This window comes from Centropristis striata, chromosome 8 (genome assembly GCF_030273125.1).
Source record: "Centropristis striata isolate RG_2023a ecotype Rhode Island chromosome 8, C.striata_1.0, whole genome shotgun sequence".
Lineage (NCBI taxonomy): Eukaryota > Metazoa > Chordata > Actinopteri > Perciformes > Serranidae > Centropristis > Centropristis striata.
Window position 1 is genome coordinate 25573350 of NC_081524.1, and position 121896 is coordinate 25695245.

A 121896-nucleotide genomic window follows, 5' to 3' on the forward strand; every position below is an offset into this window, starting at 1 on the left:
TCTCACTTCAGTCTTTTTATTTCTCCACAATGAGAGTCAAACCCAGAGAATGACCAACAAGTATTCAGTCAAACTGAACTGAAAAAAAGGCGAAAATACTAATGTCCGGCTGGCCGGCAGTACGCTAATCATGATACTTGGCAGCCATGAATCGATATAATATTGCCACGTAAAATATCGCGATACTATGCTGTATCGATTTTCCCCCCACCTTTATGATCTACTGACCAATAAACCAGTACAAGCACAACTTCACTACTCTGCCTGAATGCTGTCAACATTTTATCTATCTGGTTATCTTACCACAGCTCTCTGCTTTTTGCTTTTCTCACAAGCTAGTCTTTGCATTTACAGTTGACACACAATTCATATGCAGTGTTACAGACTTGAAGCTTGTTTTAATCCTTGTTATGCTTTTACCTTTAGGTGAATGGAGAACTTCAGTTCTTGCCTGTCAGTTTGTTGGATGGCAAGATCTCTATAACACAGAGAGGAATCTATGCTTCCCTCACCACTGACTTTGGCCTGCATGTAAAATATGACTGGAACATGAGGCTGTACATCACAGTACCCTCGTCATACTATAACCAACTTGGAGGCCTCTGTGGAAACTACAATGGAGACAAGGGAGATGACCTGCCTGAACCAAAAGGTGAGGAAGGTGGTACTGTATACTGTAGAAAGGAGATGGCTGGATGGAACAAGTTGTCCAAAATCTAACTTCCAATACCCAATAGAGGAGGAGATTACACTTTCATCCCAATAGTGTTAAATGGGTGTGCAGTACAAATAACAAGAGGCATCGAGAGACTCTGGCTGTCATTCATGTGGCGAAGTGAGGATATTTTTGGTGAATGTGGACTATAGATAGCCCAGGTAGAGTGTAACTATGGTAGAGTGGTAGATATATAACGGTCAAAGGCCAAATACTTTCAAATGTAGGCATTCACAGAAGGATTCTATAAACCAGACTATTGGATATGATTAGACAGTCACTTTGATAAAAAACAATAAAAAAAAAAAAGAATATTCTCTTTTCATAGGTCTAAACAGGGGAACAGAGGACCTGCCTACTTTGGTATTGAGTCAGATTAGAGACCAACTCTAAAACCACCTTTTGACCTAAAAGGAAGTTTCTTTTAAAGAGTGATTGGTATGATGTGTGCATGCAGAGTTTATACTGTAACAGTTCAGAATTTCTTTCTGGTCTAGAAAAAACACTGCTCAACACTGATCACATAACAAACGATCTGTGTAAAATAGCTGTAAAACCATTCACTTTTTATCTCAATTGCTCTAAACTGCCCTACAAAGTCTAACTGCAGTAACTATGCATTACTACTTACTAATAACAACATTATTGTTGTTATTATTATTATTGTTCGATCTGGCTCCTTTTCATGTATCTGAGGTCCTCAGGCCTCTACAGCAATTGAATCTGAGTAAATCTGCTGGACCTGACAATCTTGAGCCTTTCTTTTTTAGGTCAGCTGCAGATTTTATAGCAGAACCTCTGTGTCATATTTTCAATTTAACTCTTTCTGAAAATAAGATTCGGAGAATATGGAAGACTGCTTATGTTCTTCCCCTGCTGAAAGGTGGTGATCCCTCCATAGTTGACAACTATAGGCCGATATCTAAATTGTTTGTTCTCTCCAAAGTTTTAGAAAAGTTGGTCAGTGAACAACTCAAATGCTTTTTAGATGATCATAGTCAACTCTCACAATATCAGTCAGGTTTTGGTAAACAGTACAGTACAATAACTGCTGCTGTTAAAGTGGTAAATAACATCATAGACGCGCTAGATGGACGAAAATATTGTGCAGCTCTTTTCATAGACTTGTCAAAGGCATTTGACACAATCGACCATGTCATCCTGGCAGATAGACTTCACATGTTACGCTTATCTAACCAGGCTAATTATTTATCGGATAGAACGCAGTGGGTCTTTTTCTTCTTTTCTTTCTGTTCTAAAAGGGGTACCTCAAGGCTCCATATTAGGACCACTGTTGTTCAATTTATGTGAATAATCTTTGGGATAATTTGTCTGATGCTGTGTCCCATTTTTATGCTGATGATACCGTAATTTATTGTTCTTCTTCTTCAGCTTTAAAATCGCTTGAGTTCTTGCAGTCAGCCTTTGACACTGTTCAGCTCAAGCTAGTGCTTAATGCAGAAAATAAAAAAACATGCTATTTTCAAATGGCAAGCAGACTCCATCTCACCTTCCTAGATTGTCAATTGTTCAAGGTGTTAAAATTGATCTGGTTACATCTTACAAATACCTCGACATTCTAATTGATGAGAACCTGTCCTTTAACTTCCACATTGATAAAGTTGTTTCTAAACTGAAATTGAAATTGGGCTTCTTTTTTAGAAATAAATCATGTTTTTCATTGCAAGTAAGAAAACATCTGAATACCACAACTTTCTTACCCTTGTTGGACTATGGAGACCTGCTTTTTGTGAATGCTCCTGATCAGTTTTTAAAGAAATTGGATACTGTATACTGTGCTTACTGTGCTTTGCGTTTTATTACTGGTTGCAGCTATCGTCAATGCTGTCCCACATTTTCCATCTTTGTATGTCTGTAGACTCTCTCACTGGTTGACATTTATTTATAAATCTATTCTTGGACTAATCTCAATGAGTTTTTCACCTGGTTAAATAAAGGATATTGATTGATTTGATTATAATTGCTGCAGAGGTTAATGTTATAGGCAATATAATGCTTTAGTGTAGTTAATACTGCTTTTCTTGCTAATTATATCATGACAGCAGTAGGTCTCAGTTAGTTAACCTCTTGTAAATGGCTCTTAAAGATTTATCTTATATCTATCTTTTACAGAAGAATTTGTAAAACAAAAAGTGGGCCACAACAAAAGGTTTTCTGCTTCTCTCTAAAATTGAGACATCTTAACATTAGAAATTAATATGAAATTATTCCCGTACCCAGAAGTCCAAATTTTCTGGTTGTGAATCATTAAAAATGCTTTCAGTTCAAATTACAGTTTGCCTTTTGTCTCTTGCAGGCTCTCGCCTCTCTGTAGTGCTGGAAATGATTAAGAAGTGGAAGACAGGTAAGACTGATGTGTTCTGTCATGATAACTGTGCTGGTCGCTGTCCCCATTGTCCGACAAAGAAACGGCAACACTACAGCAAGCCCGGACTCTGTGGAGTTCTGGCAAAGTCAGGAGGACCATTTTCGGCTTGTCACAAACAGGTGGACCAGTCCCTGTACCTAGACAACTGTGTCTACGATGTCTGTCTCAATAACGGTAAGCCAATATATAAGACATTCACAGTTCCTTTAGTCTGCATTCTGAGCTGTTGTGTGTCCCTGTGACTGAATCTAATGCAAACAGACAGTCACAGAGGCACTGATGCAACACATCTCTTTAATGTGTTTGGATGCCATAATGTATGTTGTAAAGAGCTGCTAAGTGTTATATTAAGAGTGCCTGAAAATCATGATGTGTTTTTGTTTGTCAGGTGCAAAACAGATTCTCTGTGACAACCTGAAGAGTTATGAGGATGCCTGTCAGTCCGAGGGAGTGAAAATCAACCCTCAGTGGAGAGAGATTACCAACTGCCGTAAGTCAATTAGAACGGTATTATTCCTTTGAATGCTGTCATAATAATCCTTATAATAATGATCAAGTTTCACAGCTGTATGGTCAGGCAGAATGGAGCAGTGGAATGCTACAGCAAAAGCCAGTAGTAAACGACTCAGAAACGCAGGAAACTTGCTGTTAGCAACTTTCTAAAAGTACTTCAAACTAATAGGGGGAAGCTGATCATTATTGAACTTTTCCACTTTGAGCTTTAACAGCAGCGTGAATTAAAACTTGACGTCTGTCCTGTGGCTGGTGCTGGAGGAAAGTTCATGGGGAAGTGTTCATCTAAAGGGCTTTTGTCACATTTTTTTTCCCGAGACCCTCCAGTCATGCTGATGTCTGAACTAGATATAGTTCACCACACAGCATATTGTAACTTCTTGATCTGTTATCAAAAATCAAATATAATAATGACAACAAATTACCTCCACTGTCCCTCCCCAGCCCTTCCTTGTCCACGAGGTAGCCATTATGAGGCGTGTGGTTCACCGTGCCCTGCCACCTGCACGTTCCCAGACAGTGAAAAGCTGTGTAAGGGGCTCTGTGTGGAGGGCTGTCAGTGTAATGAAGGATGGTTGCTTAGTGGAAACAGGTACCATAACTATGATGCTACTATTATTAATATGAGAATGCTAAACTGTTTCTTATAGGAACTGAAGCTTTATAGTTAAACAAACCTTTAACCTGTAATAATTTAACATTCAATGACTTTAATGCATAGAAAACTTTCAAATTACTGCCAGGTTAGGTTATGCTACCATGCACAGGTAGTCTGCCCTACAAAGCCTAACTGCAGTAACTACATTTTTGGTCGAAATTGAGTTATAACTAAAAAATGAACTCCTCTATGTCTGTTTTATGTTGTGACAAAGTTTTATATTTCAATTTTGCTTTATGTCAGAGAAATAATAATGTAAGAACTCAAAACTAAAGCTAAACTTTGACTGTGATACAGTGTAGTGAAGACAAAAACAATAGAAATTATAAGTTTATTTAATAGGGAAATTATTATCTAGATAGTGATTAAGAAAAAATGTGAGCTAAAATTATATAAAGACTAAAATTTAGCATTACTTTATTATATTAAGTGTAAAACACACAAATATTTGAATAGAGCTGTTAAACACTTTTAAATAAACATTATAGTTACTGCATTGTGTTTGTGCATTACTATTTGAACCTTTTACAAAAAAAAACAGAGTGCTGTAACTAAATTTTTGGAGTCAAAGGTCAAATAAATCATCATGATTTTTGAGCATAAAAATTACATTATCGATACATGTAGAAATAAATGTCATATCAATTCCCTACCTATAACCCATTTGGCTGGCCAGTTAAAAAACGTAAAAAAAAACTTTAAAGCAGTTTTTATCAGTTTTACTCTTTACGTAGTTACTGCAGTTAGACTTTGTAGGGCAGTAGTGGTAATAATTTCCTCATGACCTTTCAATTGCTGCAGATGATCACTCATGTATTTTATTTTGTAGTAGTTAATGCATTAAAACACAATAAATCAGAAATAGAAGTCACTGTAAATATATACGACAAAAGTATTTGTGGACAACAATAGAAGTCACTAACTAATTAAAAAATCAGCCCTGGCTGTCTTTTTGTGTATGTGTATGATCCACATTTAACAATTGTGTCTGTGTGTGGTTGTCAGGTGTGTTCCCAAGTCTGATTGTGGATGTGGATATCAGGGCAAATATTACCCATCAGGCACCACTTTCTGGGGTGATAAGACCTGTACCACCAAGTGTAAATGCCATAACGGGAAAACAAAGGTTGGTGTGTGTGTGTGTGTGTGTGTGTGTGTGTGTTATATTTAAGCTCTCCACATGCTCTACATAAAAACTCGTGTGCCTTCACTTTTAATAATGATAATAATAATAACTTTATTTATATGGCACCTTTTAAAAACAGCAGTTTAAAAAGTGCTTGGACAGAGAGCAGTTAATCACAACGAGAATGAAGCCATAAGATTGAAAACAATTCTTACATTAAAAGAAAAACAATGAGAGACAGAGGAGAAACACTCACAAGACATTCTCCTATACAGAAAATAACAGGTAAAAAGAGTAAAAAAAAAAGTGAAGAGGTGAGATAGACAGCATTAGCAAGTCTATAAAAGTGGGTTTTAAGAAGTCATTTAAAAGAAGTTACTGACTCTGAGCGCCTTATCTCCTCGGGCAGCCCGTTCCAAAGTCGGGGCGCTCTGGTGGAGAAAGCCCGGTCACCTTTGGTTTTCAGTTTAGACTTTGGAACGGTCAGAGGATCTAAGGATGGGGGTCGGCTCATATGGAGTTAATAATTCTGTTAAATAGCTAAGAGCCGGACCTAAAAGAGCTTTAAAGGTGATCTGTAAAATCTTAAAATCAATCCTAAAACGATCAGGGAGCCAGTGTAAAGAAGCTAAAATCAGGGTGATGTGATTTAATCTGTTAAAACCGGTAGGAAGCCGAGCTGCTGAGTGTGTGTTTGCACAGTTTACCACAAATATTGTGTGCTCTCTCTTGTCTTTCACTCTAACCTGATATTATGTTCTTTTCTGTTCTCCTGAATGGTAAAGTGCAAACAAGTGTCCTGTAGGAAGAATGAGCACTGCGCCTTAAAGGGGGGTGTTAGGGACTGCTACCCAACATCCTATGAAACATGCCAGGGCTCTGGAGACCCCCACTACCGAACCTTCGACAAAGATCGCTTCGATTTCCAGGGCACTTGTACTTATGTCCTGTCTCAGCTGACCAAGGGAACAGACCGGGACCTGAATCCGTTCCGTGTGCTAGTCCAAAATGAGAACAGAGGGCGTAACAAAGCTGTGGCCTACACCAAGTCCGTCTCCCTTATTGTATTTGGTAACATCACTGTCAGCATGAGTCGTGCCAACCCTGGGAAAATACTGGTAAGATTAGCCTGCCTACTACAGTTTTTAAACATAGTCCTCTTCACTGAAGCTCTCAGGTAGTTACAGAGTATAGATCACTGCTGTAGAGCCCAGAGAAAGTCTTTCTCATTGTCCTTCAATTGAGTTTATATTGAAACAGTGGTTGATGGTGATGTGGTGCCTGTGTTAGGTCCTGTGCTTTCACTTTTCATGGGACCAACAAAAATTCATGTCATTTTTTATGTTTTTCATCAAGAATGAGTGAATGCCTGCCCTTAAAAATCAGCTGAAGCAAGTTAAAAACAGTTAATGTTCTTATTTAACTCAAAATAGCTTATATATCAGTTACTGTTGTGGAATGAATGGAGCTGGTGTTACAGAGCGAACATGTAAGATCTGTACCTTCTGCACATGCTGATTCTGTACAGGCTGTTTTTGGTAATGTGTCCATGTCTTACACCCTTACAAACCCTTACACACAGGTAAACAGTCAGTCAGTGAACCTGCCTTACTCTATGGAGAATGGCGGTAAGCTGTCCTTGTACCGGCGTGGCTACTTTGGCATTGTGACAACATGTTTTGGTTTAACGCTCAAGTTCAACTGGAACAGCCACGTCAGCTTGACTCTGCCCAGTTCATACTCTTCTGCTACAGGCGGTAAGTTGGGTTTGCCTCATTGGGGATTGTTCAGTTTACTCAGCACTGTTTACACTGTTTAACAGATACATTTAAGCAGCGGTGGGATGTAACTAAGTACATTTACTCAAGTACTGTACTTAAGTACAATTTTGGGGTACTTGTACTTTACTTGAGGATTTCCATATTTTTAACTTTATATTTCTACTCCACCACATTTTAGAGGCAAATGTTGTACTTTTTACTCCACAACTTTAGTTACTTTTCAGGTCGAGATTTGACATACAACATCCACCCAACTGAGTCTTGCACTAAGTGCACTTTATCTATATATATCTATACATTTTTTTAATATCATGTACAGTCATATCACATTTTTTTTATCATTCTAACGTGGGTCTTTTTAACTTATTGTATGTCTTTGTGCCGTGAGTCTGAAGGAAATTTTGTTATCTTGTAAAATGACAATAAAGACTCTTAAATCTTGAACATGATACATTTAAAGTAGTTACACTTTTTTTTTTTTTTTTAATTAAACCTCATTACAGTATATTAAGTAGTTTAAATGAGCCCTACATTGAGAAAATTAAAAGCTGTTTACATAAATGCATCAACAATAATATTTTTAGAATATATAAAACAATCTGAGTGAGGCCATTCTGCATAACGGGTACTTTTACTTTTAATACTTTAAGTACATTTTGATACTGATACTTTTGTACTTTTACTATTTCAATATTTGTAACTTTATACTTCTACTTCACTACATTTTAGAGGCAAATATTGGACTTTTTACTCCACTACATTTAGCTGACAGCTTTAGTTACTTTTCAGGTCGAGACTTAACATGAAAAAATACATAATACATTTAAAATGATTACATATGTTTAAAAATTAAACCACATACAAGTATATTAAACTGTTAAAATTAGCCCTACCAGGACAACAGTAAAATACTGCTTCCATAAGTGCATCAATACAAATAATCTAATAATACATTTTAAACCATGGCTTGCGTAAATTAAAATAAATCACCAATAATATATGTGGAACATATAAAACAATCTGAGTGGATCCATACTTTTACTTTTGATACTTTAAGTACATTTTGATGCTGATACTTTTGTACTTTTACTTGAGTAAGTTTTGAATTCAGGACTTTTACTTGTAGTAGAGTCATTTCACAGTGTGGTATTGGTACTTTTACTTAAGTAAGGGATCTGAATACTTTTTCCACCACTGCATTTAAGAGACCCGATCAAACCATAGACTGAATTTAAAAAACTGACAATGCATCTCCATCTCCTCCCATTATACAAAAAGCCAAATACATCTCAAATACAGCAGCCTAACTACAGTAACTACAAAGGGTAAAACTGAGAAAAACTGATTGAAAGTTTTTAACTGGCTAGCCAAATGAGTTATAGGTGGGTGATAGGTCGAGATTTAACATGAAAACATGATAATTTTAAAGTGATTAGACTTTTTTTTAATTAAATCTAAAAACAGTATATAAAACAGTATATTAAGTAATTAATTGAGCCCTGTCTTTACAAAATTAAAACACTGCTTACAAGACATCATCAATACAAATAATGTAATAATATATTAAGAATATATAAAACAGTGTGAGTGGGTCCATTCTGCATAACGAGTGTTTTTACTTTTGATACTTTAAGTACATTTTTATGCTGATACTTTTTTACTTTTACTTCAGTACGTTTTGAATGCAGGACTTTTACTTGTTGTAGAGTAATTTCACAGTGTTGTATTACAACTTTTACTTATGTAAGGGATCTGAATACTTTTTCCACCACTGGTTTCATCACATGATTCTGTCCATGATTCAAATGATTTAACTATAGTGTTTTTTCTTTCTCTTTATCAGGCTTGTGTGGAAATTACAATGGAAAACGTGGTGATGACTTCCTGAAACCTGATGGCACTAAAGCTAATCACATTAATGTCTTTGGACACAGCTGGAAGGTGTGTATTAGTTTAGACTGGGGGTCTAAAAAGAAGGACCCATGATTATCTTACACAGGCCTGAAATTGACCTGAAAAACCCACAAGGGAAAAAAAAAACAATAAGTCATACATTATACTGTAGGACAGAGGTCACTAACAGGTGGACCGCGATCTGGGTCCTGACCCAGACTCCGTCCTATGCGGACCCAGACCTATAAACAATAAGTTATTGAGAGATTCTACATTATTTTTTTTATTTTTTATTTTAAAACACACACACACACACACACACATTTACAAATTTATAAATGATATATATATTTATAAATTGATAAATTATATATATATTTATAAATTGTAAGAGGTCCAGTGAGAGGAATTTTACTGAAGCGAAGGTCCGGAACATCATAATCTCAAACATTATGAATTAGTGTGATGTGTATATATATATATGTATATATATAATGCCTTTCTTAGTACAGAATTCCGTCATTGTGTGTGTTTGCTTTCCAAGTGAGGGAGTGCAGTAACATCCAAAGAGAATTTTTAACTCGAAAGACTGAAATAAACCAATTTGTTTAACTCACTTTTTGGTTCAAAAGAGGGAGAAAAGAAACAAACAAAACAAGCCTTTGAATTTATCCATCTTCAAATAAAAAAACCTTTTAAAATCACAATATCCAACAACATATTTATAATATTATTTTGTTTATTTTCAAGCTAAATAGTCCCTACACATTTTCACAATTTTGCATGTTAATGTTGTTGAATCCAGGTAGGAGGAGACATTGGCTGCACCAGTGACTGTCCTAATGGTAAATGTCCTAAGTGTGAGCCTGCGATGCTGGTACGTTACCAAGATCGGCGCTACTGTGGCATCATCTCTGATAAGGAAGGACCATTTAGGTGGGTACTTCTGAAGCTGCCAGGGCTTTGTGTAAAGATAGACTTTTTTTTTTTTTCAGTTACTGTACAGAATTAAATATGCCAGATTCCTGTAATTAACACTTGTGCTGACCTTAATTAGTGTTCAGTAGTAGTAGTTAAGGGAAAAGAGGAAAGATACATTTTCCTATCTCTCCACATAGAAGGGAAATTGGCTGCAGATATAAAAAGCATATAATCAACCAACAAACAGATTCAGATTCATCCACTACAGCCTACAACATTAAAGGTCCAGCATGCCTCTGATTTCAATAAGAGTTATGTAACCTCCTTCTGGGTTAGGCAAGAAACATATATATACAACTTTTTTTTTTTAAACCCACAACTGGGTGGTAATTAGAAATGTACAGTTTATTGATTTTTTTGTTCATCAAATAGAGTCTAGAGACTGTGTCCTCACTTTGACTCTGTTTCTCTGCCCATACAGACAGTGCCACAGTAAACTGGACTTCTCCTCCGTGCTCAATGACTGTGTTTTTGATTTGTGCATGTACCAAGGCCATGCCTCTGCCCTATGCAACAGCCTATCAGCTTTCAGTACAGCTTGTCAAGAGGCGGGAGCTAAAGTGGAGAGTTGGAGAACCGACCGGTTTTGTCGTAAGATATGCACATGCAAACACTCAACGCTTACACAAGATGAACGTATTTTATTCAGAAATCCAATTTTGCAATAACGTCACACTAAGAACAGAGCTTTTAATGTTGTTGTGACTTAGTGTCATTGTATGAAATAAATTAGACAGTTCTGAAGTTGTTGGAGGGCATATTTTCTCTTGGCTTCCACTCTTTGTGCTATGTCCGGCCCAGACCTTCCTCTGGACCGGATCAGATAAATTTGATGTTGATTTTTAATTGATGAACTGATTCTGCAAAAGACGGCAAACAAAAATACTTTCTTAAATGTTCTAGTGAGTGGTTATCACTCAATTCTGCCCTACAAAGCTTAACTGCAGTAACTATGCAAAGGGTGAAACTGAGAAAAACTGCTTTAAAGTTTTATAATGTTTTTTAACTGGCCAGCCAAATGGGTTATAGGTAGGTAAGTGATATGACACTTATTTCTACATGTATTGAGGATGTAATTTTTATGCTCAAAAATCATGATTTATTTGACCTTTGACCCCAAAAATGTAGTTACCGCACTCTGGTTTTGCTGTAAAAGGTTTTAATAGTAATGCAGAAACAGAGTGCAGTAACTGTTGTAAATGTTGTTATCTTCTTTCAGCTTCTTTATTTTGTTTTTGAGTAAATTAACATTTTTAAATTGATTTTGTTATAAGTGAATTCAAAAGTGTTTAACAACTCTATTAAAAGATTTGTGTATTTTAGACTCAATATTATAAAATAATGTTATATTTTAGTCTTAATATAATTTTTAATTTTGTAGTTACTGCAATTTTTGTACCATTATTTCTCTGAAATAAAGCAAAATTGAAATCTAAAACTTTGTCATGAGATAAAACAGACATCAAGGAGTTCATTTTTATTTATAACTCAATTTCAACCAAAAATGTACTTACTGCAGTTAAACTTTGTAGGGCAAGATTGTCTCCCCGTCTATCTTGATCATGTAGCATACTGCACCTCATGTTTGGATCATGAAATCCCCCAAAAAGTCACAAACATATTTGAAAGGAAAATAATCACTTTGGGTTTTTTTTCATTTTGGTTGACTGACCGCGTGTTTGTTTGTGTGTCTCTTCCAGCTCCATCATGTGATGCAAACAGTCACTATGAGGTGTGTGCCGCCCCCTGCCAGGTGACCTGCAGTGGTCTCACCATCCCAGAGGGATGTGACGAGAGTGCACCCTGCGCAGAAGGCTGTGTGTGTGACGATGGATTTGTGCTTAGTCATGACAAGTGTGTACCTGTATCAGAGTGTGGCTGTCAGTACGAAGGACAGTATTATCAAGATGGACAGGTACGACTTCATCAATAATATCAAATGCTTCAACTAATACTGCTGCCACTACTGTTAGTACTCTGATACTTATTCTCTGCTCTCTCCTCTTTTCTCAGGTGTTCTATCCAGGAAGCTCATGTAACACACGCTGTGTGTGTTCAGATGGACAAACACAGTGTGATCCTAAATTCCACTGTTCAGCCAACGAGAAGTGTGTTCTGAAGGAGGGTCGCTTCTCCTGTGCTCCCAGAAGTGTTGGTTCCTGTTCAGTGAGTGGAGTCAGATCTGTCAGGTCCTTTGATGGAGAGGTAAAGACCATTTATTCTGAATGAGGCAAAAGGAAGCATATTAATAACATGACATAACATGAAACAAGGGGATATTGTTTTTTATCTATTGCTATAAAATTATATTTTACTAATAAAAGAGTTGGTAAGTTTAAGGATCAGTGCTAGGCCCCCTTCTCTTCTCAATCTACATCACTTCACTTGCCGCAATCATGGCTCCTCATACCACTGTTACGCTGACAATACCCAGATGTTTCTGCACGCATGAGAAAAATATTTTAAAATGGTTCAAGTAGGGGGCATGGTGGCGCAGTTGGTAGCGCTCTCGCCTCACAGCTAGAAGGTCCTGGGTTCGATCGATGCTGTGGACGCTGTGGGCGTTGGAGGCGTGTCCCCACCTCCAGCGGCCGCGGGGTTGGTCGGGGTCGGCAAAAGGGCATTTCTGTGTGGGAAACTCCCCCTGTCAGGTGACAAGCAGTGGTCTGCTAACTGTCATGTATCAGAGGAAGCATGAGCCCACTTCAGGGCAATTGGATGAAAAAATAAATGAGTTACAAAAATCGTGGAATAAAAAATTTAAAATTTTTTTTAAAAAAGTTCAAGTAAAAGCCAAATTAAAAAGTCGAAATGACATGTTGTTTTAATCTATATGCAGTCTTTAAATCTTCCCAACAAGAAGTGCCGAAATTTGTCCAAATCTAACAGCAATGATTGAATCCAAGGGGAATTAACACTTTTTCAGCTACTGGTTATCTGTCCAACCCACAACTTCGCTGCAAGATAGGTTCTTACCAAGATTTTTTTTTTTTAAACTTAGATTTAGAAGTGTTAGATAATTTATCTTGTTTTAAGAGTTAATTTCTTATTTTAAGTGTTCAACACTATAATCTTATTTCTAGATTCAACAATCTTTATTCAAGAAATCTTGTCAAGTGAAGTTATCTTGCTACATTTCCCTCAGATTTAGTGAGTGTTTTAGTTCACTCTCACAGTTGCCATAGTATTGTTTCCAACACCAGCAGACAGCCGATTTCAAAGAAAATAAGTTTTCTGTACCCTTAACACACAGTGAAATTTGTTACATAACATTAAATAATTTCTCACCTCCTGTCCTCTAGGTATATCCTCTGAGGGGAAACTGTTTGTTCATATTGGCAGAAGTGGAGGAGCAGGTAGAAGAGAGGGAAGCCTTCTCTGTGTATGTACAGCAGCAAACCAATAAGGATGGCAGCGTCTCTCGCAGTGTGGAGCTCCAAGTTTACGACGTGGAAATCACTATGGAGACCGGGGTTGTTTGGGAAATCAAGGTATGACATGACAATACAAAATGATCACTGTTGATGACATAAATGTATATCATGAATTAATTTCTAAATTTTAATTTCCTTTATTCTTCCTTATATCTATTTTTACTGTAAAATAGTCAACTTTTCATGTCAGAGAATCAGCCCCTTTTCAGCTTTGTGAGGGGCATTTTGTGGCATCTTCTCCTCTTCTTTTTGTTGTTGTTTTTTTTAACACAAACCACTTCACACACTAGAGCAGCTGTAGCCAAAAGCTGCTTTTCCTCCATTTTGTGATTTTTACTAAGAGCATGATGTGGGGGGTAAATGGTAGGAAGAAAATGCTAAAAGAATCTAGTTGTAGTCTTGTAAATAGTTACCCTGCAAGATTGACAGTCTGTGAATCTCAGTCTGAGACTAGGCTGACTAAAAACTCTTAACACTGGTCTTTAGATGTGAGCAGGTGGCAGCTGGTAGTTTTTCGGGAGTCTTTTCCAAATCTTTTCAAAGTCTTCTGAAGTATAGGTAGCATAAGATAGTAATACTACTAATAGTAATTCCACTCTGTTTCTGAATTACTATTAGAACCTTTTACAGCAATGCAGTAACTACATTTTTGGGGTCAAAGGTCAAATAAATCATCATGATTTTTTAGCATAAAAATTGCATCATCAATACATAAGTGTTTTGATGTAAGTAACCCATGAGGCTGGCCAGTTAAAACGTGTTAAAAACTTTAAAGAAGTTTTTTTCAGTTTGACCTTTTGCCTAGTTACTGCAGTTAGGCTTTGTAGGGCAGTGTAGTGTAAAGCACTTTGGATAAAAGGTCTTATATAGGTGCAGTCCATTTACAATTTTACCATTTACTCCTCTATGTCTCAGGTTGATGACATCAGAGTCTACCTTCCTGCAACACTGGCTGACGGAAAAGTGCAAGCACACCAAAATGGCATCAACATCATCATTGAAACTGACTTTGATCTGAAGCTGACTTATGACACTGTGGACGGCGTGTTTGTACAAATCCCATCCACCTATCGCAGTTCACCTCGCGGTCTCTGTGGCAACTATAACGGTGACCCGTCTGATGACCTGGCAGGTAAGAAGCCATCAGACATAGCAGCAGCTTGGGTGGTAAAGAAGGATGATGTCCCATGTGAGACGGGCTGTGGTGCCAGTTCCTGCCCTGGGCCAGATGGACCGAAGGTCCCCGAAGCAGAAGCGGACTGTGACATCATCAAATCCCAGAAGGGCCCATTTGCAGGTTGCCACTCAACAGTGTCTCCCACTCCAAACTATAAGGCTTGTGTCAGGTAATGAAATATCTACAATAACTTTCCTCTAATGTCAAAGTGACGAGTCATATACATTAACTCTGATTCTAGCCTTTTTTTACTGTACTGTGACTTAGTGGCCCTCATTTATCAATCGAGTGTACGACAGAAAGTGAGCATAAAGTGGGCGTACAATCATTTCTATACAAGGCTCGGCATTTATCAGTTTGGACGTGAGCGGAGGGTACAATCAGATTTCACGTCTGCTCTCAGCTTGTGTACACAAGTTTGAGTCGGCTTGAAGTCCACACGTCCTGTCCGATACAAATAAGATACAAATAACAACAGGAGCGAAATAGACATTTTACAGAAATACACAGCGAGGGAGGTTTATGAAATAAAAGTACTTATAGTTATGAACTCAAAAAAGTTTGGTGAATATTTTACATTTGGAGCACAGACTTAAAGTTTTTACAGCTTTTTGGTTGCAGGAGGTAAACAATGTTTTAAAGTAAGTTTTAATCCAAAAGAAGAGGAATTTCTCAGAGGCAGAAAGTGAAACGCTGACGTCCAACAGCTGCAACACAACAAGCTGGTTTGTTTGCTGTTTGGCAGCATAAAAAGTGAAAAGGAAGAAAATCAGTGCCGCTGTCAGCAGAGTAGCAGTGGAGCATTCAACTCTCTGTGAGGTTGGAATATTTCATTTAAACATCATGATATATAAAAGCCTAATAGCCTATATAATATGCAAATATTGTTATTACTATGATAACTTCTTACTACTTCTTACTTATTACTCTTATTACTTCTTTACATTTAGTCAGAATTATGTCCCAGTCAGAGGAACGTGTGTCAGTGCTGAATGGGAATGTTTCTATTGGGTCAGAACCGCTGGTGGAGGAGACGCTGACGCTCTGGTGTCCTCGGCTAGTTTTCTGGTTAAAGAATGTCACGGTCGCAGGGTGTATTTATTTTTAATGATGTTTTAATGATAAATTATGTAGTCTAAACATGTTTTGGTTTGTCACCATTAAAATACAAAACACGGCAGAGTTTTATCAGCTCCAGGCATCGATACTATAGTCTAAGATCAATTCTCAGACTCCGACGTGTGGACTTCACGCTGACTCAAATTTGCGTACACGAGCTGAGAGAGAGAGAGATCTGATCATACCCTCTGCTCACGTCCAAACTGATAAATGCTGAGCCTTGTAGAAATGATCGTACGCCCACTTTACACTCACTTTCTGTCGTACGCTCGTTTGATATATGAGGGCCACTCTATTTACTGTAGTGGTGTGCACACATTTTTGATCAGGGATTTTTATACATACATATATATATATATATATATATATACTATAAACAATGTTTCAGGCGCACTTACTTTCGCTTTAATCCACAAAGTGGTTAAAATAATCTGGAGAAACAGTTTGAATTAGATTTGTGTGTTTTTTTATGTGTTGTTACAGTTTCTATTGTTCCTGTATTTAAATGAAAGTTTGTTTCCAGGGAGCTGTCCACAGAAAAAGATACGAAGGGCATCCTGTGTCGTCACATCCAAAATTACGTAACCGCCTGTCAACTAGCTGGCGGCAAGATAAGCAAATGGAGGAGCGACAGCTTCTGTCGTAAGTCTGCTCTCATTCGCTAATGCTCACTAGTGCTGAAGGGAACTTAGCTTGTTGCCAAGTGCTGTTTAGGAATACAAAAATATTTAAGAATACATAACATTTTAGTGTCTTGTAAAATGTGTTTTTTTGGTGTGTGTTTTCTCAAATATCGTTTGTATGTTTGTATTTTATATATTGGAGAAGCCAAAGACAAATTTCCACCATGGTGGGCAATAAAGTCCTATCTATCTATCTATCTATAATTAAATATGCCAAATTAAAACCAGCTTATTATGAATTACTTAATTACCAGAAATCAGAAAATCTGCAACAGAATGTGTCATTTTAGGCAACAGCGATCTTAATAAACCTCCTCAATACTGAGCCTCCAGGCCTTGTTTGTTGTTGCAGCCGTGACATGTCCAGCAGGAAGCCACTACGAGCTGTGCTCCTCTTCTTGCTCCTCCACCTGCTTCTCTCTGGAGAGATCCCAGCCGTGCCCCTTGTGCCAGGAGGGCTGCCAGTGTGACGACGGCCTCTTGTCTGATGGAGGCCGCTGTGTTCCTGTGGAGAGATGTGGCTGCGTAGTGGATGGACAATATTATAGTGTAATTATTATCATCATCATCATCATCATCATCCTCATCATCATCATAATTCACATCAGCTTCTTCACCATAACGCTTGTTCAAGGCAGAGTGATCGTTTACTCATATCTAGCCTGTTAGTTCAGTTTAAATGTCAATTTTTAGATGGAATTATGAATTAATGAAGGGCTGTCCTGAGCTGTGGGCTCACCACCTGCTGGGGAGGTCATCGGGGTCAGTTACATTGTAAGCTGGGCAGCAGGCAAAGCAGGGTCCTGGGTCAACCATTGTGTGTTTAAGTTCCCTGTGTACAACTGTATGAAGACAGTAAATCAATAATAATCAATATATGACCAATAATATACCAGGAAATATCATATTGGACATAGGGGGCATTAATGTCATGAGGTGAAATGGCAATATCTCAGTAAAAAAAGAAAATCTTAATATTCATAAAAACTTCAATGTTAGGTTTATCTGTGTCCATTGTTCTAATGCATAAGTGACTCTTTCCAGTCAGGTACAACAGTGGTACTGGAGGACTGTTCAGGACGCTGTGGCTGCCAGTCTGGAGAGTTCAGCTGCAATGCCACAAGTTGCCAGGAGGGCGAGGAGTGTCGCAACAAGGATGGAATAGTTGACTGCTACTCCACAGGTCAAACATTTACTCAGTAACTGTGATCTTGACATCCAAAAAATTGGATGTCACAGTCAGACATTAAAGACTACCATCCACTTCCCACAATGGACGATTTAAGTGCTGGTTCAAATCATACTTCAAGTTGTTTAACTACTTAATGTTCAGAGGCCCGCCAGCGAACCCGCCGTTCTTTTTCTTCAGGAGGGCGTAGCGGGTAGTAGTAGTAGTAGTAGTACCAAAAGTCATATCCCGATATATTTAGGCTGAATAACGATATACAATATATATCCCGATATTTTTTATCTCAAAGTGAGAGAAAATGTTTAGTCAAAGTCAAATATGACATGTCACGAATAGTTTTACTAAAATTGTTTATTTAAGTGAACATAAATACTGTATAACAACAGGAGTACCTTTTTTTTTTTTTTAAATCAAAGCTCCATAAAGTGCACATTTAAATAAAAAATATCTTAAATAAAAAATAGCCTATGAAATAAAATAGGTCAATCTTTTTCTGAAATAAATATATTTGTATGAGAAAAGAATAACGAACATTACAAAAGAACTAAATATGACGAACCCTAATAAGGGCACCATTTATATATAAAGAAAGGAGAAAAAAGAACTGTATCGGTATATGCGATATGGTCTAATTCCATATCACATTCAAAAATATATATTTTTTATATCAATATATCACCCAGCCCTATGATGTCTCATGTGTGTTCAAATTTATGACCAATATTTCTCTGAACTTGAATAATTTATATTTTTAGACATAAATCAAAACGGCTTATATTGATACCGTGTGTGTGTGTGTGTGTGTGTGTGTGTGTGTGTGTTACAGATCCTTGTGCTGATGTAGAGTGTAGGGTTAAGGAGCACTGTGAGGTGTCTGATGGTGAAGGAGTGTGTGTTGCTGATTCCAAGGCCTTATGCTGGGGTTTTGGCGACCCACACTACACCACGTTCGATGGCTGGAGTTACTCATTCCAGGGAACCTGCACCTACGTCCTCGTCAACACCACAGGTTTGCAGTTACTAACAGAAACATATCTTTCTCTAGTCAGGGTTCACGAAGCAGATTTGATTAATTCTTACTCAAAACGTACAACCAATTCTTGCTATCTATATTGTAGATGGATTGTAGATTTGATTTGTTGAAGAAAATCTGATATGACTCCCCTAGAGATGTAAATAAGAGCTCAATGCGGTTTCTGTTTACGGGCATTTATTGAGCCGTGAAAACTACATCAAAACACATAAAGCACAAATAAATACAAACATGACAAGTGTACTATGACTTTTCTAAGGGTTTCAGCAAACATATTACAAATTATTCGGCAAAAACACACCAAAAATTCCCCCCAATGTTACCTTATGGAGAGGCAAGAGTGGATGACATCATAGCTTGAGTGCAGAGGGAGAGAAAAAATTGTCAAAAAATACATTTGGAAACTGCCGCAGATACCACTCTACAGAAAAAAATATACATAGAAACGTAGGAAAATTGGTCTTCTCACTCACATTCATCTGCTAAAGCTGTCAGAGTTATAGTTTGGGCGTAGGAAGCACAGATGATCCACCAACACGCACTCACAGCCTCATAGACCGCAATGGTAAAAAGGCGGGAATTTCTGGAGGAAAGCAGAGGTACCAGTTTCTTCCGACTGCTCTAAAAAGACAATTTCTGCATTTTTCTTAACAAAACACATATATAGACATTCAGGAAGAACTCAAGAAAGTTTTATATAGAAGAGATTTATATGATGCATTCACTGGAAATGGAAACTGTACTTGTATCATTTGACTCCCTGTGACGGAAATGTCTACCTTGTTTTATTTCAGCAGTATTTTAACTTTAAGATAGAAGGGACTTTAAGATAGAAGGGTTGATGATAGTTGTTACAGCCATATTCACCTAAGTAAAAACAAAGTTCAAAAACCTTTAAATATTTCACTTTGATGCATGGAGACATAGGTAGAGATGGTGCAATTTATCGAAGTGGGGAGTTTAGTGTAAAACTAAAAGCTGCATCACAGCAGTTGGTGTTGGATTTACTCATAATCTTCCAGTTGAGCTGATGCAGCAGGCTGAACCTGGACAAATGCATGTCTGCATGGGAAGATACCTCTGGAGTTAAATATTTATGCATTGGTGCAAACAACAAAACGTGAGGCATTGTGTCCTGCTGTGACCCATGGAAGGGAATTTCCGAATATACCCAAACGGCATATTCTAGCCATACAGGCTATACAAAACTGACACCGTTTGCTTACCAAGAAACTGCATGATACATTCACACATGCAGTTGTTATAAAGTTGAGACACTGTCTTGCTCACATTAAAATTATTTATTCTGACTTCCTCAGGTCTGGATTCCACCCTGCCAGAGGTAACTGTGACCACAAAGAATGAGCTCCGTGGGAACTTTGAAGGCTCCTTTTTGCGTTCAATCACTGTGGAGGTGTTGGGCCACCGCATCGACATCCCAAGGACTGACGAGCAATTCATACTGGTGGGTCTTTCTTTAGAGAATAAACTGTGTCAGCACTGCCAACCTTCCATTTACAGTTGTCATGTACTTGTTGCTTTGTAACAAGGAGCATATTGAAATTTTCTTGTGGCGGAAGATCAAGAACAAGAATTAAGTATGGCGAATGATAAGAGACGAACAGTCTATTTTGTTCTATTTAGGTTGGAGATCTTGTTGAATGTAACATTGTGCCTTGCACCAATGGTGTGCATCAGTCCACCGAATTATTAAGAGATAAAATTTTCAATCTTCAGTTGCTTTTGTAACTCTAGGAATAAGAAAGAAAAGCTGAGCAGAGAGCCTCAGTTGATAATTGGAAGTATAAGGCCCAAAAACTGTTGTATGTAATGGGGATCTGATAAGGGGACACATTCAGGATCAAAGATATCGCCTCCTTTGTGAATTGGAATGATTTATGCACATTTCCAAAGTATCTGGTAACATTCACTTCATGAAAGTGGTATTGAAAACTTGAGTATAGTTAGATGTATTGTATCGACACAGTAAAATTGCTGGAACAGTTAAGTGGAAAAAGTAGTCAGACAATCAGTGCATGTAGTATTTTACCATACATGGAGGAGAAAAATGATTTTCTAAGCTCTTTCACCAAGCTCTTTCCATATGTGAACAAAAAATATAAATAATTTTTTTCACTTTATTAAAATTCAAAATTCCTTGAGATCTTTGTTTCTGAAAATAGGACAACTCATATCAGGCATACCAGCATACCATTGGGGTGACTACTAGTGCATCCATGGTGATCCATATATATATGTTTATTCATTTTCAACAGGTAGGACAAAAACACAAAACAAACAGGCAAACAAACAAACATTTGGCTGACATAAATATTCAAATTTATACATACAGGCAGAAGATTCAGGAGTCACATCCTATACAAGTAAGAATACATTCACAACAAATAAGTAAAATAAAGGTATACAGAAGTAAAAGTAAACCAAATAAATGGTAAGACAGAGTGTCCCAATTGAGGCAGAGTATTCTGAGCTATGATACAAACCCTCTTGTGAGAATGGTGGAAACATTCAAACTGACATATGACCTAAAGGGTTCCCATGTTTTACGAAAGGCATCGTCGTTGCTGTGAAGTTTACATGTCAAATAGTCCAGCACAACATATTCAAGTATAACCCCATGCCACTGCCTTAGATGGAGTTTTATCTGTGATCCAATTTTCTTTCAAGTTGTGGTCTTTTAAAATCTGTTAATATAGTGAGATTTGTGAATATGTATTCACACATTTAGAGTGGTATGATCCTTTAAGTCTGTGAGTCTCAGTACTGGTTGAGGTGAATGACAGTGGCAATTTTTTCATGTTTTACCAGAATTTGAATAATTTTAATATATCCAGAGTTCAATACAGTGCTAAATCATCATCATGCAATCTAAACATAATTTGTTTTCAGTAGCACTCTTTCAATTTAATTCAATTTTAATTCAATAAGGCTTTATTGGCACGAAAGTAAAAAAAAAACAAAAAAACAACAACAATATTGCCAAAGCGCAAGTACAAGTAAGATATAAGAATCAATAAAACTAAATAGATACATTTCATAAAATATATGTGTGAGACAAATCAATGACAAATATATATACAATTCATTGAGTAAAAATAGTAATAGTAGTCTTTCTCTCTCTGTAGGTGGATGGTATTAGGTCAACGCTTCCTCTCCAACTGGAAGGAGGCAGCATCTCCATAACACAGGCTGGAATTAGAGGCAAGATTCAGACTGATTTTGGCGTAGAGGTAACTTTTGACTGGTCTACACTTGTCATGGTGTCCATCAGCAGCAGTTACTATGGTAATGTCGCTGGGCTCTGTGGCAACTATAACGGCAACAAAGAGGATGAGCTGACAACAGCCGGAGGCACCACAGCTGCTAATGTGACAGACTGGGCAGGGACATGGAGCGTCGAGGACTACGACCCCTTCTGTTACCATTACTGTGATGGCACGTGTCCTCAGTGCTCAAAGGAAGACCGCATTAGGTAATGCTGTGTAATACTGAGTTTTATAGTAGGTTAAATAAACAGAATTCTTATAGAGGGAACCTTTATCTTTAAGTTATAAAAGGTTTACCAGTATTTTAGGGAATTATATGATGAAAGGGAATGTTTGGATTAATGAAGTTTGAGTGTATGGCAAGAAAAAAAAATATTTCCCTTAACATTTGCTGATTATCTCTAAACCCATAGCACAGCGGAGGCTGATGGGAATTTCAGTAGTTTGAAGGTATTTGATCATAAAGCAAAGAACTGGACAAACTGAAATTTAAAGCTGATGAAATATATTCCACTCTTAAACAAAATATGAATCTGCTGGTGCCACTAGACAGGAAGTTTGAAGAGGATCAAAGTCATTAGATTTTATCCTATGAGGACCATGAGTGTCTGTATAAAATGTCATGGTAATCCATCCAGTATTTGTTGATATATTTAATTCTGGACTAAGTGGTGGACTGACCGACCAATAGCATGGCTGTGACTTCTAAATTGATGCCCGAGTATAATACGTTTTTCATATGAGTCACCTGACAATAAACTCTATTTTCTCTTTTGTTCCTTCTCAGGTACACTGGTCCAGAGTACTGTGGGATAATTAGCGATAAGAAGGGACCTTTCTCTGGGTGTCATGGTAGCGTAGGTGTAGAAGAGCATGTGGCAGACTGTTTGTATGATGTCTGCGTCAATGAAGGACGGCTGGGAGTACTGTGTGAAGCCCTGAGCAACTACCTGGCAGAGTGCCAGGAAGCTGGAGCATCAGTGTTGCCATGGAGGGAACAGTCCAATTGTTGTGAGTCACATACATTTATATAGACTGACACAAAGTCATTGACATCTGTGAGTTTTTGCAGATAAACTCACAGCTGTGACAGGGTCCTTAGTGTCTGAATTCAAACTGATGGCTGATTTCAGCTATTTAGACTAGTAAATTATGTGAATGTAAGTAAGCGTATTCAAGGATTTGGGTCCATTTAAACAAGCCATTGTGCACGGTGCAAGTGCATTTAGGGCGTCTGTCAATATGTCTAAAGGACAAGTAGAGCATAGCTAACTCATGTCCATATCAAGAAAACAGATCCACGCAACAGCTACAGCTACAATAGTAGACAGCTACCAAGTAGGATGTTTTCAAGGTATCGTATCTATACTTTCATGTAAAATAAAAGAATAGTAAATAAAATAATAAATAGCTATCTAAAAGACGTGAGCCTTGACCTTGATTATGGATTTAAGACTTGAAATTTGGCTTACATAAAATAACTTGTAAAGATCACTGAACCATACACACTTTATTGACCAAGTACTTTTATACTTTTTCATACTGTGAAATGGTAATTTAAAGTTTTACTTGACCAATTTTTTTATAGGGGTAATTGTACTTTTACAATTACGATTTCCAGTACTCTATCCACCACTGGTTGTCAGTGTTTTTGTGGTATTGAGTGATTTAGAAATGTATATAATTCTGGATTAATGAATATAATCCATTCATATCAGTGTTTTAAATCTTCTTGGCTCGAGAGGCCCACAATCACAATGTTCAATGTACATCAGACTCCACACTGTGTGCATCAACATCTCCCATTCCCTCTGTCTGTCTGTCTGTCTGTCTGTCCATCTTCTAATCTCTCCTCTCTCTTGTTGTCCGTCCAGCTATACCATGTCCACCCCACAGCTCCTACAAGATGTGTGGCTCAGCCTGTCCTCCCACCTGTGGTCCTCAGCCGGAGGTGTGCACTAAGAACTGTGTGGAAGGCTGTTTCTGTGACCCAGGATATGTGCAAAGTGGAAAACAGTTAGTACAACATTTTCCCCCATTCATTTAAGGATAAGTTATGTTATTTTATCCCAATAAGAACTCCTCCCTGAATGATTGGCATCATTTTGGTCTGTTTTTCTGTCCACATCATACAAAAATGCTTCCATGACTTTTGTCCAGCTGGTAACAATGTTAAAAATCCCAAAATAGTACTATTGTTTCTGTAGAAATGTAAATCCTGGAGTAATCTGAATGATATGGCGTTGTTAGTGAAAGGGATGACACTTTATATGTTGACGTAGATGTTGAATAAATCTGTCACATGCCTCCAAAAGTCATCTGTTGTTATGAGAAATCTTTAAGACCAACAACTGTTACATACACTGGGATAACCTTTTATTATTTTACTTTCTTTGTTTTTGTCAGGTGTGTTATCAGGGAGAAGGGTTGTGGCTGTAACCATGACGACCGGTACTACCTGCCAGGTGAAAAATTCTGGGGCGACTCACAGTGTAATACAAAGTGTGTGTGTGACGGAGCGACACAACAGGTAAAATGTGAGCGGACTGGGTGTCGAACCGGAGAGATATGCAGTGTTGTGGACGGAGTCCAAGACTGTTACCCCGTCGAATTTAAGAAGTGCACTGCACGTGGAGATCCACACTTCAGGTCCTTTGATGGACGCAAGTTCGACTTCCAGGGCAACTGTGTCTACAATCTGGCCAGTGTGCGTGGAAAACATACAGGTCTGGAACACTTTGAGGTGAGCTGAGGAGAGAACAACACTAAACAGTACAGTAACACACCACAGATCCAGTTTAGATTGTTTGCAAGAAATCAGCAAAAACACAAGTTAGTTTGGGATGAGATTTATGTAATAACTTCCTACTTCCTTCCACTCATAGTCTCAGTTTTATGACCAAAACACCAAAGCAGCTTGTGAATAATCAGAGAATGGATCACTGTGGTGTTTTCCTTCCTTCCTTCCTCCTGTTAAATATCAGTAGAATACTTTGCATATCTATGTCAATTAGTCTTATTAATCCTAATTAAATTATCAATCTTATGTTTCCTCTACCCTTCCTCTGCTGTCCTGTCTGCTCTGCTCTCTTTCTCTCCTGCAGGTGAGCCTGGAGAATAACAACCGTGGCAACAAAAGAGTGTCGTATGCTAAAGTGGTGACTGTTAAACTCTATGGGAACACATACACACTTTCAGTGGGCTACAGCGGCAAAGTACTGGTGAGATACACACAGGCACACACACACACACGCACGCACACACACACACACACACACACACACACACAGAGCTCTGTTGACATCAGATTTTCATGTGGAGACTTTGAATTAAAGACAGCAGGAGGATAATGTAATGTAATGTAATGTAATGATCTGAGCATGATGGTAGGTAATGCGTATATGTTTACATTTATGTTTACATGAGTGAAGAGTATGTAAGCTTAAGAAAGGGGAAGACAAAGGAGTCTGCAGCTAGCACATCTGTGAATGAATTGAATGAAATGACTGTGCTGCCGTTTGGCAGTGGATTTTTAGGGAGAGATAGCAGGTCAGCAGTAGATGTCACATCGATGTGGTGTATACCATCTGAAAGCTGGGAACCTGAAGATTAGAGATGCAGTTCAGCACTGTGTTAAGTTGCTATCGTCATAAATCTTAATTAATCAATTAATTAAAACTATTAAGGTGTATAAGGTTTTAGAACATCAGGGTATGGCTTTCTGAAGTCAATTCCCATGCTCAATTATGTCTCATAAGTTGTTGCAGCATTTAGCGCTAATTTATGACATTTTTTTAAATATCAAGAATGGATAAACTTGGTCAAAACCCCTTACAGCATATCACATACACCATAGAAAAAGCAATGATGTGTTTTGGTTTCAAAACCTTTGAACATTTTGGAGATTTCAGTATTTTCTGCAATTGGATGGTAAACACTTCTGCCAAAACCCCCTCATTAAGACTAAGTAAAAAATCAGCAACAGGCCATTGGACCGCCAGGGGTTAAAGAGTTGTAACAATAATGATGCACTGAAAGGGACAGTTCTTAGAGCCCTCTGGTGGACAAATAATAATTTCTCAATTACCTGAAACATATCAGGGACATATTTTTTTTACTGAAATTTCCTTTCACTTATCAATATACCATTTATATGTTGTATCAAGTGATATATATCTGTCAGGCCAAGAAAATGGGCTACAATTGTCTTAAACTGCCAAGGTCTTGACCCGTGTGTGTGTGTGTGTGTGTGTGTGTGTGTGTGTTTTCTGCAGGTGGATGGGCTTGAAAACTCCCTACCATACTCCAATTCATCCAATCAATCATTGGTCCAGGTTTATCGTCGACACAGACTGGGAGTCATTGAGACAAAGTTTTTAAAGGTATAGACACTCACACATTAAATTCAGTATCTGCAATCCGTGTTAGGCGTACGCATTATGAAGGTAATATATTATATATAGCAGTAACGACATAAATTTGTAACATGTTACGTATATAATTTTAGAAATAGTGTTACAGTTACTTTGTCAAGTTAACGCATTACAACCTGAGACTGGTGAAACAAGATGATATTTAATGAAGAAAATGTTTTGTGTCAGTGCTTTTCTGTCAGACTCAGAGAAAACACTATGGACACATGCCCTCTGGCTTTGTAATGAAGCTGAGCTGTGATTACATTTCTGCAGTTATGTTGACAGAAGTAGCACAAAGGTAGTGTAACACATGACTCTGCACAGACAGTAATGTTGTAAAGAAACATACTATAACACTGTCTGTAATATTGTACAACCTTTAAGAACTGGATTCATACCACCTTCGGTGTTCACCGTATATGACTTAGCCATATTTAAAATAGCGGTTGAATTTAAAGGTACTTCCCTGACTTTGTTAGAGAACACAGTATTCCCTCCAAATAGTTGCATTATCTTACCTGAGTCCTGGGGCTGTCTGTGTAGAAACAGTGATAAACTCCAGTAACTATTCTAGTGTTCTAGTGTCTAAAAAGAACAGTTTAGTTGTAAGACACACATTTTGACTTGTAGGCACCTTCTCTCAAACAGTGAATCTTCCAAAGAAAGATTGTAAGTCATCTTGTGAATTCAAATTAATTAATATTTGGAAAAACTTTGAAAATAGTTCCGTAAGTAACTACCGGACGCAGTTATGTCAGTTACATAGAGTCTGACATAAGATTGTGAATGTAGGTCCTATTTATCAGTTTCATTGGACAGGACAGGACTTTATATTTTACAGGTTAACTTCAAACTTAAGAAAAGTAATTAAATTCAACTTTTATTCAGACTCAAGGACCAGATCAAGAACAACAAAATGAGAACAAACAAAACATTACAATACAAGCCACTATAAAAGATCATTTTAAAAAACAAAACAAAACTATGACTACTGCTGGTCCAGTGTCTGTCTCACTAATGTTCAGTGGAATCTTTAATTTTGCTGCCAATACATCTCAGCTTGAACTTTCATTTAACTCTTCTTCTACAATCACCATTGTAGGTCTCCTTTGATTACGTCAGTGCAGTGATGGTTGAGCTGGCGACTAGTTATGAAAATGTGACCAGCGGTCTTTGTGGAAACTTCAATGGTGACCCTGCTGATGACCTGATGTTGCCCAATGGGAAGCTAGCATCCAACCCCAACGAGTTTGGAGTGAGCCATTGGTTGGCGGATGTGGAGGGCTGCTCCCGTGACTGTAAGCAGCTGGTGCAGTGTTACTTATCTTCACTATAGTGCTGTTTGTCTTTAGTCCCTTCCAGACATGCACCTCATATGATTACACCTCTGTCTCATATGCCTGGTCCCTTTTACATTAATCACAAAGGCAATAGCTTGGACCTCATAACATTTCTGTAACATTTTGTGTAATTATAATCTCAACAAACTCAGTTTAAAAAATGTATGAAGTACTCCATATTAACTAAAATTACATTATTCTGGATATTCTTCTTATGTCAGACCACTTTATAATTTTCTTTCTCTATGGATCATATGGTTAAAATATTTACTCGTAGGTGAAATAATTTCAGGGGGAATGTCACTGAGACTTGACATTGGAAGCTGGATTCCTCATTCCATGGAAAGATGTTTTCCAAAATGTATCTTAAGCTAATATGAGGCCTCAGCAGTCTGACTTGATCAAACAAAATAGATATCGTCCAAAGTTACAGTGTTTTTAGTAAGAAATTCATTTTTCCTTCTTCTCTGTTACAATCTCTCACATCAGCTCAACAAGAAACATAGACGCACAAGAGGGATTTTTGTTTCCTGTTATTTTATCCACTTTTTTATTTTGAGTTATAAGGTTAAAAGAGTATTCTTAATCACGATTATTATATGTTTTATATGTTTTTTATTATAAACAAAGGGAATTGTAAAGAGCATGTCTCTGTGCTGTTCACTGGGTACAGACATCACCAGCTGCACATGACAACAGCTGCTTGAGTCACATGAAATGCAACTGTGTCTGTAATGTAAAATGCGTCTGTGCTGCCAGGTAAAGACTGTGCTAAGCCCCTCCCCCCTGACTTCAAACCCCCCGGCTACACATCTGTCTGTGATGTCATAACATCAAAGAAAGGACCCCTGGCTGACTGTGTCGACCGAATAGACTCCAAGCAGTACCGCGACGACTGTATCTACGACATGGTGCTTAATGAAGGAAAACAACAAGCGGCCTGTGACATCATCAGTGACTATGTGGAAGAGTGTCAGAGGGAAGGAGGCTGTGTGAAGTCATGGAGGACAAGGCGTTTCTGCTGTAAGTAGTATGTGTTTGTCAGTCACAGATGATATGATTATTCCTGGGCTGTACTAATACCTGGTGAGGAATGTTAGTTATACAGTTATTTTTGCAACAGAAACAACTGAGCTGAGCAAGTTAATTTCTGATTTTGGAAGCAGCAGTTTGATAAAATTGTTTCAAAAAAACAACATCCAACTTACTTGCTGTTGTCTTTGAAGTTTGACTTTGCTCAGTTGTCATGACGATGGTTTAGTTGTCCTCATGTCCAACAGTAGAAAGGTCATAGGGTCATACAGTATACACTTATGATACATTTTTAAATGCTATTGTGTAAGGAGGGTGATTTTAACGTTTAAGTTTCAGAAACTTTCAGATACAGCAGCCCTATTCCAAAGTCAAGGGTGTGCTGGACTCTAATATAATATATAATAATAATAATAATATAATACACACTCACCGGCCACTTTATCAGCAAGCAAGGTGTACCTAATAAAGTGGCAGTGTGGTGTTCTGCTGCTGTAGCCCATCTGCTTCAAGGTTGACATGTTGTGTGTTCAGATGCTTTTCTGACCTTGGTTGTAGCAAACTAGTCTGGCCATTCTCCTCTGACCTCTGACATCAACAAGGCTCACTGGATATATGTTTTAGACCATTCTCTGTAAACCCTAGGGATGGTTGTGTGTGAAAATCCCAGTAGATCAGCAGTTTGTGAAATACTCAGACCAACAACATACCACGTTTGAAGTCACTTAAATCCCCTTTTTTCCTCATTCTGATGCTCGCTTTGAACTTCAGCAGCTCATCTTCACCATGTCTACATGCCTAAATGCATTGAGTTGAGTTGCTGCGATAGCAGTTGAACAGGTGTACATAATAAAGTGGCCGGCAAGTGTATATGCATACAGACAATGTGTACAAATGTGTTGGAGATGTATGATCACAATTGTTGTGAAATGAACAAATTGAATGTGATGTGTAATCTGAGTAATAATCTGTGTGTGTGTGTGTGTGTGTGTGTGTGTGTGTGTGTGTGTGTGTGTGTGTGTTTCAGGGATGAAGTGTGCATCTTACAGTACGTACAGTGTGACAGCTCCTGGATGTCAACCCACCTGCACCTCTCCATCGACACCTGTCGAGTGTAAAAACCTGCCCAGTGAGGGCTGTGTGTGTAACCCTGGTTACCTGCAGAGTCAGGTAATCATCCACACACACACACGTAACTTTGTTCTTGCTACAACTCTCTTCTAATTTAGACCTGGAGCAAAAACATCTTAGTGGGATGTCCCTTTTCTTTTGCCACCTTTTCTTTCTCCTTATACCCATACATTCATTCATTCACACTTCAGGGATCTTTCTATGGACATATCATGTCCTCATTATCATCAAGTACCCAGCACCATTTTCTGCAAATATGCATCTTTCTTGGTAAAACAAGGGCTGTAGCTGTGGTTTAAGAAATACTGGGATTGTGAGTCCACGTTCCCCCAGTAACATTGCCCTAACTGAACTTTGACATTCTAGGATCGCTGTGTGCCTCTGGCTGAGTGCGGCTGCCAATTCAACGGTCAGTACATCGTGTCTGGGCAGAAGTTCTACGCTGACTCTGACTGCCAGCGCTTCTGTGTGTGTCGTGGAGGGAATGTGAAATGTAAGAACAAACCCTGCAACAAGAATAAAAGCTGTGAAGTGCGAGAGGGAGTGAGGGGTTGTTACGCCGGCAAAAACCAACATGGGAAGAAGGGATAGAACAGGGACAAACAAATGCAAATCTTCATCTTCTCCTAATTCAATCAATTTTTTAGGGGAAATATATCCAGCAGTGTTGTGATTATATTGTAAGCCATGATTATAATAATAGATTCTTCTGCAGTAACACTCATGTGATCAGGTACGAAAAGTACCTGATCACATGAGTACCTGAGTTGTTCCACAGCTGAAGTTTAAGTAGTATAATTGTCAAACATCAGAGATCTGAGAGGGCTCCTGCTATTCATACATGTAATAAATCACAAATAGAAAAATTATCTGATTATTTGCTGTTGCTTTTAAATCACTCTGCTTGCAAATTGTCTCTGTTGGAGTAATACTTTATTTCAGTTCCATAATCTACTCTGTATACTGTGCATTACTGCTGATACTATTGTTACAACTAAAATCTCATACTTTATTAGGTACACCTAGCTAAAAATGACAAACCAAAACTAATGCAATCTAGTCCTGAAATAACTACTCCCTGCATTAAGTCTAATGTTGAGCTTTTATTGAAATTGTTTTTAGAGACATGCTGATTGAGCTGTATTTGGAGGCTGCAGTGTGTCTGCTGCTGGTAAATTGAATATGCTATACTGATAGGTGTTTCTATTCCTTTGTATGATTTACTAAAATTCAGCAGCAGCTCAAACTTCAACCTCCAAAATTATCATTAAGTTCAATCAACACTTCATGAGGGGGGTTTTATTGCAGCAATAATAGCTTTATAATGTGACTTGATGGTGTAAAACAAATGAAGACTTTTACTTTGTTGTAACTGTGGAGATATGTAAGCCACATCCTTTACAGTGTATGCAGTAACATGTACAGTGCATTTCAGTCTTTAGTAATCAAGTGTTTCAAATAATCATTAAAACAAATTCAGCAACTTCACCATTTGTTGTGTTTTTGATTGACATTGCCGTTTGACCATTAAGTTCTATTTCTGCTCTAATAAAAAATGATACATTATGATATTGACCACTAAGCGTGTCGAACTGTGTCCGAGTTAAGATTTTTTTTAAAAACCTGTATTAGGCATTACATGCTACTCTATACCTTTTTTAAAATCCAGCTAGTATATACTGTAGGTACATTTATCTTCGACCTTCAGTATGGTCAACAGTATGTGGACAACCTCTGCTCATGAGCAGCAAAAAAGAGATTTTTAATCTCAATGGGACCTTTCTTGGTTAAATAAAGGTTTAATCATAAATGGAAAATTTCTAAAGAAATTTTGAGTGTGCTTGACTCTGGCCCGTGACTCTCACCCATATTATTAGAATACAATTTGAACTGTTTTCAAAATGGGAAAGAGGAGGAAGTCATGTAAGATAATAAAGCAGGTGTCTGTCTGTCTGTCTGTAACTAGTGTAAAACAGTTTGGGTGAAAAACTGATCAGTTACTGTAAACTGACAGTTTTCAGTTAGTGTGTGTGTTTGGGGCGGCAGGCTTTGGTAGCTAAGCAACCAGGGCCAGGTGGCAGCCACCAATCAGAGCAGAGCAATCAACTGCTCCTATGAAGCCACTGACAGAGAGCGAAAAACAACAAAACGTTCACAGAACAGAAAGCATTTTTGGCTAAACTGTCGCTCCTATGATTGATCCATCTTCACTTTGAGCATCCTGAGTTCTTCCTGAGCATCTACATATGTGTTTTGTGGAGAAAAATGAATAAATTGTCTTTTTAGAGTGATCAGAAGAAACTGGTACCTCTGCTTTCCGGCGTGTTTTTGCCAAATAATTTGAAAACAATTTGCCGAAACCCTTAGAAAAGTCATAGCACACTTGTCATGGCCGAGCCGGTGGATTTGATACCTTTTTAGTGTATGTGCGACCAAAACTCCGGGAAGAGTAGTCAACCGAAAAAAAACACAGACGAATAAATAGGATTAAGCCCAAAGAATAGTATATATTGTGCTTCTACAAGCACAATATATAAAAATGACATCTGAATGTGACAATTGAACATGTGATTGTGATACCACTGACATTAACCAGGGCTGGACCAGCCATCTGGCAGAGTGCCTGGGCCATCTGGCAGACCAGGCACTTTGCCAGTGGACCAATGTGCCTTTTGGGCTGGAAACCTAACCAGGTTGTTAAGATCTTCTACATACAAGCCAGACACAACACATTCAATTTGATGTACAGATTGATAATTTCATTGAATGAGACCTAACACACCTCTTCATCTTCTCTTCAGAGTAAACCTTTCTGCTCATGTTTAAACACAATACAATACAGAAGGGTCATCCTAGCGTGTGTGTCTTTCAGTACTTTTCTGACTTACCCTGTCTGTGGTAGATTGTAACATGAACAGTGAATTTTAATGTTAACCTGGAAATCATCACTATGGATGATGACTAAAATAACCATCACCATGATCACAATGATTCATAAACTGTCCTATGTTATTATAAACAGCTGTATAGTGTTTCACAAACTTAAAGATGTATAACACAGACCAACGTACTTGTATTTTATTCTTACTACAATTGAAAACAACTCAGACTCTGCATTTTTAACAGAGATGTTTTCAGTAGAAATAGCCCTTCAATTATGTTTTTTATGTTTTTTAAGGCAACGATGAAGCACAAAGGAAAAAGATAGAGGGTTTGTTATCGGATTATTCCATTGTTAGTTTTCATGAAAAATACAGAATACTGACCAGTAAATGGAGTAGAGGGGATCAACTTCACCTACTTCCAGTCTAAAAAGGTCAAACAACACTCATAGTTTTCAGAACAGCTTTATTTTGAGACCATCGTGTTCAATACTTCTGACCAGTACATCAGGACTGCCCTACTGCAAACGGTAGGCAGTGGCACCAGCTGTTCCATCTACAGTATGGGCTCAGCCGCAGGATCTGTTTCCTACACACTAGTATAGTTGTACCAGCTGATTTTTGCATATTAGTGAGAACAGAGGGAAATACAAGGACCTTAACGGTCAGCAATTAAATAAGGTTACTTCATATATACAGAAATTCTTACATAGTTCTGCTCAAAACGTAAAAAGGTTAGAAGTTATTGCAGATTGTGGATGCAGTGCTGTTAGACAGATAGTTTTAGGCCTAAAACAACTGAAATTACTACTTGACTCTGTGGTAACTGTCATATCCCCAGCAGGACTAAGATGATTCTTACCAAAGGATACAAGTCAAACACTCTGATTTATCTCTATGCATGAAAAAAGTGTTTTCATATCAAATCTAACAAAAGCAGTTTTTGACCTCAGCCTTCAGAGGATACAGCACCGCACTGTTCTCATGTTGGCTGTAGATGGTCTGTGTCAACTCAAAGCAGAGGGCACCAGAGGACTGTTTTTGAGGGTAACACTAGTAGAGTTTAAAGGGCTTGGTTGAAGTTACCCAGAGGGCAGGTCACCTGCAGCGTCACTATCATCAGAGCCCCTCATTGCACCAACATCCTGTAGACCGACCAATGACATGTCTGGTTGAATGTCCTCTTCATCTGACTGCACCAGAGGCTCATCACTCTCCTCACTGGCTGCTTCATCCTCTTGCTCCCATGCTGCCTCCTGGTTGGATGGTTGGTTGTTTGTGGGAGTGGTTTGGATTATATGGCTTCTCATAGATTCAGAAGAGCACGACTCAAGGTCTGGACCTGTAAAAGAAGACAACATTTTTTTGGAAGGCCATTGATTTCCACTCCTATCTAGAGGCACACATGATAATTGCAGAACCATTTCGTGCAGTTTTCATTGTACTAATTGATCCTTTTATAATTAAAGCCCCATCAAGATTTATGTTAAAATATGTAAAATAAATAAATTACTGTGGCTGACGGACACAGCCAAGAATCTATTAGCTAAAGAGCTAATGACCGGGTCCTGGAGACTGTTTTTAAAAGGAAAATGTTTCTAAACTTCAAAGTCATGTACTTATGTGATCTGGATGGACTTGAATATGCAAAGCGGGACAAATTCCTTTTGAGAGTGTTGTTAGTGGGGTGTAAAAAGGCTCTGACCAGAAAATGGCTTAAGAAAAACAAACCAACAATAAATGAGTGGCTTGATGTCATCTACAATATACGTATAGGTTATGGAGAGAATTACATTTAAACTAAGGAACCAAACTGATATTTTTGAAGAGAACTGGTCAAAATGGCTCAGCTTTGTGTTAACTGTAAGACCTGATTTTATATAGACGCAAAGATAAGATGTAACCCTTTATTAAGATTTAACTTTTTTCCCTATTTTCGAGCAGCATCTTTATATTTTTATGTATGATGTGCTTATGTTGACTCTGCTGTTTTTCTTAATGCACAACCCTCCCCTCGTGTTATGTTTATGTTATGTTGTGTGTTTTTGTGCCCAACTGGCACATACGTGTATGTTACTAAGAAAAAACGAATAGAATGTACATAAAAAATAAAAAATAAAGAGCTAATGACCAAAATGAGCTACATGGTTACCCACTCCCTTGACCACTAACACAAACACAAATACATGCTGATGTTGCACCAGGTCTACACATTTAACTTGGCCAAAAAAATGTATATTCATTGATTCGGATTTTCAGCAAGAGGGCAAAACAAAATGATGGATCTAGCTTTAAATACGTTGACAGCAAACTATGTCTTACTATATAATAAATGCAGGTCTTTAATTTTCTTCTGAGTTGGTGTTACCTGAGGTCAGAGATGATCCTGTACTGATGTCATCACCAGTGGAGTTGAGGAAGTCATCAAAGGCCTCCTGGTCTGAGGTGTTAGTTACCGTCATCTGATCCAGAATGAGTACATCGGCTTCTGTTGGCTCTGCAAACATGCACACATCATAAAGCTTTAATATAACTTTACTTTATAATCATATTTGGTTTTAATCATTAGATCAGACAGACAGACAGACAGACAGACATATAGATGTGGATAATTGTATTGTCACATTTATAAACACTGGTGTGAAAACGGTTAGAATATCCCTATAACTTTAACTAAATCTCTATTCCTACAGGTGATGTTATTAGCTAATAAAAAGGTTTTATGTTACAGTAAGAGTGACTTACCTCTGTGCTGTAGGTATCCAGTGGACAGGTACTGCTCAATGTCTTGGTTAAAGGCTTCTTCATACACTTTCTGTCGTTCTTTCAGTTTCTGCTGCATGGCCTGCTCCAGCTCTGCTGCCTTCAGAGCATGCTCGGAATTCAGTTCCACTACACACACAGGAAAAGTCATTTTTACAATTTCTTCTCATCTCTATGGTGTTTCACATCATACTATTAACAGCAGGATTAGTCAGTGTGTCAGTCGGTCGTTATTTTACACAATCAACAGGCTTATCTATATTTAGAAAATGAAGGCCAATATTCCAGTCACTTATAGCCAAGCTTGTCACAGACGCAGGACATGGAAATAGAATTGCAGAAATACACTTCATATATTTAATAATAACTCCAGGAGGGAAAAATGTTTCACCTTGGTGATGTGGGTTTGGATAACTTTGTTTCCAAATGAAAAGTAATGTGTTTATTCAGGTTCCTTTTGTCTAATGTTACATGCCATACCATTCATAAATGTAATAACAATAACAGAGACATTATAAAAGAGGCAAATATAAATAGTAATACAGCACTGCAGAAAGGTTGAAATGTAGTTATTATTGTGTTGTAATGAAAGCAGTAATGCCTGATGACAGTACAGCAGCTCACCTTCCAGCACCTCCAGCTCCTTCCTGTCACAAAACAAACATCACACAAGTTACTATTATGGTCTTCTACAATTAAAAGATGTGCGGTTTTGTTTTGACTGATATTTCATGTCTTGTCTCATTTAATATGACTGAATTGACCTATTCAGTTATTTCAGGCGGAAATTTAAAAAGTATGCATAAGCTCAGGGCCGGACATTTTTTTAAAAGTCAGTAACTGAGGTACAGTTCTAACATTTTTTTTTTCCATTTTTATCATTATCATCATTTTCTATTTAGATAAACCAGGTCAAATATCAATCTGCTGGACAATATTACCGTATGAGTAGAATATAAAATGACTCATTCAGGCCATGAATGATTCAAGTAGTAACAAACAAAACCTGACTCAGCAATTGAGTCAACAATTCAACTGGTACTCAAAAAGCCTCAAAGTACCTCTCACATTTAAAAATTGATAATTAAAAGTTACCCAAATTCAGCCTCAGAGGACACAAGTGTAGAATAAGTGATATGCATCTCATACCTCTTCTTTTTTTTATACACTTCTAGCTGGTTGATGTGATGTTGTTTGGATGTCTGTTGTTCACACTGACTGCACAGAGTCTCCAGGTACACCAGTCTGCTCTCCATCTCCTCAAAGTCACCTTCCAGATGAGCTGCACACACACATAAACATATTAAACACAGTGAGGTCCTACTTCACATCTTCTATGTTCATGTCAGGTTTTACACAATTACCAAAAGAATATGTGTACTACATAAATATTCACAAATATGTATTTCCGGATGATCACCCACTGCCTTATCTCAGCAATATTTTGTGTGTATAGCATTCTGAAAGAACATCCAACAGTAATGCTGGCCTCACAAGGGCCCTCATTTATCAAACGAGCGTACGACAGAAAGTAAGCGTAAAGTGAGCGTACGATCATTTCTACAAAGCTCGTGATTTGTAAATGTGGACGTGAGTGGAGGGTACGGTCAGATCTCACATACTCAAAGTGGGTGAGTCATGAAATGAAGTGCCCTCTCCTTCTTTCTATTTATCTTCACTTTTTCCTTCAATCAAAACCACAATATGCTGATATATGCTGTTACGTAACAAGCTTATGAACATGTTGGTCAAGCCTACATTTTACTTACAACTTATAAATTGAACTTTAAGTTGAGTTATGCATTCAGAGTTAGCTAACACAGCCTTAAACTAATTGAAACAGATTTTTTTGTTTCTCTCTCTTTTATGCAGATTTGAAATTGTGTTACCTCATGTGTCATGTGTAGTTTGATTGTGGTTTATGTGAATTTTATTTTTATTTGTAGAGGGTGGAGAGTGGCTGTGTGGCTCCCTGTGTGTAACGCCTGTGTTTTTTCCTTTTCTGTGAACAATAAACCCCACAGATACTGAACTACTTCTGACTTATTTCTACACAACACAACGCAGAGTGTGAGAGCAGAAAGCCTTCTGCTACACATAGTTGTAATGTAATAATGAGGTTTACATATCTTATAAGTACATCAAGCACAAGGTTAAGTGCTTTAGTAAGTCTTTAAAAGCACAAAAAAATGACTTTGACGTGCAAAGAGTCTGCAGGACTGTCGGAGAATAAAACTCTCGCATTATGTAAATAAAGTTATATAATTTCACAATAATTCAATTGTAAATTATTCCGTAAAGTGTTGGTTCATCCATATATTTTACACAATTTATGTCATGTTCTTATACATTTACATTTAAACACCCTATCCCCAAGTACAGGATCTGATTACTGTGAAGAACTAGTTAAACTATACAGGCAGCATATACTTCCCCAGTCAGAAACACAGGCAGCAGCACGTATCTCTGCATGTCTGGCCGACATCTCCCATTGGATGTCCTCACACCACCTCAAACTCAACCTAGATGCGACCGAGCTACTTTACCTCCCAGGAAAGGCCTCTCCCACCACTGACCTCCACATCACTGTCCAGAACACAGTGGCTGCCTCCACCGAGACAGCTAAAAACCTCGACAACCAACTGTCCCTCACTGCAAACATTACCGCTACCACCAGATCTAGCAGATTCTTGCTGCATAACATCAGGAGAAAATACCTGTTTCTCACTCAGAAGGCAGCTCAGGTCCTGGTCATCTCACGCCTGGAATACTGCAACTCCCTCATGGCAGGTCTGACTGCCAAAGCCATCTGACCTCTGCAACTCATCCAGAATGCAGCTGCTTGATTGATCTTCAATCTTTCCAAATTTTCCCACACACAACACCCCTCCTCCGCTCCCTCCACTGGTTACCAGTGGCTGCATGGATACGCTTCAAGACTCTAACACTGACCTACTCCGCTGCTAATGGTTCATGCCCAGCTTACATCCAGGACCTTGTCAAACCCTACACTCCTGCCTGTCCTCTCCGACCTGCATCATCCAAACAGTTGGTGACTCCCACCCTGCGTTGGTCAACTTGCTCAAAACCACTTCCAGACTTTTCTCTGTCCTGGCTTCAAAATGGTGGAACGAGCTCCCCACCGACATCAGGACCTCAGACAGCCTAGCTATCTTCCACTGCAGGCTGAAGACCTGCCTCTTTCAATAATACCTCGTTTAGTTCATGGTCGCTAATAAAAATTTTAAAAAACCTCTTCTTCCTTTGCTGCTTTTCTTTGCGTTACACTTATATAGCACTCCTGTAGCAGTTTTACAGTTGGCTCTTAAAAGTTATGCACTTAATTGGCTCACATTATCTAAGGCTAGTACCATCAGGTTGAATGCACTTATTGTAAGTCGCTTTGGACAAAAGCGTCAGCTAAATGACATGTATTGTACCGTAATGTAATGAGCTCCAATGTTTGTTGTTGTTATTGGTGGTGAGTGGTTTCACTGGACAGGAATGTAACAGACCTCATACCTATGTTAGCAGTGATGGCGTCTAGTTCACTGATGAAGGTCGGCAAGCTCTGCAATTGTTCCTGTAGTTGTGTCAGAGCTGCTCTTCTTCTCTCCCAGTGTGCTGACAGCATCACGATGTCCCCATCTACTGCCTAACACACACACACACACACACACACACACACACACACACACACACACACACACACACAGTCTTTTTCTTAAAGAGTTACTTAAACAGCATAATCATTTTTTTCCAAAAAAGGTGGCAATTAATTCAATAGTTGATAATTAACTGATTTTTAGAAGCAACAGTTTTGATAATCAGTTAACCATATGAGTAACTGTTCAAGCAAAACTGCTAGCTGGTGACGTCTTCATGTCTTCTTCTTGTCTGACAACAGTCCAAATATATTCTATTTACAATGATATAATACAGAGAAAAGCAGCACATCCTCAAAAACAAGAGAACAGTCAGTAGATTGCCTGAATAGTTACTAGATGGTAAATTGCTTATCGAAACTGAAGCTAAAAATGTCTGCAGAGTGACCACCTTTCAGCCCTGGGTAATTCTGTTTAAAAAAAAATTTATTTTGTGAATCAGTAATGGCGTCTTAAGAAATGATGTTTTTCCTACCTCTGCTGTCTGAGCACAGTCTTTGGTTCTTTTATGGAGCAAAAACCAACTCTCCTCATACCTAAAGAAACACATTATATATACATAAACACACCCTCTATTTACATCAAATGTGTTTGCATTTGTGTGTGTGTGTGTTTGGGTGGCATTTTATGAACGCCTTAACTAAATATGCGTGCGTACAGGCACGTGTATTGTGAGTAGAGCAGATAATGAAGGGATGACGGGTGACAAGTCATGCCGCGTGTGAACGTGGCGGAGGCCTGTGCACACACTAGTCTCAATGTCTTAACGCGTGTCACTATTGTCCTAAAGCCAACGCTTCAGACGCCTTAACGTGTCACTTGTAGACTGAAACAGCCTCAACTGTCTCATCGGTCTCTCTTGGTGATACATGAACTGCTTGAATTGTGAAGCGAAGCAGCTGTTAAACTCAAAATTCGTCATCATAAAGTAATAATTATTTGTACATTGAGACGATTGTGCGTCAGGCGCCCGCTCCTTTCGCACGTGGCAGAATGACCCTCGCTATTTGATTTCCACAAACACTCTCCACAGACTGTGCCTGTACGCTCATGTAGAATTGTACTTAACAGTCACGTGGGTCTTCATGTCGCGTATTTGCGCAACAACACGTGTGCAGGGTCTGCGTGACGCTCGTCTGTCCATTGAAAGTGAATTAATTTACACGCGCACGTTAGAGGTTCGATGTCATTGCATAGATGCTGTACACGCGTTTTAGTATAGTTCGCTGGCATAAAATGCCCCTCATAGTGTGTGTGTGTGTGTGTGTGTTCAGAGACCTGCTGAGGATGTCCAGTCCTGCACTGAAATGAGGAAGACTTTCTTCAAACCTGAATGACAAACAGAATGACACGAAGCAGAATAATGACTGAACAGTGAGTTAAGGAGGAATCACATCTTTCTCTGGAAGCCCTGGGGCAGAGACAAAACTCAGCACTTCTCCAGGAAAGAGATGGTCTGCCCACCATCCCACCCCTGACGTCTGGTCAGAGTGGAGGTGGCTGCTCAGACTGGTGGCTATGAAGAGTGAGCACCAGCAGTGAATGAAGCTGTTACCAGACAGACATGCTGCTGCTGTGGTCACCAAAATAAAACCTCAGGTGGAATTCAGGTACGATTGTAATGTTAAAATATTGTTTGATAACCCTGGATTTAGTTGTTATAAAATAGTGAGTAAATGGTCAACGTAAATACCGTAATACCACCCGTTTCCATAAGACATGATACAGTATTTTGCTTTGTGTGTTTGCTTTGTTTCTACTGCCTAACACACACACACACACACACACACACACACACACACACACACACACACACACAGTTTTCTGCTCACCTGGACCTCCTCCTGATTTTGGTGTCTTTTGATTTGTCTCCAAGGGTCTTGAAGCTGGAAGAGCAAAGGGAGAGAGTTCAGTTAAGGGGGTAGAACAAATGCATAAAGGAAATTAGTACTTTACAGTATGGGTCTCATTCACTACGCCCACACAGATGTCAGCCTGCTACCATGCAAGCTCCAGCATAACTAATAACTAGAGTGCAGTAAGATAACACTCAAACTTGATTTATATACTGTAGCAAGTATACGAACAAGTCAAATGCACTGCAACTTGCTTTACAAGAAAATGACAAAATCAGGATGTAAAAATTAAAAATATATATATATAGAATACCTTTAATGGTCAAGAGTAACATGTTGATAAAACAAAAGAGAAGAATAAAAAATGAAGATGATAATAAGCCATAAAGTTAGGAAGACTAAATAGATGGGTTTATGTTTATAAATATAAATATTTCAGATGCTCTGCAGGGCTATTCCTGCTGACAGCAGGATCACCAAATGTTTTTGTTCTGCTCTGTGGAACAGCTACAGAGCAGAAACACACTCCTGGTTCATAGACCGTTACAATGTGGCTGTGATCCAACACAACCTTCCAGGTAAACTGATTAAATATATACTGCATATAAATACGCAGAGAAGCTTGTAAAGTGCTTTTACAGTCCACACTGTTTAAACTGTGATGTTTAAACTCCATAGTTCAATTTGTTTTTAAAGTTTTTCTCAGTTTTTTACTGGCCAGCCAAATGGGTTATAGGTAGATAAGGGATATGACACTTATTTCTACATGTATTGATAATGCACATTTTTATGCTCAAAAATCATGATGATTTATTTTACCTTTGACCCCAAAAATGTAGTTACTGCACTCCGATTTTGCTGTAAAAGGTTCCAAAAAGTAATGCAAAACCAGACTGCAGTAACTACAATGTTGTTGTCTTCTTTCAGCTTTTATATTTTGTTTTCAGGGAATAAACATTTTCAATTTGATTTTGTTAGAAGTGTATTTTAAAGTGTTTAACAACTCTATTCAAAGATTTGCATATAATAAACTTAATATTTTAAAGTAATGTTACATTTTAGTCGTGATATAATTCTATCTCACTTAATCACTATCTAGATAATAATTTCCCTATCAAACAAACTTATAATTTCTATTATTCTTGTCTTCACTATTCAACACAATGAAGAAATACAAAGCTACACTGTAACACAGTCTGAGCAGACGGTCTGCTTTGGTTTTGAGTTAGATTCTGTAGTGACTGCAATTTTTGTATCATTATTTCTCTGAAACAAACAACAAAAATGATGTTGAACTTTGTCACAAGATAAAACAGACATTATGGAGTTCATTTTAAGTTATAACTCAATTTTGGCCAAAAATGTAGCTACTGCAGTTATGCATTGTAGGGCAGTGTAGTTGCATGCAGAGAGATATTATTATATGCTTATCTGTATGTCCATGTGTTCACATTGTCCTCGGAGTGTAATGCGTGTTAAAAAAAAAATCATCACATGATCGTCAGCTGAGAGCAATAACGTTTTCCAGGAAAAGCTCGGACCGACCGAGCTGGTTAGGACGATGACAAACCCAAACTCAACGTGGTCCATTTGAAGATGGCACTGACGTTAAATGTACTAACACCTGGTTACAAATCAGATGATGAGGTGTGCGCCATAAAACAGCGTTACAGCCTCCAACGGGGACGGTACAGCAGCACTGTGGGCTGTCGCTGGATAACAGTTTGTAGCCACTATAGACGCTAATCAGAGCTTAATCATTGAGTGTACATGTTATTCTCTATGACAAGGTCTACCACACAATTTAAAGTGTAGGATTTAAAGAGCTAATCAGAGCTAACGTTAGCTGAAGCAGAGGTGAACCTTAAATCAGAAAGCAAACTAACCCTGTTGTGAAATCCTGCTGCACCATGTGAAGTCTTTCTCTGAAGTTTTCAAACATGATTCCTCCCAGTTCCAGATTTCTGATTTGATCTTTCTTGTCTAAAATCAGCAGCTTTAACAGGCTCTGGTGCCCTGGACAGCTAGCTGTGTAGCTGCTCTCTAACTCTACTAGTCGGTCTGTCTTCCTGGTCCTGTCGGTTTCTTTTTACTGACGTCAAGTGCGCCGTCGTCGTTGCGCGTATATTCGTGTAATTAAGGTACCGGTGATTGGCCCTACCAAGATTAGTGCTGGGAATTTGGTCTCTTTTTAGTGATCCGGATCATTTTTTTCAGCTCACCAAGAAGAGCTGGTATTTTCGGCTGTCTATAAAAACCTAAGCACAGAAATTTAAAAAGACAGCTGTTGACATTTTTTTTATTTAAACACACACAATTAACAAAACAAGTAAAGTACTGAAAAAATATAAATTAAATACAGCAATCAAGTAAATCAAAACAAAATATTTTTGGTATAGAGTAAAAATAATATTAAATAAGCAACATAATAAAAGAAATATAATACAATGTGCAAAATAGCAGCATCCAACAGTTTTAGGTGTCTCTATGAACTAATCACCATCATCTGTCTAACTGTAACTTTTTATTAGTTTTTTCAGGGCAGATTGGCATTGAGGAAGACCAAGTGCCTCAGTTTAGAGGGGCTGATCTGGTTTCTTCTCTCTGTTATTATCTGCCCTGTTTTAGAATAGATCCTTTCTGAGGGTTCGCACAGTCAGCATTCGCAGCACCCACAGGAACTTTCCTAACGAGAAAAGTAAAAAATAAAAATAAAAACGGCTCACTGACTGATGTGCCAGCCGCCATCGTTCACTTCACTTCTTAGAACCAGCTCGTACGCGACCGACACATCACTACTTGAGTTGTCACATTTCACAATCACCTATTAAAACTATATGTTACATACCACGAATGAAACGTGATTCAAATAAACGAAAAGCCTTCTAAATAGGTATCTAGATATTTTAAATATAGAATGGGAAATCTCTTTTTTTGCTGACATTTCCAATGGGTTTGTTTTCAGAAGGATCCTGGAAGCATTGTCAGTGGAGGAATGTTGCAAAGTACATTTTTCCGTGTGCTTAAGTACAAATGTGGGGTACTTATTTGAATATTTCTATTTTATGATTACTTTATACTTAAATCTCAGCGGTTATTTTTACTGCACTAAAAGTCTGACAACTACTTTTCAGATGACAGTTTTTTAGCCCTTTCCTGACCATGCAACTCTTTATAAAAGTCCAGGTTTGATTTAAGTTTGTGTTCTTTACTGATCCTCCAAGTGAGCGCTTTCTTTGTTAAAAAATAAATAAATGTTGTTGTAAATATATATATATATATATATATATATATATATATTAGTTACAGTGAATATGCATCATGATGCACATGATGCATCATCCCTGTAAAAATTCATAAATGTCTCATAAGTTTATGGAATCTCCTTTGTCTGCTCACTAGATAATTGTAAAAATACAAAGTCTTAAGTATGTTGTAAAATCATCAATTATCAACTTTAGTAAAGAGCTGAAACAAGCTGTCGGGATAAACTGTACATGTTATGTCACTGTCTGACAGAGTGCCAAAAGGATGGTATTTTGTGAGCTTGGTGCAACATGTGAACAAATGAAGCCTCCATTTTAATGATGCACCAGGCAGATAAATATGCAAAGTGATTTTATTGCAAATTCTCATTCAAATGCTTCACATTTATACAGACTTTTTACAGTTATAGATGTCGCTGCACAAATAGGGGCTGAAACAGTTTAATCATCTTTCCAAAAGCCATGAACACAATGACGGATAGCAAAACAACTGAATGACAACAACTTTGAAAAAACTTTAAAGTTGCATTAACAAGCATAAGATAACATAAAGGCATGAATTTGTTTGTTGTGTAAGGACCTATCTCTCCCACTGATCAAACCATCAAAAGTAAAAGCAAGACTACATTGCACATTTTTGCACTTAAGAATTTTCAAGATGGTTATTTAGTAGTGGGAGATGCTCAAAGTGGCATTCAAACTAAAGTGTTTCTTTTTCAAATAATCTTGAAACTACTAACTTTGTGTCCCAGATGAAACCCAGAACATTGTAAGTTGGAGTATGCATTCAATGATTTTCCATTTAGCCAGCCAACACACATGAATAAATGTTTTTCTGTGTGGAATGATGTAAGGATTACATGAATGAACCGTCCCTTGATAGAATACATGAGCAAGAATTCAATTTAATTCAGTTTTATTTATAGAGCCCAGAATCAAAAATCACAGATTTGCCTCAAAGGGTTTTACAGACCGTACAGACTGTACAGGGTACAACTCCCTCTGTTGTTTGACCCTCACAGCGGCCAGGGAAAGACTCCTCAAAAAACCTGTTTAACAGGGAACAAGTTAATTGTTTAACAAAGTCATGCAATGCTGTATCAGGAAGCCAGTTCTGTCTGCAAAGATTTTCTGTTTGCACTTTGTCTGTAGATTCTTAACACTGTGTGCATCCTGATAGCTAACTCTGGTATTAATGATCGAGTTCACGAAGGAGACTTTGCAGAGCAGACACACTTACACTAATGTGATAACTTATTGAAAAGCAACCAGGAGAAAATGACTACAACTGAAGACTGTACAAAGCAAATGCCTCGTTCAGTTTGAAAAGAAAGCCTTTTCCATCATGTGGCTAATTAGTTTAACAATTACCTGATCATGTCATGGTAAAGGAGCACTTTTTCATGGAGTGATAACTGTAAGCACTTAGTTTGATGCTTTGTGGAGGACACTACTCTGTCAGTGTTACTGGACCTCACAATGACATGAGTGGAACGAGACAAATCTCTTTCCTATAAACCAGACATAATGTCAGTATGTGATTTGTTCCACAGAGACGGCTCATAACATGAAACTGATTCATACCTTTATGCTCAACTTATTTTACCATGTTCCCGCCCTAAAGAACTGACTGATTTTTACTGATCAAAAATAATATGGATAGAATAAACTCATTTACAAACACATTGTCCTTTACTTATTTAGAGCCCGTATGTTTAGAATTATCAAGTGATTACAGCAACTTCAAAATTATTTTGAAAAGGGCAGCAGCATCAACTGCTCTCCCACAGTGTTTTTTTCTCCTTCATTTTCTGTCTTCAGTTACCAAAGTCAGTTTGTTGTTTTGATCCTACACACGGGCTTTAGTCTGAGGAAATGTGGAATATGAATGAATGTACCGACTCATTTTATGTAATACAGCCATATTGTTTTAACACTCTTCCGCTTATATTCTCCAAAATCTGCTTAAGAGCAAGCTAATAGCACCTTGTAGTACCTGATGTAATCCTCAAACCCTCTGACATGACCGCCCTCCACTTTTTTACGCGCATTATGAAGCATGAACAAAAACTGGTACAAACTGGTACAAAATGGTACAGACAGTACGGGCATAAAAGGCTTGGGTGGAAGGGGAAATTAAAAAGAATAAATCAGAAAATAATAAATTAGTAAATAAACTGTTTTGATTTTGTATCCTTTGCATGTAATAATTAAAAACACTGTAAAGACCAGTAGACTGGGGGGTCCTACTGATGTTACACAGGCTGGTGGAGACAGTTAGGCTGGTGACTGTGCAGCTGGTTTTACACACACAACTGATTGTAGCCCTAATGGAGCTCAGAGTGGATGTGGACAGATTGGAAGTTTCCACCATGCATGCATGCCACTGACTTCATAAAAGTCTTTTCAAGTCCGCCATAAAAACAGTACTCAAATGCTCATACAGGTACATCTAAAAAAAAATTAGAATATCGTCAAAAAGTTCAATATTTTTTGTCAATTATTACAGAAAGTGAAACTCTATTCTATATTATATATTTATTCCAGAGTGAATATTTCAAGCCTGTATTTCTTCATTATGGCTTACAGATAATGAAAACACAAAACTCAGTGTCTCAGAAAATTTGAATATTACATAAGATCAATAAAAAAAGGATATTTTAAACACAAATGTCAGGCTCCTGAAAAGTATCTTCATTCCTACACTCAATACTTGGTTGGGCTCCTTTAGCATGAATTACTGCATTAATACTTGGTGGCATGGAGGAGATCAGCCTACGGCACCATGTTGCTCTGATATCGTCCTTCGGGTCATCTGCGTCTGGTGTCTCTCACCTTCCTCTTGACAACAGCCCATAGACTCCTATGGGGTTCAGGTCAGCAGTGTTTGCTGGCCAGTCCAGCCCAGTAACACCATGGTCACTGAACCAGCTTTTGGTACCTTTGCCAGTGTGGGCAGGTGCCAAGTCCTGCTGGAAAATGAAACCAGCATCTCCAAAGAGCTTGTGGAAGCATGAAGAGCTCTAAAATGTCCTGCTAGATGGCTGCTATGTTGACTGTGGACTTCAGAAAACACAGTGGACCAACACCAGCAGAGGACATGGCCCAAAACCACCACTGACTGAACTTTTTCACAATATTCTAATTTTCTGAGACACTGAGTTTTGTGTTTTCATTATCTCTAAGCCAGAATCATCAAAATTACAAGAAAAACAGGCTTGAAATATTTCACTCTGTGTAATGAATCTATATAATGTATGAGTTTCACTTTCTGAAATGATTGGGGTGGGTCAGTTGGTAGATCAGTTGCCTACCGATTGGAAGGTCGTTGGTTCGATCCCTGACCATGGCAGCCTATATTTGGAAGCATCCTTGAGCAAGATTCTGAACCCCAAATGGCTCCCGATGCTGCGTTCATCAGTGTGTGAATGAATTCCCAATGGTGGCAGGTGGCACCAGTGTCCCTGGTAGCCTCGGCCAACAGTATGAATGGGTGAATGGGCGTAGTGTAATGCGATTTGGATAAAAGCGCTATATAAGTGCACTCATTTACAAAAAATATTGAACTTTTTCATGATATTCTATTTGTTTTTAGATGTACCTGTATGTGCATTCAAACAGGTTTCATGCAAATGTAATGCAAGTGATGGTGGCAAAAAAATCTACAGTACAAAATTACATTCCAAAGTTTATCTGAAGTCTTCAGTTCTCTCAGGTAGATAAATCAATTGGATTTCTTCCATAGTAACAGAATATTTTGTACACAATTCCCCCTTTTTTGGTTCCATCGACAGTTTTTCCTTGCTGTTGGTTGGCAGAGGGACAGTAACACAAAGAAGACATTTCATACTAAAAACACTAACTATGGAAGATATCCATTTGATTTGAATAAGACTGCTGAAGCCTGCCGTATCTTCAGATAGACTTTGGATTGTTTTTAAAAAGAGCTGTGAATTTTGTCCCCCATCACTTACATTGAAAGGGAGAAACAAATCTGTTTAATTGTTCATATGAGTTCTGTGATTTTAAAACAGACTTAAAAAGATGTCAACCTATCCTTTAATTCTGGTGAGGAAGTGAGAAACATTTTAATCTAATTGATCTAACCGATCCTGAACACATTATTCCTGTTCCGATTAAATAACAACCTGACTACCCAAAAGCCCTCAAGCAATGGCATGTAGTCGTGTGCATGACAGCTTTCTCTAGGCAAGCTACTGAAAACTGTACAGCAGACTGACTCAAGTTCAACTATGTGCTTTGATGAAACCAGTGTGTTTTCCATGTGAATACAACAATACAAAAATATCAAGCTACCATTTTAGATACAGCAGGAAAGCATCTTGAAACAGCGACTGTCCACTATACAGTCCATTATACAACGTGTCTGCCATTGCGTCTTCTAATTGTTTATTTTACGTGTACAGAATTCAAAATGATCCCACAATCACTGACAAATGTAGAGAACAGTACATAGTCACTACGTCACTATCCAACCAGCCAACAACCATCATGCAGTGCTTATGATTAACAGTATCCAATGTTGCTCACTGTTTTCAACACCAACTCTCAACATAGCGAATAGTGAATCTGTGGACGTTCTCAGACATAGCTCAGGTGTTTGTTAGCGCTTCAGAAGGATTCTTGGGCTGGTCCTGGTCTTTATGGCTGAGGTAGTAGACTTGGTCTGGGTAAGGCCCTTTGTAGAGGCCTTGGAAGTGCTAGAATAGCTACTGACAGGGGCACTGGCCTTTGTCGAGTCCTCTGTGGTACCCTTGGAAGTGTCTTTTGCAGCACCTTTGGAATTATGGACAGAGTAACTGCTGGCTGGTGAAGTACACTTTGTAAGGTTCTTGTTAGTACCTTTGTTAGTACCCTTAGCAGTGTGCTTGGCAGAATACCTGGCTGGTGGGTCAGTGTGTATGTGTGTGGTTGTCACTAAGTTGATAGCAGCTTTAGTTACAGTAGTCCTAGCAGTAGCAGCTCTGGTAACAGACCTAGAATCAGTAGTCCTGGTCGTGATCTTAGGGATTGTGAATGAAGTGGGCTGATTTCTCTGGAGCCTTTTTTCTCTCACATGTCTGCTTATGACCTCATTGACAGGGCTGAGGCCAGCGTCTGTGATCATGGTGCTAGGATTTTCCTGAGAGGGCTCTAGAGCAGAGACGCTGGTCAAACTTAACTCTCCGACATTGACCTTGTCTCCGACATGGCCACATCTGTCTTGTCTAAGTTCTTCATCATGGCTACCAGAGATTTCACCAATATGACTCGCATACACCTCTCTAACATCTTTATCACAGACCGTCTCCCTTTGTGGGATCTCACCAACTTGGCAGTCACTCACCAATGGCACGTCACCATCATTGTATTGCACTGTCCTGCACCTCTTTGATGAGTTGTTGTCTGAAAGTACCTGATTCAGAGGGGTAGGGCTGGTGTCTGGTGGGAGGCCTCTCCTTCTTCTGGACAACCTCAGGACCCCAGGGTCCTCACTGCTGACGGAGCCATTAGTCAATGTGGTCCTGCTTGAATGTCTTCCTGAGTTTTGGAGACTACTGAGGGTCTTGGGGTTGCTATAGTAGTTAGAGACTGTTTGTTGGTGGGGAGGAAGGCGCTGATTGCGAGGCAGATGGTGTTTGTTTTGCCCAGAGAGGTGTTTGTTGTTGGTTTCCCCGGCTCTTGGTTTACAGGTATTGCTAGGCCGTGTGCAGGGCCTGGGGGAGCGTCTGCTGCCTACCCCCGTGCTAGGCTTTATGGTAGGAACTGACCTGACACAGGAGCTTTGTTCAGAGAGTCCAGTCACCATGGCCCCCTGCAACAGAAAGAGATCATGTTGTATTGAAGCCTGGGAATCATTATAGCGTGACTGTATCCCAAATGTGTGTCCCGGACACGGTTCGGCTAAGATTCTATCAAAATTTCACATTAACTACTAATACAAATTATCATGTTACGCTTCCAAATAATTAAATGGTGTGAAGTTGAAGTCTAACATCTTATCTTTCGAACGGTATATTGTTTTAACTGTGTACGTTAGGCTTGGGTTTACCAGAGTCGGCTAAAGGACGCTAACGCCGGTGAATTAGCCGTGCGCTAACTGTATCCCAAATCGGACACTTGGATCTCCTCGCTGTAAAACAATTGAGGCTGCTGGGTTTTTTGGGAGAAATTGGATGTTTCTGGGTAAGCCAAATAAATATCACCGTTATCAACCATTGTTATCGACACACCCGGACTGTACTTCTGTCCTTCACAATAAAATACAGTACAGTAAAAATACAGATGTACTTTTAAGATCGTCGCCTGAGTGTTGCCCAGGAGTTCTTACTGCTTTCTCTCATCAGAGTTACTTTCATGTTGTAATTAGATAAGTAAATCTCCACATACATGAATTAAATTTCACACGTAGATTGTTAAATATGTATAAATCAATTATACCGCAGATGCAGATGTGTCCCATTTGGCATACAGTCTCTAACTCTCTCTTATATATATATATATATATATATATATATATATATATATATATATATATATATATATAGCAGAAAACACTTATGCATATTGTTCTTTACAGGGCCACTGAAACAGCAGCATGTTTAACTTCTGTAATGGGATTCAGTATTGAGAGGGATTTGTTTTGATCGCTTAAAGGTAGCATTGACTTGAGCTCTTAGTGTGCTTCTTCAGAAGTGCTCGTTGGGTGGCAGAATAGCTTCAGACCTCACAGAAACTAGGAATATAGGGACTGAATGTCAATGAATGGAAAATGCAATTAAATAAAAATGGCAGACAACAAAGAAAAGGGGGTATATAGACACAGAAGGGGGTGCGACACTTCTTATACAATCATCAGCAGGACAAACAACATGAAAGCACAACAACTAGTGCAAAGTCTGTTGGTCACACAGGCTGTATGGGCACATTGGCTGATGTATGTGAAGCAGTGTACTGAACCTTGGTCCATTTACCAGGGAAGCCATTGAGAAAATTATAATTTATGACGGAAATAATTGTATAATATTGAGAAAGTGTTAAAACCATTTATAAAGAGATGTGCACTCTGTGGCCTTTGCAGTCACACACTTTAGTTCTAATTTTGAGACATTAGATCACTTAATGAGTAGTGTTGATCTGAAGCCACATATAACATGCAAGCCATTTAAAAAAACCTGTTGTTTTGCTGCCATGTCCCATACTTTTTAAAGAGCATAAATAGCACAGCAGCTGCAGCCCATAAACACACATAAGGCAAAGACAGTCTGTTCATAGCCAGCAACTTTATACTTCTACTCCACTACATTTTGAGGCAAATATTGTACTTTTTACTTCACTACATTTAGCTGATAGCTTTAGTTATTTTCAGGTTAAGATTTAACATGAAAATACATAATACATTAAAAATGATTACGCATTTTTATTAATTAAACCACATAAAAGTATATTAAAAGTTAAAATTAGCCCTACCTTGACATTAAATTAAAGCCTACATAAATGCATCAAAAATAATAATACAATAATATATTTGGACAATGTGAGTGGGTCCATGCTGCATAACGAGTACTTTTACTTTTGATACTTTAAGGACATTTTGATGCTGATACTTTTGTATTTTTACTTCAGTAAGTTTTGAATGCAGGACTTTTACTTGTAGTGGAGTCATTCTGCAGTGTGGTATTAGTACTTATACTTAAGTAAGGTATCTGAATACTTCTTCCACCACTACCTACACCACCATGTAGCCCCCATACAGGAATCATGTTCAAGATAAATATCATGAAAAAGTTTGCATTTTGCTTCTGTGAGATGCTCTTACATTTGTGACCAACTGGCCTGTATGTGTTTCAGTGTCATATTCAATCTCAACAATACTGATGATACAAACAGACACCTTTTAGAAGAAAAACATGTAGAAAGGATGATCAGACCTTGTTTGTCCTCCTGAGCTGTAGGGAGAGCTGGCGTGGTCTCAGGAGGTGTCTCTCACCTCCCTCTCTCCTGTCCTCCTCCATCCCCTTCGTCCTCTTCCTCTGCTGTTCCTCCTCCCTCCTCTCTCTCTCCCTCCTCCTCTGTGCCCGGGCACTTAGAGGGCAGAAGGTGCTGGACACTGCGGAGCCTCTGGGCCTCCCTTTAAGAGACCTGGAGTCTCGCTGCACTGTAAAACAGCAAGACAGATACAGAGGCTGACACAAAAATATAAATTTGTGAAAGCAAAGAGAAAAGTGTGAATAAAGCAGGTAGTAGGATAAATTGATCTTTCCACCTTTTTATTCAAAGTCATTAGAGTATCAACCCTCTTTTTTTGGCCTGTCAAATTTCTACAATGCATGTTTTTGAGTGATGCGATACTTGGAAAAAAAACGGGAAGAGTATAGGTAACCAATAGCAATGCTTATATTTGTCACATGACCTCCAGGAGGCCATATTGAAACCCTTTTTTGCAGACTTTTCCAAAGGAAACAGCTTTGCCATTTTGCGGCACAAAAAATAACTCAAAACGTCATTTTCTGGCCCTTTTCCATCTGGAAAAAAAATATTCCTACTGATAGGTGAGTAAACCTTCATTTTTGATAGTTTGATACACTTAGACTGTTTAAGACAATCATTTCAATGGGTCATTGGTTCAATGTTGCCTACAGGCAACATTCAGACAAGAAACCAGTTAAAAAAGTTCCTTTTATAATGTTTTTAAATTTAAAAGTATATCGTTATGGTACAATATATATTATATTATACAATGTTGCCTACGAGAAACAAAACCCAAAACTTCCATAAAAAAATTATTATAAAATTTCTTCAAATTATGTTTATTTAGTCTATTTTAAGACAAAAAACACTCCAAACATTTTTTTCCCAACTGGCATCATAAAGCGTACCATAGAGGGTTAAAATTTCTAACACACACACAAAGACTGATGTGAATGTTTTTCACCAAATTCCACTCATCAGAGGCAGAAACACAGACAGGTCTGTGGATCGTACCTCTTCTGCTGCAAACACTCATGTTCCTCCCCTCAGCTGCAGTCCTGTGGTTGGTGGAAAGACAGGAAGTAAGATGTTGAGTGCCAGCCTGCTCCTTCGCTCTTCCACCCGCTAAGAAGGCCATGTTGCTAGGCAATGCTGCTGAACCTGAAATGGAAGAGGAAATGCCTTCATTGATTCTGGAGGAGAAACAGTATTTCTAAAAGCAGTAGTATACTGACTTTCATTAAATCAGGGTTGTAGAAAAAGCACATCAGATAACACTGAAGCTGATCAAGCAAAAAGATCCCTGACCATCTAATACAATAAAGCACAACAGTGCATTGGTCTCTTCAGCATTCATTGAACAGTTATTGTATACACCAGTGTGTTATACACTGAACAAAAATATAAACGCCCCATGTCAAATTTAGAGTTTTTACTAACATTAGGGTTATGCAATATATGAAGCGAATACAAATTATTTTTTGCTAATGACTAATCTTCAGATCAACGTCCATTACATGTTGATGTTGGCATCTGCAAAGGAGTGACAATCCTTTGAACACGTTGGGGGTCAGCTTGAAGAACCTGAATGTTCAATATCTTGTGTGTCACATTTGTATTTCTCAGAGCAACACATCTCCTTCATGGAGTTGATCAGGTTGTCTGTCAGCCGGTGGAATGTTATTCTATTGTTCCCGGAGGGCCACATGGAGCTGGTCGTGGACACGTCGATCCAGAACATCCCAGAGATACTCTATGAGCGACATGTTTGGGGAATACGAACTCTCAAAGGGCCTATCGTCTGATAATTAGCATCCAGCTGCACTGCGACCTCTGGTGGACGTCCCTGCATCCAGCATGACCTCAGAAATCTGAACCATGATGACTTATGACAAGATTTGACATTTTGGAGTGGCCTTTTATTGTCCCCAGTATAAGGAGGTTCTGCTCATTCTGTCTGATCACCGTCTGGAAATGCCACACCCAGGTACTGAGTGAAATCACTGCACCACTGAGCAAATGCTCACTGACAGAGATAGATTAAAAATGTTACACAAATCAAGAGAAATAATCCTATTGTGCAAGTAACAGTCAGCATATGTTTACTTAGAGTTGTTAACTTCATGTGGCATCAATATTTGCCATGTGGTGTTTATATTTTTGTTCAGTACATGATGACTGAATCTGTGACCAACCTCAGTACCCTACAACCCTGTAGTGTATAGGTAGTGTAGGGGAGTAGTGAGCTATGTCATTAAACTAGTAGTTTAACTACATTTTGCAACAGCTTGCTGGTGGTTCAACTGGATTTATATTTGTGTAGTGATTCGAGTAGTTAAATTACTGAAACTACAAACTATAAATTAGGCTATTAAAGTAATGTTTTATTATCATTATTTTTATTTATTATTTTCCATTGCTTTTCTACTGTAATTGAACCCCTTTTACATGTCCCACCCCTTTTTATTTCATCCTGACCATTGAGCATTTGTAAGCAAAGCTTGCAAAGCTCTGCTTTCAATGCTTTTCCCCTTTTCCAAAAACTCAAGATAATGACAGTTTTTCAGATCAATATATACCAAAAATGCATTTTTATCTTTAAGTATATGTATAGTCCAAATTCCATTCCTAAAGCTTTCAGTGAATATTTCCATGTCAACTCACAATTACATCAGTACAATACTAGACAACTGACTAGATTTCACCTCCTCACTATCGTACTACCCTCGGTCAATTCTCCTTAAAATACAGAGGAACAATACTCTGGGATGATCAGTTGAATAGTTCAATACAGTTTTCCTCTCTGAACACTTACAAGAGCAGTTTAGTGGCTCTGATGATCAGGTCACTAAGTAGTACACAAACACACAGGCACACACGCATTTCTACACTTTTATTTTATTTTACTTTTAAATATTACTATAATTTTGCTTAATTTTTTTGTTCATTATTTTTTTCTATTTCATAATTACATATTCTAATTTTAATATAGCTAGAGGCCTCTATAAACCCTGCTGTGTTTCTTGCCGTTACCTTGCACCTTCCTTTTGTTATTTCTTTATCCTTTTCTTTCTGTCTTATTATTGTGCAAAATAAAAAAAACTAGCTTCCCCAACACTGTGTATAGGCAGTTTGTAGTTTACCCCTCAGACAGAGAAAAGACAGGAAGTCCTCAGTCTTGGGTCGGCATCTGGTCAGACAGGTGACCACGGCCAGGTTGTGGTTGTGGTTACTGCGGGCTGGTGTCATCAACACTGAAGGTCCTGGAGAGCTGGGAGGGGACTGGGCAAACTTCCTCTGCGCTCGCAGCTTTGGTCTATATGCATGAGTGCACGCGCACACACACACACACACACACACACGCACACACACACACACGCGCACACACACACACACACACACACACACACACACAAAAGTCTTGTTTGTAGTGCTGTTAAACTGTATTACATTATACCAACAGGTATTATGGCTTTGTCCATCCCATTTATATTGATAAAGAAAGGCTAAATAACAGTCCTGGTTTCTGATCCCGATAGAACCATAGACTGTATAAAATATAGATAGATAGAACCCATTATAGATGATGATACTCACATGCAGTGGTGGAAGAAGGACTCAGATCCTTTACTTAAGTAAAAGTACTAATACCACACTGTGAAATTACTCCTCTACAAGTAAAAGTCCTGCATTCAAAACTTACTGAAGTTAAAGTACAAAAGTATTAGGATCAAAATGTACTTAAAGTATCAAAAGTAGAAGTACTCGTAATGCAGAATGGACCCACTCAGACTGTTTTATATATTCTAAATAAATTATTACATTATTTGTATTGATGCATGTAAGAAGTGTTTAATTTTGTAAAGACAGGGCTCATTTAAACTAGCTAATATACACATGTCTAATCACTTTAAATGTATCATGTTTTTTGTGTTAAATCTTGACCCAAAAAGTAACTAAAGCTGTTGGCTAAATGTAGTGGAGTAGAAGTAAAAAGTTACATACGTGGAAATACTCAAGTAAAGTACAAGTGGCTCAAAATTGTACTTAAGTATAGTACATGAGTAAATGTCTCTTTCCACCTCTGCTCACATGCATAAACACATAACCAGGATACTACAAACACCAGCTCATAATGTTATAATGCAGTTCATGAAAACACACGCACAGTAAAGAACAGACTGTGTGAGTGAAAGAGGTAAAGAAAGAGTGAAATCGTGTGCTTCACTCAATGAGCACATGAGTAAAAGTAAGCCTGTGTAAACACCAGACTGTGCATGCATGAATGGTGATATTTAATACAGATCAGCTGGAGTCTTCTTGCCAGTGTGGGGCAGGTGGCAGCACAGTGCTGTGTTTATAGACGAGTCATGCACACATGAACATGGAAACACAATGAAACACACACAGTAGAGCAGCTGACCTCTTGCTGGCAGGGTCATCCTTGTGAGGATGGATGCTGGCAGGGCGGCGCTGTTGGGGGCGTGTCTGTATGGACCAGCTCCAGCTCGGACTAGCTGACAGGAGGGACTGACACCGGTTGATGCCATTAACAGGGGACCCTTAAAACAACAGTTACAACTTTAGTTACTCGCTTGCAGCAGTTCCACTACCTTGAGAAATGCAGTGTCATTGAAATCAAAGCACCGTGAACTAAACCGTTGGTACTGACCACTGAGACTTGTGGGAGTGTGTGACCGCAGTGTCCTGGCCAGGGCCGGAGGGCTCAGAGGTGTGTGTGTGTTCTCAGGTGTGCAGGTGTTTTTCACTGAGTGTTTGTGCTGAGTAGTGTGTGTGTGTTTTGCAGTATTAGAGTATTTTGAGTTCAGCAGCGACACTGTGTTTTGTGTTTTGTGAGAGCGTAGTGTCCTGGTTGATCCACCAATCTTCTGGAGTGTGTGTGTATTGTCTTGTTGGTTTGTATGCTGTACAGTGTGTGTAATTTTCCCTGCACACATTTTTGATTGCGTTTGCATGTTCTGTTGTGTGTGTGAACATTTATTTTTTGGTGCATGTGAGTCCTGAGACAAGTTGTTTTTTTGCCCTTTGTTAGTGTGATCATGATGGCGTACTTGTTTTGAAATGTGCACGTTTTGCGCACCGTGTGCGTTTTTCTGTATATGTGTGTTTGTTGGTCTGTGTGTGACTCTTTGTTGAGGCGTGTGCACACTCTGTCGTGTGTGTGTGTTTTTATGCGTGTGTGTTTTAGGTAGTGTCTTTGTCTTTCGCTGAGCATGTAAGAGTGTATTTTTCGACGTGCGTTTGTGTGCGCGTGTGTGTATGTGTGAGTGTTTGTGTGTGGCACGGTGTGTGTCTCTGAATTCCCTGAGGGAGAGGAAAAGAACTTTGCGGACCAGACGTTCTTCACACCAAGGCATCCCGTCGCTGATGTCCTGCAGAGCCACAGACACAAACACCATCAGCTTTGCTCACACGACCAGCTGAGGATTATTTCTTCTCTAATTATACAGGTACATCTCAAAAAATTAGAATATCATAAAAAAGTTCAATATTTTTTGTCAATCATTTCAGAAAGTGAAACTCGTATATTATATAGATTCATTACACATAGAGTGAAATATTTCAAACTTTCTTGTAATTTTGATGATTCTGGCTTAGAGATAATGAAAACACAAAACTTAGTGTCTCCGAAAATTAGAATATTGTGAAAAAGTTCAGTCAGTGGTGGTTTGGGGCCATGTCCTCTGCTGCTGTTGGTCCACTGTGTTTTCTGAAGTCCACAGTCAACATAGCAGCCATCTAGCAGGACATTTTAGAGCTCTTCATGCTTCCACAAGCTCTTTGGAGATGCTGGTTTCATTTTCCAGCAGGACTTGGCACCTGCCCACACTGGCAAAGGTACCAAAAGCTGGTTCAGTGACCATGGTGTTACTGGGCTGGACTGGCCAGCAAACTCTGCTGACCTGAACCCCATAGGAGTCTATGGGCTGTTGTCAAGAGGAAGGAGAGAGACACCAGACGCAGATGTCCTGAAGGCTGCTATAAAAGCAACATGGTGCCGTAGGCTGATCTCCTCCATGCCACCAAGTATTAATGCAGTAATCATGCAAAAGGAGCCCAACCAAGTATTGAGTGAATAGAAATGAAGATACTATTCAGAAGCCTGACATTTTGTGTTTGTGTTTAAAATATCCTTTTTTTAATCATCTTATGTAATATTCTTATTTTCTGAGACACTGAGTTTTGTGTTTTCATTATCTGTAAGCCAGAATTATCAAAATTACAAGAAAAACAGGCTTGAAATATTTCACTCTACGTGTAATGAATCTATATATGTATGAGTTTCACTTTCTGAAATAATTGACAAAAAATATTGCACTTTTTCATGATATTCAAATTTTTTTAGATGTACCTGTACTAGAAATAATCAAACTGCAAAAACATGTCAAAATAAAAAGGAAAAAAAAATAAGAGAAAGGTAAAAAGAATAATAATAATAATAATAATAATAATAATAATAATAATAATAGGAGAGAAATGTCACTTACATATTTCTTTTTGATGATATTCCGTTTGGGTCTGTCTGTACTCATCATGCCAAGCGGACGCTCTTGAGCACATGAATTACAGAAGCCGTTCTTTCCTTTGACTCTTTCGCCTATTTTCTAAGGGTGCGGAAATGTGATTTCCACTGCTCTGTCCTGTAAAAGACAAGTCAAGAAATAAAAAAGAAAACATAGTGACCACTTAATGTGTTCTAAGGCAAATTTCTCTTGTTATTTTGACTTGATGGCCATGGTCAAAAATAAAGAGACCAACAACTTATAAATATGGAAACCAATCAGTGCACACACTGTATTGTGTATCAAGTGTTCCAATTGAAAACACTGGTAGTATCATTTACATTATTGCAAACACGACTGACAACGCCTGGAATGTGAACACAGAGCCAAACACCAAATAAACCTAATTTCTGACATGGAAACAAAAGGATGTGGCTATTACCTGACTTTGCCTGATCTGGACTAGCTGTCAGCATGTTTTGTGATGGCTTTCATAGAAATACATGTTCATACAAACTAAGGCAACGTTTTGTATCAGTAAAGTCAATAGACCTTTACTTATATCTTAACCTATTCAGAACTACACTGATTTACAATAAGAAATATGAACTTTACAAGAATTGCCTTTTGGAATTGTTTCCATGAAACACAGTTTATTTATTATAAAGTAGTACATACTATTTAGTATAGTATAAGTGCATGTCTTTCTGTAATGAACTACCAAAGATGTGTGACAGCAGAACATTGTTTCTTAGTTTTTACATGTGTATAATTGTCTATGATAAAAAAAGACATACTGCTTCAACTCAACCTCACATTGGCTGCAGTGGGCCATCTACGTTTATAGCTTAAAAAAGACAGCAGCCGCTCCTGTTCTGTGTTACGGAGCCTTAGTCCTAGTTCATGTACATAATACACTATATATGTGTGTGCGTGTACCATCTCCCACAGCAACTGCATCAGTCAGGACGTGTAACAATGAAGGCAGTGTACAATAAATATATCAGTCGACGTATCAAACAAAGCTACTGTAAAACAATGGCTGTGCATTCACCTGCAGCAGGATTACAGGTGTTCCAGACCAGCCTGAGATCAAATGAACAGGTGATGAAGAATGTCTTCTTCCTGAATGCTTTTTGTCTTGATTTGATTAAATGCCACATACCCATCTGGTTCTTTTTGGTCTCAGCTGGGTATATGAGTGAAATGATGTTGCCAGTAGGACTGTCATGATAATCACTATATCGACTTATCGTTCAATATATAAAAAAGGACACAATAGTTGTTTTTTTTGGACTCAATATATTGTTGTTTTGTGCTTTTTTGTGTTGTGTTTAAAGTAATTCTGCAAATGTTTGACAAGCAGTACGAATTGCTGAAAAAAAAAACAATATTCCCAAGCAGCCATTCCAGCGGTTTATGTTATTTTAATAATAAAATAATATAATACATAATGTTTATCTTAGTGCAATGTTTTTTCTTAACAGAGCCTGAAAGTCTATTTTGTTTGTTTTGTTTGTAGTTTATTTATTTAGGTTTTATGTATCTAGGATCTTTTATTTTACACATTTCTATTCCAATGTTTAATATTCTTGAGATTTCAAAATTCATTGCTGTGGAAAAGGATTAACTTATTATGCTCTAATATCATTGTAAAAATAAAACAACATTGATACAACAATACTATAGTTTATCGTGATATTTTGTGGGAAAATATATCGGCCTAAAAAGCGTGTTATTGTGACAGGCCTAGCACTCAGTCCTGGTTAATGTACATAATACACTATATATATATATGTGTGTGTGTGTGTGAGTGTGTGTGTGTGTGTGTGTGTACCATCTCCCACTGCGACTGCATCAGTCAGGACGTGTAACAATGAAGGCAGTGTACAATAAATATATCAGTGGACGTATCAAACAAAGCTACTGTAAAACAATGGCTGTGCATTCACCTGCAGCAGGATTACAGGTGTTCCAGACCAGCCTGAGATCACATTAACAGGTGATGAAGAATTTATTCTTCCTGAATGCTTTTTGTCTTGATTTGATTAAATGCCACATACCCATCTGGTTGATTTCGGTCTCAGCTGGGTATGTGAGTGAAATGGTGTTGCCAGTAGGACTCAGCAGCCACACTCTGAATGTAGAAGAAGGAGAAACATTGTTCCTTTCTGTGAATTTAAACTGACAAATGCATATTGTTGAAAGCAGGCCTCTACAACACTGTGCATGGTGTCACAAGTTAATCCAACAGAGGGTCGTAGTGGCCCAGAGATGAGAACAGTGTGTACAGGTTACAGGCTGCTCCACCAAAGGCCTGCTGCTTCCAGCGGTGAGGGGACAGGATGATAATCCCACATGCTGCTCATCTTTTCTCTTTCTCCCACATTTAAAGTGTGGCTGCTGAAGCCTGCTGCTGACACCATTTTACTGACTGTTGAGAATGTGTTGGAAATGTTATTAAATGAAGAGAAAACATTCAGCAACACTTGATGTCCCTAATTTCATTCAACATCTGCCGTCAAGCAACCACCGAGGCGACCAGAGGATGTGATCCCAGGTTGATGGGAACACCTGCCAATAAGCCGCTCAGAACCGTTTCAATCCCTCTCTGTCAGCACTGTACAGGCTGTACTGCTCAGTGTGGATGGCACTCTGTATCTCTGTGTACAATCCTGACCGCTCCGTACATATCCGTCATTAACGATGCAGGTGGCAGCACATCTATTATTCTAGTCAAATTAGTCCCTGAACAAAGCAAATATGAAACAATAATCGATCACCCACCTCCAGCAGGACTACCGGCCTACATCATGAGCACACCGACAACCCAAAGGGATGGCACACGGACCCAATCACACTTTTGAACCAACCCCGCAACAACGAATCGCATTAAATATCCGAGCGGCTCCGGCGTGCCGTTATCCCCCTCACGGAGCCGTTAGGCCCGGTGTGCCGCTTGGACTCGGCACCTGCACGGCTGTGGGGCGCAGGGAGGCAGCACCACTGCGGTCATGTGAGCCGCCGTTTCCGAGCCAAGGCCAGCTTTGGGTAGAATCTAGTGCGCGTTTATTGTTCTAAATACGGCCGGTTCTGCTATCCAGGTCGCTGATTATGCGCCCACCACGTGACCCGGAAATCGGTCGAGGTCCACCATCCCTGAGGTTTCGGGTCTATTCAATGCCAGTTGCCAAATGTAATCGTTTGTCATCCCTCCATCCTGGCGTCACCCCGAAACCAGTCCGCCCAGTGAGCCGTGGTCGCCAAAACGCAGTTAGTCCAGCGCAGTAAAGAATCTAATGCGCGTCTATTCTTGCATTTAAGGTACAGTCGCTGCTGACGATGTATGTCCAAAACTAATAGAAGACAAAGACAAACTGCAGTAAATCAAACCTGTCACAAACCTGATAGCAGTGGTGGAAAATTATTTTGTTTTTAGTACTTACTTAAGTAGAAGTACTAATACCACACTGTGAAATTACTCCGCTGCAAGTAAAAGTCCTGCATTTAAACCTTACTTAAGTAAAAGTACAAAAGTATCAGCATTAAAATGTACTTAAAGTATCAAAAGAAAAAGTGCTCGTGATGCAGAATTGACCTACTCAGACTGTTTTATGTATTTTAAATATATTAAAACATTATTTGTATTGATGCATTTATGTAAGTAGCATTTTCATTTTGTAAAGACATGGCTCATTGTAATTACATAATATACTGTTATGGGGTGTCATTTAAAAATAAATGTCTAATCAATTTAAATTTATCATGTTTTTCATGTTAAATCTTGACCCAAAAAGTAACTAGAAACTAAAGCTGTCAGTTCAATCTAGTGAAGTAAAAAGTACAATATTTGCCTCAAAATGTAGTGGAGTAGAAGTATAAAGTTACATAAAGTGGAAATACTAAAAAGTGCAAGTACACCAAAAAGTACAGTACTTGAGTAAATGTACTTTACATACCACCACTGCCTAATAGACTACTGTTAATAATTTAAACATAAAATATATTAGAAAACTGGAGCCCTTTCAAAATGAGTATGTCACTGTTTCATAATGTTAAAATATACCTTTAGGGAAGTTTAGGAAATTCAATTTCATGTAGTGTGCTGTATGGTATTTGTTTAGTGCATGCTGGCAAAGCTCAATATAGTCATAGCCTAAACACTGGATTACTCAGACTCAGCCCAGGTTATAAAGACTTCCTGAGCAAAGACCAGAGAGAATGATAGACTCACCTCAAAATATAGATTACGAGCGATTACGAGCGAGCTACACTGTTGAAACAAAACAAAGGGGCGGATAGTAGCAGTAGTAGTAATAGTAAAGTTAACGTAGTTAGGCAAAACAAACAAACGTGGAGATATTTACATGGAGTAAAAAAACAGAAGAGCAAAAGAGGAAGGTTGAAGACACAGGGGACAATGGAGATGAATAGGTGGGTGCATATATGAAAAATAAACACCTAACCCTAAAAAAATTCTAACAAAAGGTTTATCAGCTGTTTTTTGTAGTATTAGATGTCCTTAATAACATACTAAAAGTTTACCAAAATCTGACCACTAAAAAAGGTGTAATTTTCAAGACAGGCAGGAAGTCACTAACACTAGGCAAAGCCATATGACAAATGAGAAATATGCAATTACTTAATTTTAACTTAACTTTATTAAGGGGAACTGTAAAGTGGTTGTGGTGCAAGGTGCTCATGCAGGAAGGCTCACTGGAACTGCACAGATCTTTGTGGTTGTAAATGTAATGAACAATACGAGTGAAGCTAATTAATTAAATTTATGCATGTTATTCATTTTTCAGAATATATATACCATATATGAACTATATAAATGAATTGGAAATTACGTAAATACACATGGCCAAAATGAACATATCTATTTGATCAAATAATCATCTAGTGATATTCTCAATAGCTTTAAATGATTCCTTGAACCAGTGTCAAATGTAGATTTTGACACCAAGATTGACCTTCTGAGTGGCTTGGAAGATATATTGGTTCTCATAGATTTTATATGGCTGCCATCTCCGATCCGCAATCCTGATGAAGTGGCTCTCGGCCCGCCTGGTAGTTGGTGAAATCAGTAACAGCAGTAACATTAACGACCCTCCAATAAAAAGCATCTATTGAAGTTGAGCTTCAACAAATCAAAGTTGTCTGTAGTTACTGTCGGTGTGAATGAGTTACCATGAAGACGTCCAGTCTCAGATTCCACAGAGACATTTCTCTCCTCACGGTACATGCACACTATAATTATTCATTATCCTAAACCGCACTCAGGTCACGGGGGGCTGGAGCCTATCCCAGCTGACAATGGACAAGAGGACAAGAACAGGAAGCCAGACTATTGCAGGACAGACACTAGAGGCAATGACTTGTTGGATTGGATTGAATCACGCTCATTCACACCTACTACAGGCAATTTAGAGTCACTAAGTAAACTTAAATGCATGTTTCTGGACTGTGGGAGAAAGCCGGAGTACCCGGTGAGAACATGCAAGCACAAATGAGCCGCAGGCCGAAGTCGAGCTGGCGACCCTCCTGCTGTGGGGCAAGTGTGCTAACCACTACACCACCACGTAGCCCACTTTAATTATTGTTTGTTTTAAAAAAAAAAATTGTATCACCCCGTTTTGTTTTTGTGAGCCTTTATTATCCCCATGTGAGGTTAGACAGTTACACTGTGTGAGATTATTCACTTAAAGTGTGAAGGATCCAGAGAATTATCTTATTTAACTGACCAGTGAACCTGTTGTACAATGTGTCTGTTGTTGATGATGTGGTCAATCATTTAGTGTTGAGCTGTTTAAACAGGATGTTTAGTGTTGGACACTACATGTTGTTAGAATTACTGAGACATGTTTCGTTCATCTGGTGTTTCCTGTTGGGCCTCAGTTTGCCATGTTATGCTTTCAGCATATTTCTTGAGCATGTAGTACATTTGAGGTTATCCTGGTCAATATTTGTCATTCTATTGGATTATTGCAATAATAATAAACAAACATTTGCATACAGCAGCATATGTGTCCACTCATGTGTTGATAAGAGTATTAAAACTTGAAAAATGTCCTGTTAAGGTATATTAAGAAAAAAAAAAATTAAAAAATATTTATTTAAAAAAAAAAATGCTAATAATTTGTTGCCGGGTCAACACAAAATACACTTAAAAAATTAATAATAATTTGGTAATAATCTGATTGGCTGAGGTTAAAAAATCTACTCGTCATGTTGGCTGGTGATCAAAAAAGTTAATTTAAAGCCCTGACTATGACCATGTTCAAAGTGCTATTTTAAGGTGTTTTCTTGCATTTCTAAACAAACTACACTATTTCCAAATTTTTCAGCTTTTTGACATACTATATTTAGTTACCTTGGTATCAAGTTACTCTGGCACTTAGTTACTTAGAATTATTTAATTCGGCAATTAGTTACTTTGATATTTAGTTACTCTGGTAGTTAGATACTTTGGAATGTAATTACTGTGGTAATAAGTTGCTTTTATATTTAGTTACTTTGGTACTTACTTAAATTAGTATTTAGGTACTTTGGTATTTACTTTGGTAATTAGTTACTTTGATATTTAGTTACTTTAGTATTCAGGTACCTTAGTATTTAGTTACTTTGGTACTTAGTTACGTTAGTATTTAGGTACTTTGGTATTTAGTTAGTTTGGTACATATTTACTTTAGTATTTAGGTACTTGGTATTTAGGTATATTTAATTTGGTACTTACTATTGCGTTTTGCGGGGTTTTGGACACACGATGTCGAAAAGGTCAAATTATGATAATTGATTAGTTTGGTCAATAATGCCTAAAACAGCCTTAAAACAGCATGTTGAGTATGGTCGTTGTAACCCAGCTGCCGGGCGTCGCTCGCTCTGAGTCCAATCAGTAGGCAGCAGGTGTGATAATGAAGTTGAGCCACAGTCTGTGGATCAGATGAGACCAGACCAGGATCTGGTCGCAGCTTAAACCTCCTGCTGCTCCTGTTTTGTTCTGACACCATGTCAGTGTTTGTGTGGCTTCTTTGGACATTGTTTCGTGGTACACTGGGGGGTCCGGTGAGGACAGCACAGGTAGGAGCCCCGCGTGCTTCTTTCTACCGCCTGCCGATGTTCCAGCATGCACCACGGCCACTTGTAGCTCGGGAGCTGTTCCGGCCGGTTCCTCACAAAGCCCCGCTGCCCGCCGGACTGGACGCGCTGCTGTTACCCGCCGAGAGACAACCGCAGAGCGGCCAGAGGACGGGGGCCCGCGGTGTGCAGGCCTGGTGTGGTAACGCCAAAATCTCCGTGCGCGTGGACCGCCTCCAGCTGCGCGCGTGGACCGATCCATCCCGGATGCGGCTGTCCTCGTGTGAAGTGAGCCGGATCAGCCCCCGCTACCTGTACTTCCACCACGGACTGACTGAGTGCGGCGGACAGCCCAAGGTGGGCAGAGGCGGTTCTAGACCAATTTTACTGTGGGGGCCAAGGAGGGGCCAGTGTTTAATCAGAGGGGCACATTAAAAAATGGCAAAGATGATATTTAAGCATTCAAAATCTTTATTTTAGCTTATTTAAACATCTCATTTAAGTATATTTGGAAGATACAAATACATTGATTTAAATAATGAGACTCACCAACAATAAGTTTTTTTTTGTATGACAATGACATTTCTCATTTTTGTGCACAAGCACTTTTTTATTTTGAAAGTGCAGTAAAAACAAAGCAGACCAAAAAAAAGACACAAAAAGACACAAAATGACCAAAAAAAGACACAAAATAACTGAAAACGACACAACAGACACCAATGACAAAAAAGACACAAAATGACAAAAAAAGATACAAAATGACCAAAAAAAGACATAAAATGACTTACAAAGACATGTAAAGACATGAAAAGGATTCAAAAATGGGCAAAATAGCCCAAGACTCCATAGAGTTATACTATTATACAATGTGAACATTCTGAGTTTCTTTTGTGTACAATGAGATATGGTTTGAACAAAAAAAAGGTTAGAATTGTTCCATTGTTCATCGTTATGAATTGATAATTTTATTATTAATTTGACACGGGCCACAGCAGGGGCCAAAGGCTTCTTCACAGGGGCAGGGGCCCCTGTAGGCCCCTGTGTAGAACCGCCACTGAAGGTGGGACACACTGAGCACCGCCTTGCACCACAAACATGCTCATAGATCTACAGGTGCATCTCAATACATTAGAATATGATGGAAAGTCCAACCAAGTATTGAGTCATATCGATGGACATACTTTTCAGAGGCATACACTTCCATCTTAAACATACTTTTTAAAATTGGTCTTTTGTAATATTAAAACATTTTTGAGACACTGACTTTTAGGTCTTCATTAAATGTAAGTCATAATCATTATAATTAGAAGAAATTAAATAAAGACATGAAATGTGTCATTCTGTGTGTAATGGATCTATATAATGTGTAATTCCCACTTTTTGAATTGAATTACTGGCATAAATAAACTTTCTATGATATTCTAATTTATTGAGATGCACCTGTATTTTCTGAGTGAGTTCAGTGTGACCAGCGGTGTAAAAGAGTATTCAGATCTCTTACTTCAGTAAAAGTATTAATACCACATTGTGAAATTATTCCACTACAAGTAAAAGTCCTTCATTCAAAGCTTACTGAAGTAAAAGATCAAAAGTACCAGCATCAAAATGTACTTAAAGTATCAAAAGTAAAAGTAAGTACTTGGCATAAGTGTTGTTTTTAAAGGCTGCATTACGGTAAAGTGATGTCATTTGAACTTCTCGTGGTTCTATTATTTGCCTTCACCAAATTAATGACTACAAGCATTGTTATTTTTCAAAGATTTCATTGTCCAAATATTTTATGAAAGCACCAATAGTCAACCCTACAATATCATAGATGTTGAGATAGTTGGTCAAAAATATTGGGAATTTAGATTTTCTCCATATCCCCCTGCACACAATACAGCAAACAAAACATTTTGGACTTTGCACTATATTGGCACAATTTGGAGGGGAAAAAAAGGGAATCCAACCTGTCAGTAGTTTTTACGAATTCTGAGATAGTTGTTGGGCTCTTTGTGTGATTTGCTTTCTCCCTGAATGTCTCAACACCACTGTGGTGAAAACCCCCACACAGACCCTGTTAAATTCTGGATCCTATCAAACACTCATTAAACTTGAATGTTTAATGAGAAAGTAAATGTGTTCAACATGTTGGTTAACCTCACAGAAACGCGCTGTGCCTTGAAGAACTGTAATACATCAAGCTATGCTGAAACATGAGCTTATGAAATACAGTATGCACTGCATATTTATTATTCTAGAGTGCTAAACTGCTCTTTAATCATTTCATCAGCAAACCCGCACACTTAACTTTCACATGGTGAGGCTCATATGCAGTTTTTTCTTCATGTTGTTCAATCACAACAGTATGTGGCTATTGCATCTTTTATCATATTTTAGGCACTAAAAATCCAGATGGTAAAATCTGCATGGATTCAAATAGCTTTAAACTAAAATGGATTATGAAATGAATTCATATTGAATCTATAATTCCTACCTCTCAGGTTGTTGGTGGTCAGCTGGTGTATACATTTTGGCTGCTTTATTCTCCACCTCCACAAGGCGATGTCATCAGAGTTCTACCACTTCGCCTTCCCATCCATTGCCATTACAACAGGTAATTTCAGTATTTTTCTCCTTTCTCCATTCTGTGACTGTCTGCTAGGGCTGGGCGATTTGGACCAAATGTCATACCCTGATATATTTAGGCGGAATATCAATATACGATATATATCCCAAGGCCAGATATGACATGTCACAAGTAGTTTTATTGAAACCGTTTATTTAAGTGAACATAAATACTGTGTAACAGGAGGACCTTTTAAAAAAATAAATAAATAAATAAAAGCTCCATAAAGTGCACATTTAAATAAAAAATATCTTAAATAAAAATAGCCTATGAAATAAAATAGGCCACTCTTTTTCTGAAATAAATATATTTATATGAGAAAAGAATAACAAACATTACAAAATAACTAAATATGACAAACCCTAGTAAGGGCAGTATTTGTATATAAAAAAGAAGAAAAATTTACTATATCAATATATGCGATATGGTCTAATTCCACATTACATTTAAAAATATATCGATATTTTTTATATCGATATATCGCCCAGCCCTACTGTCTGCCATCATGTCAGCAGATTGTATTTTATTGGACTATTCAGATCAGGTTGGTTTGGTTTGTGCTTTGTGAAATATTTGTGAGAGATTTGGACCAGATTTTATAGATAAGGGGGGGAAAGCAGCCCATGTACAGTGGGAAAATGCCGGGTGTAAGTAAACAATAAGTTTCCCACTCTTCAATAATTCATAAAAATACCTATGTGTGAGTGTGGCATTCCTATTTGATATTAATTGCCAAGTTATGTCACAAAATAACTTGCGGCCTTTTAACCAATGGTCGTCTGTTGTCAACAATACTGTTAATGTACTGATTTTGGCAACACTTATTTTACATGTTGGCTAATTGCTGTACTTGTTGTAATGAAGACATGAAGCACACTAAAGCATTTCTGACTTGTATAGTTTTACTAAGATGATGTCATTTGTGTTTCCGTGCTCCTGTTGTTCAGTGTTGATAAAGTTGCTCAATTCTGTGAGCAGCTCGCTCTGTCTGTTGTGACCTTGTGAGTCAGTTTTAACAGCCTCTGTGATGTGATAGAAAAATATACCACTTGTGTCATGTGAAAATCCTTTCTTTCCCTCTCTCTCTCAGGTTTCATTACTCTTACCAAGTTGGCTTCAGACCTCAAGTTGAGGAGAAAAGCTTGATGATGAGCATCAGGAGTAAACTCAGCTACAGCCTTACTATCTGCAATGGTAACACACCTACTGTCCCAAAAAAGGCTTCAGTGTCTCTGTGATTCACATGTTGCCACTTGATTCACTTTAATATAATAGCCCTAATGTGAACAGTTGGCATCAAGTGTTGCAAGTCTACAATGAATACAGTTATTTAGCCATGAATGTAATACTGAACATGTAGGCTATGGGCTAGGAAATATATCAACATTATATAGATGTTATTATCTTAGATAATAGGATATTGATATGTCATAAGTGTTGTCCTCTTGTGATTTTAAAGGCTGCTTTACATTATTAGTATTTTTTGTTTTGTTTAAACTTAAGACTAGCTGTTCTATTATTTGCCTTCACTGTGTGTGTGTGTGTGTGTGTGTGTGTGTGTGTGTGTGTGTGTAGCCCAGTGGGAGCCTCTCCCTCCAGACCACTGGTTCTTATTAGGGGAGCCAGTGTATTTTGTGGCTCGGTCCAGTGTGCTGTTGTCTGGGGAGAGGCTTTATGTGGACTCATGCTATGTAACAAACTCCAAAGACCCAAACAGCAGTCCCAAGTTGGATATCATTTCAAACCATGGGTGAGTATCTGGTTTAAAAAAAAAAAAAGTCACACAATGAGTTTACAGAATTAGTTAATCACAGTGGTAACTAAGTACATTTACTCAAGTACTGTACTTAAGTACAATTTTGAGGTACTTGTTCTTCACTTTAGTATTTCCATTTTATGTAATTCTACTCCACTAAAAAGTACAATATTTGCCTCAAAAACGTTTTTGAGGCAAATATTGTACTTTTTACTCCACTACATTTAGCTGTTAGCTTTAGTTACTTTTCAGGTCGAGATTTGACATGAAAACATGATCAATTAAAAGTGATTAAACTTTTTTTTTTAAATAAATCTCATAACAGTATATATAATAGTTTAAATGAGCCATATCTTTATAAACAATTAAAGTGCTTACATAAATGCATCAATAATAATAATAATGATCTAATAATATATTTGGAAAATCTAAAAAAATCTGAGTATTTCCATTCTGCATAACGAGTACTTTTACTTTTGATACTTTAAGTACATTTTGATGCTAATACTTTTGTACTTTTACTTCAGTAAGTTTTGAATACAGGACTTTTACTTGTAGTGGAGCAATTTCACTGTATGGTGGTAGTATTTTTACTTAAGTAAGGGATCTGAATACTTCTTCCACCACTGGTTAATCACTTAACGTGTTGACTGCTCTTTGTTGATTGCAGCTGCATGACAGACAGCAGGAGAAAGGGCAGCAGTTCCCAGTTCCTGTGGGCAGGGGGCAATGTGCTGAAGTTCTCTGTGGATACCTTTCTCTTCAGAGCAGTCCCACAAGTAAGACCACTTTTAATTTGATATCCCATAGATATCAAATCAAACCTTAAATACCCTGCAAAACCCTTAAGTCTTTTCACATATTCAGGCAGAGTAGGCCCCTGTTCAGTTTGAAGTTGGGCTGATCTGTGGAGGTTATTACCAGAGGTCTGCAGGAGTCTGCTCACTGAAGGGTTTTGGCACTATGTAATGTGTGTGTATTAAGATGGGACCCCTATTAGCTGGTACACCGCCTGACGGCATGCTGGGGGAGCACTAGTTCCACCTGGAAACTTTTAGTCATACATCCATTAGCAAAGGGTGCTGAGGTTAGCACAAGTGGATGCACTACACATTTTAAACCCCCCAAATGGTCATCAGATAAATCTAAGATGGTTTAATGGGAGAGGAAAGAAGAAAAACAATGCTTTGATACTCAATCTTAGTTTTTTGTAATTTCTCAAATCTTTGATTTTTAATTTATTCAGGGTTTTTTAGTTTGACCTCTGTGGACCTCAGTGTCTCTTAGGTGGAACTGCTAACAACTCACACTTGAAACAAACTATATGTGTTGACAGAAAAAACAATTTTAATCCTTGAAAACAGGATTAAACCTAGCTTTTAGACTCATGTAGTACAGTAAAAGTAAAATATTACTCAATGTAGTGGGAAAGAAGTAAATGGAACCATGAAATGAAAATATAAACTCAAGTAAAGTCCACTAAATCCCGAAATGGGTGCACTCACAGGTTTGAAACTGTGTTCCCCGAAAGAGCTCTCTGATATGATAGAAAGTGCACCTGATCCACTGAACAGAGCTTCAGAAAGTGCTACCTAAAATGCCACTAAAATGAAATGGATAACGAACAGGTGCCCTTCCTTCAATGTGTTTAAAGTTTAATAGCTTGTAAACCATTGGCAAAACATGTTGCAACTGTAAGTGCAACAGAACTGTCAGAGCCAGTTTTAAAACCTGTTCATGCTATATATCAACTGCTGTTTTATTGAGTTGAAGGCTGTAATTTAATGTACACCTCGTGTTCTCTATCTACAGCTTCCTTATTTACTTACTGTTTCTTCAAACAGTTTACACCTCTGTGTATATGCATTGTTTACTTCTCATTCTACATATTTACATTCAGGGCGGTAGAAGGAGGCACACAATGCACCAACACACCAGCTTGGATGATACCCACCAGGCTGTTATGAGAACACCTTAAAGTCTTAGAATATTTTTGTCTGTAGAGTCTGAAATTTCTCTCATGTCAAAGAGTGTATTAAAGTTGAAATGGCTTTTGAGGTTATACAACAGACGATGAAACAGTGATTCAGTAATTTTGCAGATACATTAGAGCACCTATCTCAATCTAAAGGAGAGATTAAAGTCTCCTATGAGCTGCCCAGTACGTACCTTGAATGCATTTACAATATGCTGAACATATTTACTAAGCCCAAACACGCACTATTTATGAGCCTAGCAGGCTCTCTAATCTCCTGTGAGTGTCTGAGGGCTTTTTAACTGCTGCTTGTGTCTGTGTGTAGGTGCTGCACCTCCACTGTTCATTGTCAATCGGTCTCACCACTTCCCACATCTCAAAGTCCTGCAACTACAACCAGGCTACTGGCAGGTGAGCAACCATGCTATTAAAAGAACGTTCACAGATATAACACAGCTGACTGAGAAATGACAATTAGATGAAAATAAAACGTGTACATCTGCACAGTCATGGATTGCAATCATTTTGGGAAGGTGGTGTGATGATTTCATGGTAAAATCAGTTTGTGCATTTAATGGAGTGTGCTAATGAACATGCTGCTCCTTCCTGTCTTGTGTGTAGGTGGGAGGAGCTGGTGGCCACAGCCTCCGTATGCTCCTGCTGTGAATCCATGTGCACAGACACACAGGACTGTAAGTCATGAGGACATAGTCAGACTGAACAAATGACTCTGTGACACAGAAGCTGGCACTTTATGTGACAAGCAACACTGATTATTAAGTGCATTTTACATTACACACAGTATAACTACATGATTGGTGGTGATGGTTTTGCAGAACAGGCAGTTCTGTTATACATAATCTAATGCATTTATCTCTTATTCACTGTTGCATTTAAATGAAGATGGAAAAAATACCATTATTATTTAAAAATCTCAGACTTTAAATGTCCTCATGGTTGTCCTTTTTCTACTCAGTCATCAGGAACACAGTCAGCAGTCCAGGCTGGTTCATTGGACAGAGGAGCGGAGGGAAACCAAGGATGGCGTCTTCTTTTCAAGCAGAGGAGGCAAGAGAATGGATGGATCAAGAAGAGAAGAGGGAAGAAAGAATACATGAGCAACATAAACAAGTCCCAGCTTTAGCACAGGAGACACAGATTGGCCCCAAGGAGGAAGAGAAAGAAGCCGTTCCTGAGAAGAAAGACTGGAGGCAAAGTGCTGCAGTTAGCCAGCAGGGGAAGAAGGAAAAGGAGGAGGTGGTTTGGGAAAAGGCAGAGAGCCCGCCAAAAGAACTGGCAACAGATGTCCTCATTATGTCTGACCAGACTAGACCAGAGGGGGCCAAGGAGGAGGTCCCTAGTACCAAAGATGTTTCTGTGAGTGGGTCCAGTGACAACGGTAGCATGAGTGCCTCAAGAGATGGTCCTGCTGCTCCCACCAGTTTTGGTATTGATAATGATAATACAAGTGATCATGGTCCCACTGAAAATATTTCCACAGCTGTAATTCCTGCCATTAAACTTTGTCCTAAAAGTGATCAGATTAATTGTAGTGGCACCACGTTTACAGCTACTCGTGCTGAGAGCTCTACCCCCAATAATGTTAGCTCGTCATCTGGTACCAACAGGTCTGGTTCTCAGTGGGATTCAGGAGACCATGTAAGTCAGCTTGGTGTCAGTGGACTTGAGACATCAAATGGGACACATTCAGCCACCCGGCACTTTGAAATTGATCCACTAACTTCTCCTGATGTCAAGAAGTCAAAAGAGACCCGTATGGAGTCAGAGGAGTTGGACACTCTTCAGAGGTCAGGACAAGTCCAGACTTTCAATAAATCGGTGGTCACAAAATATGAAGGGAATCAAGGCCAAGCAGGTTCAGTTGATTTCGCTGCCAGTAAAGGACCACATGAACAAGATGATATTCTTCACAGTCTACAGATCAGAGGGTTCGAATCGGTCGACTCTGCTGATTCAGCAGATGGGTTACTTGGTGAATCTGATTTTGATTCTGGAGTCAAAGAAGGTGAAGCTCATCGGAGTCAGTTTACTGGAGAAATTAAGACAGAACAGCAGAAAGAAGAATTTTCTGATGCCATCACAATACCACAGAGTTTCAGCTCTGGTTCTGTTGGTTCAGAGAAAATGCACCAAGACAGCCCAATCCACTCTGCTGTGGTGATCGTTACTAGCCCCCTGCACGGCTCTGAGAGCAGCCAGCTGTCTGACAGGGGCTGGGCTGAGCTGCTGCCAGGATGGGGCCTGCAGAGTTTAGGGTTTGTGATGGAGCAGCCCGCAGAGGAGTTGGGACAGAGGTCGATGGATGACTTCTATTAAGATAAGAATAATAGACTTGTTCTCGGGGGTGTTAACAAAGTAATAATTTGACAAGTTTGGTGTTGGAGGAATAGATTATCCTGTGCAGCCTAATCCAATTCATCAGCCCACCAAGTAATTCTGTCCTTAATTAAGCTTATCAGATTCAATTTGTAATGACTGGTCACTGCACAGTCATTGAGCTGTTTCGATGTAGATGGCAGACAGAGAGCTCTACAGGAGGTAGAGGTGGGGTCAAGGAGCAGTTGAAGAGCATCAGTGGGAAGAAATGAGACACATTAAAAAAATTACAACCATTTCTTTCAAATGCTGGAACGTCCCTAGCTTTCTTGACCCTCAGAAATATTGGAACCTTTTGTGTAAATCTCAGGGAGCATGAATGGCTGTAGAGCTCTGGTTCTCTTTAACTGCACACATGCAACTAGAAACCAGAACAGACTTCCACGCAAACCTTGTCACGACTGGAACTGAACAAATTGTTGCAGAACCTGTTGTTTAGCTGGCTGCATTCATGTAGACATGTTGATAAACAATAAACTGATTTGACCATGCCTCTAACTATATTTGCCCTGATTTCATTAATTATATATGTTGTGTCTATCTCCAGAGTGTCCTCTGGGTGAACTGATGCTCCAGACCACAATAGCTTTAGAAAAAGGATGGATGGGACTGTTGGAAACCATTCCAACATTCAGTTCTTGTGGATAGAGATCAATATCCTTATTGCACATCAGCAATATTTTATGGATTCTGTTTTTCAAATGCAATGATTCAAAATGCACAATACAAATTCAAATAATGCGATTCAAATTCAGTGTTTTAATATAATTATTCAAGTTAAGCAATTCGAATATTAACTAGGACTGCAAGCAGTACTGAACGGGCCCTCCCGACACGCGTGTCGGGGCATGCTGCCGTCGGGGTGTCTGCGTTACAGGGGCCAGTCTATACCACCCCTGTGAATTTCATTGCCTTAAGTGTTATAGTGTGGCCACGGTACCAAATATGAAATTGGACTGCCACCACAGTGCCACCTAGGGGCCGATCAATAAAACCTTAGGGGATAACCTAAGGGTTATCCTCAGGAGGGCATTGACAATAATTGTACCAAGTTTTGTATTGTAATGCAGAAACTATCCCTTTAATCCTCATACAGTGTCTGAAGGAGGACTCTTAACTGATATGTATAAGTTAGAAGAGGCAGGTAGCAATGGTGGAAAGTAACTTTGTACATTTACTCAAGTAATGGACTTAAAGTACAATTTTGAGGTACTTTTATGTACATTTTATGTAACTTTATACTTCTACTCCACTACATTTTGAGACATATATTGTACTTTTTACTCCTACATTTAGCTGACAGCTTGAATTACATTTAAGGTCAAGATTTAAAATGAAAAACATGATACATTTAAAATTATTACCCATTTAATAAATTAAACCACTTTATTAGGTAGTTAAAATGAGTGGAGTCATTTCACAGTGTGGTATTAGTACTTTTACTGAAGTAAAGGATCTGAATATTTCTTCCACCACTGTCATTTTTACTTTTTTATTTTTTTTGTATTTTTAGTTTTTCACGCGAAAAGGCCGCACATGCGCAGAAGCACGGTTGGGCCGCGCATGCGCAGAAGCGAACTTGAAAAAATAATAATAAAAAAATATTAAAATCAAAATAATAAATAATAATAAAAGTAATACAAAAAAATAAAAATAAAAACATTTTAAGAAGTTAAAATGACTGGTGGAAGAAGTATTCAGATCCTTTACTTCAGTAAAAGTTCTAATACCACACTGTGAAATGACTCCACTCATTTTAACTACCTAATAAACTTTTAAGTGGTTTAATTTATTAAATGGGTAATACTTTTAAATGTATCATGTTTTTCATTTTAAATCTTGACCTGAAATGTAATTCAAGCTGTCAGCTAAATGTAGAGGAGTAAAAAGTACAATATTTGCCTCAAAATGTAGTGGAGTAGAAGTATAAAGTTACATAAAATGTACATAAAAGTACCTCAAAATTGCACTTTAAGTCCAGTACTTGAGTATTGGAGGTATTGGAAATAAATGCCCTTTATTGAAATATTTATAGACAATTTTTAACATTAGCAATCAAGATAGATGTGCACAAGATCAATACTGAAAAAAAACTTGTAATTTAAACAAATGTATTGACATTGCTTGTCCCTAAATGTTTTTATTGAAATAAGATATATGAAAACACAAAGCTGCAATGCAAACAAAGCAAAAGCATTTATTATGAAACTGTATAAATGTGAACGCCCACAGATTACCAACACATTACATTGAATCAGGTGTTAAAGATATTTAGAATGTGGATATTTTCACAGCAAAAAGGGAGACAAAGTGCTCTAATGAACTGGATTACTTCTGGTCAGCGGGTTTGTCCTGTTTGGCAGCAGAACAGCAGCTGGCTGGGCTCACTGCACACGTCTAAGAATTCTTCTGTGGTACCTTCATGGTAACCTGACAACACAGACACAAAGATGGCTTACTCTCAGGGATGTCAGGGTTATCAATATGTACTATATGTTGTTATGCATCTTATTTACAAAGCAGACATAAAACTCACATCTGTAAAAGTGTCCCATGTCGCTTAGACTGTACATTAGTGCTATCCTACTTAAAGTCAAATATAACCAACCTAATGATGATTAACATTTCTATATAGTAGCAAGTCAGCATTAGCTTTGCTTACTGACAGGAAGTGCTTTGTGAGGCCATGATCAGTGTTGCCACAGTTACTTTGAAAAAGGAAACTGATTACTGATTACACCTTTTAAAAGTAACTAAGTTAGATTACAAGTTACTTTATTACATTTATTACATGTTACATTCAGCAGCTGCCGAAGGTAGATAACACTTTGTCGCTAGCACAGAGTGTACAACAAACCTTTATGTTGCCATCTTTCGCTGACACAAAGTCAAAGGAATGGCTGTATTTCCAGCTGGAAAACACGTATTTCTCTCCTCCCTCCATTGTTTACGTTTTGTGTGGCGTTAGCCTACTACACATGAGTCGACCTCATGAGGAAACAGGATTTGTCACGTAGCCTACGTCACCCCGAGACTCAAGAAGAAAGCCAATATATATTTTTTACTGAGGAAAATGACAAAAATAGTAATACACAGTGACTTGGATAAGAAACTCTAATCTGATTACTGGTTTGGATATAGTAACGCGTTAGACTACTTGTTACTGAAAAAGTAGTCCGATTAGAGTAACGGCATCACTGGTCATGATTCAGAGCGACTCATCTGATGAGCTTAAAATGTATTATGTTTTTGATAGTATATATATATTATGTATTTACCGTTTTGACTTCTGTGTAGTTGTCCAGGCCATACTCTCCCAGCTCCCTGCCGTTACCAGAGGCCTTGTATCCTCCGAACGGAGCCTGAGCCCCAAACACATCATAGCAGTTAATCCTGTGGGGGAACACAAATAAACACAAATAAACACACACGCGCAGTATAAATAAGGTAGCAGTGAGACTTTTTGGATCGTGTGATCTGTAGTACTGTAAAATAATAAGAAACATAGTTTGACATTTTGGCGTACTGGACTTGTTACATTCTGCTTACTTGTGCCACATTTTTTCAGACCTGTGTGATGAATAAAATGTAATATCATAGCTGATGGGAGTGAAACAAACTCATGCTGTGAGTTTCCCTGTAAATATTAACGAGAGCTTTAATTCTCCATGGATACCTGCAGCTTAGAGACTAATGTTTGCACACTTTTAGTAATAATACTGACTCCTACCAGACTGTGCCAGCACGTAGCCCGTTGGAGACATAGTTGGCCTTATCGATGTCCTTAGTAAACACGGCGGCTGCGAGACCATATTTAGTATCGTTGGCTCTCGTCACCACCTCTTCCAGTGTTTTAAACTTCAAAATCTGCATCACTGGACCAAAGATCTGCAAAAGGAGACATGACAGAAAACAAACAAAACAAAAAAAAGTTTCAAGACCAAGACTTCCATCCATAAATTACAGAAGACACAAAAAGCAAAACATCTTATCACGACTTGTTTTTGATTATTTTCATTTAGGTTGTTTTAAACAATAGTATTATAGGCTAGTATTTGAGAAGAGAGGATGCACCTTAGCAATCTAAAGTTTTGGCGCATTTCCCAGGACTGTGTGTCACTCCAGAAATAACTGTTTCCCTTCAGGACTTAACAGGAGGTCAAGCTGAATGTGAAAGATAGATGCCATGTGTTTGGAGAGGTGACCACAGAGGGTTTGTGCCTTGGTAATATGTGTGAGATGCAGCAGCACTATTATCTTCTTATAATATCTTATAATCTTGCATCCTCTCCTACCTCCTCCCTGGCAATGGTCATGTTGTCCTGGACGTCTCCAAACACAGTCGGCTGGATGAAGTATCCTCTGTCTGCAGCCACTCCTCCTCCACACATCAGCTTGGCTCCCTCTCTCTTCCCGCTGCTGATGTAGCCTAGAATCTTGTTGAACTGCTCCTGATCTACCTGGACAGGTGATCACAGAGAGAACAGCACTCACACTCTGCAGGAGCCCAGCACACTACAGTTAGGAAAGACTACACGACAGGGATTGTTATTAGTGAGCACAATTAGAGCTTTGTGAAGTTTTTTGTTCTATGTGTGTGTAGGCAGGTGTATGTAAGCATGTATGTTTATTTCCTTATTGTTTGTCTCAGAAAATGTTAAATTAATGAAACATTCGTCATAAAAAAAGCAAATAATCCTGGCTAATAAAGTTCCATATAAATGTTAGTATAATGAACTGTCGAGGAGGTTTGCTCTTTAGAAAAGAGAGATAATTGATAGTTTTGCTACCCTGGGTGTGTGTTGTGATAATAAATAACGTCACTGCGTGCAACAGTGTGTAACAGTGAGTTACCTGAGGGCCCTGCTCGGTCTTTAAGTCAAAAGGGTTTCCCACAACTCGTCTCTTGGCTCGCTCAACACTCCGCTCCACAAACTCATCGTAGATATCTGCTTGGACGAAGGTTCGAGAGCCAGCGCAGCAACACTGGCCTTGGTTGAAGAACAGAGCAAAGTGGGACTGCTCCACTGCATCTTCCACTGAATGAGGGAATGACAAACACAACCTTAACCATCACCATCAAAGTATTCTTATAAACTAAAATGGAACTCAGAGAGCGCAGACCTTCGCCAAGGCCAATGTGCCATTCACATGCTCCTCAGGCCCCGTTTACACGGAGGGAAAACGCAGATATTTCCATGCGGTTTGGCCTCTCATTTACACGAAAACCCCGTTTTAATCACAGAAAACGATTATTTCTAAAAACTCCGGGCAAAGTGAAGAATTTGGAAAACTCCATGTGTTGTCGTGTCAACTGGCAGAAACGGGGTTTTAGGTTATCACGCTTATTCTATGTGCGTCCACACGAACGAACCTCGCGCCATATTAGTTGTTTTGAAAGGAACAGGAAGTCGCTCATGTTCGCTCATTCGTTGTTGTTGATTCTGAGGATTCTGATTGGCTTGCATGGCTTTATCCTTCTCCCTACACTCCCGCCCATAGGTTTGGCATAGTTATAATGGCGCTCGATGGCGTATTTATGCGGGTTGATGTAAATGACTTTTTTGAAAATGATGTGCGCACGATGTAATTTTTACAGAGGGGGGGAAATATTTGTTTCTCTAAATACCCTGCTATGTATAAATGTGGCCTAAGATGGTCGGGTGTGGAAGTCATACATTTCTTTAGTTTTGTAGCATTTGTATTTTAATGCTCAGAGTGTTTAAACAACATGTTTATAGCTGGAGCAAAGAAGCAAATCAGGGGAGTCATAAAGGTGAGCCTTTTGTTTAAATGGAGGGTGTGTTTATCTCAGCTCATAAATGCAGAACAAACAAGAACAAATCCATCATCACGATGCCATTACAATGTTGAGAAACACGTTCTACATTTGCGATAAAAATGAAAGAAAGGCCCTTTATCTGTGTATATTCCTAACAGAGATAAAATCAAGATACCTCAGTGAACCTGCTCTTTACATCTATAAAGCACACACACACACACGCACACGCACACGCACACACACACACACACACACACACACACACACACACACACACACACACACAGAGAGAGTATAAAGAAAGAGCCAGAACACATACTGTTGGCATCAGACAGGATGATATTAGGACTCTTTCCTCCCAGCTCCAGAGTAACTTTCTTCAGGTTACTGTTGCCTGAGGCCTGCTGGATGAGATGACCCACCTGATGGACACAGATAGGAGAAAACAAGGTGGTATGATTTTACAGTAGGAGAAGTTAGTGCTATAAAACTATTTTATGTTATTGTCCTGCAAACAATAGCTAAAGGGAAAAAAAACTGAATAGTCCTACCTCTGTGGATCCAGTGAAGGCCAACTTGTCCACATCCATGTGCTTTGCAATGGCAGCACCAGCTGATGGTCCCATGCCAGGCAAGATATTGACAACACCTTCAGGAAAACCTACCTGGAAACAGAATCAAGGGGCCACTTATTGCTAAAGCTCTTTAGTTGCACGGGTAATTAAAAGACAAAATGTTTCAGCAACCTTCATGTGGAGCTCCTGAAGCTCCATTGCTTATATATTTTAACTTGTTTTAAGGTCAGACTGTTTTTTTTCTAGGTATTTTATTCCTCCTACAACACTATCATCCCTGCACACCATGCACCATCCTTCCAAGCTGTTGCCACTAATCATTTCTAAACATTTTGCTTGTTTGTGGCACATACTTTTTACAGTGTGGATGCAGGATTTAAGAGAGGAAGATAAAAAGCTCAGTGCAAATAATCTTGGAGAAATAAATGCCTCGAACAGCTGCAGGTGCAAACAAACATCTTTTAAGTTCTACACAAAAACGCAGTACAGTCAGTATATCCCAACATCCCTATACAGCTTTGAAGGATGGTGCATGGTGAGCAGTGTTGATAGTGTTTTAGGAGAAATAAAACCTGGTCCCACCAGATTTTACATAGTTTAACATGTTCTGATAGTTCTCCTTCTTTAAAAAGCACAGTGAGTACAGACAAGTGCCAAAGGTCCAAAAAGCAGGAAAATACACAGAACATCAACATCCACCCACAGCATGTACAAAATACCACCATACTTTAATCATACATTATTTTGCTGTTGATGTTAACTGGTGGAACCTGCAGGAAGCCCTCGTTCTACCTCTCCAGCACCACAAATCGGTCTCAATGTTCAACTTCTTCATGTTTGTGGAGGGTTCTAATTTTCACTTAAAAAAAAAAAAAAAAAAATATATATATATATATATATATATATATATATATATATATATATATATATATATATATATATATATAAAATTGATATAAAAATATATATATATCGATATATTTTTAAATGTGATATGGAATTAGACCATATCACATATCGATATAGTTCATTTTTTCTTTCTTTCTTTATATATAAATGCTGCCCTTACTAGGGTTTGTTATATTTAGTTCTTTTGTAATGTTCGTTATTCTTTTCTCATATATTTATTTCAGGAAAAAATTGGCCTATTTTATTTCATAGGCTATTTTTATTTAAGACTTTTTTTTATTTAAATGTGCACTTAATGGAGCTGGGGTTTTTTGTTTTTCTAAAAAGGTACCCCTGTTATACAGTATTTATGTTCACTTAAATAAACAGTTTCAATAAAACTACTTGTGACATGTCATATTTGGCTTTGACTTTGACTGAACATTTGCTCTCACTTCGAGATAAAAAATATCGGGATATATATCGTAAATCGATATTCAGCCTAAATATATCGGGATATGACTTTTGGTCCATATCGCCCAGCCCTACTTAAAACTAAGCAATTTCACATCATTTTGGACCATAATTATTGCTATAGATAATGCCCAAAAAGCTAGAAGATTATTTTATTATTATTATTTAAAGACATCCCAGCTGTGATCTAAATATTTCTTTCTTCTGACAATGTTAACTGATGGTGTGTTAATGATTAAGTACCTCTTTGATCAGGCTGGCTACATAGAGTGCTGTGAGTGGTGTTTGCTCTGCAACTTTCATCACCACAGTGTTACCAGTCGCCAGAGCAGGGCCAAGCTTCCAGGCCTGCATCAGCAGAGGGAAGTTCCACTGCAGGAAGAGAAGGAGAGAAACATTAGGAGTGAAAGTATGTTTCCATTCACTACCACTGAAGTCTGAGTGACACACTGATTCAAGCAAGCCTTTTCTGTTTGGCTCGATTTCCAGCTAGCTCCAGCAAATTCACAAGTCAGAGCTGTTTCTGTCCTAAATCTGATAGACCTGTCAAAGCACGACTTATGCTGGGCTTACACCAAAAGATTTTCACAGTCCCACACTAAAAAATGAAAGTCTTTAGTAAATTTAGGAGTTTTATTGGAGTCGTTAAGTTTAAGGTAGTAATCTGCACTGTTTCATATCAGTCATTTCCTAGTCTTGGGTTTGTGATCATACCAAACGTGTTTGATATTATCTCAAGTCTCAGTGACGTAACACAATTAACAACCAATATATGAGCAGGGGGAAAGTCCCCGGTTCCAGACCAGCAGTAAAACCACTTTGACAGGAAAAAGTAACATCACAATAATGCTAGTAAGCTCAGTCCTAAATAAAAATATAGAGATGTCATATATTTACGGCCACAAGCTGGATTTTTGGGGGCGCTGTTTCTTAGTAAAGAGAACAGTAAGGAGACCCAGTTAAAATGTATAAATAAATGTATACATAAATGATAAATAATTGATGATTAATGTATGATTAACTAAATGAAAGTTGATAGGGCTGATAAATATAATTGTTCAATTAAGCAAATTACAATTAAATAGTACATAAATGTATATCATTAATTCATTTCTAAATTTTCCTTTCCTTTATTCTTCCTTATATCTATTTTTACTGTAAAATAGTTAACTTTTCATGTCAGAAAAACAGAAACCCTTTTCAGCTTTGTGAGGGGCATTTTGTGGTGTTTTCTCCTCTTTTTGTTGTTGTTGTTTTACAACACAAACCTCTGCATACATTAGAGTATACCAAGAGCATGATGGGGGAAAAAATGCATGGCAGGAAAAAAATGCTAAAAGAACCTAGTTGTAGTCTTGCAAATAGTGACCCTGCAAGATTCACAATCTGTCTAAAATCTCAGTGTGAGACTAGACTGGGACTAAAAACTCTAAACACTTGTCTTTAGATGTGAGCTGATAGTTTTCCAGGAGTCTTTAACAAATCTTTTCAAAATCTTCTGATGTATAAGTAGCATTAAAAGAACTGCAAAAAGTCTGATGGCACAAGCTTCTGCTTTGATTCTTGAGTGAAACAGCAGTGACAGTTTGCAGGAGGACAAAACGTCAAATGTATAACCCAAAGGATTAAAAAGTGTTTCAAACTGCACACAGTCCTATCTTTGCCTGTGAGCTGGATGGTTTCCCAGACCGCCCAGTCGGTTTAGAATGACATGGCCTCATATGACCCATTCCTCTTCTCTTCAACTTGAGCTCTAGTCTGCACTCTTGATTTTTTTCAGTTGAGGCCTTTTTCAAAACAATGTCTTGTGCAACAATGACTTGTAAGTATGCTGGAAATGTTCTTGAGCAGAGCAGACATTATCTGACAGCTGCTGTTGACATTCTGTCTCTGACAAGTTTACTGTATGGACATGGAAGCAACTCAATGCAAGGTTAAGATCATTAGCATTAGCATTAGCATTAGCATACTTCTGCAAATCCCTGCACAACTTCAGGGTCTTATCACAAATATTTATAATACCTCTGGAACTCCCTCCCTACTCTCATCTGAAATTCAGACTCACTCCACTCCTTCAAAAATCAACTCAAAACCTTTTCAAGACAGCTTACAAGACCTGAACTCATAAACTCTTTCATTTCTGTGTATTTGTATTGTGTAAAGCAACTACGAGTACCTTTAAAAGCGCTATATAAATCAAATGTATTTTTATTATAATTATTATAAGCAGTATAGATTAGAATTAGTTCAATCTCTCATCCTTCTTGTTCCCAGCAAACCGAATTCTAGATTGTTCAAATATTTTGATTAGAAGGAAAAAGACAGAATAAAAATTGTGAAGTAAAGTGAAAAAAAAGTTAATTAGCTTAGCTGAACTCCACAGAATGTGGCTAATTATGGTATGAATACATCCAACTATAGGGTGTACACAATTACAGCACAGATGTACAGGGAACAGTGTCTTTATATGACAATTTTATATACGCATAACACATAACAAATTTGATATGCATCAAAATCTGACTTAAGGTTTATAATGGAGCGATTAAGAACTATGAAGACCTTCTCCAGCCACTCTCTCGATGTGCATCTGGGACAACTAGACTGGTCAGTCAGTCTAGCTATATGCATTTCCACTCTTTTCATATTTTGCATCTTTATTTTCATTAAACAGCCTGTACTATATTTTTGTCTCCCTGCCTTCCCCACCCCCCAAACCCCCCTCACCGGTATGATCTGTCCACAGACTCCAATGGGTTCATGTCTGGTGTAGCAGAAAAAATCTCCATCGATGGGGATGGTCTTTCCCTCCCATTTGTCAGCCCAACCTGCGTAGTACCTGAACACAACAGGTTCAGACCATATCTTGAAGAGGTTCATTAGGCCTACTGATATACTTTTTTACACTGATGTTGGGATCAGGTGGGGTGGAAAACTCCATATAACACATCACAGACGACGTCACACCAACATCACGTGACACCTCTGATGAAGGCTACAGAGGCAAGGTAGCCGAAACTTGTCAGGTACAAGAAACTATTTTGCTATATTGGCCTTGTATAGAGAAACAGTGTAAAAAAGGTTCAGACCATAACTGTGTTTACATCAAAGTTTAAAGTAGAGTCACTCCATCTTACTCATGTCTTACAAGACAAGTAACAGACTTAAACGTAAACTTTCTGCTTCGCTACAAAGGCACACTAACGCTTCAAAATGCCATAAAAGCCTGTGTTGTATGATTTTTACCTCAAACATTTCACCACAGTGGGCAGATCCACAGTGTAGGAAACAGCGTATGGCTTCCCATTGTCGATGGTCTCCAGCTCCTGTAGACACAATGCAATGTTACACACCATGATCAACATTGAATTTAAATTGTGCAATATTATGTGATATGATGCGTTTTAAATGTCCGAGAAAATAAACAAAATAGGTCATCTAGGTCATCTACAGGTTTGCTAACAGGCAGGCCCATTCAAGTTGGGTTAGTTCAGAAGAGACAATCCAAGTGTTACACTAACATACAGATAGAACATAGAAAATAAATTACACATCCATATATCGGTTTTCCTGTCGTAGACTGTCTCAACAAAATGTATGTAAACAATAACATTAAAATACAAATGTTGTTTGTATTTGTCTTTCTTCAAGGTCAGAAATTTTCTTATGAATCTGGTCTCCTACTTATCATTATTAACATGTTCTTTGTCTCTGTGTGTCACTACTCCACCTCTAAAATCAGATTGTTATTCAGAATACATCCAGCACAGGGAAAATGCTCCAGCTATGCCTTTTCCAGTGTGCAATTGCACACATGTCCTTAAAAAAAATCTTACAGTAGACATTAAAGCCATTTCTACTTACATAAGCGTTCTTATTCAAAACAAAGCACAAGAATAAATTGCTTCTTGGCACAAGTTTGTTCTAATTCTCCACCCTTCTTTGTTCTCAAGATGATGTGCAAAAAGAGAGATAGTTTTGAAAGAGATGACCGAAAGAAAATATAGCATATATTATAGAATTATAGAAATATTATAGCAGAAATTTGATGAGTGCATAGTGTGTGTCTGTGCTGGTCTATCCTGGGATATTTGATGAAACTAGTCTTTTTTGGTTTTGATATTCAATAATAACTTACAGCAAGGTAGGCAGCATCCCTCTCAATGGCATCGGCCAATCGGTGGAGTAGCAGACCACGATGAGAGGCGTCCATCCGCCGCCATGGTGAGCCCAACCTAAAGGCATCACGTGCTGCTTTCACCGCCTTGTCCACATCAGCCTGGAAACATCACACCACAACATGATTAACTGGATGAGTTGGTTCATTTAAAGGAAACATTTATGTGAAAATGTCTCTTTGCTGGAGAGTAGGGCTGGGCAATATATCGATATAAAAGTTATATAAATATATTTTTAAGTGTGATCTGGAATTGGACCATATCGCAAACATCGACATAGTTAAACATTTCTTCTTTCTTTATATATAAATGCTGCTTATTATTCTTTTCTCATAAAAATATATTTATTTCGGGAAAAATACTGGCCTATTTTATTTCATAGGCTATTTTTATTTAAGATTTTTTTTATTTAAATGTGCACTTTATGGAGCTTTGTTTTTTTTTTTTTTTTTTAAAAAGGTACTCCTGTTGTTATGCAGTATTTATGTTCACTTAAATAAATGGTTTCAATAAAACTACTTGTGACATGTCATATTTTACTTTGACTGAACATTTGCTCTCACTTTGTGATAATATATAATATATATCGGGATATGACTTTTGGTCCATATCACCCAGCCCTACTGGAGAGGTTAAAAAAAGTAATAAAAAATATCAAAAGTATAATACACTTCGGTTGATTTTTGTAAATTAATATTTATAATATAGTTAAGCACACAACGTCTGAGTCAACACCTCATAGCTCTGACGTTCCTAGGTGGAAGTTGTTTATTCAGTGATTTCCTGGAGAGACAAGATCTGTTGGAACCTTCACATGAACTGCAAGATAAGCAATGTTTTTCCTCCCACACATTTTCCCCAGTGAATATTTGTTTGGGAGCTTATTCAGGCAGCAAAGCAAGACATGACTTGTGTTAGTGCGGTTAGTGCTGCTGTCTAACATAAAAAGTTATTTTCTCCTTGTAAGATGCCACGGTCAAAGGACAGAGAGTGTCTTATGCTAAACAGGCTTTACTAAAACTGATTTTAATTCAATTCAATCTGTAATTTAATTTGGACCTATGGAGTTCAATTTCAGTTTAATGTTATTTTCTAGTTCCAGTAGATGTTAACCACAAATGCCGTCACAGTGTGTATGTATCAGAGTTTGTTTACCCCATCAGCCTCTGCAACTTGACAGATGACTTCTCCAGTTGCTGGGTTGATGGTAGGGAAGGTTTTCCCACTCACTGCATCCTGCCACTGGTTGTTGATGAACAGCTGAAACGTTAAAAAAAAAAGCATCATTACAAAAGCTGCATTCCTCTGTGGTATAAGCTACAAAAACAATGCATTTTCTCTCAGATGAACTGGATTTCATTTGTGAATATCACAATACTGAAAAATCATGTAGCGCACAACAAAAAAGTCTCTCTGCAACAAGGATAATGATTTGGCAAAAACAAACCTTAGATATCTGCATGGTGAGATATTTCTTAAATCACAACTGTTGTACCTCTACTGCTTAGGGGTAAGTATTAACAGTAAACATACATAACTTGGTGACCCAAAAGCAAAAAAAGCTGCTTTGAGACTCATAAGTTGCCAGTTCAAGGCCAGATCAGAAAGATAAAAATGTGTGGGTTGGGTTAAAGAGCAGGTCTAGCCTGGCTCTCATGGCCACCACTGAAGTGGTCTTGAGCCAGGCCTGATCCTCCACCTGATGCAGAAGCTGCTCTCTGGGCAGCAGAGTGTTTCAGGAAAAAAGAACACACACATATATCCATGCATAGTAGAAGAGCACGACAGCTGAGTAGATTTTATTTGTCTGTTTCTGATTGGAACACTGCTCTTGAGCTGTTTTGGGACCTCCATACTACCATTGTGTTCTACTCAACAATGATTTAGCACTTTTCCTTCTTCTTCAACTTTATCTGACACTTTTAAGCTCTTCAATGAACTTGAAAACATGCCACATTTGTATACATTACTGGTATTACTCAACCTTTCAATGACGTTCATAATAAGTCAAGCAAATACCCATTTTTCAACCCCTACTACTTCACATTTTTGTTCCTACTACTTCACATTCTTCTGACACCTTCAGGTCGGCATGGCAGCGTAGCATCAGCTATTCAGCATTCCCATCACAATTTCTTCAGAAATTGCATTTTCAATTTTTTTTCTGTACTACTGCTAACAAACAGACAGAAACAAACAAACCATCCTTGATGGAGGTAATTCAGAGTGTGTATTAGAGGTGTGTGTGTGTGTGTGTGTGTGTGTGGGGTGTTGTCGTTTGATATCAGTTCAGTTCAGTTTGACTGAATACTTTGTTGGTCAGTCTGTGGGTTTGACTCTCAGTGTGAAGAAATAAAAAGACTGAAGTGAGATGAATAGACTGAGAATTTTCTCTTATTGGACAAAACAATTCTTGATTGAATTTAATGATATGGACACAAAATGTAGGAAAACAGTTAAATTGCAATATATTGTATCAAAACTCACCATATCACAAAATGCTTAAAATCGCAATAATATCGTATCGTGACTCAAGTATCGGGATAAAATCATATCGTGGGGCCTCTGCTGATTTACACCTCACACCACTGCAAAAGGAAAGTACAAAACTTTGTCACAGACACCAGCCAGCCTGCTCATGTTTTGTCCTCGCTCTTTCAAACCACAGTTTCTTTCCACTAGTTTCTGAAGAGCTGATACACCCTTATGTAGCTCACTTGTTGTTTTAAGGTGTGGTACTGTATATTATACCAAACAATACATGGTCTAGGTCAGGGGCGTAAAGCAGGCAGTGCAGTCACACTGAGGTCCATAATGCCACATAATGCCGCTGGTTCAGCATCACGTGTTCAAGGGACAGTTCACTACAAACTTATTGACACATGTTTCCTCTTACCTGTAGAGCTCTTTATCAATCCAGACTGTTTGTCGGAGTTGCCAAATGTTGGAGATATCAGCTGTAAATATGTCTGCCTTATCTTTAATATAATGGGAAAATATGGCACTCAGCTTGTGATGATCAAAACGCAAAAAATACATTTGAAAACCAAAACCAAGCAAACCAAAAACCAAAACTACCTAAACTGACAGACTGAACTTCAGCTATGAGAAAAATATGATGTGACCAGAAACGTTCCTGACAAGAACTAAAAGCAGAAGTTTGCGGTCACAGAAAAGCAAAGTCTGTAAACATCGCAAACAGTCAATACCAATCCACGCATGAACTCTAATCACGAGGACACACAGTTAATGATTGAAGCTGTAACCTCAGGTCACTGCGTGAAACGTATCTCTTCTAAGTAGGAATGACTCAATGGGAGTTTGCAGATTACATTCTACAAAGACATTTGCAGTGGTGAAATGTAACTAAGCACATTTACTCAAGTACGGTGCTTGTACTTTACTTAAGTATTTCCATTTTATGTAACTTTATACTTCTACTCCACTACATTTTGAGGTAAATATTGTACTTTTTACTCCACTACATTTAGCTGACAGCTTTAGTTACGTTCCAGGTGGAGATTTAACATAACATATATGATCAATTTAAAGTTATTAGACTTTTTGAAATTAAAACTCATAACAGTATATTAAGTAGTTTAAATTAGCTCTACCTTGAAAATTAAAACAATGCTTATATAAATGCATCTCAGATACATTTAGAATATATAAAACAATCTGAGTGGGGTCATTCTGCATAACGAGTACTTTTACTTTTGATACTTTAAGTACATTTTGATGCTGATACTTTTGTACTTTTACTTCAGTAAGTTCTGAATGCAGGACTTTTACTTGTAGTGAAGTAATTTCACAGTGTGGTATTAGTACTTTTATTGATCTGAATACTTCTTCCACCACTGGAAATGTCTTTGTAATGTACTCCACTTCAGACGTCTCTTAAACAAGCCAGCAGCAGCCCCCCATATCAGCACAACTACCGTCAATCCAATAGAAAGTTTGTATCTTGCAGTCTGGACCTCAGCTCGTATTTAACCAAACCTTGAACCGCTACTCCGACACGAGCACGAGCACTGCTAACAGCACAGACGCTCCTCTGTATGAGCACGGGGCTACTTGTTGATTGCGCAGTTGGCCAATGTCCAGAGTCATGTCGAACTAAATGCAATAATCGTGGCTGTGTGTATCGTTACCTTGTTGTAGTGGACCTCGGGTTGGGTGCTGGGTGCAGGGATAGCGGCCGCAGAGAAGTGACACACCGCCGGTGTGCTCAGTCTGGGAATAGCCCGAGAAATCACGGTACGTAGCATGATTCTCCTTCCTGCACTGTAACGCAGCACAAACAAACCTGCTGTGTGCAGTCAAGTTCAGCAAGATTAGAGCTAGACCTCCACCGCCGTGACGTCACAACCCCAGGGGCCCGTCTGACCAGTGTCACGTGGACTACTGTTGGGAAATGGATTGTAATCTTCTAGATACCAAAATTAATATTGATCGATGTATTCATTTATTTAACTGAACGATGCAATTATACACTGATATGAATGGCCCACATAAATGACTCAGATATAGGACTGCAGTCAAATGAGGCGTCATTCGCTTCTCCGCAGTCAAACCAGCCGTCTCTATATAATGTAGTGCGCCCGTATTGTGATATTTATGGTAAATTCATTGAAACTGCTCAAAGCGAACTGACATGAAGGATAAACACTTTACTGTAAAGTGAAAAGTTCTGTAGGTTTGTGAGAAGATACCTGAAGTGGAATTAGTGACTGGAAATAGACATTTTAATAATATTGTATATATATATATATATATATATATATATATATATATATATAGTTTTATCCTTGCTGTAAGGCGACCTTGAGTGCCTTGAAAGGCGCCCTATCAAATAAAATGAATTATTATTATTATTGTTAGTTCAATTTTAATTATTTTTTAATATAATGTAATATTTTACTGTACAGTAAATATCCAAGGGCATTTTATTATGAATTCCCAAAGTGAAACGTTCAATACGTTTGTGATAAGATACCTGAGGTCCTGTGGAATGTACCTGAAGTGGAATTACTGACTGGAAAAAGACATTTTAATTTCATTATAAATATATATATATATATATATATATATATATATATATATATATATATATATATATATATATATATTAATTGCATGATATTTATGCAATTTAATTATTTCACGTGGCGTGTTCATGTAAAGTTAATACTTCATCTTCTCTCTGTGGGTAGTTTTATACTGAAAAAAGTGAGAAAGAATGACAGTTAAGTGTTTATCCTTCATAGCAGCTTGCTCCGAGCAGTTTCAATGAATTTACCATAAAAATCACAATATAGGTTTGACTACTGAGAAGCGAATGAGGCCTCACTTGACCACAGTGATATAGGCCTACTTGATAATGTTTATGCTTCACACGTTTCACAGCCGTGGGCTATACCTACCAGAAAAAAATATCTACTGTACTGTTTACTGTAGCATCACTGGCCACCTGATCTCCACATACACTACTGTTAAGAGTTAGGCCTATGTAATACACTGCCTTTATATGTCTGACTGGTCTTTCAGGCTTTGAAGTTATATAAAGTCCTCTTTACAAATACATTTGCGTATTACGTTATTTTATTTTGTACATGGAATAGTGGAAGAGGAATATAATAAATCAGCAGTCATTGGTACAAGAAACGGTTAGCTTATTATCAAAATAATAGATGCAATATGCAATGATTAGGATCAGTGTATATGATGGAATAGTGGCATTAGAATTTGCAAGAGGCCAGCAAATGGGGGCTTTTGTGGAAAAAAACTATTTTTATTCATTTATACAGACTAAAAAAATCATAATGTCTATATATTTTCCAGTATTTTGTAATATCATCAAGAACTTCATTATTGCAAAAAGTAGCCTGAGATATTGTGATATTCTTTAAGGGCTATATCGCCCACCCCTAATTAGAAATAAAGTTTAGGTATGTTATATTTTTGTAGAGGAGAACAAAGGTCACAAACAAGCTCTCATTTATAAGATGTACTAATCCGGATACCCTTCCTGTTTTCATGCTGGGAAAATAAATGGCTTATTGTTTCAATGAAACACAGGATTATAGCATGTTGGCAGGGCAAAAGAGGTGAAGCAGTAAATCTAAAGTGTTACCATAAAGGATCACAAGATGGCGACTGTGGTACATGACTGAGCTCTAGCAGGTTCATATAAACTACAGGATTGCCACTTATATGAGTTTCTGCAGCAACCAACTACCCATTTTAGCATTTCATCAAGCCAAACTTAACATAAGATTAGAAAATCTTATCTGGAAGTCATTATAGAAAACGCATAGTCATGTTCAATCTTCTGGTACACACTCCAGTCAAATAGATAAGTAATAATGTTGTAATGCTGACTTATCAGCAAATAAAAAGAACACTATCATAATGTCCCATTTAGCAAATCAAAGGTCAAGGGGCTACTGTGAGGTAAAGAAGGAGAAGAGTTGCAATACTGCACAACACTGAAGTTAATAGAAAAGCATCCAACTGGTTAACGTGAGGAGTATTTAGGCTAGTTTACGTAGACTCGATTAGATTGGAATACTATTCATATAAAACATTAATGGAGAGAACAGTGGAGCAAACAGTACACTCTCTTTTGATAACATTTTATCAGACAAACAGGATTAATCATTATCCTAATAGTTGGGATCTAATCACTGTTCCAAATTCCTAAACAGAAGGTGGCGGTAATGATACACTGGCCAACCACCTTCAAGAAGAAGAAGAAGAAGAAGAAGAAGAAGAACAAGAAGAACAAGAAGAATTTTTGATTTTTGAACAGCACTTTATTTACAGTTGGCACAGAACAAAACAAACGGTTACTTAATCAAAAATCTGTTTGAAAAATGATGCAAATTCCAGTTCTCCACTGATCACCTGGCACAAAAGCTCTTTATGAGCCCATTGTAGTGCAAAAACATCTAAATTTCCTGTGACCCTGTGGAAGCAGAAATCCAGCTTCAGTCTGGCCTTCATGTTGTACCTCCACAGGGTCACAGCGTAAGAGTCCACCCTCTTTTTCTGTCTTTTTTGTCTACCTCCACAAATAAAACCTGCATTCCATTGGAGATCTCGAACTCTCTCTTTTAAAGGAGGTTTGTACAATGTTCCCCACTGTGGTCTCAGCCCACCCAGCTTCTCAGTCCACACACACTGATTTATTGCAAAGGCCCGATTTGTGTATCGTTTTAACACAACTTGTGTACAAAGTCTTTATTTTTTGGCTTTGTGCAGGCTTAACTTTTCTTCATCGCCAAGAAGAAGAAGAAGAAGATTGAGAGGGGGAGGGAAATAGTGGTCATGTGGGTTCCAGCTCATCCAGGGTTAATAGAAAAGGAAAAAGCAGACAAAGCAGTAAATGAAAATAAATGAAAGTAAAATTATCAAAAGCAGAGGGGAAAAGTCTAATATGGAAAGAAATAATCAGTGGAACCATTATTGGAAAAGGGAGATAAAAGGGAGACGATTATACAAACTTTGTAATTATAAGTAGTTTTTCATCGACACTACCACAGGGTCACATATAGGACCGTGCACTTAACCAGATATGATGAAACTGCAATTTTAAATATGTTTACAGTGCGGTAACTTAACATATTTCATGCTCAAATGCATGTATAACAGTATATATAGGAATACAAAAGGTTTGAAGCAAATGAAAAAATAACCACTTATTGTGATTTTTTTTCAGTGCAAGAACAGCAGACCAACATTAATTGGTCCAGTCCAGTAGGTGGCAGTAATGCACCTGTACGTTGGTCTGCCAACCGCCAAAAAGAACTCAAACGAAGAAGAACAAGAATTAAACACCAAAGAAGAAGAAGAAGGAAAAGCAGAAACCCAACTCGATCAGCAGCTACTGCATTCTTTTTTAATTAAATCTATTTATACCTAGTAGGTAACTAGGTTTACTAGCAGTCGGGCAAAAATCAGTAAGATAATTCTACAGCGGTTAGCTTTAACATTCGCGGTTAGCTGGTTGCTACAGTAGAGCTAGCTTCACTGCTAGCTTAGTTAGCTTACGTTAGCTCAGTTAAAAGGTTATATAGCGTGTTAAGTCAACTGACTCAGCAAGAGGTTCACATCGACTGTGTCATAAACATAGATTAAGGTAAGTGCATTAATTTTATTAATTGTACGTTCCTATTGTGACCATTCAAATAACTTGCCACTACAAAACCTTGTGATGCACAGTCCCAGCTTCTAATACTGATACCTTTAGTTAAAAGCAGTAATGGGACGTTTTATTTTCATCCTAAATAGCACATGTTAGGTACATTGACGCATTGTTTGGCTGGTCTTTGACCAATGTTTCTGTTTCACAGCATGGCGCTCAAATCAGGAGAGGAGCGTTTGAAGGAGATGGAGGCTGAGATGGCTCTGTGAGTAACTGTTTTAAAGGACCAGTTCACCCAAAACACACAAAAATTACGTTTTTAGCTTGTCCTAGGTGCTACACAGCAACACTGGCAATGATACTGTAGGTGGACATAGAGGGGAGTAGATAGGACCACTAGGTTACTGTTAACACAAGGTGCATTGTATGTACTAGAGTTGCATCTAAAAAAATTAGAATATCGTGAAAATGTTCATTATTTTTTGTCAATTATTTCAGAAAGTGAAACTCGTATATAATATATAAATGTATTATACATAGAGTGAAATATTTCAAGCCTGTATTTCTTGTAATTTTGATAATCATGGCTTACAGATAATGAAAATGAAAAATTCAGTGTCTCAGAAAATTAGAATGTTACATAAGATCAATAAAGAAAAAGGATATTTTAAACCAAAATGTCATGCTTCTTACTGCATTAATACGGCGTGGCATGGAGGTGGTCAGCCTTGACAGCAGCGTTCAGGTCATCTGCTGGTGTCTGGTGTCTCTCACCTTCCATCACCAATCATCAAAATTACAAGAAAAACAGGCTTGAAATATTTCACTCTATGTGTAATGAATCTAATGTATGAGTTTCACTTTCTGAAATGATTGACAAAAAATATTTACCTTTTTCATGATATTCTATTTTTTTTAGATGTACCTGTATCAATAAGCTACATTGAGACATGAACAGATTACAACAAGTTGATCTGCTGATCAAACCACAAGACATTTTTTGTCCCAGCGTCTTGTCATGTTAAGCTTTTAGGGTGAATGATACACAACTGATATTCGACCTGGTGTACTGATTTATATATAATAATATTATTTCACTTGGGGAATCCAAAACTGAATAAAATTTTCACAATATTCAAGGTCAGTGTGGTGCATATTTCTGCAATTTTTTTTAGACATGTATGCTTCCCTGAACATTTTGTGTTTGTATGAAACAGAATGAATGTACCCTAGAGGAGCCACAAGGAAGACTGTAGTTGAGGAAAAAAAACATTACCTTTTTTATATATTGTCTAGAGACCGAAATAATATTGAAATTATTTAAAAAAAAAAAAAAAAAGCATAAGAAACCATGAAGAAAGTTCAATGTGTTTGTCACCACTAATGCCCTGATATCAGGTTTAACCTGTCTTACAGTTACTAGTTTTAAGGTCTTGTGTGAGTTGGTGTGTATATGTTGTTTGCGTAGTGTGTCTGTCTGTCTGTCTCTGTATGTCTTACTTGTACTTGTACTTAACAGTCAGTCTGGGGTGTAGTTTGGATAAGTAGGGAATAAGGAAAAAAAGAAACAGAAGTAAATGGGGGCGACTGGCGCCCCAAAGCGCAGAAAGTAGCACCAGGGTACCATTATGAAGCCCCACAACAGGGGTGGCAGGGTCTCTGTTAGTCACACACTGCTGCACAGCTGTACCTACCTGATTCCAGAAAGGAATCAGCTAGAGAAGTGTTCAAGGAAATTGTAAATGTTGTTATCCCTGGTATGAATACCAATCTGTCTATATACCTCTGTTGCTGTAGTTTTGAGCAGGAGGTCCTTGGTGGTCCAGTTCCAATATCGGGAAGTCCACCGGATATGGAGGCAGTACCTTTGGCTCTCTCTGTCCCAACAGTTCCAGTAATGCGAGCCATTATAGGCACCAACACTTACCGACAGGTTTGTATTATTCTAATAGTAACTGGATAGTGATGTACTATCAGACTGTAGAGTCCTGAATGTACACTAACAAATATTCTTCTTTGTCTTAATGGCAAAATACGCTTTGTGTAAATGATTTACCCTATCTTCTATCTCTCTCTTTTTGCTGTTTTTCTTCCTCCCTCTCAGGTCCAGCAGACGTTAGAAGCCAGAGCTGCTAGTTTTGTGGGTCCTCCACCTCCTGTCTTTGCAGGACCAGGTGAACACAAAGCCTCACATGCATACACTAACTTGGGTTTTGCAGTAGTACTCTATACTATATCGTCATTCAAAGCCATCTAAAGTAAAGTTGAGGTGTAATGATAATGTCAAAGCATTTGGTACTATACATCATTTTAGGTTCATGGCTCAATACAATCACAGTATTGCCAATAAAGCTGGAAGACATATAAATGTAACTATATGCTACTCAGTTTTTCTCAAAAATGACTTTTATATTTTACTTAAAATGTAACAAAATACTCTTGTACTTGCGTATGCATACATCAGTCATTTTGTTTCTTGAAAAGATTGTACTCAATGTGTAGTCTTTTTTTTTTTTCTCAAATAAAGGGAAGAAAATATTTGCACCTTTTTAAAAGAAAGGATGTATTGAGCATTGATACAGCTCAGAGGCAGGGAAGACTAATATTTTTGGTAGACCAATCAAACCAACCAACCAACCAACCAAAGGAAACATCCAGGGGGCTCACGGCCTGGCTGAACCCCATCCTGCTGTCATACTGTGCTGTTTCCACTCACCGTGTGACTTGTGTCTGTCCCAGGCCCTCCTGTACGTCCTCCCATGCTGAGACCTGCGTTTGTCCCCCATATCTTGCAAAGACCGGGTAAGGTTACCACTGGATCAGTATTTGTTCTTTAAATTATTTCAGCTGAGATGTTCTAGGTGATTTTAAATTCTTGATAGTCAATGAATAGGCCTGTCATGATAATTACTATATCGACTTATCGTTCAATATATAAAAATGGACACGATAGTTTTTTTCTGGACTCAATATATTGTTGTATACATGCGTGACTTTTTGTGCTTTTTTTTGTGTTGTGTTTGAAGTAATTCTGCAAATGTTTGACAGGCAGTAAGAATTGCTGAAAAAAACTATATTCCCAAGCAGCCTTTCCAGCTGTTTATATGCTATTTTAACAATAAAATAATATAATACATAATGTTTATCTCAGTGCAATGTTTTGTTAACAGAGCCTGAAAGTCTATTTTATTTGTTTTGGTTGTAGTTTATTTATTTATTTATGTTTTATTTATCTAGGATATTTACATTTTTATTTTCCACATTTCTATTCCAATGTTTGATATTCTCGGGATTTAAAAAATTCATTGTTGTGGAAAAGGATGCACTTATTATGCTCTAATATCGTTGCAAAACTAAAACAACATCGATACAACAATACTATCATTTATCGTGTAAATATATCGTCCTAAACAATGTGTTATCGTGACAGGCCTATCAATGGTGTTCATACACATGTTAATATCCTGTCACTGTGTTGGTAGTTGGTCAGAGGCTGCCGATGATGCGTGGACCTCCAATAGCACCTCCTCTGCCTCGGCCTCCACCACCTCCTCCCATGATGCTCCCTCCTTCTATGCAGGCACCTCAGGGTGCTTCTCCATCCATTCAGCACATGGCCCCTGCACCTCAGGTCAGAGCTCAGAGAAGCAGCGTTTTGGTTCTTCAGAAACGTTTTTTTAGGATGGCAACCCGATCTGGATCACATGCCTCATCTAAACCTTCAGATACTTACTGTTCATGACATCAACGTCTCTGTGTTTTTATTTAATAAAAGGTATATTCAGATCATGAGAACTTTCCAGAGCACTTTAAGACTTATTTTAATTTTAATTCTCAGGTTGACTCTTATCTAACACGTCAGTCTTTAGATCTTCATCCTCAAAGATTTCTTACATGCAGAGGTCAATTTATTGTTCAGTTAAGGGGGACTAAATTATAGAATACCTTTTCCCATCTGGCAAAGAACTCCTTCTCTATGAAAATGTACCAAAGATGTCTAAAAGCCCATTTAACTACTGTTTTAAAATTCTAATTCACACAGAAATACACTTTTATGTCATGTTCATATTTTTGTTTTTGTTTTTATTTTGTTATTGTCATTATAACTTGTTGATGTTATACATATGTTTTTCTAGTATCAGTTTGTTATTACTTTCTTATAACTATGAAATTATGAAATTTTAGGTGGAGGCTTTAAATAAGCCCATATGGGTTTTCTGCCTCTCCCTGTACTTAACATTATTTGTTATCTTTTTCATTTTATGTTATTATAACTGTGCAAATAAATAAACCTAAACCTAAGCAGACAGTATTAGCACGATATCCACCCAGTGGTGTTGAGCCAACGTACCAAACCAGTCCAGAGCACAGCTCTGTCTGACTGTCATATTAATACATATAATACTTGGGTCAACCTAATTTCTCTTTTGTGTCGACACCACTGCTGAATATTATTTCACACATCAATCATCTTGTAACCTACCTTGTGCCTCTGTGTGTCTCACTCAGGTCCGTGATATGGTCTCAATGGCCCCGCCCTCAAGACAGGGAGGCCCGACTCCCATCAAACAGACTCCGTCGATCATCCAGGCAGCACCGACCGTGTACTCCGCTCCCCCTGCCCCTGCCAGCCATAAAAGAGTGGATGTTAGGGCTCAGAGACAAGCCAGAATGGTATTTCCATATTGATTAGATATCTTACAAAATACTCTAAAGTATTATCAAAGTTTCTTCTGTGCTGGTCTGTCTCTTTATGCTGTTTTATATTTTTCTGTTTTATTTTTGTTTGAACACGACTGCATCACAACATGAACAGAGGGGTTCTTTTGTGTTTTGGTGTTTTTGTTTTTTAATCATATGGTGAATGTATTTTCAAAGTAAATATTAGAGGACTAGAGGGAAAACTACACTTTAAAGCTAACAATGGTATGTATTAGTAGTGTGGGGAAGGAGAAATGTGTCCTAATACTAAATCTGAAGCAAGGTGGGGCACATGTGGAGGTATGCAGCTGTCCTGAATATGTATGATGTGGATCTTTCAGGAGGAGCTGGCAGCGCGGGTTGCAGAGCAGCAGGCAGCGGTGATGGCAGCTGGTCTACTGGACAAGAAGGAGAGTGAAGACAGCAGCGCCGTCATTGGACCCAGCATGCCTGAGCCCGAGCCCCCCCACACTGAGGTACAGGCTTTAGGAAGGTTTTATAGATAGCCATAGGTGGGAAATATCCATACCTGCTGTTCCTCTGGACTTTTTATTTGGTCAGCACCTCACAAATATTGTTACACATATTAGAAAAAGATATCATCGTGTGTCTGTGTGTTCCAGCCTGTGGAAAGTACTTCAGAGGATAAAAAGAAGTCAAAGTCGGAGAAGGTGAAGAAGTGCATCCGTACTGCAGCAGGGACCAGCTGGGAGGATGCCAGTCTGTTAGAGTGGGATTCAGGTACAAACTGCTGCTGGGACCAAATGACTGATACATATTATGCAGTGCTGTTCTGTTTCCAAGGCTTTAGTTTTGGTTGATGATGGCTGAATGCAATTCTATGACTACACAGGTGTTGGATCACTTAGCTCAGCTCCTGCTGCCTCCTTCATAGCATCAACATAGAGCTGCTGAATGTCTCCAAAATTAAAACTGCAACAACATTTCTAATCCTGTTTTCTGTCCTGGTTGCAGATGATTTCCGTATATTCTGTGGTGATCTTGGTAATGAGGTGAATGATGACATCCTGGCCAGAGCCTTCAGCAGATACCCATCTTTCCTCAAAGCTAAGGTTGGCTGTTTTCCTGTGCATTTGGTTTATTTACCCCCAGTAATACTTTTTAGACACCAAAACTGTAAAACCATCTACAATTTACATGATTGACATGATTGTTTTTTTCTGGACTCAATATATTGTTGTTTACATGCGTGACTTTTTGTACTTTTTTTATGTTGTGTTTAAAGTAATTCTGCAAATGTTTGACAGGCAGTATGAATTGCTAAAAAAAACTATATTCCCAAGCAGCCATTCCAGCTGTTTATGTTATTTTTATACTAAAATAATATAATACATAATGTTTATCTCATTGCAATTTTTTGTTAACAGAGCCTGAAAGTCTATTTTATTTGTTTTATTTATCTAGGATATTATAATATTTCTTTTCCACATTTATATTCCAATGTTTAATATTCTTCAGATTTCAAAATTCATTGCTGTGGAAAAGGATGTACTTATTATGCCCAAATATCGTTATAAAACTGAAACAACATCGATACAACAATACTATGGTTTATTGTGATAGTTTCCGGGAAAATATATCGTCCTAAAAAAATGTGTTATCGTCACAGGCCTACCAAGTGATCCCAGCTCTGTAACGCCTTCACGTAGGAACAGAGGTGTCAAATTAGTGAGACTGTTCAAGGCGGGATCAATGCGAACCAGCAAGGCATAAAATATGTTACGTAACATGGGAAACACGCCTCTCACTTGAGTCCCACAGTAATTGAATCATGTTCAGCAAAATGCAGAACAACTCTGCTTGAGTATGTGGAATTTCTACAGTGAGAAACAACATGACGTGCATATCATCCACCATCATTGTTTTGAATTCACTGCTGCTGCCGTCTCTTACTGTACACAAAGTGTCCAGTGCTTGTTGTAAACAAATGGACTTTGCTTACTGTTCACATCCTGCCGCGGCACATACATACTTTACTGTGCTACTGTGCAGCTCCACAGTTATCTAAACTGTAGATTTCCTCTTCAATACATGCCTGTCAGTATTCAGATGTGAAAAATGACGTACTTTCATTGCATGCATCCCAGTTATCCGCATAGAAACACATTTCAGCCCTGCTAAAAGAACCTGTGTCGCTTCAGAAGAATTTGTCTAGTCTTTCTTTCGGCTAAGATGCAAGTAAAAAAAAAGATTAGCTTCATTTCGTGCATGTGTGCGCTGCCTGTGAAGTAAGGCTCCCCTACTTTCTTAAGCGATGCCGGACCGCAGAGTGAATGGACGCCGATATTATGCCATCGCAGAATCATGAATGTCTCAAGGTGAAAAGCCGGCAGGGCTTGTTACGGCAGTATGTCGGGACTTCTGTGGAAACGCAGTCTGAAGGGGACTTTTGTTAATGTATTTTATTGACTAATCTGAGACATTAGATTAACCATTTTGGTCAATTCCATCACAGCATATCCACATAAGTGGATCTACATCCACCATGTAACAACAGACAGCAGTTTTTGTTAGTATTTCTGTACACACATGATCTATTGTCCGTCTGTCTGTTCTTTAGTGGATCCCTATAATGTTGCTCTTCTAGAGGTTTCTTCTTTTTTCCCAGTTAAGGTTTTTTTTTAGCAGTTTTTTTCCTTTATCTGAAGTGAGGGTTGAAAGACAGATGGTGTCGTATGCTGTACAGATAGTAAAGCTCTGAGGAAAGTCTGTAATATTGTGCTGTATAAAAAGAATTGACTCGACTATTTGGATAAAAATTTATTCAACAGTGTTAACACTGTTCCAACCTGGTCACATTAACCGAAATGAACATGGATTTAAACTGTTAGAGATCCAATCAATCTGAACTCAACATCCACTTAATAGCTTTTTTCTGAACTTTCAACCCAATAATAGTCTTCCACATAAAATTAGTGTTTTATGGAGAGTAAATGTGTTTTGTCTTAACAGTTGTGTGTACTGTGTGGACAAATGAAATTTGAATTGTTGTCATCAGGTGGTGAGAGACAAACGTACAGGAAAGACCAAAGGCTATGGTTTCGTCAGCTTCAAAGATCCAAATGACTACGTTAGAGCCATGAGGGAGATGAACGGTCAGTCTACACATTTCAACATTTAAAAGTTTATGCTTTTGCAAGTGCATACTTTTGATGCTGATTGGATGGTCCTAGATGTAGAAATTGAGTTGGTGACTTTCAATTTCTAATGAAAACCCTGGATTTTCTGCCTTCACATTTGTTTGCCAGGATGTAAGTTTGACTTGTACACTTGTTGTCTGTGTTTGTGCAGGGAAATATGTTGGCAGTCGTCCTATCAAACTGAGGAAGAGCATGTGGAAGGACCGCAACATGGAAGTGGTACGCAAGAAACAGAAGGAGAAGAAGAAACTGGGCCTCAGATAATTGGACTGTGTGTTTTTAGCTCCCCAGTGGTCTGATTTTGGTTTGTCCAATCAGGAGTTGTACTGATATTGTACAGGTGTTAATACTTTTTTTCTTTCTTAAATAAAACCATGACTTCCTCTGTGTCCCTTGTCGACTCTTCTCTCCTTAATCACCTGACCGAGACCCGTCATTTTGAAGGAACTCCCAATTTCTTAAATGGCTCGGAGGAGGGAGGAGGCTTCCAGAGGAGAGATAAGCCAGGAAACATGAGTTCATTCTAAGCCAAAGTGTTATTGCCACAGCTATTAATGCTAGCTCGACAGTTGACCGAATATAAACAAACAATGCAGGGACATGCACCACTTCAGTGCTTAAAGTTCCATGAAGTTTATGATTAGTGATTTATCTCATTAAGACTTATAGAAGTAGAAAACAATCACAAATCACACCTTTAATCCCAACAACAATCATCACAATAAACTTAATTTTAGAGGGTCTGTGTAGGATTTCTCTTGCGTTAAGCCGGCTGAGCGGTTTACACAGCATAAGGAAATAACGTTTAAAGGTGAAACTCGACTGAACAAGGATGTTACTTCTCCCAACTGAGGATGCTTCTGTCCACTATAGAAGAGGATTAGGGTAGAAGAAATAATCAGGAGGGGAAAAAAAGTCATTATGCACTACAACCTGATTTTCCTCGATATGTTTAAAAAAAAATTATCACAAATTACATAAAAACAGATTTGTGGTAGCCTACTACCAAGAATTGCTCATTTATGTGTAGGGGGATTGTAGTTCTGCTACACCCTTAAGTATTGGGGTTATTTCTCATTTTATGACCTTGATGAAAATCAGGTTGTAGCTGCCGTCTACCTGACTACGTCTCTCTGAAACAATGTTCCTCTGATGACTTATTGACATGGGAACAATTCATAATATCTTTCCAACTTTACCAAACTCAAAGATGACTTAATCCCTGACATTTTGACTTTTTTCTTGAAATAGTGCACTGTATGAGTACTGTATTTATATTAGTCGTCCCCAACTTTTGGCCTGTGGACCCTCGCAGGTTATGGCCTCACTGTGGAAATGAAAGGTCATGGTCTCCAGTATTTCAAAAATAAAAAGACAGTCTGACAAATGGCTTTTAATTCTGACTTAAAATCACAAGCGGGCCTCAGAGGGCACATATATGTACAACATACTTCACCTGAGAGCACTTTTGAATGCAACAGAATCATATAAAAATCACTCAGCAAGCTTATATCAGTCCTTCATGAGATCTTTCCCACAGAACAAACTGATGAGAAAATATTACAGAAACCTTAAGGCTTTACTTAAAGTGCAAGCAACATCTGTAGTATTAGATGGCCTGAAAAAGAAATATATGTCAGCCCCTTGGAACCAGATAATGTGTCAATGTTCAGACACTGTAGATGAACACAACCTCATGATATTAGGACACTAAAATATTACAATTTTATATTAATTCTAGAGTGTGGCACCAAGGTAAAGAGCCCCCAGCGACCATTCAGCATATTCATTAACCAGAGTTGACATTTCCAGATGAGACTCGAAGCAGCCTTGCCATGTCGCTGCAGAATGATGTTTTCAACATAGTCGCTGGTGTTCATGTCCACAGGCTGTGTCCTGTCACACTGATGAGTGACAATGCTCGCTTTATGCAAATACAGGTTCAAACTGAAATAGATTCTAAACAGCACATGTAACTGGAAGGTGCTGTTCTGCTCCAGGGTAACCAGCGCATTCAAACTCCAGTTCCCAACAGCTCCTCTGCAGATGTTCGTCCACTAAAGATGACATCGTTGACTGACACACCGTCATAAGAGGAACCAATCAGAGATAGCGAGAGATTGTTCTCCCTTATGAAGCCACGCATGGACTCTGGAAAAGGCAGAGAGATGCACCTTAAAATGATGTTTCCCTACACCTCGTTTGGGAAAAGATTTGTCAGCACTGCCACATTTTCAAAACGACTAGATCCTTCTGCTCCCCTTTTCACAAAACTCAAGATTTGAGATAATGACAATTTTTCAGATCAATATATACCAAATATGCATTTTTATCTTTAAGTATATGTATAGTCCAAATTCTATTCCTAGAGCTTTCAGTGAATATTTCCATGTCAACTCACAATTACATCAGTACAATACTAGACAACTGACTAGATTTCACCTCCTCACTATCGTACTACCCTCGGTCAATTCTCCTTAAAATACAGAGGAACAATACTCTGGGATGATCAGTTGAATAGTTCAATACAGTTTTCCTCTCTGAACACTTACAAGAGCAGTTTAGTGGCTCTGATGATCAGGTCACTAAGTAATACACACACACAGGCACATACACACATTTCTACACTTTTGTTTTACTTTTTTTATTATAATTTTGCTTTATTTTTATGGTAATTATTCTTTTTTCTATTTCATAGTTGTTTTTAATTTAACTTGTGAATTTTTTATATAGCTAGAGGCCTGTATAAGCCCTGCTGTATTTCTTGCCGCTACCTTGCACCTTCCTTTTGTTGTTATTTCTTTATCCTTTTCTTTTTTGTCTTATTATTGTGCAAAATAAAAAACTTCAAACTTCAATGCATGGTTTTCTGAGGTAATGTAAAGTCAATACTCACCAACTCTCTGAAAGTGTCCCAGATAATACTGAGGTATACAGTCCTGATGGGGAAAAAACATCAGGATGCAGCATTAGGACAGAAATGATTGATGGAAGTAACTGATTTTCAATGACAAATAAAATAAGTTACAATCTCAAATACAGGTGCATCTCAATAAATTAGAATATGATGAAAAGTCCATTTCGAGTAGTTCAATTCAAACAGCCCCAACCAAGTATTGAGTCATATAGATGGACATACTTTTCAGAGGCCAACATTTTCATATTAAACATACTTTTTAAAATTGGTCTTTTGTAATATTAAAAATTTGAGACACTGAATTTTAGGTCTTCATTAAATGTAGGCCATATAATTATAACAATAAATTAAATAAATTAAGACATGAAATGTTTCATTCTGTGTGTAATGGATCTATACAATGTGTTATTTCCACTTTTTGAAAATTACAGACATAAATAAACTTTCTATGATATTATAATTTATTGAGATGCACCTGTATACTGATGAAACATAACAGAGAATCCAAAGTGTATTTTGACATGAACTGGTAACTGGTTGGGAGCATTTATTCACACAGAGTCCTGTCGTACCCTCTGTAGAGTCACCCGGCTCCAGCTGGGTGCTGTGGTGACTCCCAGGTGGCGGTTCACTGCCTCAGCAGCTTGTGCTAAAATGTGCTCCTCTGTTACTGCTTCTGGGGCCCCAAACACTTCCTGGAACCAGGCTCCGCCCATCATCACCTAGAAGACACAGTTATGACCTCAGGTTCTCCTGATGAACATGATCATGCCGCAGCTTATGAGAGACATTTCAATTCTTTATCAGTAGCCGTCTTTCCATTAAAGTCAAATCTAACTTAGAAGCAAAATTTTGAAATGTCGCATTTAAGAAAATGTGAATTAGGGACGTTTCCATCAACTGGTTTAGATCAAATAAATAAAGCTGCATAAACGTACTTTTGTCAGAAGTTGGCAGTGTAATGTGTTGCTGTAGGCTAATCCGTCATTAAACAGGGGAAGAAGGAGAGTGAGCAAGAGAGAAAAACATAAATAACTAGAAAATTTCCTCTGGAGAAATTCTGAAAGGGCCACGGGGGCTACTGCTGGTGTGTGTACACTATGATGATTTCAAACTATGCCCTTTAACCTCAAAATGTGTGTGTGTGTGTGTTTGTGTGTGTAGCGAAAATCGCATAAAGTTACCTGTGTGTGTGCGTGTGTGTGTGTGTTTGAAGCATATGTATGCATGTGTGAGGAGTGTGCGTGCTTATGCGCATGTGTGTGTGTGTGTGTGTGTGTGTGTGTGTGTGTGTGTGTGTGTGTATCTGTAACTGTAATCACATCAAAGATCAAAGGCAATCAGATCAAAGCAATCAACAGAATTAATTGACACCTGTTCCGGCATAGTGACAGCATAGGTGGACAGACTGAAATTTCTGGCCTCGAACAGAAAGCATTTTTGGCAAAACCATAATACCTATTATTGATCCGACTTCACTTTAAGCGTCCTGAGTTCTTCCTGAACGTCTACATATGTTTTTTTTAAGAAAAATGAAAAAATAGCTTTGTTAGAGCGATCTACAAAAACTGTAAAATGTCCCTTTTTCTGAAATCTTCCTGCGTTTTTAATATGGGAGCCAATGAGGCTGTTGGTGGTTTTGGTGGCGCATCTGTGCGTCCTACGCCCAAACTATAACTCTGACAGCTTTACCAGAGGATTGTGAGTGAGAAGACAAATTTTCCTACGTTTCTATGTATAAATTATCTCTGTAGAGTGAAATTTGGGGCCTGGAGCGCAGTTTTCAAATTTATTTTTTGACAATTTCTTCTCTCCCTCTACACTCTGGCGATGATGTCACACACTGTGACACGAACATTCCGTGCAATACACACCCATTATAATCTCAGAATTTCTCCAAAAATGATCATGGTCATTGAACAGGGATTGATAAAAAACTATATGACCTATCGAAACGTGGATTAATACACCGATACACAAGACTTGTGTCTACTGTTTAAAGTTTAAATGGAGTCTCTAGGTGAAATTATGCCGGAGGAGTAGACGTTTAAAAATCTCCAATTATTGTTCTTTTTCGCTCATTTTTTGTCGGCCGTCCCATTCATTTCAATGCAAAATTTTGGGCAGTTTTTTCGTGACTTACATCGCGAAAAATTCGTATTCTGTAGAGAAAAGTAATAGCACACCGATCCCGATCAAACCGAACGTTTTGATATATAATTTGTCCTGCAACTCTTCAAGTTGTAGGACTAGCAGCGGGACGAAATTGCGTCCGGAAGAGGAAGAAGAAAAAATCCACAGTATAACATGCTTTGCCCCGAGCACTGGTCCCTACAGCTATTGCTGTATGGGACCAGTGCTCGGTGCGATTGCCCCGAGGCCCTAATAAAGATGTTGCTAATTGGACAACTTTGACCACCCATGTCTTCAGGAATGAGATTCAACTGGGCAACTTCTAATTGTTCTTTCATGTCAGAGGAAACAGCTGATCAGTCATGTGAGTTAAATGTTCGCTATGTCAGAACTTATTCGGAAAAAATGTTTCCTATCTCCAGTTTAGTGCAGTTTTAACTGTTTTTTTTTTAAAGACAAAAAATTTCGAATTTTGGTGTTTCCATCAAGCTTTTCACATGAAAATCTTCAAAATGTGCAAAGACATTCATTGATGAAAAACTAGTGAGTGAGTGATTGAGTATACCGTCAGTCTGGTTGTCAGTCCATCAGGTCTGTTGTGTTGAGGGAAGGGAACAGAGTCGTAGACCACCCCCAGTAAACCCCGATCCTCTGATGATGGCAGCAAGTGACCAAAACCCTGTTGAATAAAAATAAAATAATCATAATGACCAAGACAATAAAAATGACATAATGATTTATACAAATAAATATATATTAATATATATAAATATTATGATTTCCAGTCAGAGAACCGTCTGCCCATAAACAGCAGATTTTTCAGATCTGCAGGTAAATAATCAAGGAAGGATGTCCAAACTATTAACAACAACTCGTCCCTACCCTTTACAGCAGCTTGTAATCTTTCAGGAGGGAGGATTTCTCCCTGTACCAAAGGGTGACACTAGGTGGAAGAGTTTTGATCCAGTTTTTTAATATACACTTTCGAGCACCTGGAAGGAGTTTATCAAGGAGCTTATAATGTGACGCAGCGAGATGTAAATCCCCAGAGGGAAGGCCTAGGAGAACCCCAGGCTCTGTCTTCATTTTTATTTTAAATATCCCACTGGTTTTTGAATTTTTAAATACATTATTCAAATCCAATCTAATACAAAGCCTCATTCAGAATTAGAAAACAAAGTGTGTGTGTTTGTGTCCAATTGCAGTTCTCACCTTCACAGGCAGGATGCAACCGTCATACTCCAGATTCACCACAGCCACTGTGACAGTGCAGATGTCCTGCAGCAGCTGGATGAGAGGCTGACAGGAGGAAGGCAGGACTGAAGAGAGGGCTGAAGCGGGGAGCGGAGATAAAGACAGGAACATCTTTTTTGTTGTATTTTTCTCTGGATTCTTTTGTATTAGAATGAGTTCTAAAAACATATGGTATTTCATAAACAAAATCCTGTTTACACTAAATATTTTTATGTAATAGAAGCGGGTGTAAGATATTTATAATTTACATTTTATAGAAAGATATAGAAGGAATGCAAACAGAATCTAAGTTCCTGCTCCAGCAAAACTTGCCTTTAGCAGGCAATGCAGAGATGATGTGGTCAGCTGACATGACTCCATCTTCCAAATGGATCTACACAGAGACAGACAGACAGGTACTATAACCTGGGAGTAAAATAATACAAGAATATGAGTGGCAGGAGCAACCTCGACAAATCTCCCTCTCTTTGGTGTGCAAACACTGAACAACTTCAAGAGCAACAGTTGACTCATTGAAATGAATGCTTTCCATTATAAAACTTGTTTGTACACACCATACACATTCACAGACAACATGAGGTAAATGTAGTCCATATTCTCCTCACTAACCTTCCAACCAGAGTCTGAAGGACTGATGTGTTGAACCACTGCCTCTCTGTGAAGCTCCACTTTCCCGCTCCGTTCTAGGTACTCAGTGATGGATTCTGGGAGGGACTCCATTCCCCGGCTCAGGGACCACTGGGCCCACGACTCTTTAACAGATCTTTGAGCCAGAGGGCCAGGGGGGACCACAGGACTGTCACCTGCAGGTTTTAGACATACCTTTAGTCCCATACAGATTATGAACAGCATGATAGAACCATTACTGTTATCACTAATGTCAGTGAGACAGACTGAAATAAAGAACAGCAGATGCAGTGCTTAATAACAACAGATCATCAACGGATGATCTGGGTATTTCAGGATGGGCTGGAACATCTTGACAGGTCATCTCTCCACCACCTCCTCCAGTGTGTCCAACCTGGCTCCAACCACAGAACCAGCTCTTTAGACCAGTCTGCCCAACCACCTTCATCTCTGTGTGTGATGCTGCCTCCCCAGCAGACTGCAGCATAAAACAACACACTACCACCACAGACTGATAAAACATCTGCAGCATCTTACTACAGATGTCCAGAGATCTGAGCTTCCTTAAGAAAAAGAGGCGGCTCTGCCCCTTTTTGTAGAGAGCGTCAGTGTTTAGGGACCAGTCCAACTTATTATCCAGGTATACACCTAGATGCTTATAACTTGCCACCACCTCGATGTCCACCCCACAGGTATTCACTGGCTGAAGAGGGGGCTTGTGGAAATCTATGATAATTTCCTTAGTCTTTGAGGTGTTCAGTAGGAGATAGTTCTTGTGACTCCAGTCACTGAAGGCTTTTATCAGATCCCTACATTCAGATTACTGTCCATTCCTGATACAAGCCACAATAGCAGTGTTGTCGGAGTACTTCTGGATGTGGCAGGACTCAGTTGTATTTGAAGTCCGCTGTGTACAGTGTGAACAGAAATGGAGCCAGAACAGTCCCTTGTGGAGCCCCTGTGCTGCTCATTGATGTCCCAGAAACACAGTTCCCCAACCTGACATACTGTGGTCTTACTTTGACAGCAAAAATAGAAATAAGCATAAGATTGGACAGAAGTGGTAACTCTATGACATGACAATCAAAATGCGGGAATGTTCCTGGAAGCTGAGTGTTGGGATGGGAAATGTGACCTCTTAGTAGGGACAGATTTCTATAGAGGATGTGGGGAACAAGTAGCACACGACACACATACTTCAAGAAATGAATAGCTCCCTAAATTGTATTTCTGGATTATTGAAGTCCAATAGACTAGAATACTAGGATATGACCATTAGTGTTTCCAGTGAGCCATCTCTCTATTGACCGTTGTTTGAACTCTAAAACCTTTTGTGTTGCATGTTTTCATCAATATCACTGTGTGGTTGATCACAGTCACAATAGTTAGTGAGCACTTATCCCTCAGTCCTATCTGACGTACTGGTGACTTCTGTAGCCCTCCACCAATGTTGTTACTAAATGATGACTCAGCCATAAGCCTAAGGCAGGATTCATTCAGCACATTTCAATGGAAGCTGTAATTTTAACAAAATAACAACAACAACAGCAAACCTCCCGCAATAACAGTTTCTTCCCCTCTGCAACTGGCCTCATCAACACTGACCCCCCCTCCCCTCCACCTTCTACACGTTACATTAATGTAATGCTGATCCTGACCTTATCTTGCACATTGCAAATATTTATACTTTAATATTATCAAATAATATTCCATATTTCTACATATTGTTTATATATTTTCAAATAGTTGCAGTAGTTAACTTTTCTACTCCATATATTTTCTATTTAAGCTGCTGAAGTACTTTCCTTAATCTATATCTATATTTCAGTTGTTTGTTTCTTCTTATGCACCAACACACCACAGCAAATTCCTTAATGTGAAAACCTACTTGGCAATAAAAAATGATGAAGGGTACCTGAGCCCAGCAGCATGCCCAGCACCAGGGAGCCTCTGCGCTGCTCTGCATTGTATAAGAGAGGAAAACAAGAACGCACGCTCAACTTCCTGCAGTCCCCCGCAAACACACCACGACACAAACTGTCCACAGCTATGTCTGCCAGCTGGACACACACAGAGGGAGAGATTATTTATCATCACATAATATAACAGAGGATCGTTGACATTAATAATACAGTTTAATGATAAGTTCAAATATTTTCAAGTCTACCTACAATACTCATACATCATGTGTACACTGAATGATTATGATGGAGAATAATTCACTTCTTTACAGAGACAAAATGTTTTTCCTTTATCAGTGCAGTGTCCAAACACAACTCCAGAGGAGGAGATGGAGACAATATCCACAGTTTTTCTGTGCAGAAGTTGATTCTAAAGTCTTACTATGACAAATCAAGTACTGTTTCAGGTAGACTTAAAAAAAAGTGAAACTACAGGTACATCTAAACAAAATTTGAATATTGTGAAAAAGTTAAATATTTTTTGTCAATAATTTCAGACAGTGAAACTTCTTTATTATATAGATTCATTACACAGAGTGAAATAATTAAAGCCTGTAGTTTTTGTAATTTTGCTGATTATGGCTTACAGATAACAAAAACACAAAACTCAGTGTCTCAGAAAATTTGAATATTACATAAGATCAATAAAAAAAGGATATTTTAAACACAAATGTCAGGCTTCTGAAAAGTATCTTCATTTCTATACACTCAATACTTGGTGGGCTCCTTTTGCATGAATTACTGCATTAATACGGCGTGGCATGGAGGAGATCAGCCTACGGCGCCATGTCTCTCTCCTTCCTCTTGACAACAGCCCATAGGCTCCTATGGGGTTCAGGTCAGCCCAGTTTGCTCGCCAGTCCAGCCCAGTAACACCATGGTCACTGAACCAGGTTTTGGTACCTTTGCCAGTGTGGGCAGGTGCCAAGTCCTGCTGGAAAATGAAACCAGCATCTCCAAAGAGCTTGTGGAAGCATGAAGAGCTCTAAAATGTCCTGCTAGATGGCTGCTATGTTGACTGTGGACTTCAGAAAACACAGTGGACCAACAGCAGCAGAGGACATGGCCCCAAACCACCACTGACTGACTGTGGACTCACATATTGAACTTTTTCACAATATTCTAATTTTCTGAGACACTGAGTTTTGTGTTTTCATTTTCTCTAAGCAAGAATCATCTAAATTACAAGAAAAATAGGCTTGAAATATTTCACTCTGTGTAATGAATCTATATAATGTATAGGCATTCATTTCACTTTCTGAAATGAATGACAAAAAATACTGAACTTCTTCATGATATTCAAATTTTTTTAGATCTACCTGTATCCAAAAGAAATGTATAATGCCGGTTCATACAGCATGCTGCTTTCACAGCCCTCACCTCCTTCCCCAGCCTCCGAGAGACAAATGAATGAATGGACTCGTCTTCCTGTTTTCCTTTCTTCACTAGTATCTCCATGGCAACACTCCATAGGAGGGGACGAGAGAAGGGTGGTACAGTCTGTAAAAGTCCACTGTACGAGAGATGGAGAGACGGGTAGGAAGAGAAAGAAAAGGAAATATCAGTACACATTTATTAACAAATGAAAATGCAGCACATAAATAGATCCTGGAACAATAAAGGTGGCTTACCATCCACAGTTTGGATGACAGACATAATAAAAGCACCAATTCGACAAACACATTGGATTATGGTTCGTGAGTCAGTAGGGGTCAGATTCATCACTAGAATGATGTCCTATCAGCCTGTACTGATAAAAAGAGCAGCTGTGGTTTTTGCAAATCTAAATATGTATAGTGTAGGAACATACAGCACGTGCATTTAACCCTTGTGCCCTGCTCAAATTTTGCACCCTCTGGACACCTTGATGGGAAAATATACATGCACAAAAACTGCTATTAAATCATCATACATATATCTTTATATTAAAATTCATATTTGTTTCAGCTTTTTTCATGAGTCACTTTAACAACTTCAAACTTCCTCAAAACTACCAGTTAATCATTTGCTGGATTTTAACCCTTTAATTTCCAGTTTAATTATTAACTATTTATTACAAAATACTCTTGCATTATTTTTTTTTAAGAATATGTAATGCTAGACACTCCCTTGTTGACTTCCATTAAAACCACATTTTTTAATTTCACTGACATTATTATGCCATTAAATTAGTGATATTTGACATTTTTATTGTATTCCACCAGAGTCAACCATTTTTCCATTATAGGCTGTTGCATGAAATTGATGAAGATGATTTAATAGCAGTTTTTTGTATGTGTACATTTTTGCCACGAAGGTGTCCAGAGGGGGGCAAAATGCACCAATAGAGTATAAAAGACACGTAACAGTAAAATACATTGGATTTTAAAAATGTTACTAAAATGATAAGTTATAGATTCAAGCTGAAAAAGAAAAGCTCAGAAAAATGTACAAAAATGCCAGAGGAGGGCATAGGGGAAAAGATCCCAAACAAACTGGAATGTGATAATGTTTACCATGTATAACTGTACCTCTATTCCAAATACTAATTTAAACAGAACAAAAAATCTGGTCATTTTCTCCAAAGTTACTTTGCATAAATGTGTCACAGTGTAACACAAGTTGTGCAGTCATGACTCAGCAGGGAGATATCAATATTGTTCTTGTATGATATCACTAGAATATGTTCTAACACACCCAACTGTGGTGTAGAACAGAATGCAGCGCAGTTTTATCGGCCGTCTCTGCCAGTTTACAGCCGTCAACATTTGTACAGTTTTGGACAGTACTTAGTCACATAACACAAACTGTTGAAGTAATTACTTGGGTGTCATGACTGATGACCAACTGACCTTCAAGGTTCATGTGTCCTCAACTGCCTGATTGTGTCGTTTCACCCTGTACAACATCAGGATGATCAAACCCTACCTGACCGAGCAATCGACACAACTCCTGGTTCAGATCCTTGTGTTATCGCGTTTAGACTACTGCAACTCTCTACTGGCGGCTCTTCCTGCTGCACCACCAAGCCCCGGTGGTGGAACCAACTTCCAAACTCTATCCTGTCTGCTGAGTCCTTATCAATATTTAAGAAGAGACTGAAGACCAACTCTTTACTGAACACCTTCACTCTTGATCTACACAGATGACTACGATAAGTATCGCACTGACCGCTCGCAATACGTAAAAGCACTGACCCACGCCACTTACTCTTGCTTTGTTTCTTTACTTCATCCTTGCTTGTGTTGTATTGACTCTCATTTGTATGTCGCTTTGGATAAAAGCGTCTGCTAAATGACATTGTAGATTGTAAAACTATAGGCAGAGAAGCAGAAATTTGACCAGCCTCCTGTTGCTAATGCTAACTAATCATACCTTATTCCTGAAGGCATCCTGTGAAGCTGTTTGTTGACGTACAAATATCTGTTCTTGGAGGCCACATGGCTGTAGGTGACTGGCAGGATCTCCCCCCCAATACCCAGGTCATCCACCTACAAACACACAGACATACAGACACAATAAAGTTCTATTTTATCTTAAAATGATTCATCAGTGCTTTTAAACTGACCATATTGAGTGTGTTGCGTCCCACTGCCCCAGCAGGACGGATCCCTCTGGGTCCATGTTCAAACACCGCCCCGTCTGACCTCCTGGTGGACTGCAGCCAACCTCCAAAGCGACTGCTGGACTCCAACACAATGACCTGGAGAAAGAAAGAGAGACCGACTCTGCAGTGCCATGTGTGATCTAATAAAAAAGGTGAAACATACACACACAGGCGGTCCAAAGGCGAAAGACAAATGTGGTCTGTAGCTCTCAGTTTATGTGTTTGTGCATTTGATTCATTTTCAGTCGGTTCTCAATGCATTCTAGATTTCTCTGCAGGCGTTATATTTTCCATGCATTGTACCTACAGTTCCAGTTTTAATGTTACATTATCTTGGGTAGCAATGCAGTTAATAGGGTTTACAGAGAACGGTCAGAAACAGAGAATATATCCAGTGAGCCTTGATGCCTTGTTGATGTCAGGATGGCCAGTCTGATTTGTTACAACCAAGTTCTGCAGAAGACCATCTCTGAACACACAAAACGTCCAACATTGAAGCAGATGGGCTATAGCAGCAGAAGAAGACACAGCCACTTTATTAGGTGCACCTTGCTCATTACTGCCTGAGTTGGTGTCTTTGCTCTGCATGTTTTCCCCCCATCAGCCACAGGGAGCAGCTATAAGGTCAAGTGACAGATATTATAGATTATACAGATTGTTATAACTTCCTCACCTCACTTGTTTTCCAATGAAGATCAATTATAGTTATTATTTCCTTTGTGTATTGTGTATTTATTTATCTAATAGTGATGCTTTTTATCTCACTAACTAGAGCTTTATTTTATAGTGGCTTTTAGAGATTTACCAGGATTTTTGTATCATATAACAGTGTATGTGTTTGTGTGTGTGTGTGTGTGTGTTACCTTGGTAACCTGGGGGCTCTTGCAAAGGTAGTAAGATGCAGCCAAACCCCCGACCCCCCCTCCGAGGACTGCGATTGTTCTCATTGGTGGAGCTGAAACACAGATAAGATGAAATCATGAGAACTGTAACAGTCAGGAGAGTGTGTATGTGTGTGTGTGTGAGGAGCTGTGACAGGGTGTGTCTGCTAAATGAGGCCTGTTGATGATGATATGAAAACAGTTTATGAGACGCCTCATTCTGCCACCCAGCTGTCTGTCCAACTGTCCATCTTCACAGCAGACAAAACTTCTGCTTCAGACTGGAGACGATTTCTACAATCAGTTTTTATTTCAAACTGCAGAAATATGCTGATGTGCATAGGCCTGTTACGATAACAAATTTTTTTAGGACGATATATTTTCCCAGAAACTATCACCATAAACGATAGTATTATTGTATCAATGTTGTTTTAGTTTTATATCGATATAAGAGCATGATAAGTTATTCCTTTTCCACAGCAATGGATTTTTAAATCCCGAGAATATTAAACATTGGAATAGAAATGTGGAAAATTTTAATTAAAATATTCTAAATAAATCAAACATGAATAAATAAACAACAAACAAAACAAATAAAATACAATTTCAGGCTCTGTTAACAAAACATTACACTGAGATCAACCGTATGTATTATATTATTTTATTATCAAAATAACATAAACAGCTGGAATGGCTGGTTGGGAAATATAGGGTTTTTTTTTTTTTTTTCAGAAAATCGTGCTGCTTGTCAAACATTTGCACTTTTGCTTCACAACACAAAAAGGCACAAAAAGTCACGCATGTAAACAACAATACATCGAGTCCAGAGAGAAACTATCGTGTCCATTTTTACATATTGAACGATAAGTCGATATAGTTATTATCGTGTAGTCTCCATCTCAAGCCTGCACTACACGTTACTTTCATTGCATCAGTTGACTGACCAAATATATAACCTGTAGTCTCACCAGAGAAGCTGAAACCAACCTTTAGATGATGTCTACAGCGGAATAACGACACAACGTCTCCATCATTTTTCAGATTACGTTTCAGACAGTTAACAGAGCCTTCTGTTTGAATGTTGGCGCTTATGAAAAATACAAAGTGCTCCAAACTCCAGTGATCTGAGGTAAAGTGATTCGGTTGGAGGATTTGAATAGACAGAAAGCAGGCTGATAAGGATCAGCAGCAACTAAAGAGGAGTTAGTTAGTGACTCTGTGACAGCTGAAGGACTTCACACACGGTACAGTAACTCTACATAATGACAGCAGCCAGCAGAGAGCCAGTGTTACCTTATTATACCTGTAATCCTGATGCTTTACCTGATGCAGAGCGGTTACGTGTTCGGTGCACCACCAGCAAATCCTGATCTGACCCTCCAGAGTAAAAGCATGAGCTCGAAAATTCCTCTTCTTGATGTTTTTTATAGCATGCTGCGAACAATGAAATGGAAGATTATCGCCACCAACTGGTGTGGAGTGTGTCTTACAAACCCGGACACAAAAAATAAGAAAGGAAATATTGTTCTAGTGATGTGAATTTGGTCTCTTTTTAGTGATCCGGATCATTTGGCTCAGCTCACCAAGAAGTGCCGGTGTTGTGCCGTATTAAGCACCCCTGCCGTGAAAAGCACCCCCTCGTCGCGCATGTGGAGAGGACGCTATAAACTACTACCAAACGGACATATATTACCCACAGATCTCTTATTCACGAGTAAATGTCAAAAAGGACTAAATGCTCATGTTTAATTTACTACAAATGACAACGTACACACAATGACAAAAATTATATTTTCATTCCATGTCACGTTCTGTTTAGCGTCCAGTTTTGTGTTAATGATTCATGTTTAAATGCGCTCATGGATTCCACAATAGTCATACTTTCCCACAATCACAGTCACAGATAACAAAAATCGGGTAAATGGTTATTGATGTCATTAATTAATAGCCTGCTTACTGTGTTGTCTTCCATAATATTTGTAAATATATATAATATAAACTCCTAAGTATGTGTTTGTGTGAGTGTATATATATATATATATATATATATATATGTATATTGAAGTGTCAGTGTGTTGTTTTTTTTCTTGGTCTACTTATCATTGAATATAAACTACTAAGTAAACTCCCCGCGACAAGGGGGTGCTTTTCACGGCAGGGGTGCTTAATACGGCACAACACCGGCTCTTTTGGCTCCCAAATGGCTCACCATTTTACCACGTATACCTTTTATAATTCAGTAAAATTTAGTGCTGTTTTGACTTGATTTGTTTTGATTTGTATATGAACACTTATATCTCTTAAATTTCCAATACATTACTGTAGCCAATTGCATTTACAGTTGTAAAATCCCTTGTAACTCTCTAACTTGCTTGAAGAACCACTCTGCTACACAAAGCAGATAGAAAATGGCTATAAAAACCTAAGCACAGAAATTAAAAAAGGACAGCTATTGACATTTTAATTTAATTTTAATACACGCACTGTGTGTTTGTACCTGATGCATGGGGGTAGCAGCAGCAGCAGCAGCAACAGGGGCAGGAACAACAGGTGGAGTAGTGGCAGCAGCATGCTAGCCTGCCTTTTTTCTTCCAACTCAACTTCTGGATGTCCAGTTCTCTAATACCTGTAAGTTATTAGTGGACCCTGCTGGATAGGAGAGCTTCATTTTACAAATCCTACACTGTGCTTTCATGTTGTCACAGGTGTCAAAATGCATCCAAATGCTACTTCTTTTTCAACTTTCACTCGTCTTCGCTCCTCCTCCTCCTGTCCTGTCTCAGCGATGCCACCCTGCCCCTCCCTGCTTGGTGGTATGATCCTTGTCAATCCTCACAATAATTGGTTCACACAGCATGCATGTGACACATGTAGTCAGCGTCAGCAGCACCCACAGGTACTTTTCCTAATGAGAAAAAAGAAGAACGGCTCGCTGACGGACGTGAGCCGGCTCCCATCGTTCACTTAGAAGAGCCGGCTCTTTGAACCGGCTCGTTCGCGACTGACACATCACTATATTGTACCCTTTAGAGCAGGGGTTAGCTACCTTAGACACAGGTGCCACAACTGGCTTAACCAATGGCACACAAGCAGTCCTGTGCAAAATGTTTTTTTGCCCTCTTATCTGCATGCCAAATGACCTCTGGGATAAGGATGGCAGCATTTTTATATAGCACTGATATTTCTGTTTGTTACACTTAATTCTCCCTTTTTGGCATTCGGTAAATGAGGGAATGTCATTTAAAGCAGTACGTTGAAATGGGAACTGAGCATTTAGTTTGTAACCACAGCAGGTAAAAAACTGTGTATTAACTTTATTCTTGATGAACAAGATCGCTGGAAGGTTGGGAGGGTTAATGATTTCAGCTCTGATATGATGCTTTCATAACTTTTTAGTGCCTTCCTAAGTACAGATGGACTAATTACCTGGTACTTTTTTGGTCAAATGCAGCTTTACTCCTTAAAATCAAGAAGCCCTCATGGCCCCCTGTAAAGCTTTGGCAAGACCTAGTTGGGGGTCGGGACCCCGAGGTTGGGAACCAGTGGCCTATATGGATGGAATTAGTAGGGTAAACAAAAACAGATCTGTTGGAGATTTACATTTTGATGTGGTATCATAATTAAACGTAATTATTATAATAATTAACCTTAATGTTGATATGGCACAGTAATTAACAAGAAAATGTAAAAATGGCACTCATTATCATCAAGGTTGCTGACCCCTACTCTAGAACAACTTATGAAAAGCTGAAACACAGAGGTAGAACAATCTCCCAAAGTCCTCCTCACTGGTGAGTAAAACATGTCATGCTTTAGTCTATTTTTAAATATTGTTCTCTTTGGTCCTGTGCATCTTGTTGCATCTTCTGCTCTTTAAGCTTTATGACACCAGCTTCTTGCTCTCTTTTATTTTTGTCATCTGTCCAACCATAGTTTACAGTAAAAAAATTTTAAAAATCAGTCGTTGTTAGACATTTGCTGGAGCTCTGGAGACATCCTCAGGAGGATCCACTGAACTGCAACAGAATTTAATGTTTTAGGAGAGCTCTGAGTGTAGATCACTGCCAACAGGTTTGTTTTTAAAAGATCATCAGTTGGGCCACTCACTGACTCTCTTTAGTCCACAGTACCCTGGGGCTCACAGTGGCCCTCATTTATCACGTTTATCAAGGAAGTTTTATTGCACTTATTGGCTATATTGTAACGTTAGTTGTCAGATGTGTGTGTGTGTGTGTGTGTGTGTCTCCAGACTGTCAACATGTCTTTATTTGTGACAGGAGCTGAAAATATTGGTAAAAAGTGATATTAAATTAGATCAAAACATACCAAATATGAAAGGTATGTAATATGAAAGGCCATTAATGAATGACTGAATGGGTTCACCAGTTACAGGCTGAGGGGCCTAAAGGTGTCAGAGCCTCCGTTGCAGTTAGAAAGTCACTGACCATAGAGATAAACAAAATAACCTCAAGCAGACACAGAAAAACCACAAACGCTGTGATGCAAAACAACGCACCATTGGTAATAACTTTGTATCTCATCTAACCTGTTTTTGTGCTCCTCTGTAGTGTTTTATGTTGTAGATGTGTGAGCCAGTAGTCAAAGCTGAGGCTGAAGATATATTCTCATTGCCTTTGGCATTTTCAACACTTTCTGTAGCACAGAGTAGGTATTTTTGCTTCTTGATTCATAATGAACAAATAACTGAGTGTGATTGCTTGTATTTAGAATGTACAGTGTAATGATTGTAAGTCTGAACTGCAGTGATGGATAAAAGCATCAACAGTCAGGAATCCTTAGTAGTTCAAATGCAGCTGTGATCATCATTCACATGTCGGTGCAGTCTTTCCCTCTGCTGGTGAAAACTGGTTTTAACCATCTATGGTACGGTGTTGCCAACATACCCATTTTTGGCCTGTCAAATTTCTATAATGCATCTTTTTGAGTGATGCAATACTTTAAAAAGGAGGGAAGACCATAGGGAACCAATACACATGACCTCTAGGAGGCCATATTGAAACCCTTTTTTGCAGACTTTTCCAAAGGAAACAGCTTTGCCATTTTGCGCCACAAAAAAGCTCTCAAAACGTCAAAATGTAATTTCCTGGCCCTTTTCCATCTGGAAAAAAAAATCCTACTTATTAGTGAGTAAACCTTCAGTTTCGATAGTTTCATGCAATTTATTTTCTAATTAAATAATGGAAACTTGTTAAAATGTAACCGTAGCCTCGAGGCAACAACGTATCATTATAGAATCAGCATGACAGCATGAAAAATTGGTAGTGTGTGTTAAGTATATATATATATATATATATATATATATATATATATACCTTAATACAAAGTTCAAAGCATACCATTCATCATAATTTTGTTTTGATCTTTACAATTTAACAAAGATATTTGATGTTGGTTGCAGTAAAGTAAAGTTCAGGCTGTCTATTTTAAGACAAAAAAACACTCCAAACATTTTTTCCCTAACTGGCATCATAATGTGTATCATAAAGGTTTAAGTGATTTTATAAAACTATAAAAACATACTTCTCTTTATTACTAGTCACTTTCTTGTACATGTAGTGGATCTCTCCCTGTCCTAGTGACCAGATGTGATGGTCCACTGTTGACAGGTTTGGATCTGATCCTCACATCAGATAAAAGTGAGCCAGCTTGTGATACTAGCAAACCTGAGTTAAGTCCAAAGATAGCTTGTAAATCCACTAATCTCTCCTCCTGGCCTGGAATGAAATCGGTCCTACAGTGTGTCGTTGTTTACTATCACACATGGAAACCAAAGTTAAGTCATTTTGCAACATGTTACACTAATATTCAGGTCAATGGCAAGGACAAGGCATGTTAGCTGTCACTTTGGACATATTTTTCTATCAGCAGATTATCTCCTATATCAGTCATTGTGCTCCCAGTATAATAAACTATGCTGCTGGTGACTTTTGAGTTGTCGCTGCACCGTTGTGTGTGTATGCCACAGTAGA

The 121896-nt window shown here is 38.4% G+C and overlaps 7 protein-coding genes across 9 annotated transcripts; 3 read left to right on the top strand and 4 right to left on the bottom strand.

Annotated features, from left to right (window-relative positions):
* The first annotated feature begins 22083 nt into the window (after positions 1 to 22083).
* LOC131976738 (IgGFc-binding protein-like) lies at positions 22084 to 30487 on the top strand. The gene is made up of 10 exons (XM_059339892.1): positions 22084 to 22184; positions 22766 to 22989; positions 23853 to 23994; positions 24385 to 24721; positions 25083 to 25199; positions 26253 to 26360; positions 27496 to 27691; positions 28493 to 28756; positions 29793 to 29935; positions 30263 to 30487. Exons 3-10 carry the CDS (start codon positions 23885 to 23887, stop codon positions 30485 to 30487), a joined length of 1500 nt encoding a protein of 499 aa, XP_059195875.1. The 5' UTR covers positions 22084 to 22184; positions 22766 to 22989; positions 23853 to 23884.
* Positions 30488 to 33227: 2740 nt separating this feature from the next.
* LOC131976828 (dysbindin-A-like) lies at positions 33228 to 43152 on the bottom strand. The gene is made up of 10 exons (XM_059339997.1): positions 42949 to 43152; positions 41039 to 41092; positions 40485 to 40535; positions 39682 to 39742; positions 39064 to 39196; positions 36691 to 36823; positions 36166 to 36188; positions 35524 to 35670; positions 35147 to 35275; positions 33228 to 34120 (listed from the first exon to the last, which is right to left on the bottom strand). The coding sequence occupies exons 1-10, from the start codon at positions 43002 to 43004 to the stop codon at positions 33861 to 33863; spliced, it is 1047 nt and encodes a 348-aa protein (XP_059195980.1). The 5' UTR covers positions 43005 to 43152; the 3' UTR covers positions 33228 to 33860.
* Positions 43153 to 45054: 1902 nt separating this feature from the next.
* Positions 45055 to 61974, bottom strand: LOC131976441 (protein Jumonji-like). The gene is made up of 8 exons (XM_059339476.1): positions 61611 to 61974; positions 58809 to 58961; positions 56972 to 57692; positions 56723 to 56861; positions 55443 to 55615; positions 53314 to 53460; positions 52260 to 52486; positions 45055 to 50143 (listed from the first exon to the last, which is right to left on the bottom strand). Exons 2-8 carry the CDS (start codon positions 58854 to 58856, stop codon positions 48953 to 48955), a joined length of 2646 nt encoding a protein of 881 aa, XP_059195459.1. The 5' UTR covers positions 58857 to 58961; positions 61611 to 61974; the 3' UTR covers positions 45055 to 48952.
* A 3717-nt stretch (positions 61975 to 65691) lies between these two features.
* On the top strand, positions 65692 to 75140 carry LOC131975594 (uncharacterized). The gene is made up of 8 exons (XM_059338268.1): positions 65692 to 66260; positions 68390 to 68502; positions 69605 to 69708; positions 70090 to 70264; positions 70941 to 71049; positions 72571 to 72656; positions 72867 to 72937; positions 73222 to 75140. Exons 1-8 carry the CDS (start codon positions 65835 to 65837, stop codon positions 74580 to 74582), a joined length of 2445 nt encoding a protein of 814 aa, XP_059194251.1. The 5' UTR covers positions 65692 to 65834; the 3' UTR covers positions 74583 to 75140.
* A 1690-nt stretch (positions 75141 to 76830) lies between these two features.
* Positions 76831 to 90869, bottom strand: LOC131976439 (aldehyde dehydrogenase, mitochondrial-like). Its single transcript, XM_059339474.1, has 13 exons — positions 90691 to 90869; positions 87695 to 87799; positions 86500 to 86640; positions 85608 to 85687; positions 85089 to 85200; positions 82605 to 82733; positions 80976 to 81089; positions 80744 to 80846; positions 79497 to 79681; positions 78938 to 79102; positions 78373 to 78530; positions 77921 to 78035; positions 76831 to 77072 (listed from the first exon to the last, which is right to left on the bottom strand). The coding sequence occupies exons 1-13, from the start codon at positions 90805 to 90807 to the stop codon at positions 77040 to 77042; spliced, it is 1557 nt and encodes a 518-aa protein (XP_059195457.1). The 5' UTR covers positions 90808 to 90869; the 3' UTR covers positions 76831 to 77039.
* Positions 90870 to 94324: 3455 nt separating this feature from the next.
* Positions 94325 to 102936, top strand: rbm42 (RNA binding motif protein 42). Its single transcript, XM_059338273.1, has 12 exons — positions 94325 to 94679; positions 94894 to 94950; positions 96483 to 96618; positions 96790 to 96859; positions 97425 to 97487; positions 98168 to 98316; positions 99195 to 99359; positions 99728 to 99862; positions 100010 to 100127; positions 100362 to 100459; positions 102406 to 102502; positions 102699 to 102936. Exons 2-12 carry the CDS (start codon positions 94895 to 94897, stop codon positions 102809 to 102811), a joined length of 1200 nt encoding a protein of 399 aa, XP_059194256.1. The 5' UTR covers positions 94325 to 94679; position 94894; the 3' UTR covers positions 102812 to 102936.
* Positions 102937 to 103924: 988 nt separating this feature from the next.
* On the bottom strand, positions 103925 to 117307 carry ppox (protoporphyrinogen oxidase). 3 transcript variants are annotated; one of them, XM_059338640.1, is made up of 13 exons: positions 117210 to 117307; positions 115889 to 115980; positions 114987 to 115121; positions 114794 to 114909; positions 112820 to 112952; positions 111394 to 111538; positions 109461 to 109654; positions 109164 to 109224; positions 108810 to 108928; positions 108163 to 108276; positions 106037 to 106186; positions 105444 to 105486; positions 103925 to 104698 (listed from the first exon to the last, which is right to left on the bottom strand). In XM_059338640.1, the coding sequence occupies exons 2-13, from the start codon at positions 115970 to 115972 to the stop codon at positions 104562 to 104564; spliced, it is 1431 nt and encodes a 476-aa protein (XP_059194623.1). In that variant the 5' UTR covers positions 115973 to 115980; positions 117210 to 117307; the 3' UTR covers positions 103925 to 104561. The 3 variants fall into 3 exon arrangements, with proteins under 3 accessions (XP_059194623.1, XP_059194622.1, XP_059194624.1); XM_059338639.1 differs by having other exon boundaries at positions 117230 to 117301; XM_059338641.1 differs by having other exon boundaries at positions 117200 to 117242.
* Positions 117308 to 121896: the final 4589 nt, after the last annotated feature.

Excerpts from the sequence above, each read along its gene's own strand:
- LOC131976738 (XM_059339892.1), top strand. The coding sequence starts at position 23,885 with ATGTGTGGCTCAGCCTGTCCTCCCACCTGTGGTCCTCAGCCGGAGGTG. Across the intron at positions 23,995-24,384 it reads TATGTGCAAAGTGGAAAACA|GTGTGTTATCAGGGAGAAGG; the intron begins GTTAGTACAACA and ends TGTTTTTGTCAG. Across the intron at positions 26,361-27,495 it reads TTGAGACAAAGTTTTTAAAG|GTCTCCTTTGATTACGTCAG; the intron begins GTATAGACACTC and ends TCACCATTGTAG.
- LOC131976828 (XM_059339997.1), bottom strand. The coding sequence starts at position 43,004 with ATGTTTGAAAACTTCAGAGAAAGACTTCACATGGTGCAGCAGGATTTC. Across the intron at positions 36,824-39,063 it reads CGCCATCACTGCTAACATAG|CTCATCTGGAAGGTGACTTT; the intron begins GTATGAGGTCTG and ends GTGTGTGTGCAG. Across the intron at positions 35,276-35,523 it reads TGGATACCTACAGCACAGAG|AGCCAACAGAAGCCGATGTA; the intron begins GTAAGTCACTCT and ends GCATGTTTGCAG.
- LOC131976441 (XM_059339476.1), bottom strand. The coding sequence starts at position 58,856 with ATGATGAGTACAGACAGACCCAAACGGAATATCATCAAAAAGAAATAT. Across the intron at positions 57,693-58,808 it reads ATATCATCAAAAAGAAATAT|GACATCAGCGACGGGATGCC; the intron begins GTAAGTGACATT and ends GTGGCTCTGCAG. Across the intron at positions 50,144-52,259 it reads AGCTCAGGAGGACAAACAAG|GGGGCCATGGTGACTGGACT; the intron begins GTCTGATCATCC and ends TTTCTGTTGCAG.
- LOC131975594 (XM_059338268.1), top strand. The coding sequence starts at position 65,835 with ATGTCAGTGTTTGTGTGGCTTCTTTGGACATTGTTTCGTGGTACACTG. Across the intron at positions 66,261-68,389 it reads AGTGCGGCGGACAGCCCAAG|GTTGTTGGTGGTCAGCTGGT; the intron begins GTGGGCAGAGGC and ends CCTACCTCTCAG. Across the intron at positions 71,050-72,570 it reads TCTTCAGAGCAGTCCCACAA|GTGCTGCACCTCCACTGTTC; the intron begins GTAAGACCACTT and ends GTCTGTGTGTAG.
- LOC131976439 (XM_059339474.1), bottom strand. The coding sequence starts at position 90,807 with ATGCTACGTACCGTGATTTCTCGGGCTATTCCCAGACTGAGCACACCG. Across the intron at positions 87,800-90,690 it reads CCGAGGTCCACTACAACAAG|CTGTTCATCAACAACCAGTG; the intron begins GTAACGATACAC and ends TTAACGTTTCAG. Across the intron at positions 79,103-79,496 it reads AGACCGAGCAGGGCCCTCAG|GTAGATCAGGAGCAGTTCAA; the intron begins GTAACTCACTGT and ends TCACCTGTCCAG.
- rbm42 (XM_059338273.1), top strand. The coding sequence starts at position 94,895 with ATGGCGCTCAAATCAGGAGAGGAGCGTTTGAAGGAGATGGAGGCTGAG. Across the intron at positions 96,860-97,424 it reads TCCTGTCTTTGCAGGACCAG|GCCCTCCTGTACGTCCTCCC; the intron begins GTGAACACAAAG and ends TGTCTGTCCCAG. Across the intron at positions 102,503-102,698 it reads AGCCATGAGGGAGATGAACG|GGAAATATGTTGGCAGTCGT; the intron begins GTCAGTCTACAC and ends GTGTTTGTGCAG.
- ppox (XM_059338640.1), bottom strand. The coding sequence starts at position 115,972 with ATGAGAACAATCGCAGTCCTCGGAGGGGGGGTCGGGGGTTTGGCTGCA. Across the intron at positions 111,539-112,819 it reads CTCGGAGGCTGGGGAAGGAG|CTGGCAGACATAGCTGTGGA; the intron begins GTGAGGGCTGTG and ends GTGTGTGTCCAG. Across the intron at positions 105,487-106,036 it reads GCCGGGTGACTCTACAGAGG|GACTGTATACCTCAGTATTA; the intron begins GTACGACAGGAC and ends TTTCCCCATCAG.